The sequence below is a fragment of the Oncorhynchus clarkii genome, chromosome 23 (genome assembly GCF_045791955.1).
Source record: "Oncorhynchus clarkii lewisi isolate Uvic-CL-2024 chromosome 23, UVic_Ocla_1.0, whole genome shotgun sequence".
NCBI lineage: Eukaryota > Metazoa > Chordata > Actinopteri > Salmoniformes > Salmonidae > Oncorhynchus > Oncorhynchus clarkii.
The window spans coordinates 27,561,594-27,679,917 of NC_092169.1; the positions used below are offsets into that span (position 1 = coordinate 27,561,594).

Here is a 118,324-nt window from a genome sequence, read left to right on the forward strand (position 1 = left end):
TTGGCCAAATGAAGTTTTAACTGTAATGTTGTGTTTGCCGCAATATAATATCCTGCTCGTATTTTCACTATGAACAACGGCCTGACTTACTTTTGATATTACCCAAATAAAGTTTAGAAACTTTTGTGAAGGTTTGGTATGGTATGGCTATTAACCTATTATACTGCAGGCTTATGATATGAAGGCAGTGCACACTTGCCCTCCAACTGACTCCGACAGTTGAACTTGAGGTGAGGAAGAAAGTTTGAGGACTACCAGAGTTATTCCTATAATCTAACAATATAATATTTTGATTAACAAACTAGCCTCCTTCTTCATGCCTATATCTGTATAGCCTCTCTGACATGGATTAAGAAATGCATGCAGGTGTCGTTGCATATCTCTCTCTCTCTGGGCTTCTCTTCCTGTTTTAGGAATGTAAAAACAAACAAAAATGTCATGGAAAGGGCATACCTAGTCAGTTGCACAACGGAATGAGTCTTCCGCATTTGACCCAACCGCTCCGAATCAGAGAGGGGGTGCTTTAATCAACTTCCACGTCATCAGCGCCCAGGGAGCAGTTATTATTGGGGGTTAACTGACTTGCTCAAGGTCAGAATGGCCGCAATTGAAACAAGGAATAGTCTTTCTGTAATTTGTTAAAGGCTGTTTTTAAGGACGTGGCTTATTTGGCCAATATGACTTGTTTATTGATGGCGGCGTAGGTGTACTTCCTAATGGGTTACGCACCCGATCCATATGCATGACTGGTCTGGCACCAAATTCTACTATCGGACATCCTGATATATAGTATGCTACAAATAAACTTTCACTTGTTCCAATATCTCAAGATAAGCTACTTTGAAAAACAGTGCTGCCCACTCAGAATAGCTCAAACGTTGTTGAGAATTGACAGATTCGTAGTCATTTGCTTTCCAAACAGTAGGTCTATGTTTTTCTCGCTATTGTATTTTGAAATGTGTGAAGGGCAAACTGACAGCCATACAAATATAATCCATAGATGGCAGTTCCCATTCAAGTCAGGACTGGCAGCTTTTGCTAGTGTACCCATCAGTTTAACCGTCAGTGCCAGGTTCCAAAATCATTGTATGGATTGTGTCTATGGCCACAATGCAACAAGCTGTTCTACATTTAGCGCTCGTACTGCCCAAATTGTGGCCTGTAAGTGTTTGTGATAAAACTTAATCCACAGCAATTTTTTTAGAAGCTATTGATTCCCTGTAGCTGAATTACGCTCTCTGGTGTAGTACAGTGCCTTGCGAAAGTATTCGGCCCCCTTGAACTTTGCGACCTTTTGCCACATTTCAGGCTTCAAACATAAAGATATAAAACTGTATTTTTTTGTGAAGAATCAACAACAAGTGGGACACAATCATGAAGTGGAACGACATTTATTGGATATTTCAAACTTTTTTAACAAATCAAAAACTGAAAAATTGGGCGTGCAAAATTATTCAGCCCCTTTACTTTCAGTGCAGCAAACTCTCTCCAGAAGTTCAGTGAGGATCTCTGAATGATCCAATGTTGACCTAAATGACTAATGATGATAAATACAATCCACCTGTGTGTAATCAAGTCTCCGTATAAATGCACCTGCACTGTGATAGTCTCAGAGGTCCATTAAAAGCGCAGAGAGCATCATGAAGAACAAGGAACACGCCAGGCAGGTCCGAGATACTGTTGTGAAGAAGTTTAAAGCCGGATTTGGATACAAAAAGATTTCCCAAGCTTTAAACATCCCAAGGAGCACTGTGCAAGCGATAATATTGAAATGGAAGGAGTATCAGACCACTGCAAATCTACCAAGACCTGGCCGTCCCTCTAAACTTTCAGCTCATACAAGGAGAAGACTGATCAGAGATGCAGCCAAGAGGCACTGTATTTTTGTATCGCAAGGCACTGTATTTTTGTTTTCTTAATGACGGTTCAGACAGGAGTTTTGTGGAAAATATTTTTTTTACACATTTTGGCAAGATTATTTACATTTATTAGGGGGTGCCACTGCACCCCCAGCACCCCTACTTCCCACAGCTATGTGCATCAGAAAGTCTTGCGAGGCTCTTAAAAAATATATATCATAATCTGTCCTGCCTTTGTCTCCTTCCCATTAACAGGACTGGTTGTTAAAGACTTGACCAGGTGAAAACCAGCCTAATGATGAGCTTCCACTAGCTGGCTTTCACCTTGTCAGTTTTTCAGACTAGTGCAGATAAAGGAGAGGGGGTGAGGAAAGGACATATTTTTTTGACCCCTGAGAAGATCCTTCTGCTTACCGTCATAGTATTTTTCACCACTTGAAGTGCATTGCTTTTAAACGAGACCTCCGGTTCTCGTTTTAAGAAGGACCAATTAAGATCGCTCTGCAGATCAGACTGAAAAGAAACAAAGACACGAACAATAATGAAAACCATAACCTAGCTGGAGAGAATGTTCAGAGAACACAAGACAGTATAATAATGGAGTCGTTTTAAAAGGACATCTTGAGGACTTTCTGATACCTGTGAAATATCCAACCTAAAATAATTCTGTTCTGCCTCACCTTTATTTTGTCAACACAATTATAGTTAGAGCCATTAGTGGTCAACTCCACTCACCCCTCCATTGCCGTTACAGATTCCAGCCGCAATCCTCTTGGTCAGGTCACAATCCACAGAGGGCTCCGAACCTGGCTGCTTGGCCTTGGGTCGCTGGCGTCCATCCTCCAGGTCAACAAGCTGCCAGCTCATGAGAATGTCCGTCTCCGCGGTGACGGCAACAGTGCTTTCCTGCTGGGCCCGGCAGGCATGGAGGCGCGGGATAGTCCTCTCCCTCATGACTTTCATCTTGATGCAGCTCCCGGCATTCCTCAGGACAGTGACAGCCTCATGGTGGCTGACCTGCAGCATGTCCAGGCCATTGACCTAGATGGACAAATGATCCGGTTGGATGCCAACAAAAGAAGAAGCAGGGGTCAAGGGTGGGTAATAGAAGCTATCGCATCAGAATGTGCATTCACTTAAAATAAACAGGTATATTTATGGGCCCACAATTCATATCCACATTTGGTCTAAGAGTTTGACATTTCATTTGTAGTGCCAATGAAAGGTAAATTCTTTGACCAATAGCAATATCACTCATATATTGTTATCTACCCTCTAGATATAGATATTTTTGTATACTTGCTTTAAGAGCAAAATATTGTTTGTTCTACAAACCAGCATAACTTTGTTGTAACAGTGAGGGAAAAAAAGTATTTGAGCCCCCTGCTGATTTTGTACGTTTGCCCACTGACAAAGAAATTATTACTCTATAATTTTAATGGTAGATCCATTTGAACAGTGAGAGACAGAATAACAGCAAAAAAATCCAGAAAAAAGCATGTCAAAAATGTTATAAATTGATTAGCATTTTAATGAGGGAAATAAGTATTTGACCCCTCTGCAAAACGTGACTTAGTACTTGGTGGCAAAATCCTTGTTGGCAATCACAGAGGTCAGACGTTTCTTGTAGTAGGCCACCAGGTTTGCACACATCTCAGGAGGGATTTTGTCCCACTCCTCTTTGCAGATCTTCTCCAAGTCAATAAGGTTTCGAGGCTGAAGTTTGTCAACTCGAACCTTCAGCTCCCTCCACAGATGTTCTATGGGATTAAGGTCTGGAGACTGGCTAGGCCACTCCAGGACCTTAATGTGCTTCTTCTTGAGCCAATCCTTTGTTACATTGGCCGTGTGTTTTGGGTCCATTGTCATGCTGGAATACCCATCCACTACCCATTTTCAATGCCCTGGCTGAGGGAAGGAGGTTCTCATCCAAGATTTGACGGTACATGGCCCCGTCCATCGTCCCTTTGATGCGGTGAAGTTGTCCTGTCCCCTTAGCAGAAAAACACCCCCAAAGCATAATGTTTCCACCTCCATTTGTGACCGGTTGAGATGGTATTCTTGGGGTCATAGGCAGCATTCCTCCTCCAAACAAGGTGAGTTGAGTTGATGCCAAAGAGCTCCATTTTGGTCTCATCTGACCACAACACTTCCACCCAGTTGTCCTCTGAATCATTCAGATGTTCATTGGCAAACTTCAGATGGGCATGTACATGTGCTTTCTTGAGCAGGGGGACCTTGCGGGCACTGCAGGATTTCAGTCCTTCACGGCGTAGTGTGTTACCAACTGTTTTCTTGGTGACTATGGTCCCAGCTGCCTTGAGATCATTGACAATATCCTCCCATGTAGTTATGGGCTGATTCCTCACCGTTCTCATGATCATTGCAACTCCACGAGGTGAGATCTTGCATGGAGCCCAGGCAGAGGGAGATTGACAGTTCTTTTGTGTTTCTTCCATTTGCGAATAATCGCACCAACTGTTGTCACCTTCTCACCAAGCTGCTTGGTGATGGTCTTGTAGCCCATTCCAGCCTTGTGTAGGTCTACAATCTTGTCCCTGACATCCTTGGAGAGCTCTTTGGTCTTGGCCATGGTGGAGAGTTTGGAATCTGATTGATTGATTGCTTCTGTGGACAGGTGTCTTTTATACAGGTAACGAGCTGAGATTAGGAGCACACTCTTAAAGGGAGTGCTCCTAAACTCCTAATCTCAGCTTGTTACCTGTATAAAAGACACCTGGGAGCCAGAAATCTTTCTGATTGAGAGGGTGTCAAATACTTATTTCTCTCATTAAAATGCAAATCAATTTATAACATTTTTGACATGCGTTTTTCTGGATTTTTGTTGTATTCTGTCTCTCACTGTTCAAATAAACCTACCATTAAAATTATAGACTGATCATTTCTTTGTCAGTGGGCAAACGTACAAAATCAGCAGGGGATCAAATACTTTTTTCCCTCACTGTACATGCAGAAAAAGAGGCTGTCTAACACTGCAGCCAACAGTTTGTGTCCATCTAATGGCGCCCTCCTCTGGCCAGGAGGTGAATTGCAATGGCCTCTTTTACTAAGCCTGGTATGGAGGGGATGTGGGCTGGTGATTTATCATATGGTGGTCAAAAGACCTACGTGTAAATAATCAGAACGGCTAAAACTACAGGGACTATAAACATGGGAGGATGTTTGGGTCCAACCTCCAGTACTCTGTCTCCAATATGGACCCCCGCCTTTTCTGATGGCCCTCCTTTCGACACTCTGGAAATAAAGATGCCCTGAAAAAGGAAAATATACACTAGTAGAAGTACAACAACTGGCATTTAAATATTGAACATGATCAAGGAACATTTTTTAATCAACTGTGGTTTCACTGCGCCTCCAATAATCTGAATCTGGATTTGTCTCCATCTCTCATGCTTCTTAAATAAGTCAGCTGAGACCTACCACTGAAATGTAATATCAACTACTTAAGTAAATATTCTGCTATATTACTGCTGGCTAACATTCCTGCCATTAATAAATGCCACTCCACAGATATTATTATTAGCTATGGTTATAATGCAGGAGGTGGTGCTTCGATTGAAGTTGCAGCAGTGCCGCATCAAGTCTGACAGCTCTGCTGCTCCTGCGATAAGGCTGACCTCATCACGCTCCTTGTAAGGCAGAGAGCCCTTCCCTCCTGCAATGCTGATTCCCAGACTGCCCCTCTGGCCGCAAACTTTGATCTGTAGCTAAGTGGGGAAAAACACAATTAGAATACAAATGAGCCTGTATCTCATCAGAGCGACCTACAGGAAGAACCTGGCATGCATACAAAATGAAAAATGGTACACCTCTACCACAAAGCTTCTATACCATGGGACTTGCATTTTAGCACTAGTAGGAACTGAAGTTTGAAAAACAAATGGAATACATTATATCATAGGGCGTGCAGATTTACTCTTAAGGGCACTTTGGAGATGACCGAGTCTGGTGACGAGGTCCTGTCGGCAGCCCCAGCTTGGACCTGTTTCCCAGAGCTAGCAAACTTTTCAGTGCTATGTGGGGGGGACTGGGGACTGGGCCCTGCTTGCTGAGCTCTGCATCGCTGCAGTTTCCTGTCCTCCTGGATGTCTCCTCTGTCATGCCTGAACCTCCTGGGCATCCCCTCTCCCTCAGAGAAATGGACAGAACCATCCTGGGAGAAGGGAGGGAGAGAAGGAAGAGGGAGAGAAAGGAAAAAGTTGCAATCTGTAGCTTTCAGCAGCTTAAGTACAACCTTTTGATCTACCCAATAAGTGGGACGTCAACAAAGTTAGACCTCAAAATCTAAAGAAAATCGAATCAAATCAAAGACAACAATGAGACATAAGGTCAACGGAAGAGTATGCTCACGTCTTCAAGCTGTTCCTCCTCGATCTGCTCAGCATCCTTCTCTGGACTGGAGCAGTGTCCCCTCACGCTGTCATTGACAGGGAACAGGTTGAGGCCCCCATGCAGGAGCTCCTTGGAGGCTCCCACCCAGCGCAGGCCAGAGATGGGCCAGTTGTGGCTACTGCTGCGACTGGAGGATGTGTTAGCCTGAGCATTTCTACACCCCTGGAGAGTCAGAAAATATCATGCATAGCTAAACATGTTATGATTAGTCTACAATGATTGCAGATTAGTCTGATTGTGGATCAGAACTCATTTTGCTTATTGAGATTACACTTCAAAGATATGTTTATCTTATCTACTTTAAAATTGTGTCATTTAGTTTTAAACTGAAATAGTGCACAGTTTTAGACTAGTGTACTCACAGTAACACAATAAACATTCGTATATACCAGTCAGCTTACAACCTGCCTTTTCTTTTATTTTAAGTTCATGAGCAGGAATGTACACTATATACACAAAAGCATGTGGACACCACTTCAAATTAGTGGATTCGGCTGTTTCAGCCAACAACCGTTGCTGACAGGTGTGTAAAATCGAGCACAAAGCCATGCAATCTCCATAGACAAACATTGGCATTAGAATGGCCTTACTGAAGAGCTCAGTGACTTTCAACGTGGCACCGTAATAGTATGCCAGTTCATCAAATTTCTGATCTGATAGAGCTGCCCCAGTCAACTGTAAGCACTGTTATTGTGAAGTGGAAACGTCTAGGAGCAACAACAGCTCAGCCGCGAAGTGGTAGTCCACAGAATGGGACCGCCAAATGCAGAAGCATGTAGCGCATAAAAATTGTGTCCTCAGTTGCAACACACACTGAGTTCCAAACTGCCTCTGGAAGCAACGTCAGCACAATAACTGTTTGTCAGGTGTTTCATGAAATGAGTTTCCATGGCCAAGCAGCCGCACACAAACCCAAGATTGCCATGCGCAATGCCAAGTGTCGGCTGGAGTGGTGTAAATCTCACCGCCATTGGACTCTGGCGCAGTGGAAATGCATTCTCTGGAGTGATGAATCATGCTTGAATCCGGGTTTGGCGGATGCCAGGAGAACGCTACCTGCCCCAATGCATAGTGCCAACTCTAAAGTTTGGTGGAGGAGGAATAATGGTTCGGGCTAGGCGCCTTTGTTACAGTGAAGGGAAATCTTAACGCTACAGCATACAATGACATTCTAGACAATTCTGTGCTTCCAATTTTGTGGCAACAGTTTGAGGAAGGCCCTTTCCTGTTTCAGCATGACAATGCCCCTGAACACAAAGTGAGGTCCATATAGAAATGGTTTGTTGAGATCGGTGTGGAAGAACTTGACTTGCCTGCATAGAGCCCTGACCTCAACCCCATGAATTGGAACGCCGAATGCGAGCCAGCCCTAATCGTCCAATATCCGTGCCCAACCTCACTAATGCTCATGGCTGAATGGAAGCAAGTCCCCGCAGCGATGTTCCAACAACTAGTGGAAAGCCTTCCCAGAAGAGAGGCTGTTAAAGCAGCAAAGGAGGGACCAACTCCATATTAATGCCCATGACTTTGGAGTGAGATGTTCAACGAGCATGTTTGCACAAACTTTTGGTCATGTAGTGTATGTGGACTGTGTCCAAGTGCTGTGAAATAGCCAAGACCCCAAACGCTATTTAATTTACATATATATATATAAATACATATATATAAATACATATATATATATATACATATAAATATATATAGAAATATATATATAAATATATATATAAATATATATAAACATAAATATATATACATATATATAAATATATATATATAAATATATATATAAATATATATATAAATATATATATAAATATATATATAAATATATATATAAATATATATACAAATATATATATACAAATATATATATATATAAATATATATATAAATATATATATATATAAATATATATATATAAATATATATATACAAATATATATACAAATATATATATACAAATATATATATAAATATATATATACAAATATATATATAAATATATATACATAAATATATATAAAAATATATATACAAATATATATAAAAATATATATAAATACATATATAAATATATAAATATATATCTCCACACTATTGAGGTTGGATTAATACTGAAATTGTGAAAATGATAATGCCCTTTTAGTGTAAGAGATGTTTGAAAAGTCCAGCTGAAAATTCTGCCTGTTTTGGTGGGAGGGACTTTTGGCCTTTCATGGTAACACATGCAGTAAAGTAGCTAATAGACCAATAAGAAAGAGTTCTAAAACTCTGCCAATAACAGCTAATTATCAGTTTTACCTTGCCCACTCCTAGCAAAATCCTTGTTCGAGAGGTTTTTCTTTGCTCAGAAGCTATTTGTTTATTTTTTACGATTTTAATTTAAAAACAAATCAGGTACTTAATTGTTACCCCGAAAATATTTGATAAAGTCAAAATAGCTGAATAGAACATTTAAGGCATTGCTGTTCAAAATTAGATAAATCCAGAAGTTATTGCACAATAAGAATACAAAGCCAGGAGGAAACCAGATGCACATTATACATAAATTACAATTGAACACAGAAAAATGTGTTAGATTATGTATTGTTAAGCAACAATACACTTTATTTGATTATTAACTAAATTTAAATTGACCTTTCGATCATTCGCACTAATAATGCTCCGATTAAATATTTGTATTTTTGAAGGATTAAAATGGAATCATGATACAGTGAGTTCACTGTGCAGGCACTAGACAGGCTGCCAAAACAAGCACCATGGCATGAGGAGGAATGCTATGTAATGTAGCAGTACTGTTTTCGGAGATAATTAGTTCTTGTGAAATTATATTCTTACCGGACGGTATATCTGTCTACATTTCAGATGAAAGGAAACTTTGTTCTCCAGTCTCAATTAGTTTACATTCTTGTTAATTAATTTACACACTTAAGAACTGCATGCTCATGCAATTCAGTGCCGGTCATGACCAGATCTATGCATATTTATCAGTAGATGATTGTATTTCATTTGTTAGGTTTCAGAGACAAAGCACCACGTACATCATTGCAGCTGTTAAGACCAAAGGATATTGTAGCAATCTAGAGGCTTTAATCAATTATAGAAGTCTACTGACATGGCAGGAAACAGTGAGCTCTGCCTTTCCAGGAATGATGAAATCAGAGAGACAGTCCCTTTGGGAGATGTACACACTTCCTTTACAAAATGGCAGATAAGGAAAAGTAAGCTATACAGTTCTATTGGTTATTTATTAAGGACCAGAACACTTCAGAAGCAGGGTGATATCGTGCCTTCAGAAAGTATTCACAAACCCTTGACTTACATTTTGTTGTGCTACAGCCTGAATTTAAAATTGATTAAAAATGGGATTTATGGTCACTGGACTACACACAATACCCCATTATGTCAAAGTGGAATGAAGTTGTTTGAAATGTTTACATTCAACCCATTTGTTATGGCAAGCCTAAATAAGTTCAAGAGTACACATTTGTTTAACAAGTCACATAATAAACTGCATGGCTTCTGTTTAATACTAATAGCGTTTAACATGATTTTGGAATTACTACATAATCTCTGTATCCCACACATACAATTATCTTTAAGGTCCCTCAGTCCCACATTGAATTTAAAACAAAGATTAAACCACAAAGACAGGAAGGTTTTACAATGTCTCACAAAGAAGGGCACCTACAGTATTGGTAGATGGGTAAAAATATCCCTTTGAGCATGGTGTTTCAATACACCCAGTCACTACAAAGATACAGGCGCCCTTCCTAACTCACTTGCCGGAGAGGAAGAAAACCACCCAGGGATTTTAAAACAGAGTTTAATGACTGTGATACGAGAAAACTGAGGATAGATCAACAACATTCTTGTTACTCCACAATACTAACATAATTGATAGAGTGAAAAGGAAGCCTGTACAGAAAACTATTCCAAAACATGCATCCTGTTCTCAATACAGTGTTATGTTTGGGGCTAATCCAATACAACACTTTTTTATTTATATAAAAAAAGGAACCTTTATTTAACTAGACAAGTCAGTTAAGAACAAATGCTTATTTACAACGACGGCCTACAGTGGGTTAACTGCCTTGTTCAGGGGCAGAATTACAGATTTTTACCTTGTCAGCTCGGGATTTGATCCAGCAACCTTTCGGTTACTGGCCAACACTCTAACCACTAGGCTATCCGTATACTCCATATTTTTCAAGCATAGTGGCGGCTGCATCATGTTATGAGTATGCTTTTAATCATTACAGACTGGGGAGTTTTTCAGGATACAAAAAGAAACTGGATGGAGCTAAGCACAGGCAAAATCCTGGAGTAAAACCTTGTTCAGTCTGCTTTCCACAAGAAACTGGGAGATTAATTCACCTATCAGCACAGGCAAAATCCAAGAGTAAAACCTGGTTCAGTCTGCTTTCCACCAGATAGTGGGAGATGAATTCCCCTTTCAGCAGGACAATAACCTAAAACAAGGCCAAATCTATACTGGAGTTGCTTACCAAGAAGACAGTGAATGTTCCTGTATAGCCGAGTTACAGTTTGGACTTAAATCTACTTGAAACCATTGGCAAATCTTGAAAATGGTGTCTAGCAACAATAAACATCCAATTTGCCAGAGCTTGAAGCGGTTTGAAAATAATAATGGGCTAATATTGTACAATCCAGGTGTGCAAAGCTCTGAGACTTGCCCAGAAAGACTCACAGCGGTAATTCTAACTTGTATTGACTCAGGCGGGTATTTCATTTTCAATAAATTAGCAAAAATGTCTAAAAACATGTTTCACTTTGTTATTATGGGGTATTGTGTGTTGATAGGTGGGAAAAATATATGTAATCCATTTTGAATTCAGGCTGTAAGAACAAAATGTGGAATAAGTCAAGAGGTATGAATACTTTCTGAAGGTACTGTAGACTTAAAAATCATACAAGCTGTTCGGGGGATGTATAATTTGCCTTTACAAGCCTAAATAAAACCAGGGAACGGTTAGGGATAACGATACTCATTGCATTGTATTAATACAATATAAACATCTACTTGAGATAAACACATGGAATTTAAACTTTGTGAATACAACAATGAATGCAGTCCATACTTACACTCTCATTTCAAGACAAGCAGACTTCACATACAACACATGACAGTTAGGTGAGGTGTTGCATACTATATACACAAGTCATGCAATGCAAGTTGGATGGACAAAACAGGAGATGAATGGTTGAGGAAAAAGTACTAATGTGTGAATGACCACCCTGATGAGCTTGTAATCAATGGGCTTTGTTAAAACTATGAGTAATTTCCTTTAAAAAAATAGAAATTAAACGGTTAAAATCTAATCCAATTTTAATGGCAAATACATACAGTATTTAAGAATAATCAATGATAACGGGCATGTGCGGCTTGAATACAAAAAATATGGCATTTATGATTTGACATGTTAACAATTGTGAGATGGTGAAGTAAAAACAGAAGGTCTACATTTTTCATAAAGGACTAAAGGCTGAAACGCTAAAGACTAATGGACTAAAAACGAAGTTAAGGGGAATAACGAATCATGTTTGGTTTTAAACCCATTTTATTTTATCAGTGGTTAAAAGTCGTCCAAATCTGTAGGCTCAGTGTCCATGCCAATTTCAAATTGTGTTTTTGTGCAGCTTGATCATTAAAATAAAATAATTTTAAAAGAAAGATGAAATCCACATTAAAACAAATGTATATGGTCCTCTCCTTGAAATACATTTAAAACAAAAAAAGTTAAATCAATGTTGTAGTGTACCATTTGAAGAACATTCCGTTTTATTAAGACGCAATAAACTAAGAAGTGCATTAGTGTATGCTTAAACTGCATTTTCAAAAGATTCCACCCTGGTTCTTATTACCTTGTTTGTAATGAAATTGGCCATTGAAAGTCTAAGCTCATGTGTTAAATGGAGAAAGTGGCAAATGTTAAAATGCAGCTGTTTCTGGTATCTGGTATTAAGAAAACATTTCAAAGCAGTGAATCGCAATGAAAGAAAGTAAGACAGCCTTGTCACTTCCACTCAATCTGATGTGGGAGAGTGGTTATGGTACATGTTCCAAACTTAATTACAAAATTACCAAACATGTCTATATAAAAATGAGTTTAGGATTTGATTAAGAAGTTAGACAATGGAGTAGAAAAGAAGATTCGAGGCTGTCTACTCACCCAAAGGGAATTATATTGTTTTGACATTAGCAACTGCATTTTTGTTAATTTTTACTTAAAAGGAAAACACTAAAAAGGAAATAAAATACGTACCAAATACCAAGGTAACATTTTTTAAATTCAGCGATAGTTTAAGAAACTTGCTATACATTGTTTTAATTTACACCATCTGAGCTGCCAAAAAGTATAAAAGTATCGATATTCACAAATGACTATACAATAATCCTTAAATCAGTAGGTCCAAAAACTAAGTATCCCCAAAATGTAAAAAGAAATATTCCCCCAGTATTTAAAAAATAAATCAAATATATATAAAGATGTCAACAATATTTAATATACTTAAGACTTACAGTAGTGCAACTACCTATTGTCTGTAAAAAAAAAAAAAAAGGAACAAATACATCTTTAAAAAGCACTAACTTTAAAAAATACCTTTAAAAAGGAACACACCTGTGCATATTATTGCGGTTTGAAAAGCTAGCACAATAGTTTGAAAAGAAGGCACATGGGCCCTGGTAGTCTGAGCCAGATACCGTGCAGGGTATTGGAGATGAAGTAAGATACTGGACAAGAGGATCACAGCAGAGTCCCAGGGATGAGCTGCAGGAGGGGTAGGTAGATCGCAGAGGGGTTTGTGGGGAAAAGTAGGTTCAAGGGGTTGTGCAGGAGAACATGGTGAGAGACACAAGAGGTAAGAATGTTTCTGAGGTAAGAGTCACACAGACGTGGTGACTGTAGCATTATTGACCTCGTTTTTGTTGGAATCCAGGCCTTTGGCAGCGTTCAGGTCGTTGCGGAGGTTCTCCGCTGCTTTCTTCATGGTCTTCAGCTCGCCTGGGTGAGGAGTGGCCCGTCGCATCAGCGTTCCCTGTGGGGAGGAAATAAAGAGGGACAGGGAGGAGAAACAGTGAGACGGAGCTGTAAGACTGAATGGACCCAGATTAATCAACAGGTCTGTCATTCTGTCATGTATTATATTACCTTCATAGCAACGTATATAATGTTATACACTCAGTCACCAGTTTATGCATGGTTTGTTCCTACAGACAGTGAGTCACATGGCCATGAGTTGCTATATACTGTAAAGCAGGCAGACAGGCATTCAGTTACTGTTCGATTGAACATTAGAATGGGCAAAACGGGTGACATAAGCAACTTTAACCGTGGTATGATCATCGGTTCCAGTATCTCAGAAACGGCCGGCCTCCTAGGCTTTTCATGCACGGTAGTGTCTAGGCTATCCTGAAAATAGTGCAAAAAACATCCAGTAAGTGGCAGTCCCGTGGATGAAAACAGCTTGTTGATGAGAGGTCGAAAGAGAATGGCAAGAATCGTGCAAGCGAACCGGTGGGCCACAAACAGGCAAATAACAACAGTGGTGTGAAATTCGCATTTCAGTCCTTGTCACGGATGTGCTATTGCAGCAAATGACTACATCAGGTTCCACTCCTATCAGCTAAAAACAAGTGGCGGCTCCAGCGGGCACGCAATCACCAGCACTGAACAATTGAGAAGTGGAAAAAAAATATTGCCTGGTCCGACAAATCCCGGTTCATGTTGTGTCATGCTGATGGCAGAGTCAGGATTTGGTGTAAGCAGCATGAGTCCAGGGCCTAGTACACCTTGGGTCCCTTGATACCATTTGAGCAACATTTCCATGTCCCCAAATAATTCAGGCTGTTCTGGAAGCACGTGGTTATGATCCGGTACTATATGGGTCTACCTAATAAACTGGCAACTGAGTGTACATATGCACTTGGACATACATTAAGGTCCAAAATTATTGGCACATTTGATAAAATATTTTTCTTTAATACTGTATATATATTGTATGCTAAAGAAAATGGGGATACTATTTTATACTAATACAGTTGCACAGAGAAAGAGATTTTGTTAATCAAGTAATTTTTTCTCAAAAAGCTAGGGTTCAAAATTATTGGCACCTCTGTTTTCAATACCTTACCTTCCGAAGATAACAACTATCCATACGTAAAAATAAAAATGCGCGCATGACTAAGTCGCTTTAGATAAATGCGTCTGCTAAATGGTATATTCTATTATTAATGGAATTGAGCCCTTTTCTAAAAATATTTTATGAGACTTGAATTGAAGAGGGCAAGTCCATAAGCGCAGACGAAGGATATCAAGGATCAGGAAAAACTGTATGGAGGAATGGTCTAAGATCCCTTTAAAAGGCTCAGTGCAGTGAGTTATTGAAAGGTATTATTGAAAACCAGGGTGCCAATAATTTTGACTGATCTTTGAGGAAAAATAATATTAAATTGTTAAACAAAATCTTTATCTGAGCAATTGTCTTTTTTTCCCTTTTACATACAATATAGCTCAGTATTTGTATTATACAGTCTTTTTTTGCTTATCTTTATCAAGGCTAACAATCATTTTGGACCCGACTAATTTAAAAGATCTGAAAGATCAAACCTAGTTTTCAACCAGTTAATGGACTCAACAACGCTTTATATTAGTTGAATACATATATCTTTAAATCTCTATTCCTTGTTTAGTGAGTATTGACAGTTGATGTTTCAAACGACCCCTGTGAATGGTGAAAGGTCTTTTCGACCTCATCGCCTCCTGTCATTCCCCTTCACACACTTCTAGCGCTTCACCTCACCTTTTCATCATCCTCGTCATCGTTATCATCCAGGAAGTGGATGGCACTGATCCTGTTCATGGCCCTGTCATCCCAGGTGTCATCCACCACGTCATTCACCAGGCTTTCCAGAGCACCGCAGCGAGCAAGGTTGTCTGAGCCTAAAACAGGATACATTTGATGTGTGTGTGAGGATAGTAATCATTCACATCTTTATTAACTTCACTAGGGTATGTCTGTGAGTATAACAGAACTCATATGGCAGTCGAAAACCTGAGGAAAATCCATCCAGGAAGTACTATTATTTTGAAAGGCTGTTTTTCCATTGAAAGCCTATCCACCATACAAAGACTTAGGACCCAGTTCACAATCTCTATTGCTTCTTCTACGTGTGGCCAGTCTTTAGGCATTGTTTCAGGCTTTTAGTCTGAAAAATGAGGGAGATACAGCACTTTCAATGAGTGGACAGTGGATATTTCCAGACACGAGTCCAGCGCGTGATCGGGAACAAGCCTTTCTTGTTTCTCCTTTTCTATTGACAAAGCTTTTGTCCGGTTGAAATACTATTGATTATTTATGACAAAATCAACCTGAGGATTGATTTTAAACATCGTCTGACATGTTTCTACGAACTTTTATGGTACTTTGACTTTTCATCTGGATGTTGAGAGCGCACTTTGTGCCTTTGGATTACTGAACTAAACGCACCAACAAAACTGAGGTTTTTGGACATAAAGAGGGACATTATCGAACAAAACAAACATTTGTGTAACATGGAGTCCTGGGAGTGCCACCAGATGAAGATCATCAAAGGTAAGTGATTAATTTTAACGCTATATCTGACGTTTGTGACACCTCTCCTTGGTTGAAAAATGGCTGTATAGTTTTTGTGGCTAGGCGCTGACCTAACGCAATCGCATGGTTTGCTTTTGCGGTAAAGCCTTTTTGAAATCACAGCGGCTGGATTAACAAGACGTTTATATTTAATCCTTCATAAATGTTTATGATGAGTATTTCTGTAATTTGATGTGGCTCTCTGAAATTTCACTGGATGTTTGTTTGAGACAATGATTACTGAACATAACGCGCCAATTTCAACTGAGGTTTTTGGACATAAAGATTAACTTTATCGAACAAAACAAACATTTATTGTGTAACATGAAATCCTGCGAGTGCCATCTGATGAAGATCATCAAAGGTTAGTGATTCATTTAAATCGCTATTTCTGACTTTTGTGAGCCCTCTCCTTGGCTGGAAAATGGCTGTATGATTTTCTGTGACTAGGCGCTGACCTAACTTAATCGCATGGTGTGCTTTCGCCGTAAAGCCTTTTTGATATCGGACACTGTGGTTGGATTAACAAGAAGTTTATCTTTAAAATGGTGTATAATACTTGTATGTTTGAGGAATTTTAATTATGGGATTTCTGTTGTTTTGAATTTGGCGCCCTGCAATTTCACTGGCTGATGTCGAGGTGGGACGCTACCGTCCCACTGAAACCAGAGAGGTTAACCTCTTGAAGCTAGGGGGCACTATTTTTATTTTTGGAAAAATAACGTTCCCAAAGTAAACTGGCTATTTCTCAGGACCAGATGCTAGAATATGCATATAATTGACAGCTTAGGATAGAAAACACTCTAAAGTTTCCAAAACTGTAAAAATATTGTCTGTGAGTATAACAGGACTGATATTGCAGGTGAAATCCTGAGAAAAATCCAATCAGGAAGTGACTCTTATTTTGAAACCCCTGTCTTTCTATGCATCCCTATTGCCCATTGAAAGGGATATCAACCAGATTCCTTTTTCTGTGGCTTCCCTAAGGTGTCTACAGGCTTTAGACGTAGTTTCAGGCCTTTATTTTGAAGAATGAGCGTAAAGTCCACATTGCGTAAGTGGTCAGTTGTTGGCTCTCAGTGTGATTTTTGCGCTAAACAGAGAGGTAGACATTTTTCCTCCCGGTCCTAGTGAAAAGCCAACTGTCCCGGTTGATATATTATCGAATAGATATTTGAAAAACACCTTGAGGATTGATTATAAAAAATGTTTGCCATGTTTCTGTCGATATTATGGTTATAATTTGGAATTTCTGTCTGCGTTGTCGTGACCGCTATTTCTGGTGGATTCCTTAGGCATAACGCATCAAACTGAGGTATTTGGATATAAATTATATCTTTATGGAACAAAAGGAACATTTGCTGTCTAACTGGGAGTCTCGTGAGTGAAAACATCCGAAGCTCATCAAAGGTAAACGATTAATTTGATTGCTTTTCTGATTTTCGTGACCAAGTTACCTGCCGCTCTGTGTACATAATGTTTTGCTAGTATATCGATAAACATACACAAACACTTGTATTGTTTTCGCTGTAAAGCACAATTTCTAAATCTGAGACGACAGGGTGATTAACAAAAGGCTAAGCTGTGTTTCGCTATATTTCACTTGTGATTTCATGAATATGAATATTTTCTAGTGAGATTATTTGACCGTTGCGCTATGTTATTTAGCATAGTTGATTTATTCCGGATCCGGGGGGGGGGGGGGGGGGTTCCAAGAGGTTAACAAGGCACACCTGTTAATTGAAATGCATTCCGGGTGACTACCTCATGAAGCTAGTTGAGAGAATGCCAAGAGTGTGTGAAGCTGTCATCAAGGCAAAGGGCGGCTATTTGAAGAATCTCAAATATTACATTTTTTGATTTGTTTATCACTTTTTTGGTTACTACATGATTCCATATGTGTTATTTCATAGTTTTGATGTATTCACTGTTATTCTACAATGTAGAAAATAGTCAAAATAAATGAAATACCCTTGAATGAGTAGGTGTTCTAAAACTTCTGGTGTGTGTGTGTGTGCGCGCACACACTCGGAAAGTGTTAAGAGATCTTGACTTTTTACACATTTTGTTATGTTACATACTTATTCTAAAATGGATTAAATAAAATAGAAAATCTTCATCAATCTACACACAATACCCCATAATGACTAAGAAAAAACAGGTTTTTAGATTTTTTGCTATTTATAAAAAATAATAAACCGATACTTTATTTACATAAGTATTCAGACCCTTTGTTGTGAGACTCGAAATTGAGCACAGGTGCATCCTGTTTCCATCCATCATCCTTAAGATGTTTTTTCCTGTGGAGTCCACCTGTGGTAAATTTCAGTTGATTGGACATGATTTGGAAAGGCACAGACCTGTCTATATGAGGTCCCACAGTTGACAGTGTATGTCAGAGCAAAACCCAAGCCATGAGGTAAAAGGAATTGTCCGTAGAGCTCCGAGACAGGATTGTGTTGAGGCACAGATCTGGGAAAGTGTACCAAAAAATGTCTGCAGCATTGAAGGTCCCCAAGAATACAGTGGACACCGTCATTCTTACACTGAACCCAAACCGGCTGCATGTGTGCGCCATCGGGCATAAATGTATTTTGGCCGACCACAACAAACACTATCACTTGTGGAGCAGCAGATTAGGATCTACAACTTGTGGAGGTCAAGTCAGTGAGCTCGAATTTGGGGGGGGGGGGGGGGGGGGGATTGTCTAGCTCTAAACTTGTGACTAAACTGGGATTTGAAACTGTGATCTGGATGTTTCCAAGCGCTCATCTGGGGGGTGGGGTGGTTGGGGGTGCAGATTGAGTGATGCAATCATACCAAACACATTGATTTTAATCAGTTGGTTAATTCAGGCCACTTTTGTGTTTGTTTTTACATGGGTCTTACATTTCAAGCATGCATGTGAACATAATTTTGAAAACCCAATTATTAAAAGTGAATTTGTGGAATTGCTTTCCTTCTTAATGCGTTTGAGCCAATCAGTTGTGTTGTGACAAAGTAGGAGGGTATACAGAAGATAGTCCTATTTGGTAAAAGACCAAGTCCATTCTATGGCAAGAACTGCTTAAATAAGCAAAGAGAAACGACAGTCCATCATTACTTTAAGACATGAAGGTCAGTCAATACGGAACATTTCAAGAACTTTGAAAGTGCAGTCATAAAAACCATCAAGCACCATCATGAATCTGGCTCTCATGAGGACCGCCACAGGAATGGAAGACCCAGAGTTACCTCTGCTGCAGAGGACAAGTTCAATCGAGTTACCAGCTTCAGAAATTGAAGTAGATGTGTGCCCCACGGTTTTGATCATGTTCGGACCAAATCTAATGCTTGTAGGACTCTGGAGAATATGCAAAGGAGTGACATAGAATGGGAATAGGATATAACCTGTGGGATTAAACTAATTTCACTATGGGGTAGAATTTGAAGTAAAGGCGCTAATAGCTGATCTATAAATGATTACATACAGTAGGTGTATAGAGAGGCCAGTGACCCCTGAGAAAGCTTTTAGGTAATGAAATTGCCAATGACCAAGATCACGTAATACAAATTGAAACCCATATAGAAAGAATCATTGACATTACAGGTCTCTTTTTACTGTAGGCAGCTGCGGTGGTCATAGTGGTTTTGACAGTAGAACATACAAAGCTCAGTGACGGCTTAAAATATGATATCCTGGCATTTTTAAAGGTAGGACGGTGTTTGAGGTTTCTGAATAATAAAAGTTCTAAATATGCTTTATAGGTAGTGCATGGCCCTAAGATGGCAACAAACCAAGTGGTTTGAATGGGCTTTTCTCCATTCTGATTGCTTTTTACTGTTCAACAAAACTTAAACAAAAATAATAGGAGGACAAAACTGACAGTGAACTAGTCCTATTTGTAGAACATTGCATAGGAATTAAAATCCCTTTTTGTAGCCTCAAATTCCAGAACTCAACCAACGGTTTTCCATTTGCATAGTTATTTGTTCAATTCCTGAATTTTCCTGAATTTCTTAAAATTCCTGCACTCATTTGTTATTAATTTACACATGGCGTTGCGTTTCTTTTGTTCTAGCATGCCTCCATTTCACCCCCCACCCAAAATTCCTTTATCAGAATAATAATTATCCTCTGACCGTATACAGTGCCTTGCGAAAGTATTCGGCCCCCTTGAACTTTGCGACCTTTTGCCACATTTCAGGCTTCAAACATAAAGATAAAAACTGTATTTTTTTGTGAAGAATCAACAACAAGTGGGACACAATCATGAAGTGGAACGACATTTATTGGATATTTCAAACTTTTTTAACAAATCAAAAACTGAAAAAATTGGGCGTGCAAAATTATTCAGCCCCTTTACTTTCAGTGCAGCAAACTCCAGAAGTTCAGTGAGGATCTCTGAATGATCCAATGTTGACTTAAATGACTAATGATGATAAATACAATCCACCTGTGTGTAATCAAGTCTCCGTATAAATGCACCTGCACTGTGATAGTCTCAGAGGTCCGTTAAAAGCGCAGAGAGCATCATGAAGAACAAGGAACACACCAGGCAGGTCCGAGATACTGTTGTGAAGAAGTTTAAAGCCGGATTTGGATACAAAAAGATTTCCCAAGCTTTAAACATCCCAAGGAGCACTGTGCAAGCGATAATATTGAAATGGAAGGAGTATCAGACCACTGCAAATCTACCAAGACCTGGCCGTCCCTCTAAACTTTCAGCTCATACAAGGAGAAGACTGATCAGAGATGCAGCCAAGAGGCCCATGATCACTCTGGATGAACTGCAGAGATCTACAGCTGAGGTGGGAGACTCTGTCCATAGGACAACAATCAGTCGTATATTGCACAAATCTGGCCTTTATGGAAGAGTGGCAAGAAGAAAGCCATTTCTTAAAGATATCCATAAAAAGTGTTGTTTAAAGTTTGCCACAAGCCACCTGGGAGACACACCAAACATGTGGAAGAAGGTGCTCTGGTCAGATGAAACCAAAATTGAACTTTTTGGCAACAATGCAAAACGTTATGTTTGGCGTAAAAGCAACACAGCTCATCACACTGAACACACCATCCCCACTGTCAAACATGGTGGTGGCAGCATCATGGTTTGGGCCTGCTTTTCTTCAGCAGGGACAGGGAAGATGGTTAAAATTGATGGGAAGATGGATGGAGCCAAATACAGGACCATTCTGGAAGAAAACCTGATGGGAGTCTGCAAAAGACCTGAGACTGGGACGGAGATTTGTCTTCCAACAAGACAATGATCCAAAACATTAAGCAAAATCTACAATGGAATGGTTCAAAAATAAACATATCCAGGTGTTAGAATGGCCAAGTCAAAGTCCAGACCTGAATCCAATCGAGAATATGTGGAAAGAACTGAAAACTGCTGTTCACAAATGCTCTCCATCCAACCTCACTGAGCTCGAGCTGTTTTGCAAGGAGGAATGGGAAAAAATGTCAGTCTCTCGATGTGCAAAACTGATAGACATACCCCAAGCGACTTACAGCTGTAATCGCAGCAAAAGGTGGCGCTACAAAGTATTAACTTAAGGGGGCTGAATAATTTTGCACGCCCAATTTTTCAGTTTTTGATTTGTTAAAAAAGTTTGAAATATCCAATAAATGTCATTCCACTTCATGATTGTGTCCCACTTGTTGTTGATTCTTCACAAAAAAATACAGTTTTATATCTTTATGTTTGAAGCCTGAAATGTGGCAAAAGGTCGCAAAGTTCAAGGGGGACGAATACTTTCGTAAGGCACTGTATCTTCGGTTTAATTGCAGTTCTTACTTTCGTGGGATGATTTCCAGGGGTCTCTATTTGGCAAGCTTGCCCTCCTAAAGTTGTTCACTTGTTGTGCTAGCAAGTTTGCTAGCAGTTCTTAGATGTTAGCATTTTGTTACTGGTGATGAAAATGGATGTTTGTTAGATTTGAAAGAAATGACGCCAATGTAGATTGATGACAGTCTTCCTAAAAATGTCTTTATGCAAAAGTTCATAAACATTTTACACACACTTATTTTCACAATGTGAAATACAATTATCAAAAACGAATATACCAACTTCAAGAGAAACAGCCTGGTGGTGGCGGCAGTGCACTGATTAATTACATGTACAGTACTAGTCAAAAGTCTGGACACACCTACTCCTTCAAAGGTTCCTCTTTATTTTTACTATTTTCTACATTATAATAGTGAAGACATCAAAACTATGAAATAACACATATGGAATGATGTAGTAACCAACAAAAAAAAAAGTGTTAAACAAATCAAAATATATTTAAGATTCTTCAAAGTAGCCACCCTTTGCTTGATGAGAGCTTTGCACACTCTTGGCATTCTCTCAACTAGCTTTACCTGGAATGCTTTTCCAACCGTCTTGAAGGAGTTCCTAGATATGCTGAGCACTTGTTGGCTGCTTTCCCTTCACTCTATTGTGTTATTGACTGTACGCTTATTTATGTGTAACTCCGTGCTGTTATTTTTGTGACACTGCTTTGCTTTATCTTGGGCCAGGTCACAGTTACAAATGAGAACTTGTTCTCAACTGGCCTACCTGGTTAAATAACGGTGAAACAAAAAATATAAAAAATAATTTTAAAAACTCTGCAGACCAACTCATCTAAAACCATTTCAAATTGGGTTGAGGTCAGGTGATTGTGGAGGCCAGGTCAACTGATGCAGCACTCCATCACTCTCCTTCTTGGTCAAATAGACCTTACACAGCCTGGAGGTGTATTGGGTCATAGTCCCACTAAGCCCAAACCAGATTGGATGGCGTATCGCTGCAGAATGCTGTGGTAACCATGCTGGTGACCAGGCCAAGATAAAGCAAAGCAGTGCGACAAAAACAACAGAGTTTCACGCACAGGGGCATTGTCATGCTGAAACAGGAAAAAGCCTTCCTCAAACTTTTGCCAAAGTTGGAAGCACAGAATTGCCTAGAATGCCATTGTATGCTGTAGCTTTAAGATTTCCCGTCACTGGAACAAAGCCCAAACCATGAAAAAAACCCAAGGCCATTACAACTTTAAAGTTGGCACTATGAAAGTTCTAGACATCTCCTGGCATCCGCCAAACTCAGATTCGTCCGTCGGACTGCCAGATGGTGAAGCATGATTCATCACTCCAGAAAACGCATTTCCACTGCACCAGAGTCCAATAGCGGCGAGCATTACACCACTCCAGCTGACGCTTGGCATTGCACATGGCAATCTTAGGCTTACGTGTAGCTGCTTCATAAAGCTCCAGACAAAGAGTTATTGTGCTGACGTTGCTTCCAGAGGCAGTTTGGAACTTTGTAGTGAGTGTTGCAAACGAGGACAGACAATTTTTATGTGCTACGAGCTTCAGCACTCGGCGGCCCCGTTCTGTGAGCTTGTGTGGCCTACCACTTCGCGGCTGAGCTTTTGTTGCTCCTAGATGTTTCCACTTGAAAATAACATGACTTACAGTTGTCCGGGGCAGCTCCAGCAGGGCAGAAATGTGAAAAACTGACTTGTTGGAAAGGTGGCATCCTATGACGGTGCCACGTTGAAAGTCACTGAGCTCTTCAGTAAGGCCATTCGACTGCCAATGTTTTTATACACCTGTCAATTTTATACACCTGTCAGCAACGGGTGTGGTTTGAAGGGGTACTATTGGATATATAGGGTATGTCTTTATTTTTGCTTAACTACATGCTGGGGCTGAGTTAATATTATTTTTTTGACCTTTATTTAGCTAGGCAAGATATAACTTGCAGGATATCATGGTAGCCAATGTGTGTTAACCAGTATACCTGGATTTACTGTTACTGCTGCTAGCAATATTAGCAATGTTAGCCCTCAGGCTAGCAGGTGGCTAGCTATAGCTACCATCGGCCAACAACAGAGTTTTTGCCAGTTTGGTTATAGACGTTCAATGTCTACTATGTAAAGAAACTGAACTGCTAATAAGTGATGCGTTTCAAGGCTGCTAGTGGTTAGCTAGTAGGGGTAAGCAAGCAGAAGTGTAAAAGGGGCTATGCTAAAAGCCTGCGCACTGTATAAGTGCAACTTTTTTTAGCTGAGGATTTAAAAAAAATAAATCCCAGGATATGGTCAAATGATAAATTGGCTTTATTCAGAGTGCCAATTTATTTTTGCAAAAACAACAAGGACTCGATATGTGGGTCTTTACCGTCTTATGTGGACAGTGGCTTCACTCCTGCTCGTCTAGTGCTTCTCTTTACATTAGACTAAACTCTCCTTTCAGACTGACATTAAGCATCTCCAATCAAAAATTAAATCTAGAATTGGCTTCCAAATTTCGCAAACAAAGCTTCCTTCACCCATGCTGCCAAACATACCCTCGTAAAACTGACTATCCTACCGATCCTCGACTTTGGCGATGTCATCTATAAAATAGCCTCCAACACTCTACTCAGCAAACTGGATGTAGTCTATCACAGTGCCATCCGTTTTGTCACCAAAGCCCCATATACTACCCACCACTGCAACCTGTACGCTCTCGTTGGCTGGCCCTCGCTTCATACTCGTCGCCAAACCCACTGGCTACAGGTTATCTACAAGTCTCAGCTCGGTAAAGCCCCACCCTATCGCAGCTCGCTGGTCACCATAGCAGCACCCACTTGTAGCACACGCTCCAGCAGGTATATCTCACCGGTCACCCCCAAAGCCAATTCCTTCTTTGGTCGCCTTTCCTTCCAGTACTCTGCTGCCACTGACTGGAACAAACTGCAAAAATCACTGAAGCTGGAGATTCCCATCTCCCTCACTAACTTTAAGAACCATCTGTCAGAGCAGCTCACAGATCACTGCACCTGTTCATAGCCCATCTGTATACAGCCCATCTATCTACCTCATTCCCATACTGTATTTATTTATTTAGCTCCTTTTGCACCACAGTATCTCTACTTGCACATCCATCTTTTGCACATCTACCATTCCAGTGTTTAATTGCCATATTGTAATTACTTTGCCACCATGGCCTATTTATTGCCTTAACTCCCTTATTTGACCTTATTTGCACTCACTGTATATAGACTTTTTTTTCTTTTTTTTCTCTACTGTATTATTGACTGCATGTTTTGTTCATTCCATGTGTAACTCTGTGTTGTTATATGTGTCGAACTGCTTTGCTTTATCTTGGCCAGGTCGCAGTTGCAAATTAGAACTTGTTCTCAACTAGCCTACCTGGTTAAATAAAGGTTGAATAAATAAATAAAAATTATATCAAATATACATTTCTCCCGAAATACAAATGTAAAGTGATATGTCATATTGGAAGGATAAAACAAATCTTCCCTTTAATGCAGAGTGCCAAGCAGAGACGCATCAGGTCACATTTTTACAGTCTTTAGGCTCCCGAGTGATGCAGCAGTCTGAATCTCAGTGCTAGGGTCGTCATTACAAAACCTGGTTCGATCCCAGGCTATATCCCAACCCGCCGTGATTGGGAGTCCCATAGGGCGGAGTACAACTGTCCCAGCGTCGTCCGGGTTAGGGGAGGGTTTGGCCGGGGTAGGCCGTCATTGCAAAATAAGATTTTGTTCTTAACTGACTTGTCTAGTTAAATAAAAAGGTTAAATAAAAATGACTCGGCCGGGTATCGAACTCCCAATCTTCCAATATCAGGGTGGATACTCTATCCACAAGACCACAGAGTTGGTAGTGCATGACAAGACCTTACCTTTACTGTCAGGTTCTAAAGGCTGCTGGGGCAGGAGAACACAGGTGAGCACTTTTTCCCCCGACTCTGGATCCATGTCATTCTGGAAGGTGAGTAGAGGCTGGGACTGGTTCTCTGACAGCCACAGGGCCTTGAGTCGCAGCATGGTCAGAGATATGGGTAGGTGGAGTAGTCTGGAGAGAGATGATAATGTGTTATTGAAAGACTGCAGAGAATATTTAGTGACCCTTATTGATTTGTGGACAGCTCAGAGTCTACATTGGTGTGAAATATTATGACTTACTTTGCTATATCTAAAAGCATTACTGGGTCTGGAGTATAATAAAATAAATAATATACACTACAGGTCAAAAGTTTTAGAACTCGTTCAGGGGTTTTTCTTTATTTTGACTATTTTCTACATTGTAGCATTGTAGTGGCTATTCTCCAAATAGCAACCCTAGAACTTGTGTGTGCAAAGCTGTCAACTTGGCATTCTCTCAACCAGCTTCATGAGATAGTCACCTGGAATGCATTTCAATTAACAGGTGTGCCTTGTTAAAAGGCACTGATAGGCCTTAATTGTAAATAAGAATTTGTTCTTAACTGACTTGCCTAGTTAAATAAAAGTTCATTTGAGTCAATCAGTTGAGTTGTGACATGGTAGGGGGGTATACAGAAGATAGCCCTATTTGGTAAAAGACAAAGTCCATATTTTGGCAAGAGCAGCTCAAATAACCAAAGAGAAACGACAGTCCATCATTACTTTAAGACATGAAGGTCAGTCAATACGGAACATTTGAACTTTGAAAGTTTCTTCAAGTGCAGTCACAAAAACCATCAAGTGCTATCATGAAACTGGCTCTCATGAGGACCGCCACAGGAATGGAAGACCCAGCTGCAGAGGAAAAGATCAATAAAGTTACCAACTAGAGGTCGACCGATTAATCCAATGGCCGATTAAATTAGGGCCGATTTAAAGTTTTCATAACAATCGGAAATCTGTATTTTTGGACACCGATTTGGCCAATTTTTTTTTTAATACACCTTTATTTAGTCTTTGTTTAACTAGGCAAGTCAGTTAAGAACACATTCTTATTTTCAATGATGGCCTAGGAACAGTGGGTTAACTGCCTCGTTCAGGGGCAGAACAACAGATTTTCACCTTGTCAGCTCAGGGGATTCAATCTTGCAACCTTTCAGTTAACTAGTCCAACGCTCTAACCACCTGCCTCTCATTGCACTCCACGAGGAGACTGCCTGTTACGCGAATGCAGTAAGCCAAGGTAAGTTGCTAACTAGCATTAAACGTATCTTCTAAAAAACAATCAATCATAATCACTAGTTAACTACACATGGTTAATGATATTACTAGTTTATCTAGCGTGTCCTGCGTTGCATTTAATCAATGTGGTGCGTATCGTTGCTCCAATGTGTACCTAACCATGAACATCAATGCCTTTCTTAAAATCAATACACCGAAGCATACATTTTTAAACCTGCATATTTAGCTAAAAGAAATCCAGGTTAGCAGGCAGTATTAACCAGGTGAAATTGTGTTGCTTCTCTTGTGTTCATTGCACGCCGAGTCAGTGTATATGCAACAGTGTGGGCCGCCTAATTTGCCAGAATTGTACGTAGTTATGACATACCATTGAAGGTTGTGCAATGTAACAGGAATATTTAGACTAATGGATCCCACCCATTGGATAAAATACGGAACGATTCCGTATTTCACTGAAAGAATAAACGTCTTGTTTTCGAGATGATAGTTTCCGGATTCGACCATATTAATGACCTAAGGCTCGTATTTCTGTGTGTTATTATGTTATAACTAAGCCTATGATTTCATAGAGCAGTCTGACTGAGCGGTGGTAGGCAGCAGCAGGCTCATAAGCATTCATTCAAACAGCACTTTCGTGCGTTTTGCCAGCAGCTCTTCATTGTGCGTCAAGCATTGCGCCATTTAGAACTTCAAGCCAATCAACTCCCGAGATGAGGCTGGTGTAACCGATGTGAAATGGCTAACTTAGTTAGCGGGGTGCGCGCTAATAGCATTTCAAACGTCACTCGCTCTGAGACTTGGAGTGGTTGTTCCCCTCGCTCCTACCTGGTTCGAGCCCAGGTAGGAGCAAGGAGAGGGATGGAAGCTATACTGTTACACTGGCAATACTAAAGTGCCTATAAGAACATCCAATAGTCAAAGGTTAATGAAATACAAATGGTATAGAGGGAAATAGTCCTATAATAACTACAGCCTAAAACTTCTTACCTGGGAATATTGAAGACTCATGTTAAAAGGAACCACCAGGTTTCATATGTTCTCATGTTCTGAGCAAGGAACTGAAACGTTAGCTTTCTTAAATGGCACATATTGCACTTTTACTTTCTTCTCCAACACTTTGTTTTTGCATTATTTAAAGAAAATGTAACATGTTTCATTATTTATTTGAGGCTAAATTCATTTTATTGCTGTATTATATTAAGTTAAAATAAGTGTTCATTCAGTATTGTTGTAATTGTCATTATTACAAATAAAAAAAATAAAAGAATCGTCCGATTAATAGGTATCGGCTTTTTTTAGTCCTCCAATAATGGGTATCGCCGTTGAAAAATCATAATCGGTCGACCTCTATTACCAACCACAGAAATTGCAGCCCAAATAAATGCTTCAAATTTGTCACAGTTACAAATAATGTGGGGAAAAAAACACACACACAATAGCACGATTGGTTAGGAGTCTGTAAAATGGCAGCCATCTCTTCCGGCACCATTCTAACACAGAGTTCAAGTAACAGACATCTCAACATCAACTGTTCAGAGAAGACTGTGTGAATCAGGCCTTCATAGTCGAAATGCTGCTAAGAAAGCACTACTAAAGGACACCAATAAGAAGACGAGACTTGCTTGGGCCAAGAAACATGAGCAATGGACAGTAGACCGGTGGAAATCTGTCCTTTGGTCTAGAGTACAAATTGGTTATTTTTGGTTCCAACCGACGTGTCTTTGTGAGCCATGGTGTGGGTGAACGGATGATCTCTGCATGTGTATTTGCCACCATGAAGCATGAAGGAGATGGTGTTATGGTATGGGGGTGCTTCGCTGGTGACACTGCTTGTAATTTATTTAGAATTCAAGGCACACTTAACCAACATAGCTACAACAGCATTCTGCAGCGATACGCCGTCCCATCTGGTTTGGGCAATGACCCAACACCTCCAGGCTGTGTAAGGGCTATTTTACCAAGAAGGAGAGTGATGATGCTGCATCAGATAACCTGGCCTCCATAATCACCCGACCTCAACCCAATTGAGATGGTTTGGGATGAGTTGGAGTGAAGGAAAAGCAGCCCACAAGTGCTCAGCATATGTGGGAAATATTTTCCAACAAAAACTGTTGGAAAAGCATTCCAGGTGAAGCTGGTTGAGAGAATACCAATAGTATGTATGCAAAGCTGTCATCAAGGCACAGGGTGGCTATTTGAAGAATCTAAAATAAAATACATATTTGATTTGTTTAACACTTTTTTGGTTACTACATGATTCCATGTGTTATATCATAAGTTTGATGTCTTCCCTATTATTCTACAGTGTAGAAAATAGTAAAAAAAATATAAAGAAAAACCCTTGAATGAGTAGGTGTTCTAAGACTTTGACCAGTTGTGTATATGATGTAATGTGAATATGATCATAGGCTAATAAATATACATTGAATTTCATTTCTATTTAGCCTACCTATTTCCAGACACATCAAACACATGCAGTTCTGTGGCCTGAGAGATCTCAGAGGGAATTCTTGTCAGCCTGTTCCCTCGAACACAGAAGACATTCAGGCTACTGCAGCCTCCAATCTGGATTAGAGAAGAAAGACATACAAATAAGACAATTTAAAACTCTAAAAGACACTGTTTTAATTTATCATCACACACCCACAAAATTCCATATACGAACAGAGAAGGTGTTCTTTGAGGCACACAAACATCTTGAGCAGTAGGCTTTGGTAAGAACAGTTCATGTAAAAAATATAATCAAAATTAAGTATTTACCTTTATACCTTAGCATTTTCTAAATCACAGAAAATTAATTTATGTTTATAAAAATGTATTAAAAAAATGCTAAAATCTATTTAGCATAATGGGCATAGATAGGTAAACCATTAAGAGCATTTGGGAGCTTTGCCACAGAATTGGGCATCTTGATGGAATTGGGCTATGGAGTTTGGCAAAGTAGGAGCTAAAATTAGCCGCAATTAGTAGTGTGTTGAAGTAGGGACCGGATGGGCCAGCTAAAGTGCTGTAGTCAGACTGTAATCTACTATCAGCCAGCGGCCAGACAGACCTGAACAGGGACCAAATACAGTAATGGAGTCTCATCATGTTAAAAGGATCTGGCTAAGCTGATGCTCTCACTGGAGTACTAAAGGTTGATTTAAAGAGGTGCCTCGAAGAGAAGTCCAAATATCAGCAGGAGTTACAGTTAGTAGGCAACACACAGGTTCTACTCAAAGTCTAGCCATTACCTCAGAAGTAGAATTAACAAAGTACTACATGCATGGGCCCACGCTTAAACAACGTCAATACCAGGTACGTTGTTTGTCTATGAAATTCATTAGAATTGTGCATTGGAAATATGAACAAATTGCAGACCTTTGTGTGGATTTAAAATCACAACAAGATCAGGTTTTGAAACTTTTAGCCAATTATCAGTCATGACTATTAATTAAAAAGAACATAGCTACATCCCGACACCTGTGGTAAACAAGTAGTTGTCTAGTACTATTGTTACTGTTAAGAAATGTTAATGGTTAGAGATAATAAAACAATGACATTATCTGTGCAAAGTTCTGTGGACTCACACTGAGACACAGGGGCATTGTATAACTACTAAAGGGCTCTTTCAGATTAAACTTTAACCAGAGGGAGCTTGCCTTCGCTTTAATAGACAAGAGGCTAGAATCAACAACAGTATCTCTCTCACACGCACACACACGAAGCAGGCATTCTGGGACAATAAACCAGTGCTGAATACACCAGAGAACTGCAGTCAGTGTGTGTGCGCTTGTTTTGTCTGTGCTTGAATCCCCTGAAAAAGAAAGATAGCATGCCAACAGCCGGAGAGCTGAAGCCGGAGAGTTGAAATCATGCTAAAGTACAGACAGACAGTAAAGTCACACACACAATGAAGAGTCACACAGCCATGTCTAGGGTGAAGACAGTCACAGTGAGAGATGGATTTTGTGCCTGTGAGAGTGCTCCAGGTCAGGTCGATATGACAAATCGACCTTTGCCTGCATAGTACCACTGTGGCATACGCTTCCACTGAATGGGATTCAGCTCACAGAGACCAGATTTGCTGGTTAGCAGGTGTAAGGATTAGCCTTTTTACAATACCCATTAAAATCAGAGGGGGTCAGGTTTAGTCCAGCAAAGCTCTGCATGCAAATCATACAGTGATCACTGGGGGATGCACTAACCAGATTCCACTAACCAGACTCATGACTGAGGCTTCTATGATTTTACATCCATTTGTCCGAGCAGCAGGGTAAATCATGAAGGCAAAATTAGATGCAATCAAGGTTTATGTGAGCTTTTTCTGAGCATGTTCAGACCTAGCATGCACAAGCATTTTGCTTACAGTATTGGGGTAAAATGGTTAACATAGCATTACATAAAAATAAGCAACTTCACTCACACATTGACTCTAGAGCACCCACAGAAGAAGTGGCTCACCGCAGCCTCATGTCCTGACAACATAAAAAATATAGCTAAGATAATAAAAGCTTGGCACAAATACACTTGACCAGTAGTTCCCAAACGTTTTATAGTCCCGTACCCCTTCAAACATTCAACCTCCAGCTGTGTACCCCCTCTAGCACCAGGGTCAGTGCACTCTCAAATGTTGTTTTTTGCCATCATTGTAAGCCTGCCCCACACACACCCACACTATACGATATATTTATTAAACATAAGAATGAGTGTGAGTTTGTCACTTCCCACAAGCCAGGTTGTGACAAAGAGCTCTTATAGGACCAGGGCACAAATAATAATTTGCTCTTTATTTAACAATCTTACATATAAAACCTTAATTGTTCATCGAAAAATGTGAATAACTCATCCTAGGTTAATGAGAAGGGTGTGCTTGAAAGGATGCTCATAACTCTGCAATGTTGGGTTGTATTGGAGAGTCTCAGTCTTAAATCATTTTCCACACACAGTCTGTGCCTGTATTTAGTGTTCATGCTAGTCAAGAATCCAGTCTCACATAGGTGCGTGGTTGCAAAGGGCATCAGTGTCTGAATAGCGCGATTTGCCAAGGAAAGATACTCTGAGCGCAGCCCAATCCAGAAATCTGGCAGTGGCTTCTGATTAAATTCAAATTTTCACAGAACCGCTTGTTGCAATTTTGATGAGGCTCTCTTGTTCAGATATCGGTAGGTGGACCGGAGGCAGGGCATGAAAGGGATAACGAATCCAGTTGTTTCTGTCATCCGTTTCAGGAAAGTACCTGCGTAATTGCGCACCCAACTCACTCAGGTGCTTCGCTAAATCACATTTGACATTGTCCGTAAGCTTGAGTTCATTTGCACACAAAATCATAGAGTGATGGAAAGACCTGTGTGTTGTCCTTGTTAATGCAGACAGAGAAGAGCTCCAACTTCTTAATCATAGCCTCAATTTTGTCCCGCACATTGAATATAATTGTGGAGAGTCCCTGTAATCCTAGATTCAGATAATTCAGGTGAGAAAAAAACATCACCCAGATAGGCCAGTCATGTGAGAATCTCATCATCATGCAAGCGGTCAGACAAGTGAAAATTGTGGTGAGTGAAGAACTTTAAACTCATCTCTCAATAAAAGAAATGTGTCAATACTTTCCCCCTTGATAACCAACGCACTTCTGTATGTTGTGAAAGCGTTACATGGTCGCTGCCCATATCATTGCATAGTGAAGAAAATACACAAGAGTTCAGGGACCTTGCTTTAACAAAGTTATCCACTGTAGTGTTCAAAATGTCTTTCAAGCTGTCAGGCATTCCCTTGGCAGCAAGAGCCTCTCAGTGGATGCTGCAGTGTACTCAAGTGGCGTCGGGAGCAACTGCTTGCACGCGCGTTTCCACTCCACCATGTCTCCCTGGCATGGCTTTTGCGCCATCAGTACAGATACCAACACATCTTGACCACCAAAGTCCATTTGATGGACAAAGCTGTCCAATACTTTAAAAATATCCTCTCCTGTTGTCCTGGTTTCTAGAAGAGGATGTCTTCCTTAATTGACCCCCATAAACATATACCAGGATCTGTACCAGGCCCGCCACATCTGTTGACTCATCCAGCTGTAACGCATAGAATTCACTGGCCTTGTATGCGAAGCAATAATTGTTTAAAAACATCTCCTGTCATGTCACTGATTTGATGAAAGTATTGTCTGTATATTTTTTTTTTTTGCCTTTTCCCCCAGCATTGTCTCAGCCATATCCGGGGCAGCAGGAAGAATGAAGTCCTCCCCATCAGTATGGGGCTTGCCTGTCCTAGCCACTCGGAAGCTCACCATGTAAGACACTTCTAGCCCCTTCTTATCTGTTGCTTTTATATACGTCTGACTACTTGAAAGTCGTCTTAATTCTCGCACAAAAAACTTCTGTGGCTTATTTTTCTAATTGGCATTTTTTTTGTTTCTAAATGAGTGAAGGTTTCATCGAGTTGTGAGATAGTACTTTTCACATAACACACTGTGGCTGAGGAAAAGCACTACTCCCAATCTAAGTGAACCCCAAATCAATGTAGTTCTCATCCTATTTGCGCCTATTTGATGGTACAACGTCCCTGTCTGTTGTTCGGTGCTTTCCCGGGTAAGGGGGCAGTAGCTCTTCGGCTGCATCAGATTCACAATTGTCAGTGTCCATGCTAGCTGGGCTAACAACAAATGTAGAATTACTGATGCTAGCATTGGATGTGCTTGTGGAAGCAGAACAACGCGTGTCGTCAACAGGTGCAGGTGTAGTACTGCTGGTATGGACAAGGCCTTACTTGTTTTTAACCATTTATCAGTTTTCAAGCCAACGGAATGAGCAGCAGCTACGTTTGGCTACATACGGACCATTAGTGGAATTCCCGCGAGAGAGTAATGGTTGATGTGATTGGATGTTAATTATTTGACTAGGCTACCTGTATTTGACATTGTTGTTATTTCGCTGAACACTAGATGGTTTAATTGTAGGCAGTGAAACGAGGCTACTCAGGCGAGAGAGAAAAACTCACCCAAATGTACAGCCCCGTGGGAAAATATATATATGGACTGTTTGAAAATGTGAAGATAATTTTATTTTTTAAATGTAAAATATTTAAAAAGTAATTTGTATGTGAACCACATTTGTATTGGCGTACCTCCGATGGCATTGCACACTGTAACGTTCTTTGCTTCACGGAAACATGGCTCACTGGAGAGACGCTATCAGAGTCGGTGCAGCCAGCTGGTTTCTCCACGCATCGCGCCGACAGAAACAAACATCTTTCTGGTAAGAAGAGGGGCGGGGGCGTATGCTTCATGGTTAACGAGACGTGGTCACAACAACATACAGGAACTCAAGTCCTTCTGTTCACCTGATTTAGAATTCCTCACAATCAAATGTCGACCGCATTATCTACCAAGGGAATTCTCTTCGATTATAATCACAACCGTATATATTCCCCCCCAAGCAGACACATCGATGGCTCTGAACGAACTTTATTTGACTCTTTGCAAACTGGAATCCATATATCCTGAGGCTGCATTCATTGTAGCTGGGGATTTTAACAAGGCTAATCTGAAAACAAGACTCCCTAAATTGTATCAGCATATCGATTGCGCAACCAGGGCTGGAAAAACCTTGGATCATTGCTATTCTAACTTCCGCGACGCATATAAGGCCCTGCCCCGCTCTCCTTTCGGAAAAGCTGACCACGACTACATTTTGTTGATCCCTGCCTACAGACAGAAACTAAAACAAGAAGCTCACGCGCTGAGGTCTGTTCAACGCTGGTCCGACCAATCTGATTCCACACTCCAAGACTGCTTCCATCATGTGGACTGGGATATGTTTCGTATTGCATCAAACAACAACATTGACGAATACGCTGATTCGGTGAGCGAGTTCATTAGAACGTGCGTTGAAGATGTCGTTCCCATAGCAACGATTAAAACATTCCCAAACCAGAAACCGTGGATTAATGGCAGCATTCGCGTGAAACTGAAAGCGCGAACCACTGCTTTTAATCAGGGCAAGGTGACCGGAAACATGACCGAATACAAACAGTGTAGCTATTGCCTCCGCGAGGCAATCAAACAAGCTAAGCGTCAGTATAGAGACAAAGTAGAATCTCAATTCAACGGCTCAGACACAAGAGGTATGTGGCAGGGTCTACAGTCAATCACGGATTAGAAAAAGAAAACCAGCCCCGTCACGGACCAGGATGTCTTGCTCCCAGGCAGACTAAATAACTTTTTTGCCCGCTTTGAGGACAATACAGTGCCACTGACACGGCCCGCAACCAAAACATGCGGACTCTCCTTCACTGCAGCCGACGTGAGGAAAACATTTAAACGTGTCAACCCTCGCAAAGCTGCAGGCCCAGACGGAATCCCCAGCCGCACCCTCAGAGCATGCGCAGACCAACTGGCTGGTGTGTTTACGGACATATTCAATCAATCCCTATCCCAGTCTGTTGTTCCCACATGCTTCAAGAGGGCCACCATAGTTCCTGTTCCCAAGAAAGCTAAGGTAACTGAGCTAAACGACTACCGCCCCGCCGCGTAGCACTCACTTCCGTCATCATGAAGTGCTTTGAGAGACTAGTCAAGGACCATATCACCTCCACCCTACCTGACACCCTAGACCCACTCCAATTTGCTTACCGCCCAAATAGGTCCACAGACGATGCAATCTCAAACACACTGCACACTGCCCTAACCCATCTGGACAAGAGGAATACCTATGTGAGAATGCTGTTCATTGACTACAGCTCGGCATTTAACACATAGTGCCCTCCAAGCTCGTCATCAAGCTCGAGACCCTGGGTCTCGACCCCTCCCTGTGCAACTGGGTACTGGACTTCCTGACGGGCCGCCCCCAGGTGGTGAGGGTAGGCAACAACATCTCCACCCCGCTGATCCTCAACACTGGGGCCCCACAAGGGTGCGTTCTGAGCCCTCTCCTGTACTCCCTGTTCACCCACGACTGCTTGGCCACGCACGCCTCCAACTCAATCATCAAGTTTGCGGACGACACAACAGTGGTAGGCTTGATTACCAACAACGACGAGACGGCCTACAGGGAGGAGGTGAGGGCCCTCAGAGTGTGGTGTCAGGAAAATAACCTCACACTCAACGTCAACAAAAACTAAGGAGATGATTGTGGACTTCAGGAAACAGCAGAGGGAACACCCCCCTATCCACATCGATGGAACAGTAGTGGAGAGGGTAGAAAGTTTTAAGTTCATCGGCGTACACATCACAGACAAACTGAATTGATCCACCCACACAGACAGCATCGTGAAGAAGGCGCAGCAGCGCCTCTTCAACCTCAGGAGGCTGAAGAAATTTGGCTTGTCACCAAAAGCACTCACAAACTTCTACAGATGCACAATCGAGAGCATCCTGTCGGGAGGTATCACCGCCTGGTACGGCAACTGCTCCGCCCACAACCGTAAGGCTCTCCAGAGGGTAGTGAGGTCTGCACAACGCATCACCGGGGGCAAACTACCTGCCCTCCAGGACACCTACACCACCCGATGTCACAGGAAGGCCATAAAGATCATCAAGGACAACCACGCCACTGCCTGTTCAACCCGCTATCATCCAGAAGGCGAGGTCGGTACAGGTGCATCAAAGCTGGGACCGAGAGACTGAAAAACAGCTTCTATCTCAAGGCCATCAGACTGTTAAACAGCCACCACTAACATTGAGTGGCTGCTGCCAACACACTGACTCAACTCCAGCCACTTTAATAATGGGAATTGATGGGAAATGTAAAATATACCACTAGCCACTTTAAACAATGCTACCTAATATAATGTTTGCATACCCTACATTATTCATCTCATATGTATACGTATATACTGTACTCTATATCATCTACTGCATCTTTATGTAATACATGTATCACTAGCCACTTTAACTATGCCACTTTGTTTACATACTCATCTCATATGTATATACTGTACTCAATACCATCTACTGTATCTTGCCGCTCTGTACCATCACTCATTCATATATCTTTATGTACGTATTCTTTATCCCCTTACACTTGTGTCTATAAGGTAGTAGTTTTGGAATTGTTAGCTAGATTACTTGTTGGTTATTACTGCATTGTCGGAACTAGAAGCACAAGCATTTCTCTACACTCGCATTAACATCTGCTAACCATGTGTATGTGACAAATACAATTTGATTTGATATGATTTGATTTGACATACCCGTACCCCAGGTTGGGAATACCTGCACTAGACTATGGACTGTGGTTCCCTGTGAAGCATGAAGGACCTACCATTCATCAACAAGTTTCACATTTGCTTCAAATGATTACATGTTGAAAGACTATAGCATACCTCTTTTGGCAATGACGCTAGTCGGTTCCTATCACAGTTGAAGTTGGAAAGTCTCTTTAGTTTACCAATACTTCTTGGCAAACTCTAAAGAGAGAAACAACAATTAAGAAATAATACATTAAACATCTACAGTTCGCACATACAGTAATAGGTGTAGCAGTGGCAGTAGACCGGCTAGTGGCCTGAGCATGGGGATTACCTGCACAGTCCCACTTTGAGGATGACATAAACATATCTGATTGGCTAGTGGTAAAGAGGATAAGTTCCTGGCGCACACTTAGATGTTTTTAGCCTATTAGGAAGTGAAGACTAAGGGCATAATGGAGGTCAAAGGTTACACAATAATAAGAGAATACTTCCCTTCAGAAGTAAAAATACAATTTGTTATGCTACACTGTAAGTCACAAGGTCTTTCAAAGGACCAAAGAGGGCAGCCATTAGAGTTGAGTTATATCAAATTAAAGTGTTTGTCGTGGCCTGAAAAAGTCAGCCATGTGTCTTGTGATCTCAATTACATAAAAGAAAAGTAATTGGGTCTTACTTATTATTATTATTATTATTATTATTATTATTATTATTATTATGAGGGCAGGTTTGATATGTATATATGAGCAAGTATAGCGCAACCACAAACTCACCTGTAGCCGATTCTCAGTGAGCACCAGTTCAGTGAGACTCTCACAGTTGCCAATGCTCTCTGGTAGCTGGGCAAGCCGATTCTGGTCTGCTTTCAATATCGACAGTCGCCTTAGTTTTCCTGCAGAACAAAAAAAAATGTTTTACCTTTTATTTCACCTTTATTTAACCAGGTAGGCAAGTTGAGAACAAGTTCTCATTTACAATTGCGACCTGGACCTACTTTGATATAGACATATGAGAGTAGTGAGGATAGCATGGCAATCAATATAATTCGTAAAACAAGTTAGATGATTTGCAACCAACACTAGAGCCTATGGCTAATGAAACGACAGATCAATAAAACATCAAATAATTTTATATGGATTTAATGACTGTCACATTTCATTTTCCATTCATCCAAAGTTATATTGTGCCCTAAGGGGTACATCACCTGTGTTATTAAATCAGTTCAGTTACCAAATGTGGACTATCTTATTATGTGATTCACAATCTCTTTTGGTAAAAGTACTAAACATTGTTTCATCTGTTCAGATTAACTTCCGGTTTATGCTCAGTTTACATTGATGTTGATCCCATCTTTGACCTAATCAGTTTCAGCATGGTCCAATGCATGACATGGTGAAACAAGTGACCAATAACAAACATGTACACAAACACGCATGCATACAAACGCATGAGTGCACACAAATGCACACACACACACATCACTCACACGTTTATTTTACTATCCTTGTGGGGACCAAAACAATTGATTCCCATTCAAAATGATATTTTCCCCAACCTTGACATAACCCGAACTTCAACCCCTTAACCCCAAGCCTTTTTCCTTGTGGGGACCAGAGAAATGTCCCCACTTGTCCGAATTTCTGACTTCTGATCCCCACAAGGATAGTAAAATCACAAACACACACACTATTGTCGTGTACAGTGCAGCAGCGTGCTGACCTATGCCCTCTGGTAGAGCATTGATGAGGTTCTGGGACACCAGCAGGTCAGTAAGGGAGACCAGGCCACCCATCTCCTCTGGAAGGTGCTCCAGCTTGTTCTCTGATACATCTAGACACAGGAGGCTTTTCATGCTGCCCATCTCCTACGGGTTGAACACACTTCAATTGTAAATACATTTCACAGTCTGTGTTAGTGACTAACGATAATGGTGCATCTCGTGATTGCATTATATCAACAGAAGTCACAATATTAATTTAGCCTAAAAAAAAATAGGTGTTAGCCTTTCACTTTTTGGGGAATCAAACCATATCATACAAGTTCAACTGTGATTTTATATTCATTTTACCTTTATTTAACTAGGCAAGTCAGTTAACTTCTTATGACTGCAGGGGCAGTATTGAGTAGCTTGGATGAAAGGTGCCCAGAGGTGCCCAGAGTAAACGGCCTGCTCCTCAGTCCCAGATGCTAATATATGCATATTATTAGTACATTTGGATAGAAAACACTCTGAAGTTTCTAAAACTGTGAGTATAACAGAACTCATATGGCAGGAAAAAAACCTGAGAAAAAATCCAAACAGGAAGTGGGAAATCTGAGGTTTGTAGATTTTGAACTCAGCCCTATCGAATACACAGTGGGATGGTTCAAGTTGCACTTCCTATGGCTTCCACTAGATGTCAACCATCTTTAGAAACTTGAATGAGGCTTCTACTGTGATGTGGGGCCAGATGAGAGCTCTTTGAGTCAGTGGTCTGGCAGAGAGCCAGGTCCTGGTCATGCGCATTTCACATGAGAGCGAACTGCGTTCCATGGCTTTTCTACAGACAATGGAATTCTCTGGTTGGAACGTTATTGAAGATTTATGATAAAAACATCCTAAAGATTGATTCTATACTTAGTTTGAAATGGTCCTACGACCTGTAATATAACTTTTTGAACTTTTCGTCCGACGTTCGGCTGGACCTGCACGAGCATTTGGATTTGTGTACAAAACGCCCTAACAAAAGTAGCTACTTGGACATAAATAATGGACATTATCGAACAAATTAAAAATGTATTGTGGATCTAGGATTCCTGGGAGTGCATTCTGATGAAGATCATCAAAGGTAAGGGAATATTTATAATGTTATTTCTGATTTCTGACTCCAACATGGCGGATAATTGTATTTTTTTTCTGAGCGCCGTTCTCAGATTATTGCATGGTTTGCTTTTTCTGTAAAGCTTTTTTGAAATCTGACACAGCGGTTGCATTAAGGAGAGGTATATCTATAATTCCATGTCTAACACTTGTATTTTCATCAACTTTATGATGAGTATTTCTGTCAAATTGATGTGGCTATGCAAAATCACTGGAAGTTTTTGGAACTACTGAACGTAATGCGCCAATGTAAACTCAGATTTTTTTAAATAAATATGAACTTTATCAAACAAAACATACATTGTGTAACATGAAGTCATATGAGTGTCATCTGATGAAGAGCAAAGGTTAGTGATTAATTTTCTCTCTATTTGTGCTTTTTGTGACTCCTATCTTTGGCTTGGTGGTGACCTAACATAATCGTTTGTGGTGCTTTCGCTGTAAAGCCTATTTGAAATCGGACACTGTGGTGGGATTAACAACAAGATTATCTTTAAAATGGTATAAGATACATGTATGTTTGAGGAATTTTAATTATGAGATTTCTGTTGTTTTAATTTGGAGCCCTGCACTTTCACTGGCTGTTGTCATATCGATCCCGTTAATGGGATTGCAGCCCTAAGAACGGCCTACCCGGATGACGCTGGGCCAATTGTGCTGCACCCCTATGGGACTCCCAATCACAGCCGGATGTGATAAAGCCTGGATTCGAACCAGGGACTGTAGTGACGCCGCTTGCACTGAGATGCAGTGCCTTAGACCGCTGCGCCACTCGGGAGACCCATAATATCAAGGCACTTAAAAAATGACAATTATTAGTCTAAATATCTCAGAAAAATCTTACTGCAGGTATTTCAGCCAACTGGTTTCCATCCAGCCACAAGTCCTTTAAGCTGACAAGACATCCTATTGTTTCTGGCTGTGTGGGAGGAAGGATTGGAGGCAAAAGAAAGAGACAGACACAGAGAGAGAGAAAGACACCGAGAAAAGGGAGCGAGAGAGACAGAGACCGAGAAAAAAAGTGAGAGAAAGAGAGAAATAGAGACAATTATACACGACTGAGGCAAATGTAAACAAGACTGTGGAATAATTTCAACCCTGTGTAAACTGTCATTCCCTAGCCTTGTCTGGTTTCAGTCACTCTCTCAGGGAGTGTGCCTCCGTCTCAGAGTTACCTTTTTATAAACATCAAACCTGACATTATGTTGTAACAGACTAGAACGTAAAAACTCAATGTCCCTGTCACACTACCCCTTCAGGATGATAAGAGGGAGGAATTTCTATGAGTACACCCAATTATGTTTCACATAACAAGAAAAGTGTCGAGTGAGATTTGAGGGCTGCCCATTCTACACATGCGTAGCTATGCAAATTATTTTCTTCTGTGTGAATGCTATTCCAAGAAATCAACATTTTACGGAGATTCGCAAAGTCAGAAACTCACCAAATTGTAAAGTTCATTGTTCCCTAGGTCAAGTTCTTCAAGTCTGTGAAGTAGCGATAGTGACCTGTGGAATGCACAAGATGGGTTATAAAGTTTTTTTTAAAGATGACATATAGACTTTGAAAAAAATTAAATAATCATCATACAGTGACGGATTTATATTGTATCTGCTTCTCATTTTCAGTCTGTTTCACTGCTGTTTAATTTGAACCATGTGCGAGTGAAAATGTATTGGCCACATAGGGAGACTGTTGTTGTGCCAACACAATAGTCGCGCATTGGCTGAATATAGACCAACAACTCTTTAGAGGGTACACTGCATTCTATATCACCTCTAAAGTCTACACACACACACACACACACACACACACACACACACACACACACACACGTGTCATGTGAAACACATAAGGCTTCATCTGTGGTCTACCAAATTTGTTACATGCTTGTAATGTAGCCACACAGACGTTACTTCTTACACTTTGTGGAACACTGATGTCTGGGGGGTTGGGAGCAGAGTGAAATAAGAATTTCCATCTCGCATGGACTAATAAAGCAGGCCTATTTGTCTTCTGCCTCCAATTAATTTTTTGCCCTGAAACATACAGTATCTATCCAGGGTAAGTACTTACTCTGGTAAATATGTCAGCAGATTCTCTCTGAGCTCCAGTGATACCAAGTTGGAGAGGCTGTGGAGAGAGGCAAAAGAGGGAGGGCCATTTGGTGTTTGTTATTGTCCCCAAATGATCACGAACAACAGAAAATACAGTAATCCTTTTCATGAGGATTACTGATTGAAGCCATCTAGGACAAAGTTGATGAATTCCAAGAATTGAGGCTTTTAGGAGCACAAAATGGCTTGGAGGTAATGTCTTTGTTCCCAAAAGAAAGGAAAATAGTTGTAATTAGTAATCGCAGCAGCGGAGCTATGAAGCTCTGCTGAGAATAAATTATTATGCACAATCTAGACATTTCTTGCCAAGGTATATATTTTTTATTTTATTTAACCTTTATTTAACCTTTATTTAATTAGGCAAATATTTGCTTCCAGTCTCAGAAGATATGACTTGGACATCAGTGGTGAAATATAGGCCTAACTGCATTAGTTAAACGAGGAGCAGAGAAATCTAAAAATCTTGTGGACTGGAAAATTAAAGCCTAAAATCAATCATGGGTTATTGCGAATCAAATGGCAAAAAGTAAACATGTACACAGTACCAGTCAAAAGTTTGGACACACCTACTCATGCAAGGTTTTTTATTAATGTTTTTACTATTTTCTAAATTGTATAATAATAGTGAAGATATCAAAACTATGAAATAACACATATGGAATCATGTAGTAACCAAAAAAGTGTTGAACAAATCAAAATATATTTTATATATTTCAGATTCTTCAAAGTAGCCAGCATTTGCCTTAATGACAGTTTTGCACACTCTTGGTATTCTCTCAACCAGCATCACCTGGAAGGCTTTCCAACAGTCTTGGAGTTCCCACATATGCTGGACACTTGTTGGCTGCTTTTCCTTGACTCTGCAGTCCAACTCATCCCAAACCATCTCAATTGGGTTGAGGTCGGGTGATTGTGGAAGCCATGTCATCTGATGCAGCACTCCATCACTCTCCTTCTGGGTCGAATAACCCTTACACAGCCTGGAGGTGTTGGGTCATTGTCCAGTTGAAAAACAAATGATAGGCCACTAAGCTCAAACCAGATGGGATGGCATATCACTGCAGAATGCTGTGGTAGCCATGCTGGTTAACTGTGCCTTGAATTCTAAATAAATCACTGACAGTGTCACAAGCAAAGCCCCCCACACCTCCTCCTCCTTGCTTCACGGTGGCAACCACAAACGCAGAGATCATCCATTCACCTACTCTCCGTCTCACAAAGACACGGAGGTTGGAACCAAAAATCTCAAATTTGGCCTCATCAGACCAAAGGACAGATTTCCACCGGTCTAATGTCCATTGCTTGTGTTTCTTGGCCCAAGCAAGTCTCTTTTTCTTATTGATGTCCTTTAGTCGTGGTTTATTTGCAGCAATTAAACCATGAAGGCCTGATTCAAACAGTCTCCTCTGTTACTTGAACTCTGTGAAGCATTTATTTGGGCTGCAATATAGGTGCAGTTAACTCGAATTAACTTATCCTCCGCAGCAGATGTAACTCTGGTTCTTCCTTTCATGTGGCAGTCCTCATGAGTGCTTGATGGTTTTTGCGACTGCACTTGAAGAAACTTTCAAAGATCTTGACATTTTCTGGATTGACTGACCTTCATGTCTTATAGTAATGATGGACTGTCATTTCTCTTTGCTTATTTGAGCTGTTCTTGGCATAATATGGACTTGGTATTTTACCAAATAGGTCTATCTTCTGTATACCTTGCCTACCTTGTCACAACACAACTGATTGGCTCCAATGCATTAAAGGAAAGAAATTCCACAAATTCACTTTTAACAAGGCACACCAGTTAATTGAAACGCATTCTAGGTGACTACCTCATGAAGCTTGTTGTACAAAGCTGTCATCAAGGCAAAGAGTGGCTACTTTGAAGAATCTCAAATATATCAAATATATTTTGATTTGTCTGACATGTTTCTGGTTACTACATGATTCAAAATGTGTTATTTCATAGTTTTGATGTCTTCACTATTATTCTATAATGTAGAATATAGTAAAAATAGAAATAAACCCTTGAATGAGTAGGTGTCTCCAACATTTTGACTGGTACCGTATGTAAATGTAATTTCATTTTTTTCTTCTTTTTTTTGCTAAAATTTCAAAAAAGCTGTTTTTGCTTTGTAATTATGGGGTATTGTCTGTAGATTGATGAGGGGAAAGAACAGTTGAATCAATTTTAGAATAAGGCTGTAACGTGGAAAAAGTCAAGGGGTAGCTCCACCCTCCCCTCTCTGAAGTTACAGGCAAGTATATGGGTCAAATGTCCCATCCCCTTCGAAATTTTGAAAGATGCAAAACTGTGATTTGTTCAAATGATCAGTGATGAAAAACTGCACATCGGAACAAAGTTCCTCCTTAGTCGCATCCCACAGTCTGTTGACAGACACTACGATACCATTTATGTTACGTGAGTCTGTCCACGAGAGATTAACGAGAGATTAACAGAGGTGTAGAAAATATTTTTTTCCCCCTACAAATCCATTAAGCCTACACCATTTGGGTGACAGCATTTCAGCCCTCCACAGCTAGACGAGCGAGTGAGTGAATGGATGAACAATCAATATCTGGCCTAATACTGTGCATTTATGCACGAGTAGGTCTGTCTTCTCACATCTTCACCAACTATCACAGAGCTCTTACTAGGTCACCATGGTAACTCATAGATCAACACAGCTTTAATATGACTTAATCGAGCACAATAAGTAACATTACTCAGTCTATAATCTAGACCTACTTATCACAGAGAGAAACACAGCTGAATCATTCTGCAAAACACCATCTTTACATTAACCATGTAAGGTTATGCTACATACAGTAATCCCTAATTTACAGAAACATGTCAAGTCAAAACAGAGGCCTATTTAGTTTTACACTAGTTAAATTTTTTCAAGTGTTCCTTCAAAATCTGTTGCTGCGTTGTGCATAACACAAAAGGGGCCTGTCAACGAGTACAGAACGATATACGGCCGGTGAGTGTTGGAGGCGCCGTATAATATTAGTGCCTCATCTGATGATGATAAATCCTAGTAGGAGCCTAAAGAGAGATTATGACTGTAGCTGCTGTCTGTAGACTGTAGTCAACATAGTGAAACGTAAACAAACTTGGCAGGCTGGAGGAAATTACACAGGAAATTTCAGGGTCGCTGGGGATAGAGGGGGACAGGAAAGAAGCAGAACTTACTGATACAACTACCCTTGTAAGTTATTATGCCATAAATCAAATAACACCATGAAATTATACCCTGGATCATCATGAAACTACCAAAAGATATTACACAGTAACATAGCAGTATTTATTAAAATAGATCGTCATGGAAACACACACAGCTCCAAACCACGTCCATTGAAGGAGGGTGTGAGTGTCAGCAACTTCCAAAAATGTCAGTTACAGACAATTTGTAGTCACAGTATGTCATTACATTGTTCAGAACTTAAAAACAGGAAGCAGTTTCATAACCACCTGTGACTAAGAAATATGACCGACAGTAGCACACAATTTCTTACTCATTCTTTTATGTTCAACCATTTTTATGTTCAGACCATGTGAACATCAAAAGCGCATAAGTGAGAACTAAATTCCAACCCATTAAACACGTTTCTGTATGACAGGACTATGAAACAAATTTCAAAAATATTTTTTTAATGCCAGAAAGAAGCACTTACTTTCCAATGTTTTCGGGAAGAGCCTGCAACGAAATGTCATTGATGGAAAGGCATGTTAAATTCTGAAGCTCTGGAAAACTCTCAGGCAATCTGCAAAAACAATAGGAATTCAAATCAAAATCAGATCTTTGCAGCTGAATTAAATGGTGGCAGATTCCTGAAAAATCAATGGATCCAACTGTATATATAGGCAATACGAATACTATAAAATATACTATAAAGCTAATACAGGCTTACTACTTTCCTCTCTGACAGAAAAGTTTAATCTAACATTTTCTTTCCATTTGATGACAGTGCATTTGTAAAGTATTCACACCCCTTCACTTTTTGTTACGTTACAGCCTTCTTCTAAAATTGATTTAAAAAAAAATGTAAATCCTCAATCTACACACAATACCCCATAACGACAAACGAAAACAGGTTTTTGGAAATTATAAATACCTCATTTACATACGTTTTCAGACACTTTGCTATGAAATTTGAAATTGAGCTCAGGTCCATCCTGTTTCCATTGACCATCCTTGATATGTTTCTCCTTGTACTTATGGTAAATTAAATTAGTTGGACATGATTTGGAAAGGCACACATCTGTCTATATAAAGGTCCCACAGTTGAGAGAGCATGTCAGAGCAAAAACCATGCCATGAGGTTGAAGGAATTGTCCGTAGAGCTCCGAGACAGGATTATGTCGAAGCAAAGATCTGGGGAAGGGTCACCAAGAACACAGTGGCCTCCATTCTTAAATGGAAGAAGTTTGGAACCACCATGACTCTTCCTAGAGCCGGCCGCCTAGCCAAACTGAGCAATCAGGGGAGAAGGGACTTGGTCAGGGAGGTGACCAAGAACCGGATGGTGACTCTGACAGAGCTCGTCCATGGAGATGGGAGAACCTTCCAGAAGAACAACCATCTCTGCAGCACTCCACCAATCAGGCCTTTATGGTAGAGTGGCCAGAAGGAAGCCACTCCTCAATAAAAGGCACATGACAGGTCGCTTGTAGTTTGTCAAAAGGCACCTAAAGGACTCTGACGATGAGAAACAAGATTCTCTGGTCTGACGAAACCAAGATTGAACTCTTTGGCCTGAATGCCAAGTGTCACATCTGGAGGAAACCTGGCAGCATCCCTACGGTGAAGCATGGTGGTGGCAGCATCATGCTGTGGGGATGTTTTTCAGCGGCAAGGATTGGGAGACTATTCAGGATGGAGGGAAAGATGAACAGAGCAAAGTACAGAGATCCTTGATGAAAGTGAGACAAATGAGTCCCTGATTACAGGGGAACTATGTAAAAAATGCAGTGGAACTGGCTTTGAGGTCCAGAGTTGAGTTTGAGAGATCTAGGCTATGTTTACTAGGTAGGCAAATTGCACATCCCAGGGCATGGCCAGTCCCAAACTGAACCATATGGCATTGTGACAGCCTCCACTAGGATGCAAACTATACAGACCTTACCATGAGACAGCTGACAGGCAAACTGGAGCAAAAAATGTCCCATACAATATTCATTAGTATAAATGACCTGTTAAATACAGCAGATCTAATACTGTAGTTCTTCAATGTCATCAACGAAATTGTCACTAAAACGGGTCCATCGGATAGCAGTTCGAGCAAAAAAGAAATCCTGTCTGAATATACCTTTATTAAAGTTATTTCCCTCTCAATATAGATCGTTTTCTGCTTGTGTTTGAACGACTCCTTCTCTAGTTGTCATGCAAAGTTCCTAGATATGACTTACTACAGTGCTGCTACACTACTGTGTTGCTACGGTATGTTTGTTTTGTTCACTCCCATTTGCTAAACATTTATGGCGACATGAATTCAAAGATCAGTTACCTTGTTAATGGGTTTCCACTAAAGTCTGCTACTTGGAGAGCTTTACAGTTAGAAATGCTCTCTGGAATTTCCATTATGTCTATATGAGGGATGAAAAGAAATACATGTTAGGTACATCTTGATCAACACACACTGTCCATTTATATTTTCCAACGTGGCTATGCATTTGGGTGCGGTTTTTTTCTCGCCCGAGTAGCCTCATTTCACTGCCAAAAATAAAATGAAACCATTTAGAGTTCAGCGAAATAACATTACAATGTCAAATACAAGTAGCATAGTCAAATAATTATCATCCAATCACAACCGTTACTCTCTTGCAGGAATTCCACTGACGGTCCGTATGTAGCCAAACGTAGCTGCTGCTCATGTTGTTATCTGTACTGGCGCAAAAGCCATGACAGGGAGAAATAGTGGAGTGGTAACAAGCGTGCAAGCAGTTGCTCCCAACGCCACTTGGGTACACTGCAGCATCCACCGAGAAGCTCTTGCTGCCAAGGGAATGCCAGACAGACGACCATGTAATGCTTTTAAAACATACAAAAGTGCACTGGTTAACAAGGGGCAAAGTATTGACACTTTTTTGAATAGAGAAGAGTTTAAAGTTCTTTGTACTGACCATAATTTTCACTTGTCTGACCATTTGCATGATGACGAGTTTCTCACACGACTGGCATCTGGGTGATGTTTTTTCTCGCCTGAATGATCTGAATCTAGGATTACAGGGACTCTCCGCAAGTATATTCAATGTGCGGGACAAAATTGAGGCTATGATTGAGAAGTTGGAGCTGTTCTCTGTCTGCATTAACAAGGACAACACACAGGTCTTTCCATCACTAGGATTTTTTTTGTGTGCAAATGAACTCAAGCTTACGGACAATGTCAAATTGTAAAAACCTGATCGAGTTGGGTGCAAAATTACGCAGGTACAGTGAGGGAAAAAAGTATTTGATCCCCTGCTGATTTAGTACGTTTGCCCACTGACAAAGAAATTATCGGTCTCTAATTTTAATGGTAGGTTTATTTGAACAGCGAGAGACAGAATAACAACAAAAATATCCAGAAAAACACATGTCAAAAATGTTATAAATTGATTTGCATTTTAATGGAGGGAAATAAGTATTTGACCCCCTCTCAATCAGAAAGATTTCTGGCTCCCAGGTGTCTTTCATACAGGTAACAAGCTGAGATTAGGAGCACACTCTTAAATGGAGTGCTCCTAATCTCAGTTTCTTACCTGTATAAAAGACACCCGTCCACAGAAGCAATCAATCAGATTCCAAACTCTCCACCATGGCCAAGACCAAAGAAGTCTCCAAGGATGTCAGGGACAATATTGTAGATCTACACATGGCTGGAATGGGCTACAAGACCATTGCTAAGCAGCTTGGTGAGAAGGTGACAACAGTTGGTGTGATTATTCGCAAATGGAAGAAACACAAAAGAACTGTCACTCTCCCCTGTCCTGGGGTCCATGCAAGATCTCACCTCGTGGAGTTGCAATGATCATGAGAACGGTGAGGAATCAGCCCAGAACTACACGCAAGGTTCTTGTCAATGATCTCAAGGCAGCTGGGACCATAGTCACCAAGAAAACAATTGGTAACACACTACGCCGTGAAGGACTGAAATCCTGCAGCACCGCAAGGTCCCCCTGCTCAAGAAAGCACATGTATATGCCCATCTGAAGTCATGTTTTGCAGAGGGGTCAAATACTTATTTCCCTCATTAAAATGCTAATCAATTTATAACATTTTTGGCATGCGTTTTTCTGTATTTTTTTGTTGATAGTCTGTCTCTCACTGTTCAAATAAATCTACCATTAAAATTACAGACTGATCATTTCTTTGTCAGTGGGCAAACGTACAAAATCAGCAGGGGATCAAATTATTTTTCCCTCACTGTACTTTCCTGAAACAGATGACACAAACAACTGGATTCGTTATCCCTTTCATGCCCTGCCTCCAGTTCACTTACCGATATCTGAACAAGAGAGCCTCATCAAAATTGCAACAAGTGGTTCTGTGAAAATTGAATTTAAATCAGAAGCCACTGCCAGATTTCTGGATTAGGCTGCGCTCAGAGTATCTTTCCTTGGCAAATCGCGCTATTCAGACACTGATGCCCTTTGCAACCACGTTTGATGTGTACACCTATGTGAAAGTGAATTTGTAACCCTCACTAGCATGAACACTAAATACAGGCACAGACTGTGTGTGGAAAATGATTTAAGACAGACTCTCTCCAATACAACCCAACATTGCAGATTTATGTGCATCCTTTCAAGCACACCCTTCTCATTAACCTGTGGTGAGTTATTCGCAATAATTTTCAATGAACAAATAAGGTTTTATATGCAAGATGGTTAAATAAAGAGCAAAATTATTGATTAGAATGATATTATTATTTGTGCCCTGGTCCTACAAGAGCTCTTTGTCATTTCCCACGAGCCAGGTTGTGAAAAAAACTCACACTCATTCTTATGTTTAATAAATGTATCGTATAGTGTGTGTGGGCAGGCTTACAATGATGGCAAAAAAACATTTGAGAGTCGGCCGACGCTGGTGCTAGAGGTTGAATGTTCGAAGGGGTACGGGACTATAAAAAGTTTGGGAAACACTGGTATCGAGTATCAAACATTGGACGTAAAATGAAGACCAGGTTGTGAAGACAAGCTTTCTTGACCAAACTATAAAATCATTAACTATGACATCCCTCAATCAAGATTACAAAATAGTTCAGAAAGTACATCCAACTAGACATTACACTAAAAGCTACTGATCCAGACAATGTAAACAGATAGACATAAAACATACATAAAGGAGAACTGTCTATTTAAAATAATTTGAATCGCCACTAAATTATCATGGTTGTTGCGCCAAACATGGAGAGTTGCATGTGATTTGGTCCTGCTGGGAAGCATTCTGGATTTGGTCCTGCTAGGAAGCTCTGTGATGGCAGCTTTCTTTGAGGAATGTTAACCCTTTTAGTCCAGACGTTATGAGAGAAACCACACCATTATGGCTCTGAGAATATGTTTGATGTGTACAGTGAAAGCGAGAGGATGGATAGTGCTGAGCATGACTGGTGGTTTGAGCTACTTCTATTGCTTGTCTAGCACTTACTCGCTACATTATCTAACATATAGGCCTATCTTAGTAATAACATCTTATAACCAAGGTCTAGGTTTCTTCCTAGGTTCCCGCATTTCTAGGGAGTTTTTCCTAGCCACCGTGCTTCTACATCTGCATTGCTTGCTGTTTGTGGTTCTAGGCTGGGTTTCTGTATAGCACTTTGTGACATCTGCTGATGTAAAAAGGGCTTAACAATCAATCAAATGTATTTTTAATCAAAATATCAGCAGTTTTAAAATGTTTGTTCATTCATAGCACCCGTGGTTGAATCAATGTGAGTTTATTTGGTGGGGTTGAAGATCCTTCCAACAGTGTTTAAGACCAGTGGTTCTCTCATCTCACCATTACGAGAGACATCAAGTTCTACCAGCTGCATGAAGTTTGCAATTTCTGGAGGAAGTCTTTGGATCTCGTTGTCACTCAGGCCCAGCTTTCGTAGCTTTAGCAGCTGAAAAAATGGCTGGAAAAGACAAAACACACATATTAGACTGGCTGTATAGTTGACATGGACATAGTAAAGCATTCAGTGTGAACAAATGAGATAAAATATGGTTTTCAATGGCTTACTATTTCTCCCATCCTGAAAATATGATGGAACAGTATCATTGATAAAACAAAAAACACTTTCCAGAAACCTATGAACCCAATTAAAAGGGGCAAGCTGCAGTTGCTACTGTACAGTGGGGCAAAAAAGTATTTAGTCAGCCACCAATTGTGCAAGTTCCCCCACTTAAAAAGATGAGGCCTGTAATTTTAATCATAGGTACACTTCAACTATGACAGACAAAATTAGGAAATAAATTGAGAGAATCACATTGTAGGATTTTTAATGAATTTATTTTCAAATTATGGTGGAAAATAAGTATTTCAATAACAAAAGTTTCTCAATACTGTTTCTCAATCCATGCAGATCTCATCTAGAGCAGTGATGTTTTGGGGCTGTTGCTGGGCAACACGGACTCTCAACTCCCTCCAAAGATTTTCTATGGGGTTGAGATCTGGAGACTGGCTAGGCCACTCCAGGACCTTGAAATGCTTCTTACGAAGCCACTCCTTTTTTGCCCGGGCGGTGTGTTTGGGATCATTGTCATGCTGAAAGACTCAGCCACATTTCATCTTCAATGCCCTTGCTGATGGAAGGAGGTTTTCACTCACAATCTCACAATACATGGCCCCATTCATTATTTCCTTTACACGGATCAGTCGTCCTGGTCCCTTTGCAGAAAAACAGCCCCAAAGCATGATGTTTCCACCCCCATGCTTCACAGTAGGTATGGTGTTCTTTGGATGCAACTCAGCATTCTTTGTCCTCCAAACACAACAAGTTGTGTTTTTACCAAAAAGTTATATTTTGGTTTCATCTGACATTCTCCCAATCTTCTTCTGGATCATCTAAATGCTCTCTAGCAAACATCAGACGGGCCTGGACATGTACTGGCTTAAGCAGGGGGACACGTCTGGCACTTCAGGATTTGAGTCCCTGGCGGCGTAGTGTGTTACTGATGGTAGGCTTTGTTACTTTGGTCCCAGCTCTCTGCAGGTCATTCACTAGGTCCCCCCGTGTGGTTCTGGGATTTTTGCTCACCGTTCTTGTGATCATTTTGACCCCACGGGGTGAGATCTTGCGTGGAGCCCCAGATCGAGGGAGATTATCAGTGGTCTTGTATGTCTTCCATTTCCTAATAATTGCTCCCACGGTTGATTTCTTCAAACCAAGCTGCTTACCTATTGCAGATTCAGTCTTCCCAGCCTGGTGCAGGTCTACAATTTTGCTTCTGGTGTCCTTTGACAGCTCTTTCGTCTTGGCCATAGTGGAGTTTGGAGTGTGACTGTTTGAGGTTGTGGACAGGTGTATTTTATACTGATAACAAGTTCAAACAGGTGCCATTAATACAGGTAACGAGTGGAGGACAGAGGAGCCTCTTGAAGAATAAGTTACAGGTCTGTGAGAGCCAGAAATCTTGCTTGTTTGTAGGTGACCAAATACGTATTTTCCACCATAATTTGCAAATAAATTCATTAAAAATCCTACAATGAGATTTTCTGGATGTTTTTTCTCATTTTGTCTGTCATAGTTGAAGTGTACATATGATGAAAATTACAGGCCTCTCATCTTTTTAAGTGGGAGAACTTGCACAATTGGTGGCTGACTAAATACTTTTTTGCCCCACTGTACATCCATTTTGGGGCTTATAAAATGAATGATGTACCACTTGATTCTTGAAAAATATAACTTTTATTCGTATTGCCATTAGCTTTTGCCGAAGTAGCAGCTATTATTCCTAGGGTGCACACAAAACCTAAAACACTGCAAGTAGACAAGAACAGTCAAACTATAAGCTTGTTTAGTCAAATGTTTGTCAACAAAGAACATTAAAAGAAAAACACTATATAACCTCAAAATATGGTTAAAACTATAATTTGATATCATGGATGGTCAGTCCTTGCGTCAATACCTCTCTCTTTTAATTTGAGAGTGGTCACATGTCTCCAGCCCCATGCCTCAACTTTTTACCAAAACGGGGGCAGGGAAATGCTTTGTTATTGTTTCAACTGCTGATTGCCACTTTAAACTGTTGAGTGACTAACCAGGTTTCCATCCAACCATTTCATGTGGATGAATTACCTGACGCATGAAAAAAATAATAATAATCACAACCGGGTTGATGGAAACAGGGAATGTCAGTACAATTTTTTAAATGTTGATAGACAATTTGTTTGTTGTTATCCCACTACGACTTGGGAAAGCATGCAGTTTATAAGGCTACAAAAATGCAATAAGTTAAGATGAAATTCACAAGGTGGTGAAAGCACACGGTGATGAGCTTGAGGCTCCTTTCCAATAAATATCGAGGGTTCTGTTCTGGTGACATGATGATGGATGCTTGGCTGCCGTTTAACCAACAAAAAGAATCTCGCTCTTATCCATAGCCTACATGATGAGGTTGTTATCTGTAAACTATTTTTTTCAGCGCACGTGCCAAGACCAGACTGGGCACATTTGCTATAAAAACAGAGTAGAGTTCTCTCGGTATATGGGAATATTACTGCAAAAGTTATTTCTATGTGCACTACGTCCTCATACATATAGACTTAACAAGTCAGTTTGATGGAAAAATGTCTGGTGGGAAAATGCACATAGTTTTTACATTAGTTGCATTAAAATCTGTCGCCAACTGGATGGACACCTAGCTACTGTTAAACATATGTAATAACAGGCTAACTGAAAGACCATACTTGACCACAATCAACTCACTAAATAAGTTTTAACCAGCAAAAAGTTAAGCAATTAGGTTTAAGAGTGGTAGTCAGTGGTCTGGCAAATATTGTTCAGTTCCTACCCAGTTCTCTGATGTAATCAACTAGCCTGTTCTTTTATCTGGATGATGACCTACTTGGATGCTGCCTTATCCTGACACTTCCAGACACCATCTCTGTTTCATAAATATTAACATTAACCCCAAAAGACTTGTTTCAAAAACATACAACCAGTGTTCTTGAAAATGCAGTGTGTACACAGCCACCCTAAAAACTCAAAATCAGATTTTTTATTTCTATATCTTGGCCTAATTTCAGTTTTACATTAACCATATCAGAGATGCAGATTGACACTGGTGTAGCCTCTGATTATCGATTGATTTGACTGTATAAAATAACAATTTGTGAAAAAATGATCCGAATTTGGCTGCTTGTGTAAAGGTGGTATAAATTGGATGGGTATGAGATATGCAAATAATTGGCAAAAGTTCTGAATTAGGCTTTGTTTTCAGAGGCAAGCCCAATTGTGAGATTTTGCACGTTTGGGCAAAATAGCTATGTGATTGGTCAAAAGACCAATTAGTGGAAAAAGATCAGAATTGGGCTGCCTGTCTAAATGCACATCGACCCTAGGAGTAGAGACCTATAGTGAGACTAACAGAAGTCGTGAGGGAATAGCCCTCCACCTTAATTGAATATGAATAATAAGCTACAGCATAACAGGTATAAAAAATCTCTATTGAAATAGGCCTATTTTAAGGACAAGTAGCTTACTTTGATTGCAAACAATGCAATCAGTGATGGTGAACTGCACTCCAATTTGCATTTTCAAGAGCACACTCAATCTAGGCTTCCATATTTTACATTAATTTAAAATGAAAATGTAGCCTAGACCTTCTACCGGTAAGTAAACTTCCAGAAATGTTCAAGGTTTTATAACTTCAGGACAGAAATCGAGTTAGCCTAAATAGCCTAACACACAGGCTAAATAGCCTAGTGATTCTTAGGTGCTATGAACTCAAAAGGTAATAAGGAGTCCTTCAAATCCATAAATGTTTTGATCATCCTTTACCATTGATATAACTTTCATAACTATTGCAGGTTGTCTTTATGACAAAGACCTGCCCATCTTCGCGTGAAGGAAAGTAGATCAATACTGGGACTTTCTAGGCCTACAGCTTCAACACCAACTGCATTTGATGTTTGAATGGTAGCCAGGCTGTGATTTGGCCTACTTATAATAATAATAATAATAAAATAGAGGAGACAATGATATGCTAAAATGTAAACTAGAGAATGAAATAGGCAAGCTAATAGGTCCACATGTGCCTTTCTTGTTGACTGTGTGCGGTTAACTGATAAAAAAATATTACATTGTGGTTGAGTTCTTTGGAAATGTACATTTTCCTGTTCACAATAACACATTCTGCTATGTCAACAACAAACCTAGCCTAATGATAACTGAACTGCAAACTGGTATTCTTGGGATGGAGGCACAGACACACACACCCGGACAATACAACCTTGGCCATCTGATGTGTGGATAAAACCTACACTGGTTTCATAGAATGTTTGTCCTGGCCTGAAACTCATGGTTTCAATGATCCTTTGGCCAGACAGAGGAGCACACAAGCCTCTAGTGCACATATGTCAGAGTCAAGGCCCGCGGGCCACATCCGGCCCGCAAGAAGGTTTTTTACGGCCCCTGGGATGATCTTGATTTATTATTAGAACCGGCCCGCAGCAAGCCGGCAGCCCGCAGATCTTTTACACGCACCAATACTACATTTCCCACAATGCAAAGGTGACGCACCGAGCAGTAGGCTGCTTCATTTCAATATTTATTGGCACAGCAGTCGTCAGCATCACAGTAAAATTAACTTTCAGATACCCATCAAAAATGGCAAAACGGAAGGTGGATACTGAGAACCGGGGGTTTCAAACAAGGTGGGAGTCGGAGTATATGTTCACGAAGGTAGCTGGAAAACCTGTGTGTCTTCTGTGTGGAGAAAGTGTGGCGGTACTGAAAGAGTATAATCTGAGACGACATTATGAAACGAAACACGCGGACAAAAACAAGAATATGGACATGGAACAAAGGCTACAAAAGGCAGAGGAATTAAAACGAGGCCTCAAATCTCGACAGGCTCTGTTCAAAAAAGCCAAATCACAAGGCCAGGCTGCTGTCAAGGCCAGTTTTATTTTGGCAGAAGAGATCGCTAAATCAGCCCGGCCATTTACGGAGGGGGATTTCATCAAAAACTGCATGATTAAAGTTTGTGACGAAGTTTGCCCAGAAAAAAGGCAACTCTTTTTAAATGTGAGTCTGAGCAGAAACACCATTGCCGAGAGAGTAGACCAGTTGTCCATCAATCTAAAAGAGCAGCTTGTGAAAAAGGGAAAAGATTTTATTGCATATTCCTTGGCTGTGGATGAGAGCACCGACATTTCTGACATTGCCCAGTTGTCAATTTTCATCCGCGGAGTGGACTCCAACCTAAGCGTGACAGAGGAGTTTTTGGCTTTACGTCCTATGCATGGCACAACTACGGGGCATGATTTGTATGAAGAGGTGTCAAGATGTGTAAATGAGATGGAGCTGCCTTGGGAAAAACTTGTGGGTTTGACAACCGACGGAGCACCTGCGATGTGTGGACACAGGAGCGGACTGGTGGCGAAGATACGGGAAAAGATGCAAGAGGAAAACGCGACAGGTGAGCTGACAGCTTATCATTGTATCATACACCAGGAAGCGTTGTGCGGTAAAGCCTTGAAAATGGAGCATGTAATGAGCATCATCACGCGCACAGTTAACTTTATCAGAGCCAAAGGTTTGAATCACCGCCAGTTCAAGGCATTTCTGACGGAGTTAGAAACGGAGCATGGTGATTTGCCTTATCACACAGAGGTGCGATGGCTAAGCCAGGGAAAGGTGCTTCAAAGATGTTTCGAGCTTCGTGAGGAGATTTGTCTGTTCTTGGACAGCAAAGGGAAAGACACAACACAACTCCGAGACGAAATGTTTCTGTGTGAAATGGCTTTTCTGTGTGACATTACGAGTCATCTGAATGCAATAAACTTGCAGCTGCAGGGTCGGGATCGTGTCATCTCTGATATGTACAGTACAGTGAAGGCATTTAAAACCAAACTGACTCTGTGGGAGACGCAGATGCGGAAAGAAAATTTGAGCCACTTTCCCAGCTGCCAGACCATGAAAGAGAAGCTCTCTACCAGTGCGTTCCCGAGCACACAGTTGGCTGATAAAATAGGTATGCTTGCCGCTGACTTTCGACGCCGATTTGCTGACTTTGAAGCACAAAAAAGCAGGTTGGAACTGCTCGGTAACCCATTTGCTGTTGACGTGGAAAGCTCACCACCAAACCTCCAAATGGAGTTGATTGACCTCCAATGCAATGATGCACTGAGGGCAAAATATGCGGCAGTGGGTGCTGCGGAGTTCGCCCGTTTCCTCCCCGGCACAATGCCCCAGCTGCGCATCCAGGCTGCTCAAACGTTGTCTATGTTTGGCAGCACATACCTGTGTGAACAACTGTTTTCTTTGATGAACCTGAACAAAACATCACACAGAAGTCGACTTACTGCTGAACACCTCCACTCAATTCTGAGGATTTCTTCAGCTCAGAGCCTTACCCCGAACATTGATGAACTTGTGGAAAAGATGGGACACCACCAAGTATCACCCTCAACCTCAAACAAGTGAACATTACTGTGCAATCACATATTTAGAGTTTTTACTCAGTTCAAGTTTAAAAGTTAAAATTTAATATTTGTTTTCACTGCATGTTACTTCTCCTTAAACAAAGTGTTGTTTTTGATTAATAGATTTTTGCACTTTATTTTTTTGTATTTCAATCCAATTATATTTTAAAAATATTTCAGTTGAGTGGATGATAGAAAATTGCTATTATTGTTTTTTCTTTGAAGTAAATTTAGCCCACTTTTGCTAAAATAGAAAATATAGTCTACTGATGGTGCCTTGAATACCGGTTTCTTTCATTTAATGTTCATGTTATGGGGATATTTATATAAAGGAAATTTGTCTTTTGTGTCTGTTGAAAATTAAAGATTACTGACAGAGCCATAAGAAAATATTGCTTTATTTATCTGATCATATTGTAATATATTTGTTAGGTTTTCAGTAGGTTCAATTAGGTTCACTAGACTATATGCGTCATTTAAAAAATTTTCAATGAACATTCGAACAGTCCGGCCCTCGTCTTGTAGCTGATTTTTTTATTTGGCCCTCCGTCCATTTGACTTTGACACCCCTGCTCTAGTGTGTTCATTATAGACTAGGCCTATTCCAATGTCCCGACAAGACAGGTCAATCAGCTGCTCCAGAATACAATGTCAGCTAGCCTAACCTGCTCTTCCCGTTACCATTATTCACCCCCAGAGCACACCCAACACAAGGAACCCATCAAGAAGTCTGCGCATGACAGATTTCTTCATCCTGCTGCCGCCCAAAACCGCAGCTTTTCATACCATACCCGCCCGCTCCTGCTGGCTTTCTGTCCGACCGCTTCCCCCCAGTCCCGCAATGTTATTTTAGGCGAATGTGACAGCTCACTTGCCAGCCGCGGTGCCAGCTATTTTGCACCCAATAGGCAACATCAAAATGCACACAAATAACTGAAGAAATATTAAATTACCTGTGATTCTTATGTGGCCCATTATATTAAGTTATCGGTATAGTCTATATCAGCCAATAGGCTAGACAGTTTGAAGAGAGCAGAGTTGGACAGACTGCGGACACTTGCACATTCCTTCCTTTAACTAGGCAAGTCAGTTCAGAACAAATTCTTATTTTCAAGTTCTTATTTGCCTAGGAACAGTGAGTTAACTGCCTTGTTCAGGAGCAGAATGACAGATTTTAACCTTGTCAGTTCGGGGATTCGATCTTGCAACCGTTCGATCTGGCAATCGTTCACTTAACATGGTAGCCTGTGCACGCTGCGCCTTTTCACAATTTTTTGATTGGACCTCGACTAGGATGGGGCGGTATCCAGATTTTCATATCCTCATTCCGTCCTTCAATCACACCAGGGTTACTGGCTTAGTACACAAGGGGGCGCCAAAACCCCCCACAAAAAAAAGCCAATTGGGCATTTATTACCAGAACGCTAAATAAATTAGCACACGTAATAGCGAATTTCCATGGAGTCTGCTAGCAGAAAAATGCTAACGTACACGCAAACGAAAATAAACTAATTGCAAAGACAGGGAATCCAGCTCAAAGTTATACATACAGTGCATTGGGAAAGTATTCAGACCCCTTGACTCCTTATAAAATGGTTTAAAGTGTTTTCCCTCCCGTCATCAAGCTAAACACAACACCCAATGACATAGCAAAAACAAGGTTTTTGAAATGTTTGCAAATTTATAAAAACAAAAAAACGGAACTATTTAATTAACGTAAGTATTCAGACCCTTTACTCAGTACTTTGTTGAAGCACCTTCGGCAACGATTACAGCCTTGAGTCTTCTTGGGATTGACGGTACAAGCTTGGCACACCTGTATTTGGGGAGTTTCTACCATACTTCTCTGCAGATCCTCTCAACCTCTGTCAGGTTGGACAGGGAGCGTCGCTGCACAACTATTTTCAGGTCTCTCCAGAGATGTGTGATTGGGTTCAAGTCCGGGCTGTGGCTAGGCCACTCAAGGACATTCAGCGGCTTGTCCCGAAGCCACTCCTGCATCGTCTTTGCTGTATGCTTAGGGTCATTGTCATGTTGGAAGGTGAACCTTCGCCCCAGTCTGAGGTCCTGAGTGCTCTGGAGCAGGTTTTCATCAAGGATCTCTGTACTTTGCTCTGATAATCTTTGCCTTGATCCTGACAAGTCTTCCAGTCCACGCCGCTGAAAAATATCCCAACAGCATGATGCTGCCAGATCAAATCACATTTTATTGGTCACATACAAGTGTTTTGCAGATGTTATTGCGGGTGTAGCGAAACGCTTGCGCTTCTAGTTCGACAGTGCAGCAATATCTAAAATAAAATCTAACAAATTTCACAACAAATACCAAGTCAAAGGAATTAAGAATATATATATATATATATATATATATATATATATATATATGTCAGAGCGACATATATTAAGAGTAGATAGTATAGAATAAAGTATATACATATGAGATGAGTAACGAAGATATGTAAACATTATTAAAGTGACTACTGTTCCATTTATTAAAGTGGCCAATGATTTCAAGTCTGTATGTAAGCAGCAGCCTCTCTGTGCAAGTGATGTCTATTTAACAGTCTGATGGCCTTGAGATACAGTGGGGAGATCAAGTATTTGATAACCTGCAAAATCGGCAGTGTTTCCTACTTACAAAGCATGTAGAGGTCTGTAATTTCTATCATAGGTACACTTTAAAACAAAAATCCAGAAAATCACATTGTATGATTTTTAAGTAATTAATTTTTCATTTTATTGCATAACATAAGTATTTGATACATCGGAAAAGCAGAACTTAACCTCTTTGATCTCTAGGGGCGCTATTTCATTTTTGGATAAAAAACGTTCCCGTTTTAAGCGCGATATTTTGTCACGAAAAGATGCTCGACTATGCATATTCTTGACAGTTTTTGAAAGAAAACACTCTGAAGTTTCAGAATCTGCAAAGATATTGTCTGTAAGTGCCCCAGAACTCATTCTACAGGCGAAACCAAGATGATGCATCAACCAGGAAATGATCAGAATTTCTGAAGCTCTGTTTTCCATTGTCTCCTTATATGGCTGTGATTGCGCAAGGAATGAGCCTACACTTTCTGTCGTTCCCCCAAAGTGTTAGCAGCATTGTGACGTATTTGTAGGCATATCATTGGAAGATTGACCATAAGAGACTACATTTTCCAAGTGTCCGCCTGGTGTCCCTGCGTCGAAATTGGAGCGTAAAGCCAGGTGCAATTATTTTTCCATTTGAGAGCAAGGAGAAACCAGGCTTCCACGAAGGATATATCATTGAAGAGATATGTGGAAAAACACCTTGAGGATTGATTCTAAACCACGTTTGCCATGTTTCAGTCGATATTATGGAGTTAATTTGGAAAAAAGTTCGCGTTTTGAGGGCTGAATTTTCGTTTTTTTTTTTTTTTTTTTTTTTGGTAGCCAAATGTGATGTACAAAACGGAGCTATTTCTAATACACAAATAATCTTTTTGGAAAAACGGAGCATCTGCTATCTAACTGAGAGTCTCCTCATTGAAAACATCAGAAGTTCTTCAAAGGTAAGTTATTTTATTTGAAGGCTTTACTTGTTTTTGTGATAGTTGCCTGCTAAATGCTAACGCTAATGCTAACGCTAATGCTAACGCTAAATGCTACGCTAGCTAGCTACTGTTACACAAATGATTGTTTTCCTATGGTTGAAAAGCATATTTTGAAAATCTGAGATGACAGTGTTGTTAACAAAAGGCTAAGCTTGAGAGCTAGCATATTTATTTCATTTCATTTGCGATTTTCATGAATAGTTAACGTTGCGTTATGGTAATGAGCTTAGGTCTATAAATAGAATCCCGGATCCGGGTTTGGTCGTCGCAACAGGTTAATACTTGGTACAGAAACCTATGTTTGCAATTACAGAGATCATACGTTTCCTGTAGTTCTTGACCAGGTTTGCACACACTGCAGCAGGGATTTTGGCCCACTCCTCCATACAGACATTCTCCAGATCCTTCAGGTTTTCGGGGCTGTTGCTGCTGGGCAATACGGACGTTCAGCTCCCTCCAAAGATTTTCTATTGGGTTCAGGTCTGGAGATTGGCTTGGCCAATCCAGGACCTTGAGATGCTTCTTACGGAGCCACTCCTTAGTTGCCCTGGCTGTGTGTTTCGGGTCGTTGTCATGCTGGAAGACCCAGCCACGAGGTTGTTGGCCAAGATCTCGCGATACATGTCCCCATCCATCCTCCCCTCAATACGGCACAGTCATCCTGTCACTTTACAGAATAGCATCCTGAAAAAAAGATGTTTCCACCTCCATGCTTCACGGTTGGGATGGTGTTCTTGGGGTTGTACTCATCCTTCTTCTTCCTCCAAACACGGCGAGTGGAGTTCAGACCAAAAAGCTCTAGTTTTTTCTCACCAGACCACATGACCTTCTCCCATTCCTCCTCTGGATCATCCAGATGGTCATTGGCAAACTTCAGACGGGCCTGGACATGCGCTGGCTTGAGCAAGGGGACCTGGCGTGCGCTGCAAGATTTTAATCCATGACGGCGTAGTGTTTTACTAATGGTTTTCTTTGAGACTGTGGTCCCAGCTCTCAGGTCATTTAGGTCATTGACCAGGTCCTGCCGTGTAGTTCTGGGCTGATCCCTCACCTTCCTCATGATCATTGATGCCCCACGAGGTGAGATCTTGCATGGATCCCCAGACCGAGGGTGATTGACCGTCATCTTGAACTTCTTCCATTTTCTAATAATTGCTCCAACAGTTGTTGCCTTCTCACCAAGCTGCTTGCCTATTGTCCTGTAGCCCATCCCATTCTTGTGCAGGTCTACATTTTATCCCTGATGTCCTTACACAGCTCTCTGGTCTTGGCCATTGTGGAGCGGTTGGAGTCTGTTTGATTGAGTGTGTGGACAGGTGTCTTTTATACAGTTAACAAGTTCAAACAGGTGCAGTTAATACAGGTAATGAGTGGAGAACAGTAGGGCTTCTTAAAGAAAAACTAACAGGTTTGTGAGAGTCGGAATTCTTACTGGTTGGTAGGTGATCAAATTCTTATTTCATGCAATAAAATGCAAATTAATTACTTAAAAATCATACAATGTGATTTTCTGGATTTTTGTTCCGTCTCTCACAGTTGAAGTATACCCATGATAAAAATTACAGACCTCTACATGCTTTTTAAGTAGGAAAACCTGCAAAATCAGCAGTGTCTCAAATACTTGTTCTCCCCACTGTAGCAGTCTCTCGGTCCCAGCTTTGATGCACCTGTACTGACCTAACCTGCTGGATGATAGCGGGGTGAACAGGCAGTGGCTCGGGTGGTTGTTGTCCTTGATGTTCTTTTTGGCCTTCCTGTGACATCAGGTGGTGTAGCTGTTCTGGAGGGCAGGTAGTTTGACCCCGGTAATGCATTGTGCAGACCGCAACACCCTCTGGAGAGCCCGGCGGTTGTGGGCGGTGCTTTTGCCGTACCAGGCAGTGATACAGCCCGACAGAATGCTCTCAACTGTGCAACTGTAAAAGTTTACGAGAGTTTTAGGTGACAAGCCAAATTTCTTCAGCCTCTTCACCACAATATGTGTGGGTGGACCATTTCAGCTTGTCCATGATGTGTACACCGAGGAACTTTAAACGTTCCACCTTCTCCACTGCTGTCCCATCGATGTGGATAGGGTGGTGCTCTCACTGCTGTTTCCTAGTCATTTAGTTCAGTTATCTTTGCCTTCTTGGGTACAGGAACAATGTGGCCATCTTGAAGCATGTGGGGACAGCAGATAGGGGACAGGGAGAGATTGAACATGTCCGTAAACAAACCTGCCAGCTGGTCTGCGCTTGCTCTGAGGATGCTGCTAGGGATGCCATCTAGGACGGCAGCCTTGCGAGGGTTAACACGTTTAAATGTCTTACTCACATCGGCCACGGAGAAGGAGAGCCCACAGTCCTTGGAAGCTGGCCACGTTGGTGGCACTGTGTTATCCTCAAAGCGGGTAAAGAACATGTTTAGCTTGTCCAAAAGCAAGACAATGTCCGCAACATGGCTGGTTTTCCTTTTGTAGTCCGTGATTGTCTTTAGACCCTGCCACATACTTCTCGTGTCTGAGCCGTTGAATTGCAACTCCACATTGTCTCTATACTGACCTTTGCCTGTTTGATTGCCTTGAGGGGGGAATGACTACTCTGTTTGTATCCTATCATATTCCTAGTCACCTCACCATGGTTAAATGTGGTGGGTTGCGCTTTCAAGTTTACGGGAATGCTGCCATTTACAGTTGAAGTCAGAAGTTTACGTACACTTAGGTTGGAGTCATTAAAACTCATTTTTCAACCACTCCACAAATGTCTTGCCAAAACTATAGTTTTTTAACAAGTCGGTTAGGACATCTACTTTGTGCATGACACAAGTACTTTTTCCAACAATTGTTTACAGACAAATTATTTCACTATAATTAACGTTATCACAATTCCAGTGGGTCAGAAGTTTACATACACTAAGTTGACTGTGCCTTTAAACATCTTGGAAAATTCCATAAAATATTGTCATGGCTAAAGAAGCTTCTGATAGGCTAATTGATATGATTTGAGACCAATTGGAGGTGTACCTGTGGATGTATTTCAAGGCCTACCTTCAAACTCAGTGCCTCTTTGCTTGACATCACAAGAAAATTCAAAGAAATCAGCCATGACCTCAGAAAGAAAGTTGTAGACCTCCACAAGACTGGTTCATCCTTGGGAGCAATTTCCAAATGCCTGAAGGTACCACGTTCATCTGTACAAACAATAGTACGCAAGTATAAACACCATGGGGCCACACAGCAGTCATACCGCTCAGGAAGGAGATACGTTCTGTCTCCTAGAGACAAACTTACTTTGGTGCAAAAAGTGCATATCAATCACAGAAACACAGCAAAGGACCTTGTGAAGATACTGGAGGAAACAGGTACAAAAGTATCTATATCCACAGTAAAACAAGTTCTATATCGACATAACCTGAAAGACCGCTCAGCAAGGAAGAAGCCGCTGCTCCAAAATCCACATAAAAAAGCCAGACTACGGTTTCCAACTGCACATGAGGACAAATATCATACTTTTTGGAGAAATGTCCTATGGTCTGATGAAACAAAAATAGAACTGTTCGGCCATAACGACCATCGTTATGTTTGGAGGAAAAAGGGGGAAGCTTGCAAGCCGAAGAACACCATCCCAACTTTGAAGCACTGGGGTGGCAGCATCAGGTTGTGGGGGTGCTTTGCTGCAGGAGGGAATGGTGCACTTCACAAAATAGATGGCATCATGAGGAAGGAAAATTATGTGGATACATTGAAGCAACATCTGAAGACATCAGTCATGAAGTTAAAGCTTGGTCGCAAATGGGTCTTCCAAATGAACAATGACCCCAAGCATACTTCCAAAGTTGTGGCAAAATGGCTCTAGGACAACAAAGTCAAGGTATTGGAATGGCCACCACAAAGCCCTGACCTCAATCCTATGGAAAACTTGTTGGCAGAACTGATGAAGTGTGTGTGAGCAAGGAGGCCTTTCAACCTGAATCAGTTACACCAGCTATGTCAGGAGGAATGGGCCAAAATTCACCCAACTTATTGTGGGAAGCTTGTGGAAGGAAACCTGAAACTTTTGACCCAAGTCAAACAATATAAAGGCAATGCTACCAAATACTAATTGAGTATATGTAAACTTCTGACCCACTGGGAATGTGATGAAATAAATAAAAGCTGAAATAAATCATAACCTCTACTATTAATCTGACATTTCACTTTCTTCAAATAAAGTGGTGATCCTAACTGACCTAAAACAGGACATTTTTACTAGGATTAAATGTTAGGAATTGTGAAAAACTGAGTTAAATGTCTTTGGCTAAGGTGTATGTAAACTTCCGACTTCAACTGTATGCACGGTTTCTGGTTGGGGTAGGTTGCAATAGTCACAGTGGGAACAACATCTCCAATACACTTCTTGATGAATTCACTAACTGTCTCGGTATATACACATCAATATTATTCTATGAAGCTACCCGGAACATATCCCAGCCCGCATGATCAAAACAATCTTGAAGTGTGGATTCTGATTGGTCAGACCAGCATTGAATGGTCCTTTGCACGGTTACATCCTGTTTGAGTTTCTGCCTATAGGAAGGGAGGAGCAAAATGGAGTCATGGTCAGATTTGCAAAAAGGAGGGCGGGGGAGGGCCTTGTATGCATCCCAGAAGTCAGAATAACAATGGTCAACAGTGTTTTTCCAGGCGAGCACTACAGTCAATAAGTTGATAGAATTTAGGTCGCCTTTTCCTCAAATGTGCTTTGTAAAAGTCCCCATCTACAATAAATGCAGCCACAGGATATATGGTTTCCAGTTTGAATGAAGTCCATTGAAGTTCCATGAGGGCAGTAGTGGAATCAGCTTGAGAAGGGCCACGACCATGCTTCCCCGTAGGGATGGTGCCAGGTGTCCTCCAGACGTGATGCTTGGCATTCATACCAAAGAGTTCAAACTCTTTCATCAGACCAGATCATTTTGTTTCTCATGGTCTGAGAGTCCTTTAGGTGCCTTTCGGCAAACTCCAAGCTGATTGTCATGTCCGTGTTACTGAGGAGTGGCTTCTGTCTGGCCACTACCGTGAAGGCCTGATTGGTGGAGTGCTGCAGAGATGGGAGAACCTTCCAGAAGGACAACCATCTCCACAGAGGAACTCTGGGGCTCTGTCAGAGTGACCATCAGGTTCCTTCTCCTCCGTTTGGCTGGGTGGCCAGCTCTAGGAAGAGTCTTGGTGGTTCCAAACGTATTCCAATTAAGAATGATAGAGGCCACAGTGTGCTTGGGGACCTTCAATGCTGCAGACATTTTTTGGTACAGTTCCCCAGATCTGTGACTCAACACAACCTTGCCTCGGAGCTCTACGGACAATTCCTTAAACCTTATGGCTTGGTTTTTGCTCTGACATGCACTGTCAACTGTGGGACTGTATATAGACAGTTGTGTGCCCTTTCCAAATCATGTCCAATCAATTGAATTTACCACAGGTGGTCTCCAATCAAGTCGTAGAAACATCTCAAGGATGATCAATGGAAACAGAATGCACCTGAGCTCAATTGAGTCTCATAACAAAAGGGTCTGAATACTTACGTAAATAAGGTATACAAACTCAGCCAAAAAAGAAACGTCCTCTCGCTGTCAACTGCGTTTATTTTCAGCAAACTTAACATGTGTAAATATTTGAAATGAACATAAGATTCAACTACAGACAAACTGAACAAGTTCCACAGACATGTGACTAACAGAAATCGAATAATGTGTCAAAATCAAAAGTAGCAGTATCTGGTGTGTCCATAAGCTGCATTAAGTACTGCAGTGCATCTCCTCCTTATGGACTGCACCACAGTTGCCAGTTTTTGCTGTGAGATGTTACCCAACTCTTCCACAAAGGCAACTGCAAGTTCCCAGACATTTGTGGGGGGGAATGGCCTTAGCCCTCACCCTCCGATCCAACAGGTCCCAGAAGTGCTGAATGGGATTGAGATCTGGGCACTTCACTGGCCATGGCAGAACACAAACATTCCTGTCTTGCAGGAAATCATGCACAGAACGAACAGTATGGCTGGTGGCATTGTCATGTGGGAGGGTGATGTCAGGATGAGCCTGCAGGAAGGATACCACATGAGGGAGGAGGACGTCTACCCTGTAACGCACAGTAATGAGATTGCCTGCAATGACAAACTCAGTCCGACGATGCTGTGACACACCGCCCCAGACCATGACGGACCCTCCACCTCCAAATCTATCCCGCTCCAGAGTACAGGCCTCGGTGTAATGCTCATTCCTTCGACGATGAACGCGAATCCGACCATCACCCCTAGTGAGACAAAACTGCGACTCATCAGTGATGAGCACTTTTTGCCAGTTCTGTCTGGTTCAGCGACTGTGGGTTTGTGCCCATAGGCTACGTTGTTGCCGGTGATGTCTGGTGAGTACCTGCCTTACAACAGGTCTACAAGCCCTCAGTCCAGCCTCTCTCAGCTTATTGCAGACAGTCTGAGCACTGATGGAGGGATTGTGCATTCATGTAACTCGGGCAGTTCAAATCAAATCAAATGTTATTTGTCACATACACATGGTTAGCAGATGTTAATGCGAGTGTAGCGAAATGCTTGTGCTTCTAGTTCCGACAATGCAGTAATAACCAACGAGTAATCTAACAATTCCACAACTACTACCTTATACACACAAGTGTAAAGGGATAAAGAATATGTACATAAAGATATATGAATGAGTGAGTGATGGTACAGAACAGCATAGGCAAGATGCAGTAGATGGTATAGAGTACAGTATATACATATATGAGATGAGTAATGTAGGGTATATAACCATAAAGTGGCAGTTTAAAGTGGCTAGTGATACATGCATTACATAAAGATGGCAAGATGCAGTAGATGATAGAGTACAGTATATACATATGAGATGAGTAATGTAGGGTATGTGAACATTATATTAAGTGGCATTGTTTAAAGTGGCTAGTGATACATTTTTACATACATTTCCATAAATTTCCATTATTAAAGTGGCTGGAGTTGAGTTGTTGTTGTTGCCATCCTGTACCTGTCCCGCAGCTGTGATGTTCGGATGTACCGATCCTGTGCAGGTGTTGTTACACGTGGTCTGCCACTGCGATCAGCTGTCCGTCCAGTCTCTCTGTAGCACCGTCTTAGGCGTCTCACAGTACGGACATTGCAATTTATTGCCCTGGCCACATCTGCAGTCCTCATGCCTCCTTGCAGCATGCCTAAGGCACGTTCACGCAGATGAGCAGAGACCCTGGGCATCTTTCATTTGGTGTTTTTCAGAGTCAGTAGAAAGGCCTCGAGTGTCCTAAGTTTTCATAACTGTGACCTGAATTGCCTACCGTCTTAAGCTGTTAATGTCTTAACGACCGTTCCACAGGTGCATGTTCATACATTTTTTATGGTTCATTGAACAAGCATGGGAAGCAGTGTTTAAACCCGTTACAATGAAGATCTGTATTTGGATTTTTCGAATTATCTTTGAAAAGACAGGGTCCTGAAAAAGCAACTTTTCTTTTTGTGCTGAGTTTATTTTTTAATACATTTGAAAAAAAATCTAAAACCCTGGTTTTGCTTTATCATTATGGGTTAGTGTCTGTAGATTGCTGAGGAAAATGTGTTTTAGAATAAGGCTGTAACGTAACAATGTGGAAAAAGTCAAGGTGTCTTATTGTCCTAAGGCACTGTAGGTAGTCACTACCAAATGTCATTTTGGGTGAGTTTGGACAATTACAAGCAAATGTGAACGAGAAACATTGTGCAAATTAACTAAGTTTGATGCATGCTTGTCTGAAGGAAGAGCAGTACTATATACACACGGTCTGTGTGAAGTCTGGGCAACGGGCCTGCCAGCTCTCAGAAGTTAGGGGAGGAGCAGACGGGCCTAGAACTGAGAGGAGAGGGGCAAAAATGCAAGGGAATCAAGCTGCAGTGGCAGCTGCACATATTACTCATCCAACAGGCATTGACTTCTCAAACATGTCAAAGCTAACACAATATGATGCCCCGTGAGCTTATTAATTCAGCCACTTACTTAGATATGTTTAACTTGCTTGTTAAGGGTCGCCCTAAAGTAGAATTATTCGATTTTCATGCTTAAGAAATATTGTGTTGCGTTTTTTTAAACGCAGATCTAAAATGCTTCTTATTTTAATTTAATCTCAGCATCAAACTCATTTTGTGCTTCAGTTGCACTTCTCCACTCAGATGAGAATTCACAAATGGGCATTCTATCAAAAGACAGCACTCTGACTGGTGTAGCTACTTTTCTCAGTGTAGCCAGCCTGGTAATATGCAAGATTGACTTTAAGCAAAACATTTAAAAAAGTAACTGGTTACATTATTTTTATGATAAATATTAGAAATATGATGGACATGCATTGCAACAATAAAAAATACCTTGCTTTTTTTAAGCTTATTTACTGTTGAAAATGAAGCTATTTTCTGCCGACTGTGTTGCACTAATGTATTTCCTGTGAAGGAAAACTATAGTTGCACATCCTCGATCACTGTAAAAAGACACTTTACTTTCAATATAAAACACAACCCGTCAATACACAGCTGGACTCACCTGCTCCCGCCTTCTCCCGTTGTACTATTTACAAACAAACATGTAACTGGCTCAATTGTTCTGAGGAACTACGGTAAGCTTCATAATGTAAAATAAAATTTCAGGTGAAAATGAAGAACGCAATCTGATTTATCTAACGTATTGCACAAGTATCTACAAATATAAAAATGCATTGGAAATTTTAAATAAACAAAATAGTTTAAACGCTATTGAAAAACCATCCCGTGGCTATTTCCAAATACCCTGGTATACGGTATACTGCCCAAGCTGAACCTCGACACCAGGGATGTGACAAATTGTTTTTCTTTATGTTTAAACTACCACATTTACAATGCAGATGGTTTACATTGCGCATCCAGCAGAGGGAGACAATTTTATCATTTATGCTGCTGCTGCTCTTGAGTTTCACGAGAGTGGCGCATGTAGCTTGTTATCGTTCAATCACGAGTCAAACCAGCACTAGGCTTCAGTCATAGAGCCCCTGTGTAGTTATTAGGAGATATCTAGGCTAATTAAAGGAAGATGGAATTAAAATGACAGAACTAAAAGTTAAATGAGAAGGACAAGCTACAACACCAAAAGCCAACAGGTAGGCTGCTACTTAATAATTTGAATGGAGTGGTTGTTATTTTCTGTAGGATTCGGGAAGGGGAGAAAGCACACAGCTAAAAGTTATGTAGTCTCAATTAGTCTACCTAACGCTAGCTTAACTAGCTTCTCTCAATTTGATGCAGTCAAGACAGGTACTACATAATCAGATAAATAACTAGCAAAATTGAGTGTACCAGTGCAAGTTAAGTTCGCTGCCATCTCTCCCCCTCCCTGCTCACCTCTTCATTCACATTTAAGCTGCTGCGTTGCTTCAAGACGGTTAATAAAGTAGCTAAAATTTCATTTTTTTCCTCCTCTTACTATTATTACAGCATTGTTGTGTTATTTGTTATATGATGTTTGGGACCTGTTAGTGGTAGTTTTGTGACAACTGCAGTGATTAAAATTGTACATCAAAAAATATTTTAAAAGGGGGTTTGCTAGGGATTTTTTGTTACGTTAAGGATCCCAATTACGTTTAAACGTAATTTGATCTTGATCTTGCACGTCCAACTACGAGAAGAGAGGAACGCTACTTCACTTGAAGCAGCAAAATCTGAGTGTGTGAACAAAGCAACAAACATTTTAATACAGTAGGTAGGCTAACACAGACAAAGCAGAAACAATCATTTCCAAATAATCTGTGTGACAAAAATTTTTAAAAAATCTTCTAGAGGTCGACCGATTATGATTTTTCAACGCCGAAACCGATACCGATTATTGGAGGACCAAAAACCCAATACCGATTAAATCAGCCAATTTTTTTATGATTTTTTATTTGTAATAATGACAATTACAACAATACTGAATGAACACTTATTTTAACTTAATATAATACATAAATAAAATCTATTTAGCCTCAAATAAATAACGAAACATGTTCAATTTGGTTTAAATAATGCAAAAACACATTGTTGGAGAAGAAAATAAAAGTGCAATATGTGCCATGTAAGAATGCTAACGTTTCAGTTCCTTGCTCAGAACATGAGAACATATGAAAGCTGGTGGTTCCTTTTAACATGAGTCTTCAATATTCCCAGGTAAGAAGTTTTAGGTTGTAGTTATTATAGGAATTATAGGACTATTTCCCTCTATACCATTTGTATTTCATATACCTTTGACTATTGGATATTCTTATAGGCACTTTAGTATTGCAAGTTTAACAGTATAGCTTCCGTCCCTCTCCTCGCTCCTCGCTCCTCCCTGGACTCGAACCAGGAACACAATGACAACAGCCACCCTCGAAGCAGCGTTACCCATGCAAAGCCAGGGGAACAACCACCCCAAGGCTCAGAGCGAGTGACGTTTGAAAGGCTATTAGAGCGCGCTAACCTGCCAGCCATTTCACTTCGGTTACACCAGCCTCATCTCGGGAGTTGATAGGCTTGAAGTCATGCGCAATGCTTGACGCACAACGAAGATCTGCTGGCAAAGCGCACGAAAGTGCTGATTGAATGAATGTTTACGCGCCTGCTTCTGCCTACCACCGCTCAGTCAGATACTTAGATACTTGTATGCTCAGACAGATTATATGCAACGCAGGACACGCTAGATAATACAGTGCCTTGCGAAAGTATTCGGCCCCCTTGAACTTTGCGACCTTTTGCCACATTTCAGGCTTCAAACATAAAGATATAAAACTGTATTTTTTTGTGAAGAATCAACAACAAGTGGGACACAATCATGAAGTGGAACGACATTTATTGGATATTTCAAACTTTTTTAACAAATCAAAAACTGAAAAATTGGGCGTGCAAAATGATTCAGCCCCCTTAAGTTAATACTTTGTAGCGCCACCTTTTGCTGCGATTACAGCTGTAAGTCGCTTGGGGTATGTCTCTATCAGTTTTGCACATCGAGAGACTGAATTTTTTTCCCATTCCTCCTTGCAAAACAGCTCGAGCTCAGTGAGGTTGGATGGAGAGCATTTGTGAACAGCAGTTTTCAGTTCTTTCCACAGATTCTCGATTGGATTCAGGTCTGGACTTTGACTTGGCCATTCTAACACCTGGATATGTTTATTTTTGAACCATTCCATTGTAGATTTAGCTTTGTTTTGGATCACTGTCTTGTTGGAAGACAAATCTCCGTCCCAGTCTCAGGTCTTTTGCAGACTCCATCAGGTTTTCTTCCAGAATGGTCCTGTATTTGGCTCCATCCATCTTCCCATCAATTTTAACCATCTTCCCTGTCCCTGCTGAAGAAAAGCAGGCCCAAACCATGATGCTGCCACCACCATGTTTGACAGTGGGTATGGTGTGTTCAGGGTGATGAGCTGTGTTGCTTTTACGCCAAACATAACGTTTGCATCAGTCAGTCTCCTTGTGGAGTGCAACCGTCGTTATTGCGTTGGACTAGTTAACTGTAAAGTTGCAAGATTGGATCCCCCGAGCTGACAAGGTGAAAATCTGTCGTTCTGCCCCTGAACGAGGCAGTTAACCCACCGTTCCTAGGCCGTCATTGAAAATAAGAATGTGTTCTTAAATGACTTGCATAGTTAAATCAAGATTTAAAAAAGGTGTAAAAATAAAAAAGACAAAATTGGTGTCCAAAAATACAGATTTCCGATTGTTATGAAAACTTGAAATCGGCCCTAATTAATCGACCTCTAATATCTTCCCAAAGTTGTCAGTGTGACCCCCAGCTCCTGCCCGCAGCATGAAAAAAAACTGCAACTGTTTAAAAAGAGAAAATGGTGGACCTCCCGGGCGGCGCAGTGGTTAAGGGCGGTGTTTCCCCCGACACATTGATGCGGCTGGCTTCCGGGTTGGATGCGCGCTGTGTTAAGAAGCAGTGCGGCTTGGTTGGGTTGTGTATCGGAGGACGCATGACTTTCAACCTTCGTCTCCCCCGAGCCCGTACGGGAGTTGTAGCGATGAGACAAGATAGTAGCTACTAACAATTGGATACCACAAATCTTTTTTTTTGGGGGGGGGGGGGGGTGGCAACAAAATAGAACAAATCTAATAGACACATGCACAGCATGGTTAGCGTGATATGCTAGTTTGGTCCGTGAGCTAGGCTATTTGATCATCACTAATAGTCCATTTCATGATTTAGGCTATAACATGGTAGACACTAAACTTCACTTTCTACCTTGAACATAATATTACCCAAACGGTATTAGCTTGAAAACTTAAGACAACCAAAACTAGCCTACATTTAGCTTAACCTAGGCATTTTCCTGTGGCCTAACAAAGGTTTTCTAAACAACTGTACAAGCATAATTAAGACCAGTCGAAGTCACAGATCCTCAAGGAAGACTTGTTCAAACAGCTGCCAAATTAATTAACCTCACAAACTACTGGTACTGACTCAGTCTCTAAATGAGGGACCCCAAGAGGACACACTAACCAACATGGCTAGAGGTAAAGGGGAATGTCAAACATTCCAAGCCATTTGACATGGTTACCTTGTACAACATCTCTGCTGGCTCAGTTTTTAAAAGGGGGGGATTATTACATAGATGAAGGCATTTAGGTCTGGTCTAGCACGCTAGCCTAGATCTTTAAAACTTGCATATTGGAGAAAGGGGTCCGGTTTTGACTCGTACTGTCTTTTGTATATTAGGCTAAGTTAGCATCTTACTTAACATAAGACAATGGCAATAAACTTCAGGTGTGATGCTAGGACTAGAGTACAGCAGAACAAAGAAACAATCATGTTGACCCATAACAATATTATCCCTTTCATACTGACATTTTTCCACAAACTTTATTACACAATCAACTTTTTTCTGCATTTTCTTTATATCTGAAAGGTATTGACAGTATCAAAGCAAAAGTTTGTATTTCCACCAAACAACCTAGTAATAATTTCGGTAAAGTTCTGCCTACAGCTTAGTATGAAACATAGCCGTAATGCTGAGGCGGCAATGGCATGCACTAAGCTCTTAAACTCTTGATGGTTGCTAGGTTAGCCCGTTAACCATCCTCCTACAGGTTCTAAACTTTGCAAGGCATGTCACTTCACCAATCTCTTCGCATAGCCTACCACTAGGGCCTACCAATGTTATTCAAGCCCAGAAGCTAGGATATGCAAAACCTTGGTAACATTGGATAGAAAACACTCTGCGGTTTCTACAACTTAAAATAATGTCTCTGAGTATAACATAACTGATATGGCAGGCAAAAACCAGAGGAAAATCCACCCAGAATTTTTTGGTCAACAAAAAAATTGTTTTTTAACGTCGGCTTGACAGACATTGGGCCCGATACCGATGTTGGCATTTTTAGCTATTATCGTAATATTGAAACTCACTCGCTGTTAATGTATGTCAGTTAGGCTCTATACCCCTTGTAAAGCAGATTAATGTGCTTAATTAAGAAGCTATTTGGCCACTTTAGTTGAGATACAAACCTTATTAAAACATATGAGCTAGACGACTATGGTTCAAACAAGTTGCAAAAAAAAGCCACTGTTTCTTATGCTGGGCATCATTCACAAGTGATAATATATAATTCACAAGTGATGGGTGACAATATTAGCCTATCAGGCTATTCTTGATTTAAATATTGTCTGTACATATACTAAATAACATATGCACCTGTCTCGAAACAGGGGCAGTGGGAAAAATAACATGTCATCTATGCACTTAAATAGCGAATGGTGGATGCTTTTCCCCCTGGTTTATTTTTATGCCAGCCAGGTTGCTTATATTTACAACAGGAGTATAACTTATGTGCTTAATATTAGGAAAGTTAATCAATAAAATAAATATCGTAGGCCTAGCCTATAGAAAGATGGGATCCACTTTTTAAGAGGCCATCAAAACTCTGTATTCTCCCACCAATTGCATAACCTATAGAAATGTTGCACAACATGAGCTCAAGGGCTCTCATGAAGTGTTTGATTAGATTTTGAATACCTTTACATTGATGTCAGAGTGATTAGAGGGACAATAGAGTGCTAAGTACCAGGCAGTTAGCACGTTTGGTAGGCTACTAATGACCAGCAGTAGCATCATAGCTTGGAGAAGCCTAATTACTGTGACTAAATGGTCATGTGGAATTTGACTGCCTTCATGACTCGTGACTGCCGGTGTGGCGGTAATACGGTCACCACAACAGCCCTACCCACCACTGTTTTCTTAACCACAACTAGATGGATGCATGAAATCATTTATATGGAAATAAATATCCCTGAATGACTGAAATATTGGGATAAAGTAGGCAAATGCAATTCAAGGCATGTATCAAATTGTTGCTTACTGAAACTCCCAAAGTCATCCACTCCTTGTAATACATTTGAAGCAATAGCCTACCCGCGTGTGATCAACTAGATTATAAATTCAGCACCGTCTTGATTAGGACAATACCATCATGCTGTGAGACAAGCGTGGGGACTCAGATTTTTGTTTTCCCCGAATCTCCATTTGGATATTGTTTAGGCTACAATTAGGCTGGGAAAATGTTACCTAAATTGAGGTGAGTGCTGCCCATGATCATCTTGTCTAGTATGCTCATTTATTAGAACATTTTGCCATGTTATGGAGATTAACTAATGGATTATTTTGCTCTACACACAGTCGCCTAGTAGCCTAGGCCTACTCCTGACCAAAAGCCTGTGACTTCACCGACTTGTTTGATAATCAATTAATGTGATTTTGTTTCACTGAATCTCTGTCTGTATAGACAATTTGGTTAATTGGTTTCTGGTTAAGCAAATAAGTGAAGGTGGTATACAGTGCATTCGGAAAGTATTCAGACCCCTTGACTTTTTCCACATTGTTACGTTACGCATTTTAAAATGGATTACATTGGAAAAAATACAATCTACTCACAATACCCCATAATGAAAGTGAAAGTCAATTTTTTGCAAATGTATTAAAAACAGAAATACGTTATTTATAAGTATTCAGACCCTTTGCTATGAGAGCAGGTGCATCCTGTTTCCATTGATAATACTTGATGTTTCTATAACTTAATTGGAGTCCACCTTTGGTAAATTCAACTGATCTGGGAAAGGGTAGTAAAAAATGTCTGCTTCATTGAAGGCCCCCAAGAACACTGCAGCCTCCATCATTCTTAAATGGAATACGTTTGGAACCACCAAAACTCTTCCTAGAGCTGGCAGCCCAGCCAAACTGAGCAATCGGGGGAGAAGGAACAAGTGGTGACCTCGCTGACCAAGAGGTCAGAGAGGTGACCAAGAACCTGATGGTCACTCTTGACAGAGCTCTAGAGTTCCTCTGTGGAGAACCTTCCAGAAGGACAACCATCTCTGCAGCAATCCACCAATCAGGCATTTATGGTAGAGTGGCCAGACGGAAGCCACTCCTCAGTAAAAGGAACATGACAGCCCACTTGGAGTTTTCCAACAGTCACCCAAAATCTCTCAGACCATTAGAAACAATATTCTCTGGTCTGATGAAACAAAGATTGAACTCATTAGCCTGAATGCCAAGCGTCACTTCTGGAGGAAATCTGGCACCATCCCCACTATGAAGCATGGAGGTGGCAGCATCATGCTGTGGGGATGTTTTTCAGCGGCAGGGACTGGAAAACTAGTCAGGGTTGAGGCAAAGATGAACGGAGCAAAGCACAGAGAGATCCTTGATGAAAACCTGCTCCAGAGCACTCAGGACCTCAGACTGGGGCGAAGGTTCACCTTCCAACAGGACAACAAGGCTAAGCACACAGCCAAGACAACGCAGGAGTGGCTTCGGGACAAGTTTCTGAATGTCCTTGAGTGGCCCAGCCAGAGCCCAGATTTGAACATCTCTGGTGAGACCTGAAGATAGCTGCGCAGCAACACTCCTCATCCAACCTAACAAAGCTTGAGAGGATCTGCAGATAAAAATGGGAGAAACTCCCAAATAAAAGGTGTCAAGCTTGTAGCGTCATACAAGACTCGAGGCTGTAATCACTGCCAAAGGTGCTTCAAAGTACTGAGTAAAGGGTCTGAATACTTATGTAAATGTCATATTGTAGTTGTTATATATATATATATATATATATATATATATATATTTTAGCAAAAAAAATCTAAAGCCTTGTTTGTGCTGGTAGATATATATATATATACACACACACACACACACACACACACACACACAGTGGGGCAAAAAAGTATTTAGTCAGCCACCAATTGTGCAAGTTCTTCCACTTAAAAAGATGAGGCCTGTAATTTTCATCATAGGTACACTTCAACTATAACAGACAAAATTAGGGAAAAAAATCCAGAAAATCTCATTGTAGGATTTTTAATGAATTTATTTGCAAATTATGGTGGAAAATAAGTATTTGGTCACCTACAAACAAGGAGGAAGACATACAATGGAAGACATACAAGACCACTGATAATCTCCCTCGATCTGGGGCTCCACGCAAGATCTCACCCCGTGGGGTCAAAATGATCACAAGAACGGTGAGCAAAAATCCCAGAACCACGCGGGGGGACCTAGTGAATGACCTGCAGAGAGCTGGGACCAAAGTAACAAAGCCTACCATCAGTAACACACTACGCCGCCAGGGACTCAAATCCTGTAGTGCCAGACGTGTCCCACTGCTTAAGCCCGTACATGTCCAGGCCAGTCTGATGTTTGCTAGAGAGCATTTGGATGATCCAGAAGAAGATCGGGAGAATGTCATATGAAACCAAAATATAACTTTTTGGTCAAAACTCAACTCGTCGTGTTTGTAGGACAAAGAATGCTGAGTTGCATCCAAAGAACACCATACCTACTGTGAAGCATGGGGGTGGAAACATCATGCTTTCGGGCTGTTTTTCTGCAAAGGGACCAGGACGACTGATTTGTGTAAAGGAAAGAATGAATGGGGCCATGTATCGTGAGATTGTGAGTGAAAACCTCCTTCCATCAGCAAGGGCATTGAAGATGAAACGTGGCTGGGTCTGTCAGCATGACAATGATCCCAAACACACCACCCGGGCAACGAAGGAGTGGCTTCGTAAGAAGCATTTCAAGGTCCTGGAGTGGCCTAGCCAGTCTCCAGATCTCAACCCCATAGAAAATCTTTGGAGGGAGTTGAAAGTCCGTGTTGCCCAGCAACAGCCCCAAAACATCATTGCTCTAGAGGAGATCTGCATGGAGGAATGGGCCAAAATACCAGCAACAGTGTGTGAAAACCTTGTGAAGACTTACAGAAAACGTTTGACCTCTGTTATATACCCTTTGTTGGCAATGACAAACTATTGAGAAACTTTTGTTATTGACCAAATACTTATTTTCCACCATAATCTGCAAATAAATTAATTTTAAAAAAATCCTACAATGTGATTTTCTGGATTTTTTTTCTAATTTTGTCTGTCATAGTTGAAGCGTACCTATGATGAAAATTACAGGCCTCTCTCATCTTTTTAAGTGGGAGAACTTGCACAATTGATGGCTGACTAAATACTTTTTCCCCCACTGTATGTATGTATGTATGTATGTATGTATGTATATTTTTATTTTTATCTACCTGCCACAGTGGCTGGTGGACCAAAAAGTGATTTGCCCTACCCTTACTGTGTTTTGTGAAAACTCTGATTACCCCATTGTGGCCAATTCAATTGCGGTCACTGTTACCGGTTTGGTAACAGAGTGAAGCGCTTTAATAACTTAATAATTCATAAACAAAATAGTTATCGGTAAAAACACTAACTTTAATAGTGTTAACTATAACACTATTAAATATTATTATTTAATAATGTTAACTATAACTACATTTGTAGGTCTACCTTTACTTGGTACTTCTGTGAACTCTCATAATCCTTCCTGAAAATATCTTAAAGATACGTCGGTTTTTGGTTAAAAAAAAAATGACAAGACATTAGGCAACATTTCTTAAACTTACAGTAGGCAAATACTTTCTGAAAAACGTAATATAAAATGTTGATATTAATTGTCAGGGGCCGTTTCTTCAACATTATTGTGTTGGTGTATTTTTAATATCTTAAGATGTTTTCTAGTATACTTTTTTAAAGACCCCTTTCCCCATCTGAGTGACCAGAAATCAAAGCCATTGCTTTTTACACATTTCTGGGATGTAACACGGTTGAAAAATGTATCTATGCCTTAATTTCCCCAAAATATAGACTCCTAGCTTTCATTTGAAACCAAATTTGAAATGATCTTATAAACTTCACATTGCTGCTCATGGGTCCTATTACATGCAAATGAAGAGAAAAAAAATACTATAGGCCTGTCTTGTGTTAAGGCAAGTGTTACATCACCACATTGATAGCAAATGTGATGGGACCACACAATGAGCAGAGCACATTACAGTACAACAGTGATCTGGAGGGTTTATTCTGTTTGACTCGTCTTGCGCTCACTCAGCTAGCCTAGATCGTATTAGTTACATGCCAAGGAGCACCATCAACTATGGTCGTGGTCTTTCTTACAGCATGGCATGCAAAGCAAGGGAGCTCCCCTCTTCTACTCTCACAGAAAGATATTAAATGAAAGCTTAGAGAATGATGAATGGGATGAAAAAGCATGTTTTCTCCGTGTTCCCTAATGTTTTACCTTGGGTCATTTCCATGTAAAAATTACCCATGAGCACCAACATGTGAAGTTCATAGTCGTATATCAAATTGGGTGTCAAATGAAAGCTACGGGTCTACATTTTTGGGAAATGAAGGCAGAAATACAGTACCAATAAAAAGTTTGGACACACGTTCTCATTCAAGGGTTTTTCTTTATTTTACTATTTTCTACATTGTAGAATAATAATGAAGAAAACTATGAAATAACACAAATGGAATCATGTAGTAATCAAAGAAGGTGTTGACCAAATCAAAATATATATTTGAGATTCTTCAAATGAGCTTTCATGAGCTTTGCACACTCTTGGCATTCTCTCAACCAGCTTCACCTGGAAGGCTTTTCCAACAGTCTTGAAGGAGTTCCCACATATGCTGAGCACTTGTTCACTGATTTTCCTTCACACTGCAGTCCAACTCATCCCAAACCACAATTGGGTTGAGGTCAGTTGATTGTGGAGGCCAGGTCTTCTGATGCAGCACTGCATCACACTCCTTCTTTGTCAAATATCCCTTACACAGCCTGGAGATGTGTTTTGGGTCATTGCACTGTTGAAAAACAAAATGGGGATACCTTGTCAGTTGCACAACTGAACACATTCAACTAAAATGTGTCTTCCACATTTAACCCAACCCCTCTGAAGCAGAGAGGTGCGGGGGGCTGCCATAATCAACATCCACGTCTTCAGCGCCCGGGGAACAGTGGCCAATGCTCTAACCACTAGCGCAAACCAGATGGGATGGCGTATCGCTGCAGAATACTCTGGTAGCCATGCTGGTTAAGCGTGCCTTGAATTCTAAATAAATCAGTGTCACCAGCAAAGCACCCCCACACCTCCTCCTCCATGCTTCATGTTGGGAACCACACATGTGGAGATCATCCATTCACCTACTCTGCGTCTCACAAAGACACAGCGGTTGGAACCAAAAGTCTCCAATTTGGACTCATCAGACCAAAGAACACATTTCCACCAGTCTAATGTCTATTGTTCGTGTTTCCTTGCCCAAGCAAGTCTTTTCTTATTATTGATATCCTTTAGTAGTGGTTTCTTTGCAGCAATTCAACTATGAAGGCCTGATTCAAGCAGTCTCATCTGAACAGCTGATGAGATGTGTCTGTTACTTGAACTCTGTGAAGCATTTACTTGGGCTGCAATCTGAGGTGCAGTTAACTCTAATGAACTTATCCTCTGCAGCAGAGGTAACTCTGGGTCTTCCTTCCCTGTGGCAGTCCTCATGAGAGCCAGTTTCATCATAGCGCTTGATGGTTTTGTGACTTGGCTGACCTTCATTTCTTAAAGTAATGATGGACTGTCATTTCTCTTTGCTTATTTGAGCTGTTCTTGCCATAATATGGATTTGGTGTTTTACTAAATAGGGCTATCTTCTGTATATCACCCCTACCTTGTCACAACACAACTGATTGGTTCCAATGCATAAAGGAAAAAAATTACACAAATTAACTTAACAAGGCACACCTGTTAATTGAAATGCATTCCAAGTGACTACCTCATGAAGCTGGTTGAGAGAATGCCAAGAGTGTGCAAAGCTGTCATCAAGGCAAAGGGTGGCTACTTTGAAGAATCTCAAATCTAAATTATATTTTGGTTTGTTAACACTTTTTTTGTTACTTCATGATTCCATATGTGTTATTTCATTTTTTATTTAACTAGGCAAGTCAGTTAAGAACAAATTCGTATTTACAATGATGGCCTACGAGAAGAACCAGACACCATAACACTACATAACGAGAAAGACCTAAGACAATATAGCATGGCAGCAACACAACGGTTGGTAGAAACATGGTACAAACACTATTGGACACAGACAACAGCAAAGGGCAAGAAGGTAGAGACAAAAATACATCACACGAAGCAGCCAAAACTGTCAGTAAGAGTATCCATGATTGAGTATTGGAATGAAGAGATAAAACTGTCCAGTTTGAGTGTTTGCTGCAGCTCGTTGCAGCAAACTGAAAAGAGGAGCGACCCAGGGATATGTGCGCTTTGGGGACCTTTAACAGAATGTGACTGGCAGAACAGGTGTTGTATGTGGAAGATGAGGGCTGCAGTAGGTATCTCAGATAGGGGGAGGGAGGCCTAAGAGGGTTTTATAAATAAGCATCAACGAGTGGGTCTTGCAACGTGTATACAAAGATGACGAGTTTAAAGAGGAGTATAGAGTGCAGTGATGTGTCCTATAAGGAGCATTGGTGGGAAATCTGATGGCCGAATGGTAAAGAACATCTAGCCACTCGAGAGCAACTTTACCTGCCGATCTATAAATTACTGCTCCGTTATCTAGCATGGGTAGGATGGTCATCTGAATCAGGGTTAGTTTGGCAGCTGTGGTGAAAGAGGAGCAATTACGATCCAGACTATATCACATCCGGCCGTGATAGGGCGGCGCACAATTGGCCCAGCGTCGTCCAGGTTTGGCCGTCATTGTAAAAAATAATTTGTTCTTAACTGACCTCCCTACTTAAATAAAGGTTAAATGTAAAAATAAAAAATATATATAAAATAAAAAATAAGAGAAAACCAACTCTGGATATAACCTTAGCCTGCAGCTTTGATACGTGCTGAGAGAAGGACAGTGTACTTTCTAGCTGTACTCCCAAGTACTTGTATGAGGTGACTACCTCAAGCTCTAAACCCTCAGAGGTAGTAATCACACCGGTGGGGAGAGGTGCATTCACCTTACCAAACCACATTACCTTTGTTTTGGAGATGTTCAGAATAAGGTTAAGGGCAGAGAAAGTTTGTTGGACACTAAAAAAGCTTTGTTGTAGAGTTAACACAAAATCCAGGTTGATATCTTCACTATTATTCTACAACAAAGAAAATAGTACAAATAAAGAAAAACCCTGGATTGAGTAGGTGTGTCTAAACTTTTGACTGGTACTTTATGTTTCTCAACCATTGTCCATCTTAATAACATTTTGGCATGAGTAACTGTTTTTATTTCTGATCAAAGAGATTTCCATCTGGTGTCTTAAATAACACCTACCAGAAAAAGTCTTAAAGTATTAGAAATAGATCAAAACACAATCAAATTGAAGTAAAGACCCCTACCAACTAATATCAACACATATTTAGTCTGAGAAAGTATTTGCCTTCTGCAAATTAAAGAAACATTGCATTGTAATTCCATTACCAAAAACCTACATATATATATTTTAAGATATTTTATTTCTCTCCCTCATGAGGATAACGAAAGTTCAGAACTAACAAATAAAGGTAGATTTACCAATTGGTTAGTGTTTTTACTTATATACTTTTGTTTACAAATTAAGTGCTTAAAACTCGTAATTCTGCCTTTCTTCCATCTCTTCTCTCTCCAGTTAATCCCAGCTCTTACTGAAATATACCCATGAGCACGCTCTTTCCATTGACTGTAACCAGTCTCCGCACCCACTGAGCGCCCAAACAGACTGGTGACTGACCAAATCTGAACCAATCATAGATGTCTATGTTTCACAAGTTTGGACAGCACAGTGAAGCACAGTAGAGTACAGTAAATAAAACTATTTTATAGTTCAATACAGTATAATGTACTGTATTGTACTATATTGAACTCTACTCCAGGGTTTCCCAAACTCGGTCCAGTGTGTAGAAAACTACCCATATATAGCCTCCCGGGTGGCGCAGTGGTTAAGGGCGCTGGTTAAGCTGACTCCTGTGGCGGGCCGGGCGCAGTGCGCACTAACCAAGGTTGCCAGGTGCACGGTGTTTCCTCCGACACATTGGTGCGGCTGGCTTCCGGGTTGGATGCGCGCTGTGTTAAGAAGCAGTGCGGCTTGGTTGGGTTGTGTATCGGACGCCTCCGCCTTCAACCTTCGTCTCTCCTGAGCCCGTACGGGAGTTGTAGCGATGAGACAAGATAGTAGCTACTAAAACAATTGGATACCACGAAATTGGGTAGAAAAAAACGATAAAAAAAAAAAGAAAACTACCCATATATGCGAAGGAGGATATTGTATATTTCTACTAGAGGTCGACCGATTATGATTTTTCAACACCGATACAGATTTTTGGAGGACCAAATGAAGCCGATACTAATTAATGTGCCAATGTTTTTGTGTTTTTTTGTAATAATGACAATTACAACAATACTGAATGAACACTTATTTTAACTTAATATAATACATCAATAAAATCAATTTAGCCTCAAATAAATAATGAAACATGTTCAATTTGGTTTAAATAATGCAAAAACAAAGTGTTGGAGAAGAAAGTAAAAGTGCAATATGTGCCATGTAAGAAAGCTAACGTTTCAGTTCCTTGCTCAGAACATGAGAACATATGAAAGCTGGTGGTTCCTTTAAACATGAATGATGTCTGTGAGTATAACAGAACTCATATGGCAGGCGAGGAAGTGGGAAATCTGAGGCTTGTAGTTTTTTTTTAACTCAGCCCCTATTGTAGATACAGTGGGATATTGGTTATGTTGCACTTCCTAAGGCTTCCACTAGATGTCAACATTCTTTAGAACTTTGTTTGAGGATTCTACTGTGAAGTGGGGGCTCATAAGAGCTGTTTGAGCCAGGTGTCTGGCAGATTTTCACAGGATCTGAGGCACGGTCATTAGAGAGTTAGCTCTCGTTCCATTGCTTTTCTACAGACAATGGAATTCTCCGGTTGGAACCTTATTGATGATTTTTGGACATAATGATGGACATTATCGAACAAAACAAACATTTATTGTGGAACTGCGATTCCTGGGAGTCCATTCTGATGAAGATCAAAGGTAAATGAATATTTATAATGCCATTTATGACTAATGTTGACTACCCAATATGGCGGATATCTTTTTGGCTGCTTTGTTGTCTGAAAGCTGTACTCAGATTATTGCATGATTTGCTTTGTCCGTAAAGATTTTTTTTTTTTTAATCTGACACAGCGGTTGCATTACGGAGAAGTATATCTCTAACTCCATGTATAATAGTTGTATTTTCATTAACATTTATAATGAGTATTTCTGTAAATATATGTGGCTCTCTGCACAATCACCGCATGTTTTAGAACTACTGAACGTAATGCGCCAATGTAAAATCTGATTTTTTTAATATAAATATGCACTTTAGTGAACAAAACATACATTTATTGTGTAACATGAAGTCCTATGAGTGTCATCTGATGAAGATCAAAGGTTAGTGATTAATTTTACCTCTGTGGTTTTTGTGACTACTCTCTTAGGCTGGAAAAATGGCTGTGTTTTTCTGTGAGTTGAGTGGAGTGCAATGTAATCAGGTGGTTAGAGCTTTGGACTAGTTAACTGAAAGGTTGCAAAATTGAATCCCCCGAGCTGACAAGGTAAAAATCTGTCGTTCTGCCCCTGAACGAGGCAGTTAACCCACCGTTCCTAGAACGTCAATTGAAAATAAGTATGTGTTCTTAACTAACTTGCCTAGTTAAATAAAGATTAAAAAGGTGTAAAAAAAAAATATATATATATATAAAGTGAAGTGATTGTTAATTGTTAATCGATTGTTAATTAATCGGCCATTCCGATTAATCGGTCAACCTCTTATTTCTACCTTTGTGAACCTATTCAGGATGCACTATGAAGAGAATGACAATCATGTCTACAATTATGCTTTTCTGTGTAGTACAGATCAGGGATACATGATGTAATTCCACTACCATAAAACTCTGTTATCGGGTGTAAATCCACTTCACTTACTGTAGTTCAATAAACTGACACCCCATTTTTCTGAAAACATCTTTGTTTTTGGAAATCGTGGTCCATAAAAAAACAGAGATTTTACCGTAATTCTGTTACCAAACTTTGCATCTGCACAGTTTTTCCAGTAACTGTCTTGTCAATGCCATATTGGCCTAAGCTTAGCCCTTGATCATGACTCTCAGTTCCATTACATTAGACATTAGTCATTGGACTAAGGAGTCTTCTGTACAGGGGAGTTCTGTTAACTTCTTATGGCTGGGGGCAGTATTGAGTAGCTTGGATGAATAAGGTGCCCAGAGTAAACTACCTGCTAGCCAGGCCCAGAAGCTAAGATAAGCAATATTAGTAGATTTGGATAGAAAACACTGACGTTTCTAAAACTGTTTGAATGACGTCTGTGAGTATAACAGAACTCAAATGGCAGGCAAAAACCTGGGAAAAAATCCAACCAGGAAGTGGGAAATCTGAGGTTTGTATGTTTTCAAGTCTTCGCCTATCCAGTATACAGTGTCTATGGGGTCATATTGCACTTCCTACGGCTTCCACTAGATATCAACAGTCTTAAGAACCTTGTTTCAGGCTTCTACTGTGAAGGGGGAGAGAATGAGAGCTGTTTCAACCCTGAGAGGTAGCTGCGTTCCTTTTCCTTTCTAAAGACAAAGGAATTCTCCAGTTGAAACATTTTTGAAGATTTATATTAAAAACATCCTAAAGATTGATTCTATACATCGTTTGACATGTTTCTACGAACTGTAATGGAACTATTTTGACTTTTCTTCTGGCCTGCGCTTCATGAATTTGTGAACAAAATGTGCGAACAAAAAGGATGTATTTGGACATAAATGATGGACTTCATCGAACAAAACAAACATTTATTGTGGAACTGGGATTCCTGGGAGTGCATTCTTATGAAGATCAAAGGTAAGTGAATATTTGTAATGCTATTTATGACTTCTGTTGACTCCACAACATGACTGGTATCTATATGGCTTGTTTTTGTGTCTGAGCGCTGTACTCAGATTATTGCATGGTGTGCTTTTTCCGTAAAGCTTTTTTGAAATCTGACAGCGGTTGCATTAAGGAGAAGTATATCTTTAATTCCATGTATAACACTTGTATGTTCATCAACATTTATGTTGAGTATTTCTGTAAATTGATGTGGCTCTCTGCAAAATCACTGGATGCAGGGGCAGTATTGAGTAGCTTGAATGAAAAGGTGCCCATTGTAAACGGCCAGCTCCTCAGTCTCAGTTGCTAATATATGCATATTATTATTAGTATTGGATAGAAAACACTCAAGTTTCCAAAACTGTCAAAATATTGTCTGTGAGTATAACAGAACTGATATTGCAGGCGAAACCCTGAGGAAAACCTAAACAGGAAGTGGCTTCTATTTTGAAAACTCCATGTTCCATAGCCTCCCTTTGCTGGATTTAAAGGGATATGAACGAGATTCCTTTTCCTATCGCTTCCTCAAGGTGTCAACAGTCTTTAGACATAGTTTCAGGCTTTTATTTTGAAAAATGAGCCAGAACGATAACATCGCGTCAAGTGGTCACATGAGTTTTGCTTGCGCAACAGAATTCGGGCAGCCATTTCCTTTCCCTCTCCTACTGTGAAAGACATTTGCGGTTGATATATTATCGATTATATATTTTAAAAACAACCTGAGGATTGATTATAAAAAACGTTTGACATATTTCTGTGGACATAATGGAAACTATTTGGAATTTTCGTCTGCGTTGTCGTGGCCGCTCTTTCCTGTGGATTTATGAACATAACGTGACCAACAAACAGAGGTATTTTGGGTATAAAATCATCTTTATGGAACAAACGGAACATTTGTTGTGTAACTGGGAGTCTCGTGAGTGAAAACATCCGAAGATCAAAGGTAAACGATTAATTTGATTGCTTTTCTGATTTTTGTGACCGAGCTACCTGATGCTAAGTGTACTTAATGTTTTATCGTGCGATCGATAAACTTACAAACGCTTGGATTGCTTTCACTGTAAAGCATAATTTCAAAATCTGACACGACAGTTGGATTAACAAAAGGCTAAACTGTGTTTTGCAATATTGCACTTGTGATTTAATGAATATTTATTGTATGTAGCGCTATGCTATTCAGCGGTTGTTGATGACACTTATCCCGATAGGGGGATTGAAACAGGTTAACAATGCGCCAATGTAAACTGAGATTTTTGGATATAAATATGAACTTTATCGAACAAAACATACATGTATTGTGTAACATGAAGTCCTATGAGTGTCATCTGATGATCATCAAAGGTTAGTGATTCATTTTCTCTCTATTTCTGCTTTTTGTGACTCCTATCTTTGGCTGGAAAAATGGCTGTGACTAGGTGCTGACCTAACATAATCGCATGGTATGCTTTCGTCGTAAAGCCTTTTTGAAACCGGACACTGTGGTGGGATTAACAACAAGTTTATCTTTAAAATGGTGTATAATACTTGTATGTTTGAGGAATTTTAATTATTAGATTTCTGTTGTTTGAATTTGGAGCCCTGGACTTTCACTAACTGTTGTCAGGTCGATCCCGTTAACGGGATCTCAGCCATAAGTAAGAGCCCCGATTCTGTCTGAACATTAACACTCATCGCCTGTGGTATGATTTTGGAAGCAAAAGGACCTTATCTTTCATATCAGTGAGAAATAATTTTCAAAAAGCAAAAGGTTAAATTGATATGCACCTTTACAGAGTTAGGGTTCCCGCACAGCCATATTTCCATGTTACAGTGCTTATTTATGGAAAACAGTTGAAAGACAGGGTGGACTCAGGGGTCAGGTTAATGCAGAATTAACTCGTTAAATCTTGCTGCATTTTGTAAACGCAGATCTAAAATACTTAGATAAAATGCAAGATTAACTTTCTGCAAAACATTAGGAAATGTAGCTGGCTACATTCTATGATAAACATTAGAAATATGATAGCCATGCATCGTTTTTGCAAAAAGGACTGCTTATTCATTGGAAGCTCATTTACTTGTGTGGTTGCCAGCCCAATTGCATTGCACTTCTCGTCATCTGATTAAAATTAAGCTCTTTTCTGCCGAATGTGTTGCACCAATGTATTTTCTGTGAAGGAAAACTATTTGCATTCCCCAGATCACTCAATTTAAGCACTCAATTGACTATAAATACTCAAGTGAAATGGTTAAAACGCAGATAGTTTGCACTTGTGAAATTAAAATTATAAAATGTATCTTTCATCTCTCTCTGGGTTTTCAGAACTTTCCATCAATTCGCAAGTGGCCAAATCTCACTGGAGAAATCATCCGAGCGAGGGAAACAGTGTCCTTCTGTCTAAGTATGTGTAGCCCATGTATTTGATGCTGTCTGGATCAAAAGAGTATAACATGTTGCTGTCATAGCATTTGATTGATTGATGCCAGCAAGCATTTGGTCTCCCTTGATTAATTTTTTTATTTTTAATTAGCCAATCAGCATTGAGCTGAGCTCAACTATGGGTTGTCCAGGTGCAGCAAAACGCCCCCCAAGGGAGGCGAGTTGGGATTTGGCTTCAGACCAATCAAATCACTTGTCTGTTTCTAGTCTGCTTATGTTGATGTCCTGCAATAGATAGCTTGCTAAATTGGCCCTTTCCTAAGCCATGGATGGAGATGGGGATTTGGACTTGTAGTTTTGACTTAATTCTCTGTACAGGCCAATGATTAAGACAGTGTTTCTTATCTAACCATAAGTGAATATTTTGTGCCACTGGCCTGAGACGATTGAAGTTCAATATGTAGCCTAGCAGGCTCACATTACCTAGCCAGCTAGCTAACTTAGCTTGTTCATTGTTGCCCATGGGAGGAAGTCAGGCAATCAAGCATTTTAGCTAGGTAGCCTGTGACAACAAAAAATAAAAGTGTACTGTATCTGTATGAAAGATCCATAGACCGTTGACAACATGAAAGAGAGGAAGATGGCATTGGCGTTCAACTAGTCTATAAGTAGGGTGAGTCATCACCCACACACACACAGCCACATGATATTTTGCCAAATTGATTAGACTAATTGTTTTTGGTATCTTTAAAATTTGTTTTCAGTGTATTAAACTAAGCACATATAGCCTTGTTGATTTGATGATGTTTAAATGTTCAAGTTTAAATATTGCTGGAATAGCTGAGGCTGTGCTCCTGTTCTCTTTGTGCTGACTCTGTTTTTCTAAATCAGAAGTCGTTTAGTAAACTGTCGAAAACATTAACGTGCTTGACCATGCCGCAGGTGATATAGTTTGTATGCAATATTTGCTTTGTGGACTTCACCGGACAGATCTTGCTCTCCGGTTTTGTGATGAAACAAAAGTAGATGTAGTTGAATTCATTCCGCCACTGTGACTGTTGTCTTTTTGTTGCCACGGTCTTATTGTAGATCACGGCGGTGTGTGAACGAATGTGCTATAGAGTAAACAATGCCATTAACACAACAGAGGTTGTAATATGGCTTTTTAACTTACTTGGCTTCCTCTGTGACGCTACTGTTACTGTTTATATGGAGTATTTGGCTGTTTTGTCTTCCATAGACAATTCACCTTTAAGCAGAATATGTAAAGGTCCTTGGACTATAAGGACTAAAGTTAAGCTCCTTTAGTCCATTATTGGGCTAAGCCTAGGCCTAACTGTTGTAGTCACTTCAAAACCACAGGGCCAGAGATACTCATCATTGTGACAGGCCTATTTCACCTTTAATCTTTCAAATACTGACAACTACCATATAGTATACACATAGCCAGATATGTAAAAAAATCTGTCCAAGGAAAATGCCTACGACATACGCGTTCCCTCTCTGTCCTCACGAAAGGCGATATTGCGTAATGATGTCCCCCCTGAGATGCAATCATGTACCTAACGATCTGTTTAAACTGCAGGTTATGGTATTTTCCATCACATGAACAACAACACGTGGTCATTGGTTACATTTAAATGACAACTTATGTTTTTCCTGACATGCCACCATGTAAACCTTATCAGTGAACTTCGCATTCTACAGGTTTAGCTTAGCAGCTAACTTAGCCAGTTGGAAAACATTCTGCTTACCTTGGGCAAGTCACTGAGTTGGTTAGCATCCAGCAAAAGCTCCTCCAAACTCCGACTGTAGCGGTAGATCTCATCCGGAACGTATAACAGAGAACAGTGCCGTTTATCGATCAATTCAACATGACGATTGCACCGCCACAGGGGTATACACTGAAACATCACGGGGTGATGGCAAAATCCGTTCTTAAAAAATAGCCCGAAAAGACGTAAAATAAAAGAAACGGAAGGCGCAACTGAACACGGACAGCTACTACTCGAACTGAACTAGCTAGAATGCTTGCCAAACACCTTCTTGCTATTCGAACGAATTTTCAAAGAAAACAAACATCGAAACCACCTCCACAGGCGTAAATAAATTGCACTGGACACCATGGAATACATACGCTGTCTATCTCACTTTGAATAGTTGTAGGCACCTGATTTTCGCTTGGTTCTTTATCCTTTAATCACGTCGCCACTGGGATGTTAGTAGTTTTTCTAATCGTGTCCAGAAAACGATCACATCTCTGTTTTATTTCGTGTAACCTACTGTTTTCCTTGTCCCAGAGTTAATTTCCTCTCAGTCTGACCCGGAACATTCACTCCCTCATTCCAATCTGACGTCACCAATCCTAACCGCTCCCCCCTTTGTATATCTCCCTCCCCCTCTAGAAAAGTAGAAGCCAGAGAGGATTATAGATAGGCTTCTGATTCATTCTTCAGTTGGCCTACTGTACCTCAGCTCAGTGTTATTTTAGCCTGAAATCGCCTACAGTTATACATATCTTTTGACCTTTTTTTATACAGTTTATTCTGGAGTTTAGAGTAGGTAGGTAGAGTACAAATTAACTAAATAACATTTCAAAAATGCATTTCAGCATGGACGATTTTTTTTTAAATAAAGCATTTATCTCAAATGTCAACCTGTCTTTATGGTCTCCCTGTCTGAATTGAACATGTAAACCTGGGGTGCATTCAGTTTGTTTCAAAGTTTGATACGTTTGACGGTTTGTAGTGTACTGAATTACCAAAAGGGTGTGCATCATTTTTCAACCGCCTTTGAGGTAGGGCTACGTTTGCTCCCGTTTGGTGGGTGTGATGAAGTCTGGCCTAATCAATATGGGTGTGACCATCAGAAATCGCAAAACTCATGCAGCCCACATGCACAACCGCCCTCTGGGCCACAATCACAATGTTCTTCACTAGTCGTTGAGTATAGTAGTTTCGTTTGACTTGCACCGTTCTGTCATGCTGAATGCACCCAAATGTATGTCCATATATCAAAAGTAATGAATACAAATATAGAACCCATTTTCTAAATAGTGAGGGTGTAGCGTCTGAACTCAAGTCATTGCTTGCCTTTGTTAATCAGGCTTAATAATTAGTCTCCACTTGGTGAACATCTAGGTCAGTGGGTCTCAACCCTGGGGTACTTGTGCCCCTGGTGTTATATGGTATACCCACAGGTGATACTTGGGAAGACTCAAGAGCATAGGCATAATGATCAGTTGCATATGATGGGATACCTTGGGTAGAGCAGAATGTGATTAGGGTATACAGTAACCAAACATTTTGAGAACCACTGCCAGTTGACAAAATGAGAGCCTTGATAATATGATGGGCACGACTGACTTGCCTCTAATTTTCTTCTCTTATCCACTAAGAGGCGCTAGTGCCTACTTAATGACAACACTAGCACCCTGAAAAGAACGCTCACATTATGTCCACAAGTGGATGTAAGGCCAAAAACAATCATGCATGGTTTATGAAATTTAAAGGGGAATTTCACCCTGGCTTTGCCACGGCATATAGTCATTACTATATTAACAACATTATGTTTTTATCATAAACATCACAATTATCCAAACCACAAGCTAGGACTAGCACATTTTCATTTCACTGGTAGAATCGGGAAGTTTCGACTCCATGTGTATTGGTCTGCTCATAGTGAACCACAAAGTCCGGCATTTATAGCTAATGCTGATACCGCCCGCTAGGTAGAAGTGGCATGCTAACAAACTTGAATAATGGAGTTGTTTACCTCAAACGACCAACACACAGTAAATCTCAGAACTTCTCCAGGCAAGAGTTTTTGGAAAACGTTTGTTTTTCACTGTTTGTCATCATGCTCGTGTAGTGTTCTGTGCCTGGCTGTGCTAATTACAAACAAGCACGAAAATGAGTTATCTTCTACCTACCAGAGATTCACCCCGATTCTGCCAGTGGCTTGGGCTATCAAGACTCTTACAAAAAAAGATTGCCGTTTTGAAACTGCAGTAAAAGTGCAGTAACTTCAGTCCACTGTGGTATTTTGGACTCAACAATTGCAGAGTAACTGTAGTGTACGGCAGTTGAACTGCAGTTATTTTGCACTCTAACTGCAGTTACACAGCAAAATTACTGCAGTAAAAAAATGCTGTGTTATTTAGGACGCAGTATTTGCAGCATACTGCATTTATATTGCACTCTAACTGCAGTTATACTGCAGTCCACTGCAGTTGTACTGCACTCTGACTGCATTTTTTTTTTCCTAAAGGGAATGATGGCTGCGGAGACCAAAGATTATCAGAAGGATTTTCAGGCTGAACTGATGTGGAATCCATTTCGATGGCAGCTCAGAAGTGATGGAACATCAGCAAATTTTTTACTTCACAAGAACACAGAAGATTCTCAATTAGAGGTAACCTAACGTTTGCTAGTTTGCTAGCTTAGCTGGGTAAGTTAGCTAGCTAGATAACGCTACAGTCCTGTATTGAACTCTGAAAGCCATAAGCTAAATCATATAGCAAACAAAGCTAGCTAATGTTACCAAATAAAGAGTATATCAATTTGGTAGCCATATATTCCACCTTTTTCTCGAAAACACTAATGTAACTAAAAATAAAATGTTCAATATTGCCAACTCACTCTGTGTGTTGGTAGCAATGATGAATGTGTATAAATCGTCTATGGTAGGTTAGTTGGTTCTTAGCCAGTCTCAACTGGGTAGCAATCTAGTCTCAGCTGGCTGCCAGTTTAGTGGCTCTAGTTAGCTAACAGCAAGCTGGAAATATTGAAATGTCCATGTTAGGTATGCTTAGCTAGCCAGTCTAGCAGACTGGGTGTGGATAAATTAGGTATTGTTGTGTATTTTGTTGTAGGTGGTACAGAATCTAATTCCACCAACATACACTTCCAACCCCTAGCTCTCCACAAGGTGAAGGTAAATTGTCCAAAATATTTACAATCTGACGGCTAAGTTAGCTCAATTTACAGTAAGCATGGTATAAACATGAATTGGGTAGTGTTTGTAAAGTTTATGTTATGAGGTTACAGGTGGTTAGAGGTAGCCTGAGGACCACAGCGTACCTTCCAGACTATGTAATCAATTTAGTCTACCCCTCTCTTCTGACCTTATCTTTTTGTAAACACATTTGATATGGTAAAAGATAATACAAAGAAAAAAACAACCGTTTTTTTTGTATTTTTTGTGTACCATCATCTTTGAAATGCAAGAGGATTTTATTATTCCAGGTGCAACTAAAATTTTGGCCAACATACTCATCATTCATACGCATCGATTATTTTACAAGCAGCATAGGCAAACAGCCTGTTGTACAAAGACAAAATGGTCCAATAGCTACAGTGAGCTCCAAAAGGGGGGTATTTTCATCCAATCGGGTGAACCGTTTAGAAATTACTGCAGTTTTTGTACATGGTCCCACCAATGTAGGGAACCAAAAGTATTGTCATACCCTAATCTGTTTCACCTGTCTTGTGCTTGTCCGCTGTGTATTTATACCTGTGTTTTCTGTTTGTCTTTTGCCAGTTCATCTTGTTTTGTCAGGTCTTACCAGCACGTTTCCCGTTTCTCCTGTTTTCAAGTTCTTGTTTTCTAGTCTTCCCAGTTCTGACCTTTCTGCCTATCCTGACCTGGAGCCTGCCTGCTGTCCTGTACCTGCCAGACTCTGACCTGGTTTACGAACCTCTGCCTGCCCTCGACCTGCCTTTTGCCTGCCCCTTTGTGATAATACATATTCAGAGAATCAAATTATCCGCCTCCTGTGTCTGCATCTGGGTTATATCCTGAGTCGTGATAGTACGAACTGGCCATGACTGACTCAGCAGACTCATACCAGTTTCGTAACTCTGTCTCCTCCCAAGGAGCCACCATTGGAAGACACGAGGAGCTACTTCAAAACCTTATGAAAAGAGTCCAGACCTTGGCAGGATGCCATGATCACGCTTTCAATGCATTGCTGGAGCAATTCCGCAGATTATCTACTAGGCAGCAAGCCACTACGATAACACCCAAACTCTCAGTAACCCCACTACCAGCGGAGCCTCTTCCCAGCCTACCCCAGCTTCCCGAAAACCCTGCTTACCTCCTCCAAAGTGCTACGCTGGAGATCCAGGAACCTGCTGTGCGTTTCTCTCCCAGTGCTCCCTTATCTTCGAGCTGCAGCCCTCTTCGTTTCCCTCCGGTCGCTTGAAGATAACGTACCTGACAACGCTGATGTCCGGGAGGGCACACGCCTGGGCTACGGCAGTGTGGGAGCAACAATCCACCATTTGCTTCAGTCTGGATGAGTTTGAGGCGGAGGTTGGAAAGGTGTTCGATTCTTCGTCGTCCGGGAAGGAGGCTGCTCAGAAGCTACTTCAACTGTGTCAAGACCCCTGTAGTGTGGCAGACTATGCAGAGTGCCTGCAACCAGGAGTCTCGGTTTGACACATTCCTTCATGGATTATTGGAGGTGGTTAAAGACGAGCTCGCAGCCCAGGAGCTTCCCATGGACCTTGACTTTCTCATAGCCTTGACCATAGGGATCGATGGGTGGCTGCGAGAACGTAGGAGAGAGGCAGTCCGTTCCCGGTCACACTCGCTCATCCATGGCTCCCAACTCGTCTCCAAGGAATCCCGGAAGTCCTTGGCGTCTACAACACCGGGAAAATCCGATGTCACCCAAGTTCCCTCGGGAATCACAGAGGGCTGTCGACTTGCCTTCTCTGGAGCCCATGCAACTGGGCAGGGCTAGATTGTCTCCTGTTGAATGCTTACGCAGACTGAGCACCAAAAGCTGTCTGTATTGTGGAACTACAGGATATCTATATACCTGTCCATTAGAAGACCAGGCTCATCAGTATCCAATCCTCCATTACTCGTACCCCTATCCATGTCATCCTGTTGTGGGGTGACCAGTCCAAATTTCTCTGGGTGCTCATTGACTCGGGCCGACGAGACCTTTGTCGACGTTATCCTGGTGTCAGAGCTGGGAATCTCCACACAACCCCTCTCCACCCCCATGGACGTCAGAGCGCTGGATGGACGCTCTATTGGCAGTCACCCACAATATGGTTCCTATTAACATGTGAGTGTCAGGTAATCACAGTGATTCTAGCAGTTCCTGCTCATTGAATCTCCACACGTGTATGTGGTTTTGCGTTTTCATGGCTTCACAGGCACAATCCCCTGATCGACTGTGTTACAGTGGTTCTATCATGGGTTGGAGCCTGTTCTGCCACACATTGTCTGAAGTCGGCGCAACCTGCCACGGGACGTCTTCTTGTGGACTTGTGAGAAGCCTCTGATCTCTCCGTCATTCCCGCGAAGTACCAGGACCTCCGGGAGGCTTTCAACAAGGCCCCCACTACATCTCTCCTTCCGCATCAAACCTACGACTGCACTATCGATTTTCTCCAAGGAATTACACTGACTCGGCGGCGGCTTTATTCACTGTTGGGTCCGGAGACTAAGACTATGGAAAGGTACATTGAGGACTTTCTTGCTGCAGGTAGTATTCGCCCATCTGCCTCCCCCGCCGGCACTGGGTTCTTCTTTGTGGAGAAGAATGACAAAAACCTCCGCCCGTGTATCGACTATCAGGGCCTTAATGACATCATGGTTAAAAACCGTTACCCTCTACCACTCATCTCCTTGGCTTTCGAGCCTCTCCAGAGGGCGACGATTTTCTTGAAGTTGGACCTTCGAAACGCCTACCATATGGTTCAAATACGAGAAGGAGACTAATGGAAGACAGCCTTTAACACGGCTAGCGGCCGCTACGACTACCTTGTTATGTCATTTCGGACTGACCAACGCTCCCGCAGTGTTCCAGGCCAATCAGATGGATTCTGACAAGGTGAGAGCGGTAGTGGATTGGCCTCAACCCACATCCATAGCACAGCTGCAACGTTTCCTGGGGTTTGCTCATTTCTACCGCTGTTTCAATCGGGGTTACAGCCCCCTGGCTTCCCTCTCAGAACTCACCTTTCCCAATGTTCCGTTCACGTGGTCTCCAGCAGCTGACCGGGCATTCTCGGATCTCAAGCATCGATTCACTACAGCTCCCATCTTGATCCATCCGGAACAGTCCCGTCAGTTCATGGTGGAAGGCGACGACTCGGACTTTGGAGTGGGGACCGTCCTGTCCCAGCGTTCTGCCCAAAACCAAAAGCTGCATCCCTGTGCTTTCCTTTCCCATCATCTTAACTCTGCTGAGAGGAAATATGACATGGGAAATGGAGGAGTGGAGGCACTGGTTAGAGGGGACGGAACATCCATTCTTAGTGTGGACTGACCATATGAACCTGGAATATCTCCACACCACTATGCGCCTCAACTCAAGGCAGGCTCGATGGGCCCTGTTATTCACTCGGTTCAATTAAACTATCTCCTACCGCCCTCGGTCCAAGAATGTGAAGCCTGACACGCTCTCAAGCCTGTATAGCCCCGTTGCTACACCATCTGACCCCAAGTGTTGGGGGGGGGGGGGGGTCTGCATATTCCCTGGTCCTGGTATAGGCACATTCCTCTAGACTGACCGGCCATCCAGGCTCCCGTCGGACCCTGGCTTTCATCCAACAACATCTTTGGTGGCCCACCATGGTTCCTGATATCTCTGCATTCATCACCGCCTGCACTGTGTGTGCACAGAATAGAACTCCACGACAAGCTTCAGCTGGCCTCCTTCAACCACTCCCTGTTCCTCACAGCACCTGGTCTCATATATCCCTGGACTTAGTCACTGTTCTCCCTCTGTCAGATGGCAACACCACTATTCTTGCTGTGGTGGATAGGTTTTCCGAAGCTCCCCAATTCATTCCCCTTCCCAAGTTACTCTTTACCAAGGAGACGGCCCAGCTCGTCTTCTGGATCCATGGACTTGCAGTCAAAATGGTCTCCAATCGTGGTCCTCAGTTCTCATCCCGGTTCTGGAAGGCGTTCTGCACCCTCATTGGGTTGTTGGAAAGCCTATCTTCCGGTTTTCATCCCCAGTTTAACGGCCAGTCGGCTCTTTGTTGCCTAGTCTCCGCCAACCCCATCGCCTGGAGCCAGCAACTTGTGTGTGTGGAATAAGCCCACAACACCCTTCCCTGCTCGGCCACTGGTCTCTCGCCCTTTGAGTGTTCCTTGGGATATCAGCCACAGCTCATCCCAGAGCAAGAGAAAGAAGTCAGCATACGCTCTGCCCAAATGTTTGTCCACCAATGTCAACGAACATGGAAGAGAACCCGGTCCCCTCTTCTCAAGACCACCTCTAGGTATCGGCGACAGGTGGACCGCCACCGGACCCCTGCTTCCTGCTATCACCTCGGGCAGACTGTATGAATTTTCACTCGGGATCTGCCCCTCCGGGTGGAATCCCGCAAACTTTCCTGACAAGGTGAGAAACCTGCGTTTTCTGTTCGGCTTGTTTTGTCAGGTCTTACAAGCATGTTTCCCGTTTCTCATGTTCTCAAGTTTTTGTTTTCTAGTCTTCCTGGATCTGACCTGCCTGCCGTCCTGTACCTGCCGAACTCTGACCTAAGAATCTGCGTCATATACTGAGTCGTGAATGTGCATATCCTGAGTTGTGATACTTTTATGTTTATTAATGTAGTCAAACATTTAGCATTTGGTCCCATATTCCTAGCACGCAATGACTACAAAAAGCTTGTGACTCAACAAACTTGTTGGTTGCATTTGCAGTTTGTTTTGGTTGTGTTTCAGATTATTTTGTGCCCAATAGAAATTAACGGTAAATAATGTTGTCATTTTAGGGTTACTTTTATTGCGAATAAGAAGAGAATATGTTTCTGAACAGTTGTACATTAATGTGGATGCTACCATGAGAACTGATCATCCTGAATGAATGATGAATAATGATGAGGCACAAAGATCATAACCCCAAGACATGATAACATCTCACCATTACCAATAACAGGGAAGGGGGGTGTATTCATGAGTCACAAGCTTGATGTAGTCATTGCATACTAGGAATATTGACTTCTTTAATACACAAGTGAATTGTCCAAATACTTTTGGTTCTCTAAAATGGGAGGACTATGTACAAAACGTGCTGTAAATACTGATATGAATATGAAAATGTGTGTGTATTTGTACAACCCAAAAATTTTTCCATAATAGCTAGCTTTGAGTAAATAGCATTCCTTTAATGGGCAACTCAACCACCTGGTAGAGCATATTTTTAATGAGTTCCTAAAATTATGTAGCAACAATTTAATAATTTCCTCATTCCAAAATGTTTTAGACATTTTTCAGTCTTGTAATTTCCTATTTTATACACAATTAGTACTGAAAACATGTGATTAATGAGGTTCGGTTTTGCTAAAATTCACTTCCTGGTTTTCAAAATACAGGAGTCCGATAATGAAAACCAAATTATAATTTTATTAAATGGCATTGGTTGAGAAATAAAATATGCCAAACAAAATTCATATTTTTAATTTAATTTAAAATTGGTTGTCAAATGATCTCAACCGCCCGGCTCATTTTCTGTGAAGAACATGTAAAATAACACATTTTCATTGAGTGCACACTATGCACCCTCCTACACATTTATTTTACATATGTGGTGTTTGGGTCCACTGGACCCGAGGGTAATAAAAGTGTGGGAAAGTGTGTGTGTGCCTTCACTCTGTCTTCCTCCTCCCTGAGCCTGCTGTTCCAACATAGCACCAAGAACATGCCTATCTCCCGCTTTTCTCGCACTCTTTACCCTTTGTAGTGTGTGAAACTACACAATGTCTTGCGGGAACTTGCACAATGTCATTACAATACATTATTTTAATAAATTATTTCGATATGTTGTTAAAAAATGCAGTACTTTCCCACACTCTACCCCAGCCAGGTGCAAATTGGAGGAGGGACACAACTAATACGACGGCAGAGAGACAAGCTAGCTGCAATCAGGTCAGTGTATGAGACAAGTGGGTGGACCGCCTTCCCCTGTTTTGCAACCCTGGGCCCAACGTTACTGTTGATGAGCAGCTTATGCCATTTAGGGGCCGCTGCCCCTTCAGGCAGTATATAACATCTAAACCCGCAAAATACGGAATCAAGATCTGGGCTGCCTGTGACACCGCTTCATCGTATGCATGGAACTTGCAAGTGTATACGAGGAAGCAAGATGGAGGAGCCTCTGAGAAGAACCAAGAGATGCGGGTTGTCCTGAACGTGACAAAGGGACTCCGTGGCCACAACACGTGGACAATTTAGACAAGCTAGTGACTGACTACAGCTGCAAAAGAAGAACCCTACGCTGGCCACTTGTGATATTCTTCAACATCTTGGACATCTCGGGGTACAACGTGTTTGTAATGCGTCTGTGTGTAGCTGGTGTAGATGAGTCAGGCGCAGGACAGCAGATAAGAGTAATGTACGTAATTTACTCAACAATAATACAATACACGTCAACTCATAACGGACCGCAATACAAGAAACAATCACTCACAAACAAACATGGGGGAACAGGGGGTTAAATAATGAACAAGTAATTGGGGGATTGAAACCAGGTGTGTAAGACAAAGACAAAACAAATGGAAAATGAAAAGTGGATCGGCGATGGCTAGAAGGCCGGTGACGTCAACCGCTGAACGCTGCCCGAACAAGGAGAGGGACCTACTTTGGTGGAAGTCGTGACAGCGTTTGTCATCTGGATGGCGTTGAACCCAGATTGGAATAGAGGGAAGCTCCAGTTGGCTTTTTGTCGAGGAGCTGGGCAAGGCATTGGTAAGACTTCAAATCCAGAGGAGGCAACATATCCCAAGGACCCCGGTTTCATGACATGGCCCTTTTGGGGAGTATATCGTGGCTCCCCCCTCTCTCACTCGCTCTCCCACATCAGGTTTTACAACGGTCATAAATACCTGGTAGAAACTGCCATGCTGTATTGAGGGAGAGTATTGAGGGAGAGTCTATGGAGAACAAAGTGCTCCTCCTGCTAAAACTCCTAATCCCCAAAATGGGAGAATTAAACAATATTTATATTTTTGAGAGTGTTGGAATGGACCGTGGACACTTAAGGGACATTAAGGGACAGTCATGTCGAGTGTGTTTCATTTGGTGATCCCATGAAGGACAGGAATCACACATAACTGTATCTCCTAAAGTGTACATTTCCCAGCTGTCAGGTTTACATCTGAATGTTGTATAAAAGCAATGAATAAGTATAAGAATACTTTTGAAAATCTAACAATGTGATGTAGTCTTCTAAATGAAGATTGGTTGTTTTATGGTAACTTATGCACAGTCAGTAGCCACGCCCAGGTGGGCACAAACACGATGAGAAGGGCCCTTTTCTACCCAAGTATAAAATCCCCCGTGACGCAATTCACACCAGACCACACAAACCACGATGTAATCTAAGGTTGCAAATGGTTTAATTTCTAAGACCATACAGCATGTAGCGTTGGCTACACGGCTAGAAATGGTTGAACTTTAAAACATTGCCACAGAAGGAACAAATCTTAGATGAGGCCTTTTCAGTCTGCAGCTGGAAATGTACGTAGCCTAGGACGAAGAATCCCAAAAGCCACGGAACATCTATTCTATGCGACAACATGGGTATATGCCTGATGTATCAACTAGGAACGCAACCTGTCGAAAAGATCTAAAGAGATATATACAGAAAATTGACACTCTATAAACATAATTTTTCCATGGTGCTCCTGACTTCCTAGTGTCACGAGTCCGACCGAGGGTGTTTCCCTTTCCCGGGCAGGTGGCGCTCGGCGGTCGTCGTCACCGGCCTATTAGCTGCCACTGATTGTTTTTCCTTCCCCTCCTTGTATGTTGAGTGGTAGCACCTGTGAATGTTTAATTAGTTTGTCTTTATTAGACAGCCGGCCCGCCTGGTTGTTGTGCGGGATTATTTCTATGTAAACCTTCGGCTCTGTGGTATAGGCACGTTGTTTCCCATTTGTACATTTTGATTCCCTGTGTTTTGGGAACGTAACGTTTTTGTGAGCACCCTGTGGTGCATTGGTGCGATTAAAAGACGTGCAGCATTGAACTCTCTGTCTCCTGCATTTGACTCCACACCCACGACACCCGGAGCATTACAGAATCCCGCACCTATCAAATTGATCGAGTCAGCAGGAGCAGCAGCCAACCCTCTCCCATCGATGGAGGAACGGGTTCTCCACCACACCACCGTCCTTCATCGGATCGGATCCGCGATGGATCAAGTGATGGAGAGAATGGACAGATGGGAGAGGAGTGGGCTCCTCTCTCCACCTTCGGCACCCACGGTTCCGGACTCCCCATCTCCCGACTCCAGCACCCTCCGTCTGACGCTACCGAGGGCTTATGATGGAGCGGCGGCGGGTTGCCAGGGGTTTCTGCTCCAGCTGGAGCTATACCTGGCCACCATCAGACCCACTCCCTCAGGAGAAGAGAGGGTGAGTGTCCTCATCTCCTGCCTCACGGGTCGTGCCCTGGAATGGGCGAACGCGGTCTGGAATGGTCCAGACTCAGCGCGGGAGCACTACCCAGAGTTTTCCCGTCGCTTCCGCGCCGTGTTTGATCACCCTCTAGACGGCCGAGCGGCGGGAGAACGACTATTTCACCTCAGGCAGGAGAGGAGGAGCGCCCAGGATTACGCGCTGGAGTTCCGGACCTTGGCAGCCGGATCTGGGTGGAACGACAGGGCCCTCATGGACCACTACAGGTGTAGTCTCCGAGAGGATGTCCGCCGGGAGTTAGCGTGTCGGGACACCACTCTGTCACTGATTGACATGTCCATTCGACTGGATAATCTGCTGGCTGCCCGCGGGCGTTCAGAGAGGGTCCTGTGCGTTCCACCACCCAGCCCCTCCGCTCCCATTCCGATGGAGTTGGGAGGGGCTGCGCCGAGGGGTACCGGAGGAGGAGGCCTTCCCTGCACCAACTGTGGTCGGAGAGGACACACGTCTGATCGGTGCTGGGGGGGTCCGTCTGGGAGTAGAGATGGCAGGCGGAACGCTTCTCGGTCACCCCAGGTGAGTCAGCATCAAACTCACCCAGAACCCCCTGTTGGCCACATGTTTGTCTTAACTTTTTTCCTTCGCTTTTTTCCCTCTTCCCAGCATAGGGCGCTCGTCGATTCAGGCGCAGCTAGGAACTTTATGGATCGCGGACTCGCCCTTAAGTTAGGGGTTCCGCTGGTGCCGATAGATTCTCCTTTCCCCGTGCACTCCCTAGATAGCCGGCCATTAGGGTCAGGGATGGTCAGGGAGACCACGGTCCCACTGGACATGGTGACGCAGGGGAATCATAGGGAGCGTATCAGTTTCTTTATTATTGACTCGCCTGCGTTTCCAGTGGTGCTGGGTACTCCCTGGCTGGCCCGGCACAATCCTAAAATTTCGTGGAAACAGGGGGTTCTCCAGGGGTGGTCAGAGGAGTGTTCTGGAAGGTGTTTGGGAGTTTCCATCGGTGCCACGTCGGTGTAGAGTCCAGACCAGGGTTCCACGGTGTGCATTCCCCCCGAGTATGCCGATTTGGCAATCGCTTTCAGTAAAGTGAAAGCGACTAAATTACCACCTTATCGACCGGGAAGGGATTGTACGATAGATCTCCAGGTAGACGCTGCGCTTCCCAAGAGTCACGTGTACCCGCTGTCCCAGGAGGAGACGTTGGCAATGGAGACATATGTCACGGAGGCGGAGGCGCTGGGACAGGGGTACATTCGGTCCTCCATTTCACCCGTCTCCTCAAGTTTCTTTTTTGTGAGGAAAAAGGAGGGAGGCTTGCGTCCGTGTATCGATTATAGAGGTCTAAACGCCATCACAGTGGGGTATAGTTACCCTCTACCTCTCATCGCTACGGCGGTGGAATCGTTCCACGGAGCGCAGTTCTTCACAAAACTGGATCTCAGGAGCGCGTATAGTTTGGTGCGTATTCGGAAGGGAGACGAGTGGAAAACCGCATTTAGTACTACATCAGGCCACTATGAGTACCTCGTCATGCCGTATGGGTTAAAGAATGCTCCAGCCGTTTTCCAATCCTTTGTAGACGAGATTCTCAGGGACCTGTGCGGGCAGGGAGTGGTGGCTTATATCGATGACATTCTGATCTACTCGGCCACTCACACCGCGCATGTGTCTCTGGTGCGCAAGGTGCTTGGTAGACTGCTGGAGCATGACCTATACGTCAAGGCTGAGAAATGCGTGTTCTCTAAACGAGCCGTCTCTTTTCTGGGATATCGCATTTCCACCTCGGGGGTAGTGATGGAGGGTGACCGCATTAGGGCCGTGCGTAATTGGCCGACTCCGACCACGGTAAAGGAGGTGCAGCGTTTTCTGGGTTTTGCCAACTACTACCGGAGGTTTATCCGGGGTTTTGGCCAGGTAGCGGCTCCCATCACCTCACTGCTGAAGGGGGGCCCGGTGCGTTTGCAGTGGTCAGCAGAGGCGGACGGAGCATTCAACAAGTTGAAGGCGCTGTTTACTGATGCGCCCGTGTTGGCGCATCCGGACCCCTCTCTAGCATTCATAGTGGAGGTGGACGCGTCCGAGGCCGGGGTGGGTGCCGTGCTATCACAGCGCTCGGGTACTCCACCAAAACTCCGACCCTGCGCTTTCTTCTCAAGGAAGCTCAGCCCAGCGGAGCGTAACTATGATGTGGGGGACCGGGAGTTGCTAGCGGTGGTTAGAGCTCTGAAGGTGTGGAGACACTGGCTTGAGGGGGCTAAACACCCCTTTCTCATCTGGACCGACCACCAGAATCTGGAGTATATTCGGGCAGCTAGGAGACTTAACCCACGTCAGGCAAGGTGGGCCATGTTCTTTACCCGGTTCCGATTTACTTTGTCTTATAGACCGGGCTCCCAGAACGTGAAGGCTGACGCACTGTCCCGCCTTTATGACACGGAGGATGGGTCCACCGAACCTACTCCCATCCTTCCCGCCTCGAAGCTGGTAGCCCCAGTGGTATGGGAGGTGGACTCGGACATCGAGCGGGCGTTACGGGCTGAACCCGCGCCTTCTCAGTGTCCAGCGGGGCGAAGGTACGTGCCGCTTGGTGTTCGGGACAAACTGATTCGGTGGGCTCACGTCCTACCCTCCTCGGGTCACCCTGGGGTGACGAGGACAGTGGGGAGCCTTCAGGGGAGGTATTGGTGGCCTACGTTGGCTAAGGACGTTAAGGGTTATGTCTCCTCCTGTTCAGTGTGCGCTCAGAGTAAGGCTCCTAGGCACCTTCCTAGAGGGAAGCTACAACCCCTCCCTGTTCCACAGCGGCCATGGTCACATCTGTCCATAGATTTCCTAACCGATCTCCCGCCGTCTCAGGGGAACACCACGGTTCTGGTGATTGTGGATCGGTTCTCTAAGTCCTGCCGTCTCCTCCCGTTGCCCGGTATCCCTACAGCCCTACAGACTGCGGAGGCGTTATTCACCCATGTCTTCCGGCACTACGGGGTGCCGGAGGACATCGTTTCTGATCGGGGCCCCCAATTCACGTCCCGGGTATGGAGAGCGTTCATGGAACGTTTGGGGGTCTCTGTCAGCCTGACCTCCGGTTATCACCCCGAGAGTAATGGGCAGGTGGAGAGAGTGAACCAGGAGGTGGGTAGGTTTCTGCGGTCGTATTGCCAGGATCGGCCAGGGGAGTGGGCACGATACATTCCCTGGGCTGAAATGGCTCAGAACTCACTACGCCACTCCTCTACTAACGTGTCCCCTTTTCAGTGTGTGTTGGGGTACCAGCCGGTCCTGGCACCATGGCATCCGAGCCAGACCGAGGCTCCTGCGGTGGAGGAATGGGTACAGCGCTCCAAGGAGACCTGGAGGGCCGTCCAGGAATCTCTACGACAAGCGAGTGGACGGCAGAAGAGGAGTGCTGACCGCCACCGCAGTGAGGCCCCCGTGTTTGTACCGGGGGACAGGGTCTGGCTCTCGACCCGAAACCTACCTCTCCGCTTGCCCTGCCGGAAGCTGGGTCCGCAGTGTGTAGGGCCCTTTAAAGTCCTGAGGAGGATAAACGAGGTGTGTTATCGATTACAACTCCCTTCCTATTATCGTATTAACCACTCGTTTCATGTGTCTCTCCTCAGGCCGGTGGTAGCTGGTCCCCTGCAGGACAGCGAGGTACCGGAGGTCCCTCCCCCCCCGCTGGACATCGAGGGGTCCCCGGCGTACACGATCCGGGCCATTCTGGACTCAAGACGCCGGGTGAGGGGCCTGCAGTACCTCGTGGACTGGGAGGGGTACGGTCCGGAGGAGAGGTGCTGGGTACCGGTGGGGGACATCTTGGATCCCTCCATGTTGAGGGATTTCCATCGCCTCCATCCGGATCGCCCTGCGCCTCGTCCTCCGGGGCGACCTCGAGGCCGGTGTCGGCGCGCTGCGGGAGCCACGCGTCAGGGGGGGGGGTACTGTCACGAGTCCGACCGAGGGTGTTTCCCTTTCCCGGGCAGGTGGCGCTCGGCGGTCGTCGTCACCGGCCTATTAGCTGCCACTGATTGTTTTTCCTTCCCCTCCTTGTATGTTGAGTGGTAGCACCTGTGAATGTTTAATTAGTTTGTCTTTATTAGACAGCCGGCCCACCTGGTTGTTGTGCGGGATTATTTCTATGTAAACCTTCGGCTCTGTGGTATAGGCACGTTGTTTCCCATTTGTACATTTTGATTCCCTGTGTTTTGGGAACGTAACGTTTTTGTGAGCACCCTGTGGTGCATTGGTGCGATTAAAAGACGCGCAGCATTGAACTCTCTGTCTCCTGCATTTGACTCCACACCCACGACACCCGGAGCATTACACCTAGTTAATTAAAGTTACATGATTAGTTTAATCGCGTAATTCAATTACACTTAGAGAATTGATTTGATAATATACAGTCTTCACATTTAATGATAGTCAATAACACGACACATCGTGAGGAGGATTCAGGAGGAGGATGCTGGTGCCCCATCCACCCAACCCACAGAACCAACAACTCCAATACCGGAGGTTCTAACTAAAGAGTTTGGTGCAGTATTTCTCAAGTAAAAAACTGCAATGTGTTGTCTTATGTAAACAAAGTAGGAGCTGCTGGGCAGGTCTGTCTCACTGTCTATGCTATTGGATAGAAAGCAATCACCGCAGCTGTTCACCGCATGTTAGTGGGCAAATGGACATTGTCAAATCAAAACCAGACCTTAATTTACCCGTTGTGACACACGGATGTCACAAACTCCATTTTAGACAAGACTGACTTTGTGACCCAAATTATCCTATTTACACTTCAGTAAATTTTTACATTAGAATAACTGTTTCTGACTTATATCGATGCCACAATAGGTGTTTTTGAAAGGGATTTGTTGCTTTTTAAAGGCATTTGCTCTTTAAAGGGTTCATATCAATACACTGTTGGTGATAAACTGCAAACCACACACACAGACCAAGTAAAGGATTAACATTGAAAATGTTTGGAGTCCTGTTTTTGAATAGCATCCGTTCGAAAGCACCATCAGCCATTTCTGTTAACCTATTTCAAACCAACCATTCAAACCAACAAACCATTTCTGTTGTATTGACACTGCCAAATGATGTCAAATTAGTCCAATCTAGTGTACAATGTCTGTTAGGATGATTTGTTGATGTTCCACTGGGCCTGAAATAACTGCATGCTACAGATGTCAGAGTAAAGGCAGGGCAGAGACTATGTACACCACCAGTGGACATCAGACCGAGGACAAGCGTGCCGTCTCTAACCAGAATGAAACCTCAAAGGTATTTCAGCCAGCACCATCACATCAATCTCTAAAAGCCATGTTTTGACCCTGCTTAGCTACTGTTGCTGATCATTTTCATTTGGGGGAGTAGTGTGTAGACCACGGGAATAAAACAAACGTTGTCCATGGTCAGATGTTTTGGGCCACCAATGAAAAACAAATAAGTTCAATGACATGAGAAAACACAACCTTATGCTACATGGTATTGGTAAGAATACATGATGTCAAAATAAAAATGTAAATGGTGATGTGTATAATAAATAATCCAAATGAATTTCATTTAATTAAATTCTACTTCCTTTCATTCAAACTCAATTAAAACATTCTGTTTCCTGTGAGGTGTGAATTGATATTGGAATTAAATAGCAATTCGCAACTCAATTCAGAATTGACCCCAACCCTGTTAGGATCCTCTCATATTTTAATAAACAAACTCTAGCCAGACAATGCCAACGAGGACTCTGACAAATTGAAAGGGTCTCATTTAGCCCTGTAGCTAGTTTCACCCCAGACCAATTCACAGCCTCAGATGGTCGGAGGACAGATGGCCATGTCTTTGTTAACCCAGTGTCTGGCCATTATTTTTGAGTAGTCTTGCTCACGTCACTTGAAAACAAGTGATCCAACTGTTGCCAAGTCACTTTATCTTGATGTTTTGGTGCAGTTCGGGGAAAATATTGATTGGGGAATTATTTGTTCGAGGAATGTAACAGTCTTTCTGTGTGATTTGTGATGTTTTTTTGTGCTTCCCTGTCATGCCCTGACCATAGAGAGCCTTTTATTCTCTATTTTGGTTGGGTCGAGATGTGACTAGGGTGGGTGATCTAGTGTGTTGATTTCTATGTTGGCCTGGTATGGTTCCCAATCAGAGGCAGCTGTTTATCGTTGTCTCTGATTGGGGATCATATTTAGGCAGCCATTTTCCCACTGGTTTTTGTGGGATCTTGTTTTTGTGTTGATGCCTGTGAGCTCTACAGGTTTTGTTTGCTGTTTATTATTATTGTGAGTTTCATCTGATTAAACATGTGGAACTCTACGTACGCTGCGCCCTGGTCCGTGACATTCCCATGTCTGTGTTTTTGCATTTTCATATAAATACAATACCAGTCGAAGGTTTGGACACACCTACTCATTCAAGGGTTTTTCTTAATTTTACTATTTCCTACATTGTATAATAATAGTGAAGACATCAAAACTATAAAATAACACATATGTAATCATGTAGTAACCAAAAAAAAACGTTAAACAAATCTAAATATATTTGAGATTTGAGATTCTTCAAAGTAACCACATTTTACCTTGATGACAGCTTTGCACACTCTTGGCATTCTCTCAACCAGTTTCATGAGGTAGTCACCTGGAATGCATTTCAATTAACAGGTGTGCCTTGTTAAAAGTTCATATGTGGAATTTCTTTCCTTCTTAATGCATTTGAGCCAATCAGTTGTGTTGTGACATGGTAGGGTGGGTATACAGAAAATAGCTCTTCTTGGTAAAAGGCCAAGTCCATATTATGGCATGAACAGCTCAAATTAGTAAAGAGAAATGACAGTCAATCATTACTTCAAGACATGAATATCAGTCAATGCAGAAAATGTCAAGCACTTTGAAAGTTTCTTCAAGTGCAGTCACAAAAACAATCAAGTGCTATGATGAAACTAGCTCTCATAAGGACCGCCACAGGATAGGAATAGCCAGAGTTACCTCTGCCGCAGAGGATAAGTTCATTAGAGTAACTGCACCTCAGATTGCAGCCCAAATAAATACTTCACAGAGTTCAACAGCCAAATCTCAACATCAACTGTTCAGTGGAGACTATGTGAATCAAGCCTTCATGATCGAATTGCTGCACACAAAAAACTACTAAAGGACACCAATAAGAAGAGACTTGTGCCAAGAAACATGAGCAATGGACATTAGACCGGTGGAAATCTTTCCTTTAATCTGATGAGTCCAAATGTGAGATTTTTGGTTCCAACCACCATGTCTTTGTGAGAAACAGAGTAGGTAAACAGATGATCTCTGCATGTGTGGTTCCCACCGTGAAGAGTGGAGGAGGAGGTGTGATTGTGTGGGGGTGTTTTGCTTGAGAGACTTGAAAAAACATTTGTTGCAGGCACAACACTTAAATCAGGACTCTTCAAAATCAGCCTAAGACTGGGATTGCTTACCGGGTTGCACTCTTCAAAATGAAGCAGCTGATCAGGTGTACAGTGCTCTAGTACTGGCTGAGCCAGCTCTGGTTCCCTGCCTGAGCCATACTCGCAGTCACTGTTCTGCAGTTCCCGGATACATTGCTGGTACAAGGACATCATGGTTGTCAGAAAAGCACATGGAACCAGAATAGACCTGCCTTTTCCGGTTCATAATGACAAAGCAAAACAGGTTAGTAGACATTTTTGCACATTGATAAAACATAAAAAACAGAAATAACTTATTCAGACCCTTTGGTATGAGACTCGGAATTGATCTCAGGTGCATCCTGTTTCCATTGATCATCCTTGAGATGTTTCTACAACATGACTGGAGTCCATCTGTGCATAATTAAATTGATTGGACATGATTTGGAAAGGCACACACCTGTCTATATAAGGTACCACAGTTGACAATGCATGTCAGAGCAAAAACCAAGCCGTGACGTCGGAGGAATTGTCTGTAGAGCTCCGAGACAGGCTTGTGTCGAGGCACAGATCTGGGAAAGGGTACCAAAAAATGTTTTCAGCAGTGAAGGTCCCCAAGAACACAGTGGCCTCCATCATTCTTAAATGGAAGAAGGTTGGAACCACCAAGACTCTTCCTAGAGCTGGCAGTCTGGCCAAACTGAGCAATCCGGGGAGAAGGGCCTTGGTCGGGGAGGTGACCAAGAACCTGATGGTCACCCTGAAAGGCTTCCAGAGTTCCTCTGTGGAGATGGGAGAACCTTCCAGAAGGACAACCATCTCTGCAGTACTCCACCAATCAGGCCTTTATGGTAGAGTGGTCAGACAGAAGCCACTCCTCAGTAAAAGGCACATGACAGCCCACTTGAAGTTTGCCAAAAGGCACCTAAAGGACCCTCAGACCATGAGAAACAAGATTCACTGGTCTGATGAAACCAAGATTGAACACTTTGGCCTGAATACCAAGAGTCACATCTGGAGGAAACCTGGTGCCAACCCTACCGTGAAGCATGGTGGTGGCAGCATCATGGTGTGGGGATTCAACGACAGGGACTGGGAGACCAGTCAGGATTGAGAGAAAGATGAACAGAGCAAAGTACAGAGATATTCTTGATGAAAACCTGCTCCAGGGTGCTCAAGAGCTCAGCGAAGGTTCACCTTCCAACAGGACAACGGCCCTAGGCACACAGCAAATACAACGCAGGAGTGGCTTCGGGACAAGTCTATGAATGTCCTTGAGTGGCCCAGCCAGAGCCCGGACTTGAACCCAATCTAACATCTCTGAAGAGACCTGAAAATAGCTGTGGAGCAACGCTCCCCAACCAACCTAACAGAGCTTGATAGGATCTGCAGAAAAGAAGGTGAGAAACTCCCTAAATGCAGGTGTGCCAAGATTGTAACATCGTACCCAAGAAGACTCGAGGCTGTAATTGCTGCCAAAGGTGCTTCAACAAAGTACTGAGTAAAGAGTCTGAATACTTATGTAAATGTGATATTTCCGTTTTTGAAAATAGCTGTGGAGCAACGCTCCCCATCCAACCTGACAGAGCTTGAAAGGATCTGCAGAGAAGGGAGAAATTCCCCAAATACAGGTGTGCCAAGCTTGTAGCGTCATACCCAAGAAACTGTTTTGAGCACACACAAACTTGTTCTGCAAAGCATCATCCGTGTCTGTATGGCTGTATTAGGGAGAAATTCAAACATGCTGATAATGGACAGTGGACACAATCATCAGACAAATTATTCCAAATGAGTCAAAGCAAGTACGTTAAGTACCTTGAGGTCTCTTTTGGAACCAATTTCTTATAGTGTCTGAATAATAAGCCTGACTGCTTCTCCAGCAAACAGTTTCCAGCTTTACTGATTCCGGTCTCCTAATCAGAATCAAGACAAACATACATTCAATTGATTAAAAATCAGTGCATGCAAGCCACAACTCTTCATGCTAAATTATATATAATATATTAACACAAACAATTAAGTACAGGAGTGTCTTACTGCAAGAATGTCTAGGGTTACAGCCAACTCCTGTAGTTTCTTTATGGTTTTCAGGATCTGTAAATAAACAGATGTCTATGCATAAACCATAATGTTTAGCATAAACCTTCAGTTTACATTAGGATCAGTGGAGGCTGCTGAGGAGAGGGTGGCTCATAATTATGTCTGGAGTGGAGCAAATGGAATTGCATCAAATACATGAAAACCATGTGTTTGATGTATTTGATACCATTCCACCAATTCTGCTCCAGCCATTACCATGAGCCCATCCTCCCCAATAAAGGTGCCACCAATCACCTGTGATTAGGATACATTATAATACTGTCCTTGCACGATTATAATGGCCAACATTATTGTTTATCATGAACTACCATGGACATCATGCAGAATTTGTGTGAAAAAGTACAAATGAAAATGTGTATGAAAGCTGAAACAAATTGACATACATCCCAAAATGGTAATCCTTGTTTCGGTTGACTAGAATGTCAGAATTGCTGAAGGTGCATTCCGAGAAGGAGCTATGTATGGGAACACCCCCTGCCCAGCTAGGCTACTCCTTTTACTATGAACTATAAATGGGCAATGCCTGCATCCACCTCGGTTGTAAAATGTGGCTGCCTACGTAGCCTACTGCATGCATGTTTGCAGCAGAGGCCCCCACATGCAGCCCAGAAACACAAGGCACACACTTAAAACAAGGTCTTCACACATGACAGATGGTGAGCGCTACATCTGTATTCATAATTATCTCAAACAAAACCATTCCAGTAAGTGTTTCTGCAACTCAGTGCTGAATTGACAGACAGCAGCCACAAGTTGGGCAACTGACTGGGTTGTTAATTATAGCACCAGAGCATCTCCCCTTCCCTCCAACACTCTCCTCCACCCCAACTTGGTCTCATAGGCTAGATGTAACATAGTCACCTTAAATCCGGGAAAAACTGAAATTAGTGTGATATGTAACGTTTGGAATGGTTACATAAGTCCAAAGGTTACTTATGACAAAAATGGAAGTAGGATGCTTGGTCGGGGTAGGCGTATAAAGCGACTGTCTAGCAACCCAAAGGTTGCATGTTCAAAACTCATCACGGACAACTTTTGCATTTTAGCAACTTTGCATCCTCTTACGACTTTTTAGCTACTTTGCACTACTTAGCATGTTAGATAACCCTTCCCATAACCCTAACCTTAACCGTAACCACTAGCCTAATTAATGTTAGCCCCCTAGCTAACGTCAGCATTAGCCACCTAGTCACTGTTAGTGTTACGAATCCCTTTTGGCCCGACAGTCTAGGGGGGATGGTAGTGAGACCCGTAACATAACTCATGTAAATTATAACAGTGACAAAGTAAAAGTGAACGAAATAACCACGACAACCGAAATAATACCGTCAAACTCAGGGTTTATTTCTAAACACACGGTAATGGGGGGAGCAGGCAAAAGGGGCTGAGCTGGACCCAAGGAAAGAAACAATAAGTATTCAAAACACCCCTAAGCTAGACTAGCCTATTTCAACAACAGCTAACTAACTAACCAAAAATACAGTGGGTGGTCCGCCCAGTTCTAACTAGTGTGTTTTAACAAAGTTTACCTACGGGTAGTGTATGCCCATGGGCGACTTGTCTTGGTTTCCCCCTTTTCCCACCAGCAAACACCATAAGCAAAAACAATACTCACAGGAGATGACAAAGTGCTTTGGAGGTGCTCAAACAAAAGAAGAGGTTAATTAATACACAAAGAGAGAGAGCTACATACATGGCATTTACAAAGAGATTGTGCTACTGAAATCTATCAAGAACAGCTATCTACCAACATGGCATTACAAAGATTGAGCTCTCCTTGAACAAACAAATGATGGGGTTTTTAAACCATGGGGAAGGAACTGTGATAGGGTAGGAAACAGGAGGAGGTGTGTCTTCTGATTGATGGGTTGATTGTTGACTGATTGGGGAGTAATGATTTTCACCTGTGAGGGGAGAAGGAGAGAAAAGAAACACACAGGATACACACAGACACAGGATACACACAGACACAGGATACCTGTATCCGTAACAGTTAGCCACAGCAATTTGGAATTCTTATTATATCATATGTTTTGCAAATTCGTAACTTATTGTACGAATTGCAATTTGTACAATTGTGGACATCCACAAAGTAATGCATACCATATGAAACGTAACATATCATACTAATTGGCGTGTCCCAGATTTACGTTTACTTTGTTATGTCTACCCCTGCTTCTCCACACTCCCAATCCAATCTAAAGTGGTGGTGGTGCCTTCCCAATGTCTTCTCAGACGCAGCAGCATACAATCAGTCACAAGAAACTCCCATGTAAACTTAACTATAGTTGTTTGTAAACTCTTTCAAACATTCATTAGTGTCAAACAAAACAAGCATTTCATGAATTGATTTAGGAAGCAGCTCTACAGACAATATGCATGTTTAAAATATAATCAGCCATGTGATTTCTTTCGTAAATCAGTAGCCTAATGTACAATAATTGGGATTCAGTCGACAAAGCAAACGAGGGCTGACAAATTTGAATCATTGGTGTCAATCTATTACTGTCCAGGATGTGAGTAATTGTACAATAAAGAATCAGATTAAAACAGGCAATTACACTTGTTGTTAGTGCATCTAAAATACCTTCCTTGCTTCTTTGATTCTTTGAGCTTAAGTTTGAACTGCAACAGTGACTGGAGTCTCTGACAAGTTTATGGGATTTCCTCTGACACTGCCTATTATATAGGTCCTTGATGGCAGGAAGCTTGGCCCCAGTGATGTAATGGGTCCTTCAAACTACCCTCTGTAGCGCATTACGGTCAGATGCCGAGCAGTTGCCATACAAGGCGGTAATGCAACCGGTCAGGATTCTCTCGATGGTGCAACTGTAGAACCTTTTGAGGATCTGGGGACCCTCTCCTGAGGGGAAAAGGTTTTGTCATGCCCTGTTCACAACTGTCTTGGTATATTTGGACCATGATAGTTCGTTGGTGATGTGGACACCAAGGAACTTGAAACTTTCGACCCGCTCCACCACAGCCCTGTCGATGTCAATGGGGGCATGTTCGGCCTGCCTTTTCCTGTAGTCCACGATCAGCTCCTTTGTCTTGCTCACATTGAGGGAGAGGTTGTTGTCCTTGCACCACACTGACAGTTCTCTGACCTCCTCCATATGGGCCGTCTCATCCTTGTCGGTGATCAGGCCTACCACTGTTGTGTCGTCAGAAAACTTAATGATGGTGTTGGAGTCGTGTTAGGCCACGCAGTCGTGGGTGAACAGGGAATACAGGAGGGGACTAAGTACACACCCCTGAGGGGCCGCAGTGTTAAGGATCAGCGTGGCAGACGTGTTGTTGCCTACTCTTAGCACCTGGGCACAGCCTGTCAGGAAGTCCAGGATACAGTTGCAGAGGGAGGTGTTTAGTCCCAGAGTCAAATCAAATCAAATTTTATTGGTCACATACACATGGTTAGCAGATGTTAATGCGAGTGTAGCGAAATGCTTGTGCTTCTAGTTCCGACCATGCTGTAATATCTAACAAGTAATCTAACAATTTCACAACAACTACCTGATACACACAAGTGTAAAGGAATGAATAAGAATATGTACATATAAATATATGGGTGAGCGATGGCCGAACGACATAGGCAAGATGCAGTAGATGGTATAAAGTACAGTATATACATATGAGATGAGTAATGTAGGGTATGTAAACATTATATAAAGTGGCATTGTTTAAAGTGACTAGTGATACATTTATTACATCCCATTTTTTATTGTTAAAGTGGCTAGAGATTTGAGTCAGTATGTTGGCAGCAGCCACTCAATGTTAGTGATGGCTGTTTAACAGTCTGATGGCCTTGAGATAGAAGCTGTTTTTCAGTCTCTCGGTCCCAGCTTTCAGTGTTGCTTGCCTCAAAACGAGAATAAAAGGCATTTGGCCTGTCTGGTAGGCTCGCGTCACTGGGAAGCTCGCGTCTTGGTTTCCCTTTCTAGTCCGTAATAGTTTTCAAGCCCTGCCACATCCAACGAGCGTCAGAGCTGGTGTAGTAGGATTCAATCTTAATCCGGGATTGACGCTTTGCTTGTTTGATGGATCGTCTGAGGGCATAGAGGGGTTTCTTATAAGCGTCCGGATTTGTATCCCACTCCTTGAAAATGGCAGCTCTAGCCTTTAGCTCGATGCGGATGTTGCCTGTAATCCATGGCTTCTGGTTGGGATATGTACATACAGTCACTGTGGGGATAACGTCATCGATGCACTTATTGATGAAGCCGATGACTGAGGTGGTGTATTCCTAGATGCCACTGGATGAATCCCGGAACATATTCTAGTCTGTGCTAGCAAAACAGTCCTGTAGTGTAGCACTACCACTACCGTATTGAGCGAGTTACTGGTACTTCCTGCTTTAGTTTTTGCTTGTAAGCAGGAATCAGAAGCATAGAATTATGGTCAGATTTGCCAAATGGAGGGCGGAGGAGAGCTTTGTACGCATCCCTGTGTGTGGAGTAAAGATGGTCAGATGCCGAGCAGTTGCTGCAACCGGTCAAGATGCTCTTGATGCTCTTGAGGTATTAAAATTGGTTGACAACTAGGCCTGTGATATCAAGCCAGAAAGATGGATTTTAATGTAGTCTACACTATATTAAAGGTTATTCAGGGTGATCCCAGCTGTCATATTACAAATCAATATACTCTTATTAGGGTGTCGGATTGCCTGATTAGGAGTATGGTTTCTACCTTCAGAGTCTCCAAACTCATGAGTCTTCCTCACACGTATTGTGCAATACTTCTATTTGCATATGCTCAGAGGAGGAGCTTGCCCAGCTCTTCTGGCACCATTGAGTATAGCGAGTCTCTCTCTCCTGCACACTATCTGGAGGTGCAAGTCTTTTCTTCACCGGCTTCTCATATCTTTGGTAAGTAAGTCCCCGTTTAGGCCATATTATTCCTATGTCACTGAATTTTCTCTGTGTCTGTCAATGAAAAAAGTTGCCTATATGTGTGTCAACCGGTTTGGTTTGATATTGGCACAGTGACACATTACAGTAGCCTGATGTGTAAGTTTGCAACCATAGTTATATTGTCAGTGTATTTCCATCAGATTTCCAAATAACTAGGCAAGTTTCTACTATAGGCTCAATATTTTATTGTAGGCTGGTATTATTATTGGCTGTAGATCTGATGACTTTTTCAATAATGTTTGGGATTTTTCATTAAACTTTCAGATTATTTCACATTTATAATTTCTACAAACGTGGATTATTTCATTGATCATTAGGACTTCTTTAAAAAAAATTGTAATAATAACAGAACTTTTTAGAAGGACATTAGGCCAGGTCCTCATGCCACAAAGTCTATAAAAGGAACGTCATGGTTGAACTATCAAGCATTGCTATTCCTGGACATGGTACTGATAAATCATGACAGATGCAGAGAGAGGAATGTTGTCTTGCTGACTTGGGCTATAGCATTATTCCGGTATAGTCCTACTATACCTACTGTTGTTTTAATTTATTTGATGGGTGGGGGGAGTTGGCAGTTTATAGTAATCATATTGACGTTGATTGCCTAACAAAATTGCTTTAAATTTGTATTAAATATAAATGCCAAAAATGCAACTAAGATAGAATAGGCCTTCACGTGGTTTGGGAATGTAATGCCCTTGTCGCAATCCTCTCCAAATGTCAGAAGAAAAAAAAAGGTTATATTTTCATTAACGTGTTGAACTTTGGTTAAAATATCCAAATTGCAGTATAAATGCACACAATTTTTTTATTTATTATTCATTCCCTTATTCACAGTTTATTTGAATATATAATTTCTTAACACTTATTTTTCTAAAAACTGCATTGTTGGTTAAGGGCTTATAAGTAAGCATTTCACTGTAAGGTCACCTGTTGTATTTGATTTGATTTATTCAACCACTTAGTCAATTATTCCACAACATACATTGTCAAATGGCAGCAGCAACATATCAGAAACATATATAACATGCATAAATGCAGTATGCAGTACTGCATAAATGCAGCATAAATGCAGAATTTCTTTACTTACCTATTGTTCACCTAATAGCTTTTTTTGCACCATTGGTTAAAGCCTGTAAGTAAACATTTCACTGTAAGGTCTACTACACCTGTTGTATTCGGCACACGTGACAAATAAACTTTGATTTGATTTGACAGATATTTTCTAAAAGCAGACCTACTTATAACCACAAATACAGGTAATGATTATTACCTACTATATTACACATCTGATTTTGACAATATTTTGTATGATTTCTTTACAGTAGATCTGGGCTGTGTCCCTCTGCTGCAGACATGGCTCCCAAAAAGAACAAGACTGCCAAAAAAAACAAAGGGGATATCAATGAAATAACCATAATGGTCGAGGATAGCCCGATCAATAATATCAATGGGCTGAATACCTTGTTGGAGGGAGGAAACGGCTTCAGCTGCATCTCAAGTGAAGTCACTGACCCTGTTTATGCTCCTAATCTCTTGGAGGGTCTTAGTACCATGAGGCAGGACAGTTTCCTCTGTGACCTGACCGTCTCCACCAAGTCAAAGTCCTTCGATGTCCACAAAGTTGTCATGGCCTCCTGCAGTGAGTACATTCAGAATATCTTAAAGAGCGATTCCGCCCTCACAAAGATCGACCTGAACGACCTTTCACCCAC

At 41.7% G+C, this 118,324-nt stretch overlaps 3 protein-coding genes across 7 annotated transcripts in view; 1 reads left to right on the forward strand and 2 right to left on the reverse strand.

Moving 5' to 3' along the window:
- Positions 1-2,573: 2,573 nt before the first annotated feature.
- LOC139381267 (protein scribble homolog) lies at positions 2,574-7,243 on the reverse strand. The gene is made up of 6 exons (XM_071124733.1): positions 7,238-7,243; positions 6,231-6,434; positions 5,797-6,033; positions 5,498-5,587; positions 5,054-5,131; positions 2,574-2,900 (listed from the first exon to the last, which is right to left on the reverse strand). The coding sequence occupies exons 1-6, from the start codon at positions 7,241-7,243 to the stop codon at positions 2,574-2,576; spliced, it is 942 nt and encodes a 313-aa protein (XP_070980834.1).
- Positions 7,244-10,087: 2,844 nt separating this feature from the next.
- LOC139381379 (leucine-rich repeat-containing protein 1-like) lies at positions 10,088-91,112 on the reverse strand. 2 transcript variants are annotated; one of them, XM_071124862.1, is made up of 15 exons: positions 90,543-91,112; positions 50,956-51,073; positions 47,483-47,561; positions 45,650-45,739; positions 41,937-41,993; positions 41,305-41,368; positions 40,705-40,779; positions 38,720-38,864; positions 37,774-37,892; positions 37,136-37,219; positions 29,289-29,404; positions 25,576-25,748; positions 15,102-15,241; positions 13,218-13,337; positions 10,088-13,069 (listed from the first exon to the last, which is right to left on the reverse strand). In XM_071124862.1, the coding sequence occupies exons 1-15, from the start codon at positions 90,699-90,701 to the stop codon at positions 13,046-13,048; spliced, it is 1,563 nt and encodes a 520-aa protein (XP_070980963.1). In that variant the 5' UTR covers positions 90,702-91,112; the 3' UTR covers positions 10,088-13,045. The 2 variants fall into 2 exon arrangements, with proteins under 2 accessions (XP_070980963.1, XP_070980962.1); XM_071124861.1 differs by having other exon boundaries at positions 12,968-13,337.
- Positions 91,113-116,455: 25,343 nt separating this feature from the next.
- The window catches only part of LOC139381495 (kelch-like protein 31), a 4,906-nt gene continuing 3,037 nt past the window's right edge, over positions 116,456-118,324 (forward strand). Inside the window, exons 1-3 of one of the 4 annotated variants that reach the window (XM_071125092.1) lie at positions 116,505-116,561; positions 117,828-117,868; positions 117,938-118,324. The exon at positions 117,938-118,324 is cut by the window's right edge and continues 816 nt beyond it. In XM_071125092.1, the coding sequence (XP_070981193.1) occupies positions 117,966-118,324 (359 nt within the window). In that variant the 5' untranslated portion in view covers positions 116,505-116,561; positions 117,828-117,868; positions 117,938-117,965. Of the gene's footprint in view, positions 116,562-117,827; positions 117,869-117,934 lie in introns of all 4 variants that reach the window. The other 3 variants (XM_071125091.1, XM_071125089.1, XM_071125090.1) reach the window with 3 other exon arrangements.

What these genes read in the sequence shown, in the direction of transcription:
- LOC139381267 (XM_071124733.1), bottom strand. An exon ending in AGGAGGAACAGCTTGAAGAC is followed by an intron (nt 6,034 to 6,230) that starts GTGAGCATACTC and finishes CCCTTCTCCCAG; the next exon opens with GATGGTTCTGTCCATTTCTC. An exon ending in CTTACAAGGAGCGTGATGAG is followed by an intron (nt 5,132 to 5,497) that starts GTCAGCCTTATC and finishes TTCCTTTTTCAG; the next exon opens with GGCATCTTTATTTCCAGAGT.
- LOC139381379 (XM_071124861.1), bottom strand. Translation starts at nt 90,701, where the DNA reads ATGTTTCAGTGTATACCCCTGTGGCGGTGCAATCGTCATGTTGAATTG. An exon ending in CTGCTGACATATTTACCAGA is followed by an intron (nt 41,369 to 41,936) that starts GTAAGTACTTAC and finishes TGCATTCCACAG; the next exon opens with GTCACTATCGCTACTTCACA. An exon ending in AGTTGGCTGAAATACCTGCA is followed by an intron (nt 38,865 to 40,704) that starts GTAAGATTTTTC and finishes TTCAACCCGTAG; the next exon opens with GAGATGGGCAGCATGAAAAG.